The sequence below is a fragment of the Hippoglossus stenolepis genome, chromosome 17 (genome assembly GCF_022539355.2).
Source record: "Hippoglossus stenolepis isolate QCI-W04-F060 chromosome 17, HSTE1.2, whole genome shotgun sequence".
Classification (NCBI taxonomy): domain Eukaryota; kingdom Metazoa; phylum Chordata; class Actinopteri; order Pleuronectiformes; family Pleuronectidae; genus Hippoglossus; species Hippoglossus stenolepis.
The window spans coordinates 7,117,988-7,262,166 of record NC_061499.1 but is presented as its reverse complement, the minus strand read 5'-3'; the positions used below and the strand labels follow the sequence as shown (position 1 = coordinate 7,262,166).

Here is a 144,179-nt window from a genome sequence, read left to right as displayed (position 1 = left end):
GACAACTTGTCAATCTCAGACACCGACGGTATGAAGGCAGCCACAGATGCACAGAGGTGTCGGCCCTACAGAGGAGAAAAACAACAGAGAACAAACACGGCCGCGTGGCAGAGCTCATCTACTGTATTTCATCTTTTCTCGTCGGCCAGTCACCGTGTTAGTCACGTCTGCTGCGACATGATCAGCTGCCTGACAACAGTCTGTGATACTAACACGCACAAAGAGAACACGGTCACGTTTGTAGCCAGTAGCTGCAGCACGCAAGCATCCAGATGGTCCGTGTGTATCTATGTTAGACAAAGAATAAATGTTTGCACAGAAGAGGAGGCATGTGAAGAGTAATGCCGGTGTCTTTACCCCCCGTCTTTATTCTCTTCATATCTCTTGTTGGTGTTCCCTCGCTGTCGGCTGTGTCCCAGTGTTTGTCCTCTAAAGTGAACGATCACACTGATGCACCGATAAGTAACTGTACCTGAAACATACACATGCATGTACAGTAAGTAAACAAAGATACACATGCACACACACACACTTGTTATGTACTTAAGTGAGTGCAGAGGTGGCAAAAGTACTCAAGTAGAAGTACAGATACTTAAGCCTCATGAGTTATGCATTAAAATGAAAGTAATGAGCCTGTTTTCAAAATATAAGGAGTAGAAAGTACAGATATAGGTAGTTTAAGTAAAAAGTAAATACTCAAGTAATAGTACTGCTTTGTGAAAAATCTAATTAAGTACAGAAACAAAGTATTTGAACTTATTTCCTGGAAGAATACACACACACTGATGCGATGACACACACACACACACCTACAGTGAAAGTTTCCCCAGCTTTTAGTATCTCGGGTAAATCTGTTTGGCAGAAGTTGGATTTGGCAGAGCAGCATCTCCATGACGAATAACTCTGAAACTAATGAGTTCATCTTCCACTGCTCTTTCCCTTCATCCCCCTCTTCTCCACCGCTCGCATTTGCACTCTCTCTCTCTCTCTCTCTCTCTCTCTCTCTCTCTCTCTCTGACTCTCTCTCTCTCTCTCTCCCCCCCCCTCTCCCTCTCCCCCTCCCTCCCCCCCAGTCCTGCCCTCTGTCTTTTCCCTCGAGCACACTGCCTCTCTTCATGTTTCTCGTTGGCTCCTCTTCTCTGTCGCCCCTCTTGGACCTCCTCTCTTTACCTGCACAGATGGTTTCGGTGACTCCTCTGAGTCTTAATTATTCCGTCAATTACTGTGGGAAAATGTGCAATTAAAGTGGACAGTTACTCCGCGCCGTGTGGCTCCTTATTTATTGGGGTTACACCTGACTTCCGGGGCTCAGGAGGGTTTTTTTTCCGACGCGCCGTGCCATCTTCTTTGTCTCCTTTAGGTACGTGTGAGGGACATCTTGGGGGAATTAGCAGATTTTATTTCCCCAGCCGGTTTCTCTGTAGGGATTCCCACTAATGGATGAAATAGTATTGCGAGCATATGGCCTATAAACAATTAGGTGACGCAGGATTTCTTGATGCTGTAAAGCCTTCTTTTTTTTTTTGCATTAAAACAAGAGCCCACATCAACCTAATCATTCAGACTTTCATGTGCTTTCCTGATGTGCCAATCTTACTCAGGCCCGCTGTGTTCATTGCTCACTTCGCCGAAACCCGCAGAGAACATTTCCCTGGGAATGAGTTTGGCACATCACGCACTGCGGTGCAACCAAACACTTATGTGCTGCGTTAATCCGTTGGAGTAGTGTTCTAACCCCACGTCGGGGTCGGTGGCTCTCCCTCTGCTCTTCATTACGAGGCCGTAATCCTGACGGCGACACTCCACACACAGGGCGGCGAGGAGACAGACGAACGACAGGAGACCTTGATTATTCACAGAGAGCCCAAAGCAAACACTGCAGCTGCTACGGGTGGGTGATGCTGACAGCTAGAGCAGAGCGTGGGAGCTTCAGACAAGGAGAGGCATCCACAGATCTACTGTACAGGGAGAGGGACAAGCGATATATGTGATTATACATGTGTGTACATATTAGTATATTGGTGCTAGATTAATATCCAGCCTACTGATGTACACGGAACGAGAGAGACGCAGACGCGAGGAGAGAAGGGAAGGGAAGGGAAGATGTGAAGAGGATGCTTGGCTGAGGAGGAGAGGGAAGAAGAGTGTTGTGCGAGGAGAAAAGACTCCGAAAGAGGAAGCTAAGGAGAACAGCACAGGGGAAAAAAAGAAGAGCGAGAGAGAGAGAAGTGGGAGGAAGGGGAAGAAAGAGAAGAAATACGAGTGAAAGATTAATAGGGAGAAGACGGAGATGGAAGATGGTGGTGGAGTGGAGTGAAGGGCCCGTGGCGCCACTCTAAGTCATCCTAACCAATGAGGACCTGGATGCTGAGGGGGCTTGTTCACAGCAGGCAGCTGCTAGCACATCATTTTGAAACCTCCCTCACATCCCTCTTCCCCCTGCCTTTCCTGCCCCCACTTCCTTTTGCTTAGATTGCATGTCACTTATTATAAATAGTTTATTTTATTTGTTTTATTGTTGGTCTCTTAGTGGCTCGATGTGAGGCTGCTGACTTGGGTTGTAAAGGAGACTCTGGATCGCAGTGGGAGTAACTTGGATAAAAAAGGTAATTAAGATAAAAAACATAAAATCCTCCTCCTCTTCTTTTCGGTCCATCTGTGTCTGGCAGGATGTAGAGGGGTGGGGGGGTCTCCTCCTCCCGCTCGTCAATGAAGAGATGCGAAGGAAACCAAGAATAACACAATTTCTGAAAATATTTCTCGGGGGAAGATTAAAATTGAATTATACAATATGTAACTTGAGCCGCTAGGGGTCTCTAAATCAAAACAACACTAAAATACCTCTTATGATGGTGTTGTGAAGCAGCGTAGGATCATGGGAGTTGTTCACCACAGCGTTACCAATGAAAATCCACCTTTTTATTATCATTATTCAAGAATAATCGTTATAAGAGCAATTTATGCATTTGTTTATCCACCTTTTTATCTATACCGTTGTCTTTTATTTACTGTGGCTGTATGAAGTTTATCCACTGGGCGACACTAGCCAGGTTTTGGATGATTTTGACCGTGTTCATGGCGTCTGTGGATCAGAGGTTAAAAACAGACACGGTGGACCTTGCTTACTGAACTGTTTGATGGATGAGTGCGACACATGATGGATTGTGTCTGATGTCCTGATGCACGCTGGCTGTGCGGGAGCAATAAAACAAGTATCAAATGAAAAGGTAACGCGTGGACGATTGTTTGTTGAGCTAATGTCTACATCACGTGTCAATGAGTGACCACAGTCTGGTTAACTGTGTGTTTTTCCTACGTCGTTCGATTCCGGACGTTATAGCTGAGAAGGGCAAACCCACAGGTAAAGCGGACGTGACCCTGATATCTTCCTGTTATCTTGAATAAAATTGGGGATCTCTCTGGGTTTGAACATAACACAACTCATGAAAATATCTTCCAAAGGTCTTTTATCATTTTAGACTTTGTAATGAAGAATTTGAACCAATTACAAGCTTTTAAAAGTAAATTTTTTTTTGAAGGAATATTAATCCTGATGGAAAACAAGTTGACTTATCTGTATAATTGTTGAGCATATATTTACCGTCTATATAAGACATATTCTCAAGTCTTTGGTGGCGACTTCAGTCTCGTCACAGGGATTGACAGGTTGACAGGGGCCACGCTGGGAGTTCACCGTGGTTTAGAGTCCAAACTATCACTCTATTGAAGTTCAATAGTGAGATAAAGAGGGGGAAATGCATTGCACACTGATAATTCACGGTTAATGGGAAGAAAGGAGAACAACAGGGAACCTTATCAGCAGCGTGATGTAATGTTTACCGGCTTTTTAATTAATTATGAAAATTAGCCGGAGCGGCAGGCACACTGAGAAGTGAAATCAGATCTTTAACGCTTATCGCAGCCGCGCAGCACTCGCAGCACTTTACAGCGAGCTATTTGAATGACATCTCATGCAGAACACCCACGGTTCCACGCACTGTCCCTCACAAGCCCACACATACAAACCCGACGTAAGCCGGCAAATATATTTAATTTGCGCTGACAGACACATTTAAAAGCATCCACAAATACACATCGAGGCTCTTAAAGTTCGCTGATTGACGGTAATGTATGCAAACATAAAAAAAACAAAAAAAACAGCACAATACCGCGGGAGACAAAATGCTATTGATTGGATTTACAGTTTTCATAGTGTGAACAAAATTAGATTTTGCACTTTGATCCTTGAATGATGACAGAGTTCTCCTCATTAAATTCATCTGTCAGAATGGACGGCGAATGCGAGCTCGCCTCATCTATATTTGTAAGCATTGATCTAGACAAATAAAATAGGTGAGGTAACACAAACAGGCAATTACTCCCATGGCGGACATGACATTTCTGTGGTGTTGGTTTATACGAAACATATCTGTGTGTCTCCAGTAATCACTTGCCCCTGTGTTTAGTCCTCAAGGACAGTTTTTCTTTTCTATTTTGCAGAGAAAAAAAAAAAGATCCCAGGCTGTGAATACGTGGGCTGCACATGAGAGTATAGTGGTAACACCGCTGTAGTGCCATTGTCTCAGTTTATTGTGTTTATCAATAACTGTGCAGCGCTGGAGCAGGGAACCTCCTCTCTGTTCGGTCTTCATTACTCATCACACATGGTTGCTCCCTGCAGGACGGAGATTGGCAACAGGCACAGTCCAATATTCCACCTTGGAAGAACCTGCATCTCCAGCTGGATTAGGGAGCAGGGTAGTTTTGGAAGTGTGTGTGTGTGTGTGTGAGAGAGAGAGAAGCTGCACTGCCAAGTTTCCTCCTGCTTCTCCCACTGGACCTGTGTGTGGAGAGGAAGTGCAAAAGAGAAACGTGGACAAGACAGGAGGTTTTTTTTTTTTTTTCTCCTCCTGCGACTTTGAATCAAAGGAGGGGAGCCAGGAGACATGAGGAGTCCGTGGGGAGAGGCAGGATTAGCTGGATTAGCCCAAATGCACCGGTGGTAGTGCAGGGCCCTCCCTGGACAGACAGGCAAATCCTGGCAGCTGGGCCTGTGTGCAGGAGCCAGATGAACGGGGCCCAGAATTGACTGGGTTCAGCTCCGAGGGGCCTACATCTGTTATTTCTCTCCTCCTCGTGTTTCGTTATCGATGATAGAAAGGACAAGCTTTCCCTGTCGGCTGCAACGATTTCTAGTTTCGGGTTCACGAGTCGGCCGTTCGCCTCCTCTTCCTTCCTGTTTTCAGCTCCACTGCTTTATTGGTTCCTGCTGGTAACGTGTTATGAATTTGCTTTGCATAATCCGATTCTCAACAGGCAGTCCAGATACGGAGAGGAAACACTGCTATTACTCACTGAATTATTGGAAATGTATGTGAGGATAAATAATGAATAAAGTTGGTGACCTTAACACAAACCAGTCATTTATTTGGTTGATCAGCCTTGTGAGACTGCATTAATTATGCACTGGCATTGCACCCCACACTCCTCTGATTGAACACAGTGTTTCCTGCTCAGGACATTCCATTTCCCTTGTTTTTACCTCTCTTCTCTTCTTTCTGCATAATGTATATTTTTTACACTGGCATTTACAGTGCAGATGCTTTGTTGCAGGCACAATTCCCATACGTCCTCTACAGCAGCATGTGCGCTGAACACTGCACAACTTAAGTACTGTATATCTATACGCGTCTCGTGTGATACAGTCTTGGCATTCGTTTCTCTGCATGTTGCCTCCAGGGTTCCCTGCGGAATATATTTACTGTACTGTATACAGAAATCACAGAAGTGGGGGAGAAAAGAGAACAAAACACAGGGAGCAGAAAGAGAACGAGAACGGCGAAAGGAAGGAAGGGAGGGGAGCAATTAAACGAGTGTGGGAGCGAGCCAAAGTGGGAAAGTGAGAGTGAGGGACACGTGGAACTGTGAAGAAGGAGGGGGAATTGCATGTTATTAGCCATGCTGGTGTCACATTACAGCACCGCGGAGTTTGTAAAGTGGCGAGATAACTCTCACCTGAGGCCGTATACCGCTGCCATCATTCACAAGGACAGTCATGCGGCGAGACTAATGCTGTTGGGCCTACTGTTACCACTGTGCACGCATGTGTTTGTGCAGCTTGCGTGCATTCATCTCCGTCCCCGCTGTTGACAATGTGTGTCTGCGCATGAATGTGGTGCGGGTCGAGGGTCACGGCCACGGAGGAGCAGCTCCTGCATGCAGGCCTCAGCCGGTCTGCAGGAATCGAGGAGCGGCCGCTGCGGCTCGTGATTAATTCTCCAGCCTGCTTGGTGTCCGAGGAGTCAAGCAGGCTCCGTTATTTATCTGCTCCCCCGGTTATTCCCCGGGAGGGCTCCCCCTTTGGTCCCTGGTTACACCGTGGTCTCCTCAAGACCGTGGTCTTATTGTTGTTCGGCGCTGTCTTATCTGCAGTCCTGTCAGGAAAGACAGAGGGAGCAAGGGAAGAGGGGGAGGAGGTGGAGGGAGGGAAGGGGCAGCGAGGGGCAGGGCTTTACCCAGATTGTCTTCACTCCAGTTTTTGCGAAGAGAGATTGAAAATAAAGGAGCAGCGTCTCATCCCTCGGCTCAAATTCTCCCGGTTAATGGAAACTGCCATAAATTTGAATGCAGATTAAAAAAAGAAATGTCTGGCTGTCTGAGTGTCTTGGATGACAACTTGATGAAACAGTATATCACACCCTCCAGATGCAATGCCCTGCTGAATGCATGTCAGTGGTTCTGCGGGTAGATTTCATACAGACACATTATTGACACTCACTCCTGGAAGTGAGCCTTCCCACCCATGCCTTCATGCTTTCTGACATGAGCTGTGTTTGTGTGTGTTTGTGTGTGTTTGTGTGTGTATGTGTGGTGTGTGTATGTGCATATGTGTTGCAGGGAGACAAAGACAAAGCCACAGGGGAGGAGAAAAGAGTCGTACATTAATAGAGAATGGCTGTTTGTTACAGTACATTAGAAAACATCACGGCTCAGCTATCAGAGCCACGGCGATGAAAGAACAACAGCGAAAGACACACTTGTACATTTGCACACACACACACACACACACACACACACACACACACACACAGTGTAATCACATAGCAATCACACAGCTAAAGGGTAATTGCACATAGGAAGAGGAAAGTGCTGCGGCTCTGTACCGTATGTGAAGCACGTACTGATACAGGAAAAATGACCTCTACGCTCCATGTTCACCCTCACCTCTTTTTGTCTTTACTCTGCCAACATTATCACCTGCCTACTGAAGTGACGGCGAGCTGTAAGCGCTTGTTATTTTACACAGCGCGGCTCGGAGCACCCTGAAAGCCGCTCAGAGGTGGGGAAAAAAAAAAATGGGAAGGCATGGAATCACTCCCGCAGCAGGGTGAAAACTAAACAGGCCAATCAGAGAATTACAGAGCCCTGGGGATCACGACCTGCTTCCTGCTCCTGTTTACAGAAGAGGCGACTGAGATTTACCTCTTGTTCATAAACAACCTCCAACTCGCTTTTTATTTCTTTTAAATTTTTATGTCCAGCCGTGTTCTCCTGCTCCGTCTCTCTCCTGTAATGAGTAGCCTCAATCTAGTGGTGCTGGTAAATGGTGGCCCAGTTTGTCCCCCCGTCCTCCGCCCCCGCGCTCCCGCCAGTGAAATTACCAGTCGGTTACTATAGAGACGTGTTTATAAATGCAGTTTACAGCTCCCTTCCTGCCTTTCTTTCACGGCTTTTACCTCCTCGTTCCCCACATCCCCCTTTTCCTGTAACATCTTTCTTTCCTTCTTTCTTTCTTCCTTTCTTTCCTGTCTGTCTCTCTGTCTGTCCATTTGTTGGTTTGTCCCTTCACCTGCCTATCCATCAATCCATCCATCCATTTTTCCGTCCGTCTATTCGTCTGTCCGTCAGTCCATCCATCTGTCCTTCCATCCATCTATTTATCCATCGATCTATGTCTTTTTCTTTCTTTCTTTCTTTCTTTCTTTCTTTCTTTCTTTCTTTCTTTCTTTCCTGTCTGTCTGTCTGTCTCTCTGTCTGGTTGTTGGTTTGTTCCTTCACCTGCCATCCATTCATGTATGGACTGACAGACAAAGGGATGGACAAGAGTTGATGGACAGACAGAGAGAAAGATAGAAGGACAGACAAACAAATGTGCACATGGACAGACAGATGGATCGATTGATAGATGGATAGATAGAAAGGGTGGTTGGACTGACAGACAGATGGATAGATGGACAGAGAAATGGATGGATGGATGATATCTGTCCTTCCATCCATCCATCTAGCCGTCTTTCTCTCCATCCATCTATTTATCCATCCATCCATCTATCTATCTATCTTCTTTCTTTCTTTCTTTCTTTCTTTCATTCTTTCTTTCTTTCTTGTCTGCTTTCTTCATCTTCCTCGCTGCTTCCTCCTTCACCCGTCCCTTCCATCCACTTCTTTTGACCTCTCTCTCTCTCTCTCTCTCTCTCTCTCTCTCTCTCTCTCTCTCTCTCTTTGTTGAAATCTCATTATTTTGTTAATTTCGTCGCCGGCCTCCCTCAACCTGACTTAATATGCGAGTCTCATTGCACAGAATTAAAACCTAATTTAGCCCAACGCTCAAACGGCCTCAATTCAAACAGCCTCCAAATCCAAGGTGTTTACAAACCCATCGGGCGTCCATCTTTGTCTGGCTCGGCCCCGCACGCTCCTCTTCTGCTATGATAAGTAAGTGTAGGTGCTCTTCTTTATGATAATGCATTTGTGTGGGTATGTGCCATACATCCTTGTTTGCCGAGCACCCTCGTACCTTTGTGACCGGAGAAGTAACGTGAAGGAAATAAAAGGTGTGGGTTGTCCCTGTGCTCCCTCATGAAAGTCTAATGGAGCGCTGATTCATTCTTGTGTCTATCCGAGAAGACAATGGACATATAGGTGTATTTATACCACTCAAAGTAAAGTGCTGCTGAGGCTACAGCTTCACTCCTACTGGGTTCATGTGTGGAGGGGGAACTAATGCACAACAAAGGGTTAGGCTTCGTGTAATTACGCAATGAGCAGCCTACCTCCACCAGGCTGCAGTTTGAGTTTTCAAGTTCCAAGCGCTTTGTTTTAAAAACACATTTGCTGGTCTTGCGGTGAAAGTCACGATGAGGATTTAAATTTAACATTTATAAGAACTTCTCCCATAAAAGAAAGAAAAAACAATAAAGAAAGACAATTTACCTAAACTATGCCAACCTGAGGGGTCCACACCTGTTACGGATGTTGAAGTGGCCGACAGACTTTCTTCACTGAGGGTGATTGTCTCGGTTTCCGGTCATTTCAGTATAATGTCACTCGTCTCTTCAGGCTCGGAAGTTTGCGATGACTCCTTCTGTCGGTCCGACTCTAAAAGTTCTTTCTTTCTGGCAACGTCACACACACACACAGTCTGGGTCTCGGCTGTCTCCTTACAGCACCATCAAGAAATATGAGAATATCCTTTCAGCAGATGCTTTGATTTTCACTTTCGTTAGTATTGTTTTATTTATGTATCGCTGTGTTTGATTAGATATTTTAATTTACCTTCATGGTGAATCCGTCCTCCTCCTACGAGCCTTTTCTTCACTTTTTACTTTCATTATTTCATGGATTGGATTTTTACGATTCTCATTGAGCACACTCACCCTTAATCATCTCCTCATTTTGGTTTTTATACTTGTATCTATATTTATATGTAGCTGGGGGGGAAATCGGTGTTGAAAGGAAATGTTGAAACGTGGTAATAAAAGAGTGAATCCTTTCTCTCCTATAAAGAGATGGACTTTTCTCAGAATTCTGGTGTGTTTAGATTATTCTGTAAAATCTGTTTATTATTTCCAAATCCACGCGCCCATAATCAAAGTCGTAGATGTAATTAAAAAAAAGCCCCTTGTTTCATTCTCTCGGGCTGTTAATTAATTCCAAAAATGTTTGCCAAGTTGTAGAATAACTTAAAAGATTTTTCGCTGTCAACTTTAATTGAAGCTGCACTGCAAATTATCTCAGAATGATTTAATCAGTAATGGAGGAAGTACTCAAACATTTTACTGAAGTAAATGGACAAAAAAAATGGACAAAAATGTTCCACATTAACTTTTTACTTGAGTAAAAGTAAGTAAGTACTCACTTTTAAGTAGTAGTACATCATTAACTTCGCCCACTGCATATTTTGTTAAATAAAAGAATAGTATTTGTCAGGTGGACTCTAATATTGTTGCTCTACTCTAATTGGATCAACGTGGATCAATATGTGAACATGAAACGTGATACTTTGTTTGTAGTAGAAAGTAAAGTACAGTGACAAAGTAAATTTTACACACAGTTGCCATGCATGTGCAAGTAAACCCACAACTACATAATGGGGCCCGTTCAGCAGAGATCCATAATTCAGTGGATATAACTGTGTGCAGGGGGAGTAATGTCTGTCTGTTTGTGCATCTGCCTGCATCATGTCCATGATTTAGTCCGTCTTGTCATTGCTCCGCCGTTCCAAGAATCCATATTGGCACGGCATAAAAAGCCTGTCTAACACCCAGGCTGGTTAGATTATACTGTACAAGACAGCGGGACGCGGCGCCGTGACATCGATGACACGACGTGTGTCACCCCACCGCCGTCTCTCTGTCATTTAGCGGCGTGGTGCTCCATGTGGTGGGGGCCCCTGCTGTATTTCTTGCCTTCTCTCCTTCTCGTGGATGTGATGAGGTGCAGTAATATAAAAGAAATGACTCGGTGGCAACTCATCTAATATGATTTGTGTAGGAGCTCATAAAACCTCGCCAAGCGTAACTTTAAAAGAATGAAATGGAAGGGCCGTGTTGATTCGGCTCCCTCTGTCGCATTGCAGGGATCGTAAATGTGTTTAAAATCAGGCTGCGGGACCAGGATTTTCTGTGAACTCCTATCAGAGCTAATGGCCACCATATCAGCTTGTCATAAAATGTGAAAGTGCACAACGTGTGTCACACTTTGATTGCACAGACGTCTACCTGAGCCACTCTCCTTCAGGTTGTGTCATCCTTAAAGGAGGCACTGAGCTGTCTGATTCCCCCCCCCCTGCAACCACTGTGGAAATAAATAATAAACACATTTAATTAAAATGAAAATGTGCCGCATTTCTGCGTTAATCCTAATTTATTCGCCTTAATTGAGCTTCCATTTGCTTTGCCAGTGGTTGGCAGAAGTGTTAATAAATAAGCCATTGTCTCGATGCCATGAAGCATTTAGCCGAGCAAATCCTAATATACTGTAGCACTTCACCTGCCTAATCAGCACCAGGAAAACTCCTCAATGTCATAAACTTCTACATGCAGCACACACACATGCACACAAACACACACACACATGCACGCTCATGCATGTCTGAGCCACACACGTGCACAACCCACACCCTGGCAATTTTTCTGCAATAATTACATCCTTTTCATTTTGGAGACCCACACCAACATTAATTATAGAAGTATAATGAAATCACAGCACACTACGTGTTGTATAATGCGCTGTGATAATATTTTCTCACTCCTTTATTTCCTCTCCTTGCCCAACATTTTGTCAGTGTTTGGACAATGGACGTATTTGTCCCTGTGTTCCTCGGCTCTCTGTGTTGCTTATTAGTGTGGTTTGGTGAGAGGATATCTCTCTGCTCCCCCTCCTCGCTCCTCATCTCCTCCACTTAACTGTTTTTTTCCCCCTCCCTCTGGATGATGAAAAGCTAGTTTTCTTTCTCTCAGGGCTGGAATAATCTTCTTTTTTTCCCCTCCAAAGCAGGGATTTAATTGCAAGTTAAAAGTCCTCTTCTGAGTCTGTCACCGTTCTTGAACTGTGCTCCTTTGTCTGTCACCACACCACCACTGAAGTCAACTCTCCCTCTGTCTCCGTCTGGGTCTCTCTCTCTCTCTCTCATTAGCCAAGTTTTCCCTTCATTACCCTAATGTCACAATTTTGTCTCTTTCTTCTCCTTTTCAGAAAGTGTAATTGGGCCTTTGCGTGTTGGTGATTGCCTCTGTATCCACTGCATGTAAAATCACGAGGAGGGAAATTTCACCCTGGGCTTATTTTCACCGTCTCTTAACCTTCCCTCATGGCTCGCGTGGCTCCCTGTTGGGAGACGATGAATGATTCTGGATGAGTGGTAAATTTAGACAGCACGAAGGGAAAGGCTGAAAAAGGCAAATTTGTATCACACCCTTTCTCTGCCCCTCCGAATACTTACTCAGGCTACAGCAAAGACAGGCCAGCAAAATATTACGCCTCCAGCACGGAAACTGTGTTTATTCACAGCATCTGATTAGAGTCCATGTGTTTTTCTAGGGGCGTATATAGCACGTATCTGGTGTGTGTATATATATATATATATCAAGTTGCATGGTCCTCTTCCATGTGGCCCCCGGCGAAGCATCTGCACACATCTGCAGAGTGCACACTATCCCCCGTTGCCTCGTTATCTTCTCCAGAGCTGCTTAGTGATTTATTTACCCGCTCGCCAAATGCCGCTCAGGCAGAATAAAAAAAAGGACAAGGGGAGAGAAAATGGAGGGAAAGAGACCGAGGGAGGGAGAGGACAGGTGATGAGGGGACAGGTGACGAGAGACGCAGGAGAGGGGAGAGAAAGGAGGCAATGAGAGAGAGAGAGAGAGAGAGAGTGTTGGGGAGATGATAACACGCAGACGATGGAAGGAGCAGGTGGAGAGACACATTCAGTCGTCGTTTACAGGCTGACAGGAGCCAATGAGGGAGCTGGCGAGAGGAGGAAATGAAAATGACATGAGTGAGATTTACTAAAGTCAATGTGCGTCGTGCGCCACGCTTACCTCTAATGGGGAGATTTGATTTTAGGCAAATAAAATCTGTAAGGACGCCACTTCACGTTAGTCTGGACCCTGTCGCCACTGAGAAGACACCAGCAGCTGAGACACCAGGTGGTGGGACACACAAGGTATTAGCCAGCGAACAGTGAGTGGATGTGTCAAGAAACTCCACAATAATGAATTAGTTTGTTTGCATATGTTGACATACACTGAAGGATGATTACATTTTAGTGACAAGTTCCACAATAAAAACAACAAAAAGGTTTTCAGAAAGCCATAAATAACATTCAGACCAATATATATATTATGAGTAAGTATTCAGTTTTGATTTAATCAGGGTTTCACCCTCAGACCCTCTGATCTGCTTCATCAGAACTGTGAGAATGTGGTTTGATCAGATTTGATTGACGGCGACTAAACAACCAAAAAACGATCATGAGAATCTGATTCAATCGTCGACAAAAATACATAAATCTGCCACGTAGGCAGTAAATTTAACCTCATAGTTCATGATAAAGGTCTTTAACTCATTTATATCTTAAGTGTAAATAACGACTTCATATTACAGTGCACATACCAGCTTATTGTCTCATATATCATAATTAAATTCAATATAGTGTGTATGTTAGTTATTGTTTGTATTGGACACAGGTCACAGATACATTTACTCCTCCTACTATATCATTAATTGGTTTATTGTCCATACAAAAAACAATTGATAGTGTACATATAAAATAAACACATAAATTTGTGTTTCATTCATCTTCATATGTATAATTACATGTTTATTTATATGTATGAAGTGCACTCCATTGTATTGGTGCAGCTGAATCACGGTTAATCAAAACTAATATAAAGTCTCTTTGAACTCGCACACAATAAGTGGGTGTATATTTAATTTGTGGATGTAAATGTCAAACTACCTGAGACAATATCAGCGTTTTATTTTTAAGTATGTGTTTCACATTAGTTTGGTACTAAACAGACTTTGAATGATAGACCTGCAGAAGTTACCTTCCTCCCCATCCTAACCAGTACATCTCTATTAAAGCAGATGGGGGTGGCAGGGAGCGCAGGCCTGCCAAGGTCAACCCCAGGGTACACAGAGATATCGGTGCCTGTGAGGCAACACTTTTATCCACCGCCAAGACCCTCGCTGCTCCCTGGAGCTCTGCCGCTCCTCCCTATGCCACCCTCTCTGTCCCCTCTGGTTCTGCTGGCTTAGCTAACTCAACCGTGTAAGCACATCTCCCCCTCCGCTGGAACCAGGCTTCGTGGGGGCCCTCGCTTGCTTTGCCACACAGCGTGCACCGGGCACGCACCGCCGGTTTCACTGGAAGCCAGACAGACATTCATGGAGAAATCCCCCTGCAACCACCCTCCCGTGCTCTCAGCCCTTTCCCAAACCAGCATGCTGGTTTGTCCCTCAGAGGTTCACTGCCAGTCATGTCGCAGCCAAACCCTGAACCACCTGAGATCTCGCTCCCACATTCCACTGACTCCTGCGTCTGCTCTGGTTCCGGGGGGGAGAGGCCTTGTTTAGCCCGATCAGAGTTTTCCAAGCTGCAGTGCTAAATGACCCCCTTAATGTCACGGGTGGGGGGGAAATAGGCAATCTTTCAATTTGGCATGAGCCGGTCCGTGGCAGCAAGGCCAGAACTTGATAGAGTGTGGAGGTTTTAAGCGGCAGGAAACCTGGTGACCTTTCCCTGTTTTCTGACGCGCTGACTCGGTTGCCCTTTCGAAAATGCTAATACCAAATGGTTCTCTACAAAACAGGTCCTCTGAGAAGGCCCTCGGCGTGTCGAATAAAAAGGAAGGAAGACGACCACGAGCGGTGTGTGTTCAGAGGGCACTGTGTCAAGTTGCGGGGGGGGGTTAAAGCTTTATGTGACGTGACACTGGCTGCATTCATTATTACAGACGGCTCTCCTTCATGCCAGAGCAACTTTTCAGCAACTAATTAAGTTCACGCGCAAAAAACAAAACTGTCCCCCCTCTCAAAAATTTCAACATCTGAAGGGCCAATTTATAATTTTATGGAACAGTTATGATATCTCCCTGCAGCCTGCTGTTTAGGATTCTGTCAGTTTCATTTCTCCGCCGAGAAAGTATTTATTTCCCTCCTCGTTGCACCTGCCAAACCCTGCACATGGCACATGGCTGCCGAGTTTCTCGAGTTCTGCAAAAAAATAACCCATAAAGAGCAACTTAATTATCTGCAAATGTATTCATTCAATGGGCCAGAGAGGTGCGCGAAAGGCAACAGAAAGCATAATTATCTTAATGGAAGACTGAGATGCGTGCCCTTTGTAACACAAGCACCTCTTAACAGCCAAATCAATAGCACACTATGGCTGTGCCCTCGGCCCAGGAGTGGATCACCTCCGTCTCCACTATCGAGCACTGATGATCATAATAAGCTGCTTTGATGCAATTCACATAACCACGAGTAATGAGGCATCCTCAATCGAGAGAACGCCATTACCTTCTCCACCTCTCTTTCTCTTTCCCTCTTTCCCTCCATCTCTCCCTCTCTCTCCCTCTCTCTCTGCAAAGTTCAACATTAATGTAGCTAAACAACTTTCTCTCCGAGCCTCTCCGGGGTTTTAAATCCCACTCAGTCGTTCACTCTCCCCCCCCTTACTTCCCTCCGCTCCTCTCCCGGGTTTGAGTGGCGAGATCAATTACCATATGGAGAAATCATCAGGGCGCGAATAACTCAGTAAAAGTGCAGACGAAAGTAGAACAATAAAGTCCTGACGACCGCTTCTGGACAAGTGTCACCCCTGTCAATTATCAGCCAATCTGAGAGGACAAGGAGCGAGTGGGGGGGCTTATTCTTCTAAAATGGTTGCCGTTCATCTGAACTCCATATAAGACCGTGTCAGCTGTGTGTCACTGGGCTATGAACAAGTAACACTGATTGCTCGGCTCATTACGCCTCGCTGGACTACTGACTAACAATAATCCTCTGAGGCGCTGCACTTGGCCTTTGTGCGAGTGCTTACAGAGCGGACTGTGTGGCTCGCTGCAATCGCTCGCCGAGCATCAGCTGATTCCCCTGTGGCTCATACTGACGTTCACAGGAAAAAAGAGAGGGAGAAGAGCCGGGATGTAGCCAGGTGAGGCTGGAGGGATTTAAATAGAGGAAGATATTGCTTTGTGACTCTCAGTGGGAAATGCTGTCAGTAGGAACAAACGTGAGAGACGTCCTAATATTTTTGGCGACTTGCGTCCTGGACGTTTTATGTGTTGTCCTCTGGAGCAACACCTTTATTACTATGTTGGCATTGTTTGAATGCGTTTACAGCCTCTGACGGATGAAGGTAGACCGTGTGATTGCAGAAGTTATTAGTCTCAAAGCACTACTCTCAATTTATTTCATGTCACAGGCTTTGCTTCTGTCCAACCTAACAGCTAGATGGAGGAACAGCTCGCTAATTAAACCCAGCAGGAATTACTGCACTGACACACGATTTAATTCATCAAACTCTGTGGTCTCCTGCATTATCACCTGAGGTAATGCGCCTATCGATTGTCCAAACACTGACCAAGCAGCATTTAAAGATACAATGTGTAACAATTCCTCATTAAAACGTCTTAAAAACTGTGTTTAAATATAAAGGGGCCACAGTTTACAGTAAGGGGCCAATTATATGTCAAACATCTATCCTCAATTCCTGATTCAGTAAAATAGATATTTAAGTCTTTACTTATTTACTGTTAGCTCTATAGCTTTGAGCAAAGCCACTCGTCATTGAATATATTCTGAAAATTGCTCCCTGTTATAGCATAATGTGTTCTTCAAAAAAGCTTAGAAAATAAAAATTCATAACACATTTCATATTAATTGTTAGTTTTGTTAATATTCTTGGAAAATTATTTTCCCAGGTTGATTCATTACGTCATCAAACCAGGTATTTTGTCATCGTTTTGATTGAGGGACCCCTATTGGCCAAAGTTACACACTGTAGGTTTAGTACAAATTGGAAACATTCAACACAGTAAAAGTTATATTTCAGTCCGGAAACATGTTGCATTACCATCTAGCAGGAGAAGGGTGGTGGCTTTGTGGTCCGTGGTCCCTCAGATGAGCTTTTAATGGAGATTTATGGAAGTGAAATGGATTTAATGGAGTTGGAGTGTCCTGCCGGAGCAGCTGATAACGGATCAGAAGAAAAACAACATCTATCAGTGTGAGAAAACTGCACAACATTGTGTTGAAGAGCGTTTTTTGATCATAACCTTTCTCTATGTTTGAGGCTGGTGAGAGGTTTCCTCCTGTTGAAATGAAGTTTCTCTCTTCATTTCTCTTCACTGTCGCCAAGTCCTTTCTCATTGTTAGGTGTTGTTCCATTATGTTCTAAGGTCTCGACCTTATTCTGTAAAGGGCCATGAGATAATGTTTGCTGTGACTTTAGTGTTATACAATAAAAGTGAACTGAATAATCTTTGATAGACTTTCAGTATTTTCTGATGAAAGCTCTTAAAAAGTGAACTCTGTTAGTTTTTTTCCTTTTTATATCACATTGTGTTATTTGGGTCAGGGCATAGGCTGAATATAAAAACAGACGAGATGACTGCTCTCCAAAGTGAAGCCAAAGCATCTCGATCGCCACCTGGTGGCTGGTTGCAGTATAGGCCTAAAATCCTGCCTCCTCCATGTTAACGGATGGGATATGGACCAAACTAAAAGTCAAAGTATCTATTAAATACATTTTTTCATGTATGTTCAGGAGCCATTTTTCATGGTATAGTGTTTGTATCTGAGATATTTTGCCTTCCTTTCTGGATAGTGGGAGGAAGAGGAGATGCAACATCCGTCTTTATACACAGTCTATGCGTAATAGGCATGGATTTGGATATGGTCAGTTTGGTCCATGTCCCATCCACTAACATGAACGTGGTAAGGTTTATGACCTTTACAGCAGCCAGCCTCCAGTTGATAGATCGCCCCCTGCTGGGGGATCCAGATGTTTAAGCTTTACTTTTGGAAGCTGTCATGTTGTTCATCTTTATTTACAGTCATTGGTCTATAGCAATAAATGCAAGGTAATGAAATGTTTCAATTTAGCCCCGCAATTGACCCTCTGTTCTGACTGTCACCTCCTCTGTTACACACACACACACAAAATATACATCCAAATCAGCCCCATGCCAGGAAGTATGGCAATTATTCAAACAGCTAATTAGGTCAGTCGGCTCCTTCGGCCCGGCAGGCGGGAGGGTTGTGCAAGATGGTCCGGCCTGACACAGTGACCTCGGGATGGCTTGCCCGGGCACGACTAGTTGGGATTGGTCCAAAGCCAAAGGGATGAATGACCCGAGCATCAGTTGTACTCATGATTGAAATCCTGAGCATGAGACGCGGGCCATCTGGGCGTCTTGCCATGTGTCGCTGTGATACTTTACTCTACGGATGCAAGACAACCACGAGGGCTTTTCCTCGTCAACAGTTGAACAGGGTTTCATTCTCCACCAAGAAGACAAAACCTTGAAACAGCGATTGATTTAAGGAGATAAACACAGACCATTCACAAAGCGTCTGTGCACAGATTAACCAAGACAATGGTTGGAATGTAGTTACAAATACTTCCTTGTTTTTATTTGAACTTGCATAAAATACCAGATGGAGTTCCCACCACGGTGCAAAGTGTTAGAGAGACAACACAAAAAAGATAAACTATGAATGTTTTCTTAGTTTTTTATCTTAGTTTTTAAATTGTTTCAGAAAGTCAAACTGATGCTCTCAGTGGATTCAGATACAACCGAATTTAGTGGCTTTTGTTTGGCCCCTTTACACCGGTCAAAACACTAACACCCGCTAACGTCTGGCGTTTGTCTGCAATGGGAATGGATACAATCCACATTAACTCAATGGGCTCTGGCTTGGATTGGCAGTGACAGGACACCAGGGTAAACATGCTAATTTCTTCCTCTCCTTAATTTTGGCAGTCTACAGGCTGCGGGCGCAACGTTAAGACGTGCATTGAACTTCTGGGCGTAAACAGCCATGAACATTTATGTACTTGTTTTTTACATCTTGGGAACCATTGCAACAGCGATTTTCAGCAAGGTTTCCGATGCGTTGGTTTACGACACGCTCCTGAACATGACTCACCGAGGTAAAAAGACAGAAAGGCTGCTAGACATGGGAAAAGAGTCCAAAATGGATTCACCCACGTTTAAAAAACTTGCATTTATCTGCTAATTTTGGTGTAAAAGATGTATTTTCAACCACTTTCAGATGAAGCAATGATGTCTTGCATGTTGGAGAAATGAAAATAAGCTGCGACCACAAGCGTTGCACTGCTGGAGAGTGTGCGAGTGTGCAAGCTGAACAATACCATTAAAAGGAAAAGGAGGATAGGGCAGAATGATAGCATGCATAATGAATGTGTGAGATAATCAGGGCTGAGCTACAGTAGGTTCATATAGATCATTTGGTGAAAACAGCAGTCCACAGCACTGCACTACAGCACTGGCTGAGTCATAGTCTCTGCACTTTTGTACACTGTAAATCAGTGGTTCCCAAACTAAAGGTTGGGAGCCTCCGGGGGGGGAACGTGAGACACAGAGGGACCAGGATGGTTAACAGAAACTGAATACAATGTACAATTCTTAATATCATAATTTGGCCCTGTTTGTTCCAAAAGCCCAAAACTTAAACCCCCAAAAAACAAGTAAAATAAACAATAAACAATAAAAATAATCATCAGCCTTCTGATTTTCCACTGAGGACAGATGAGTGCAGCAGGTCAGTTTACAGCCCCACAGGAAACTAGCCTCCCACTATTTGCTATGTTTATGTCACTCTTCGATTCAATCTGCCACGATGCAGAATTGACATATTAAAAAAGTAATTCATCCCTGCGGCCATCTGCCTTTTAAAATATGTCACTGTGATTGATTTGTATTATTGATGTAGTAATCGTTAGAATGGGGTTTGATCATTATTGCTGGCTAGACAACCTTATTGCCCCCCGGGGATAATAAAGATACCATCGACCTTAAACCTTGAACCTCTATCATCGCTCCATGTGTTCGCGTTCCAGAATTTGAAACTTTATTCCGACGGCTGTAGGGTTCTTCGTTGTTAACTCTCCACAAAGCACACACACACACAGAGGGAAAGGTTGATGTCCACGCCATGCCTTGCTCCAGTAGTGATTGTGACATTTCTCCTTCTCCCTCTGGGGCTCCGCGGAGCGCCCCGCTCAAAACGCTCCGATTCCTCCGGAGCAATATCTTCTGCTCGCCGAGAAAAAGGTCACATGCTCCATTATTTCAAAGTGAACTTTCGACCTAACATTTACACAGGAGGCGAAAAAATAGCTGTCGATGTGAGGACGCAGCAGGTTTAGCGTGGCTGAATATTTCTGGATGAAGGATGGACGGATGAGGTGAGCGGGGTCAGGATTATCATTGTTTGACAACACGGGGCTAAGTCTCTTTATAGAGACAAGTGAGGACGCGGCTGAGAGGGCTAAAAGGTCGGACATTGATCTGAGTGTTCCAGCCACATGTGCTGTACATGCCGTTATGACACATCCAGAGTAATTTCTATGCTAATAATAACTGTACTTCTTGTACATTATGGGGGCCTGTACATGCAGGATGCAGCCGACCCGGAGTCTGCGACGTCAGTGACTAACGCTGCCGTTTGACTGTGATTCACTCTGTCAGTCGGTTCTCTCTGTCAGTGCAGTTTCACTCCTCCCTCCATAGATTCGCATTAGAGCGGCGAGCGAGCGCAGCGACGAGATGCAGAGTGAAATTCCTGCCATTCAGGCTGCGTGCGCGCCGGCAATGAGGGAAGCCGTGTTTGCCGATGTTTGCCCTCCTACCAGCCAATTACTGACCATTACAGGATTTCAGAGACACTACCTTTACTTACAGCCACGAGGACACACAGAGAGGAAGAGAGGAACGTTTCTTTGTGAATACATTGCCAGGTTTACTTAATTGCTTCCTCGATCGATGCTCATCCCGCGGTCAGTTGTGGCTGCTGATTTTAAGCCCGGTTATTGACTCAGCTGTTGTTTGATTTGTTGTACAGAACCAATTCTCTGAGCTTCACTAAGAACAGGCCCCAGCGAGGACGGAAATAAAAGCCTTTTAACCAGATAGAAAAAGTGTACGATAAACATCACCACCTGTCGGCCTGATTTCCGTTCTCTTGTTTTTACGACTCTTGTAGCTCTCAGCAGGCGATCAGCTCTGTCAATATGTTCCTGCTTGTCAGAGCTCGTGTTGGCATTTTAAAGACATGGTGTTCTATAATGATTTAAAAGACGCAGCTGCAGAGGACAAAACAACAACATGGAGTTTACATTAATTCTATTTATTCATCATCAACTCTTAAGTATATATCTATCCATCTATCCATCTATCCATCCATCTGTACATTATTTATCTATTTATCCATCCATCTATTAATCTGTCCATCCGCAGATCGGTCTCTCTGTCCATCTGTCCATCCATCCACGATAAACAGTTAATATGAATCTGTTATTAATGGCCGAGCTCATATTAATGAGTTATTCTGTGCTGTATATTGGCAGCAGATTGTTTTCATGCAGATCAAACCATCAGATCAGTTCACTGAGTTGTACCTGTTTCTATTAGGGATTCAATATTAAAGTCACTGTTTTCAAAGATTTATTCATGATTTGTTATGTGAACAAAGGATCAACAGAGTAATTCCGTTCTATGATCATGAAAATCTGCGACTGAAGCCTCACCTCCCATTTCTGTTTGCATATTGTGTCTTTGTAGTGGCATCTAATATTCACCTCTCGTACAAAAACACCAAAGCAAAATAAGAAATCTGACTTCCTTTGTTTTTGATTACTTATAAAAACATAATCTCATTGTCTGGCCATTGTTTGCAGCATCTGAACACTGGAAACATTGCTGCTGCTGTGCGTCGTCTTCTCCTTCTTCTACTTGGATGTTATGAGGTTCGCTGGAAACACAGATGTCCCACACGTTGCTCCGGTTCATCCTCCCGGCGGCTGCGTGCGGCGGAAAATAATCCTCCTCCCTGCAACAGTCATGCTAATAATTTTCTCCTCTTTTTGTTTGCTCATCAGACACATGCTGCTCGTCTCTTGTTTTCCTCTCTCCTCTCCTCAATATTTCATGCCATTGGAAGTGCATCTATTCTCGGCGCTCCCCGTGCCCTGCTGCCTCCTGTCAAAACATAATTTTCTATCATTCGACACCCCTCCACCTTTTCAACCCTCGCTCTGCCTCCTGGTCTTCAGAGCGGAGGCCGTCATGTGCACTGGGCTGATCGCAGGTGGACAAAATTAGCTTTTCCGTTACTACGACAGCAGTCAGGTGGCTTTATGAGCAGGTTTTTATTCTGTAATCCTTCCATTGAAAGGCCCCTTTTTCACATCAGTCACATTTTGACATGTCACAGTAGGGAAATCACAGGTGTAGATAATAAAATGAGTGACGGCTGAATTCCATTAATCTGCCTCAGTTTCAGGGTCCTGGTGTTTTGCATGCTGGCTCACTTTCCACACGCTCGTGTCTTACTAGAGCCGAGCAGAGCCATTGTTAATGTTATCAGTAACACCTGTGCTTCTCCTACTGTGTCGTGTCAGAATGTCTGCCGGGGAAAAATCCTTCTCCTTCTTAAAGCGCTTTTGGTGTAAGTGATGGCGGACAGAATCCTACAGTCCTTCTTCTGTGCAGAACTGTTCTCAATAGTGTATCTGGGGTTAATATCAGACCAGAGCCATGTGAGTTCTAGTTGATATTTTCTAAAGGCGCTTTCACACCTGCAGTTTTTGGTCCAGACCTTCTGACTTGTAAGTTCAATCCGAACAAAAACAAAGTGAAAGGTGCCTTGAAACCGTGGTCCAGACCAAAAGAGGGGGTCCCGGTCTGGATCAAACTGGTGCGGCTCGTTTGCAGCTTTTCTTTTGGATGGTTCAGACTTTCAGACCATTGCATTAAGTTGAGACAGCATTGAACAGAAGGAGAAGAAAAAGAAAAGGGAGGCAGCAAAACCATAACGATACTACAGTGGCATTGAAACAGGACTAACACAGGAAGTGAATTGATTAAGGACACACAAGGAAAATGATTTTGAAGTAGAACTGGAATTAATGAACCCAACGTCCATGACTAAACTCTGTAATGCAAAAACAAGTACAACACAAAGAAAGTCCACATAACATTTGTCCTTCACAGGAGCAGATTATATCAGTTTATTGACATTTTCACTAATTCCTTTTGAATAATACATGAATCTTAATGAAAAAAAAAGAAAATCTGGCATATTTAGTAACCATACGAGTGTGTGTAATGTGGTGCAGCTTGATTGAATTTAAGGGGACTGTTGGGGCTTGTGAGGTATTTGCGCTCTACTGAGCTTCATGCCAGGTCTCCATGTTTTGATTTATTAAGAAGTATTGTGCCCTTAATCCATGCCGGTTCTCTCCCAACATTATCCTGCTATCTGCTCCTCTAAACCGATTGCCTTCACAGTACATCTCCTCCAACCCTCCGTCCTTTTACGACCATTTACCAACACGTCGCTCCCTTCCCTAAAGGCTCAGCCCTCCATTCCCCAGTTCTCCCTTTTTCATCACAGCCCGACGCTGAGGAACATTGTTCTTGATTGCTTGGCAGATGCCATTATCCTGGGTTTATATCTTCACAATCGCATTAGCCATTTGCACAGCTGGGTACTTACTGAAGCAAGGCAGGTTAAGCGTTGCACTTGAGGGGACAAAATGATGGAGGCCCACCTGGAGATTAGGGTCTGGCCGTTCCTCAGCACCACCACCATTACCAAAAAACACAGTTGGCCTCTCTTCCATTTAACTAATGCCTCCATATCTCCCTCTACATCTTCCCCCTGCACACACACACACCTCAATTTCTCAGTGTATAGTAACAGTGAGTCTTCTTTAACCTCATCTACCTCTCCCTTGATTCCTGCACTGCTGTTTCTCCCTGCCGCCAACCTCGAATTATCCCCACCCCCAGGCTTTCTATATTTCTTCCTTTGTTTTCTCTCACACTCTCATTTTTTGTATCCATACCTCACTCCAGTAGAGTTAAGGGACTGCAAAATGCACATCCGCACCGAATAGAAAGAAATAAGGGAAGGAGGATGACGGAGGTTGGGAGGTGACAGTGTCTGCACGGCTCGCCAACGCCGCGCTGAGCTCAGGCAGCCGGCCAGAGACACATTTTTACACACTCTAACTGTCACGCTGAGATTTTTTATTTGTCTGTGTCTCCGAGCTCAAAAAGGCTTCTTCTGTTGTTATTTTCGTCCCGGTGGCTTAATATTCAAAGTCTGACATTTCGCTAGATTAGCTGATTGATCAAATGAATCGTTGTTTACCGTCCGGACGTTAAACTCAATCGAGACAACCTAATTTTAATCCGTTTACTTTAAAGCGGAGATAAGTCCCGAATGAGACGGGCAGGGAAACGAGGACCAGATGCGGTGCAGGAAATTAGAGATAGCTCAGATAGAGGCCAGCTGGAAAAATAAAGGAATCCCACTGAGGGAGCGACCAGCACATTTTCTACTGGAATATTGCTCACACTGGCAATGAAGTCACTTAGGAAATCAATATGAAGCCAACAAGGATATATGAAAGTGTAGAGGCTGATTGATGATAGCAAATTATCAGAATAATCAATATGCCCATAGCTGCTGTTCATGAATTAATCAAGAAGAAAACACCAAAATAAAAAATGTCAGAGTCAAGGTAATGAGCCCTAGTTACTGTTACTCTAAAAAACTGTGCAGCTGCAGAGGCTGCAGGAGGCAAACCGCATACATAAACATCACATGGTGCAAAGTCGAAAGAACAAATACGTTCAATAACTTATGACACTGGGAAGCTTCACTCAGTCGCCCGTTCAAAACACACTCATACACACAAAGCACATCATAAATATGCATGTGTACCGCTGCTGTTTGAGACGGGTCTCGGAAACATATTAAATGTCACCGTCTATATTCTCATCTCGCCTTCATTTGGCGCTGTGTGGCTGGCGTGTGCAACAGGAAGCCAGGGATCATCAGTTTAGGAAGAAAAGGAGGAAGCGTGCTCCTCATGAGAGGCGCTTTCCTCCTGAGTGCGAGGGCGACAAAAGGAAGACAAATGGCAGAATGAGCGGAGGTGAGTGATCCAGTGGAGCCGCACAGATACAGGGGTGGTGGGACAGTAAGAGGGAGAGTTGTGTGTGTGTGTGTGTGTGTGTCGTGGGTAGGGTGATGGTGCTTGTTCTTTCATCCGCCCCTTTACTCCAGTCACTACGGCAACATGCCTGGAGGGTACTCATGAGAGGCGTCATCACTGACAAAAACAACAGAGAAGCAGAAAGTGAGTGAGAGCAAATGAGAGCAAACCAGACAGACTGTGTGTATGAATGAGAGCGGGGAGAGTAGAAAGTCGACAGCAGATCCACAACCGACTCCAGCGACTTCTCCTCATTCAAACAAGTGTGAATTTGACCTTCAGGGACTCGGCTAGAAGTTTAATGAACATTCATTCATCTCTGCGGGTCATTCATATTAATGTTCGGATGTCGACGCTTAAGTTTCACCAGCAGCATCTATAACCACGTTGGATGGGTGTGAACATCATGATATCCTCTCCAAATAGGACATTATTATAAGATAGGAAATTGGCAGAGTTAATCAAACTGAGGCTAATACCTAATATTTGGAATTAACGGAGCCATTAATACTGCGGGCTGCCGGTAGTCTAGATAGTGTGGTTAAACCACCAGCGGCGAAATTAAACAGGTTAATTAAAGTCTCCAAATTGTCATACACTTGGTTCAATGTAAAACACACACACACACACACACACACACACACACACACACACACACACACACACACACACACACACACACACACACACACACACACATGAATCATTATTATACTGGCCTGCGGTGGCCTTCAGCAAACTGTATTAATTTTCAAATATTAATCATAATTCTAACCTTAACCCATAACCTATGTTGTGTTGTGAATCCAATATCATTTTTATTTTTCAAAACTCTTTCACACCACTGACCTAAAACGTAATTTCCACAAAAATAAATCACACTCACACCTTCTTGTGTAATGTGTTTCAGGTAAATGCCACAGTCAGGTGATGCATTGGAGGGAAAAGCTAAATTATTAATAGGTGCATTCATCGATCCCCTCGATCCATCCAGCTCCCAAACTGAAGCCAAAGCATCTCAATCGCCCCCTAGTGGCTTATAAAAATCTGCCTCCTCCGTGTTAGTGGATGGGACATGGGCCAGAATAAAAACTCTTGAGATGATAAGACCGTGAAAATATTGTTTCTGCCATTTTAGTCCTTATCACACTGGTGTATGTGCAAGAAATGAGTAATACGATGCAATAACATCATGATTGACAGCGGAGACTGACGCCTATAGGAGACTTTGGACCGACTCTTTATTTTGTGCATACAGAGATGTGGTTGGCAAAATGTTGGACCCTGACCAATCACAGCTTGACATCTTTCACAGTCTCAGGTTGGGCCTGTGGATATCTAGTATTAGACAGCGTGCACTCCACCAGCATCATGTTGCTTTTCCCTTTAATTCGTCACCCGTTTGTATCAAACACTTTCCATTTTTTCCGGTTGTTGGCAGAAATTTGAACAGTGTGTGTAATTAACTATGATAATGATTGAATGTGTGATAATGAGTCATTTCACAGCCGCTGAGGATTTGAGTCTTTTGGTGTTTTCCCAGCTTTATACCGAGGTAAAAACCTTGAACCTCACATACTTCTTATATATAGAAAACATAACTCTGTGTATATATGTTTTTCCTCTTCCAAGGAGGTTATGTTTATGTGGTAGTTGAAAGGATTACGCAACTGATTTCTATGGAATTGTGAGAAAAATGAGAGGTGGGGTCATGACCCAAGAAAGAGCCCATTAAACGTTGGTGCGGATCCAGGAGTTTTTTTTTCACTTCCTTTAACTAGATAAGGTGTTTTTAAACATTAGTTGTTGATTTTCTCAGTGAATAATTCATGGTTCTTGATGAAAAAAAATTGGACACGTTAAGAGAACTGATTTCCAACAAACTCAATAAAACCATAAACTGAAAATTATAAGCTACTTTTCTTATTTTAGTCTTAAACCCAAATTCTAACTCTGCAGCCTGAAGGATGCTTCCTACTTTTTTTTATCACCTCTTAATCAAGATGTAAACGTTGCCTGCAGACAGTTATTAAACGCACACACACACACACACGCACACACCCTCACGCGCACAGTGCATGCTTTGAGGGGGCGGGGCAGCAGAATAGATGGACATGTGAGTGCATCTCGGCCATCAGAGGGCGGGTTTGTGGCGTGGTGTGCGCGGTGTGTGTGGATGCTGCTGCTGCTGCTGCTGCTGCTGAGGATGAGGATGGTGATGAGGATGAGGAGGATGAGAGGAGCGGCACACACACAGACCTTTCCACGGAGATCCTGCGTCCTGGATGCGACTTTGACGCTGCGTAAAGACGAGAAAACACCGACCTCAGCTGTCAGCTTTGAATGTGGCCGCCTGCGTTGCCTTATCACCTCTAACCCTCCGGGTATTGTTCCTCTTTAACGACCGCGGACTTGCCAAACAAAAGCAGGAGTGACTTGAAAGTGCGCGCAGAGGTTTATCTGTCTTGGCACAAGTGAAGTGAAGACGTCCCCCAAATGGTCGCGATGGGGTTTGAGTTGACGAACACGTAATCCCACCGAAGTCACCCTGATCCAAGCCGTTGTTAAGGTAACCGGGAAGTTGAAAAGGCGTTTTTTTTTCTTCTTCTTTATTCTGTCACCGCTGGGATGTTGTGAACGGACGCGTCGCCGGGACAGAAGGAGCGGGGGACGCAGAAGGAAGAGAGGCGCACCAGGGCTGGACGAGCACCGGAGGGATTATGGCTCTCGCAACGGTTTTTCTCAGCCTCACCACGCTGGCGCTTACAAACTTGCACCTGTCGAGAGCCAGCAACCGGCATGCGGTGTACTGGAACAGCTCCAACATACTGTGAGTGTGTGTGTGTGTGTGTGTGTGTCTGCAGCCTTTACGCAGAGCCGTGCGTTCAGCTCATCAACTTGTGTTTTCTCTTTGTCAATGCGCACCAGTGCTGATGGTAACTTGTTAAGAAGAGAATCCTCTGCTGCAACGTGCTCCTTTTGTTTACAGACTCAAATACATTTGATAGGCTACAAATAATGATTCTACTTATTTATTTATTTTTTTTACAGTTTTTAAGGAGGCATCATATAATCAAACTGAGAGCCTGTGTGGGGAAATATTGATTTTGGTCTTCTTTTCATCTCAAAACCTCCATTGTCTTTGTTTTCCGGTAATTCAGGGTACCCACCCCCCCAGGTAAAAATCGCCCCCATCTCCCAAACTCCCCCATTGACCACGAGATGGAGCAAATTTTCATCCCAGCTCTTTTCTTGCTGGAATTGCTGGTATTTTGCCCAAAAATAATTTCTGATGGGAGAGAAATTAAATGTTTTTTTTTTTTTTTCGGTAAGTTGTTGTAATAGTATTTTGAGAGTAGCTCCAATTTATTTGTGAGGATGTACATGAACAAACTCTTTGTAATTGTTCATGTAATTAACCTGAGAATCATGTGGATCCATTAATATGAACACAAAATGGCAGAGGGCGTTTTCACACCTGAAAGTCAGAACCAAGGTTCATGTCTTACATTGTTCACATTTGATCTACGTAGTTTTGGTTTCACATTTTAATTTAGGGACCGGACACTTGACATTGATTGGTTTGTTGACGGGCGTGTGTCAGACGTTGGTGTGTTGACATTTCGGCTTTTTTATTTGCTAATTTCTCAACAGTTTATATATGCGTGTGAAAGTGATGAAAGACGCCCCCTCTGCCTTTCGGTGTGAATGATTTTGAATAGTTCAGCCTTGTTAATTTTAGCTTCCTGAGGAAGTAGCCTATGTACACCGTCATCTAACTAAAACATATGATCGCAAACCAATGGACCAATATTCTAAAAGTCTAAATAGCTGAAGTTATGTTACGATAAAAACGCTATAGCTAACATTATTACCGTGTTTTTGTAGCACGAGCTTACTAGCTTCCATTAGTACATTTCTAATAAACTTAAAAAATGTTAAATCAGCCAATTTTCTGTGTTTTTAATCGAGGAAGTTGTTCGGTCGCAGTCGTAAATAATTAACTGACCAATCAGCATACGTTAGCAGAATGTTAGCATGATAAGAGCGTGGTAATGCTCCGTGTAAAAAACCCATAGGGATGTTGCTATTTTTTCATTTCAATTCTCACATAAAATCGATAACAAATTTTACCAAAATTGTGTCTTCTTGTCTAGAAGCAGGAGTACCTGCTCCATTCACTCCAATTCATTGAGGACTGCCTCATGACCGCCCTCTGGGTGAATTACAGCCAATTTTGGTATAATGGGATTAATAGGATCTCCGTTGACAGGCTCTGCTTCAATTCCTTGCTAATGCATTCTAAGCATACGTGTTGATGTGCATGTATGTGTGTGTATGAAGTGTGTGTGTGTGTGTGTGTGGGGGGGGGTTATGGTTGAACATGCCTCCTAACATGATTTTTACATTAACTTTTATGACATCACATCCGTTGTCTTACCCCAGTTTACCCTCAGCCGAGTTCAGTAATGCATCTCCAGGTGGAAACTGTTTCTACACTGCTCCTCCGCTCCACCCTGCATGCAGAGTGGTTACTGTATAAATATTTGATTTCTATCTCACATTTAGTCCATCTCCTGCTTCACAATAATGACTCATTTAAGCAGTCATCTCTCCATCTAGACACTTTCGGTCCTGTGTTGTCGATCATCCTACCTGCTGCCGTGCACCACAGAGAGTCTACATAATTCATACACACAGCTCAAACTTCCATAAATCTGCATGAGCATGTGCACTCACTATAAATAAGTATGCTGGCCCACACACATACAAACACACACACACACACACACACACACACACACACACACACACACACACACACACACACACACACACACACACACAGTGGGCCTACCCTTGCACTCAGATTCTGCCGGCCACAGTCAGGTTGCTTACCTCAGGTAAGCTTCCCCAGGCTCTCCTACGGCTCTCTACCTGTGAGGTTTAAAGCCAGCTTGCTGTGGGGCAGAGATCGATGTGAATTCTACTGCCTTTGTCTTCTCATTAGGCAACAGTGAATCCATCTTTCTCACATTCTTTTATCTCCTCTCTTCACACAACCTCCTCCTTCGCCCCCGACCCCTCCTCCCTCTCCTCTATCTGTGTTCCTCCTCCGTCCATTTGTATTCACCTCAGATGCGGGTCTCTCCTATCGCCTCTCTCGATCTCATACTTGGTTATTTTCTTCCTTCTCTTATTTTTTCTGCCTGTGTCCCACCAGCCGGGCTTGTCCCCCTCAATTCCCTTTTTCTGCATCTCATTGCCGCCCCCCATCTGCTCCTGGTCCCTCACTCACCTCCCAAGCTCTCGGCTGCGAGATCACATATAGTAGATGATTGGAATTAAAAATTGAATTTAAGTTATTTGAAGGTATGCAGATGTGGGATAATTCAAATATTTGAAGGTTTCCTTGAGTCAAACAGTGAGGAAACTGCTTTAAAAACTGAGGGAAACAGTCAAGACGCTGCCGCAGCACTGACACCTCCTCATTAATGTTAATGTTTGAATGGCACATTCAAAAAGATTGTAGATTTATGACTGCAGTTAATCCTGTCAGTGTGACATGAATAGAGAAGGGGTATATTAACCGAGACTGAGTTGTGTTAAAGCGCTTAATAGTGCACAGGTTTTTGAATGTCATCATCAGTATTAGTCCTATCTATCAGTTTTAATTAGTCTTTGTATTTGTGTGTGTGTGCGTGTGTGTGTGTTTGTGTGTGTGTGTGCTTAAATTATTTTCCCAGCATGGGCATCACTGTTTAATGTTGTCATTCATTACACTGTTACCACATTTTGTAGCTTTAAATTGACATTTATTTGTTAAAGTGACAAATATGTGCTCATATTAATGAATTCAGAATACTGTGTGTTTGTGTGTGTGTGTGTGTGTGTGTGTGTGTGTGTGTGTGTGTGTGTGTGTGTGTGTGTGTGTGTGTGTGTGTGTGAGAGAGAGAGAGAGAGAGTGGTGGAGAGGGGGGGAAACATAGAGCGAGACAAAGTGCAGGTGTGGGTCTACATGCCTGCGTGTGCAGAACCTCTCCTTTCTCCACAGTGGGATACAAATCTCTAAAATAATGCAAAAATTGACCCAGTTTGCAGGTAGCAGACAAATCCTCGGAGGCTATTGCAAGAATACTGATGGCCATCAAGCTTTAAAAGGCCTTATGCTCTGGGCAACTTCTCCACCTCTCTGTCCACATGCTGAGGGCCTCGCTTGTTCATTGAGGCAGCTCCTTCCCTCGTCCGGCGCTGGTTATAGAGACGAGCTCAGGAGGGAGCAGTGAGAGACGAATGCATCGACGGAGCCAGGGACCAGAGGCCTATAGGGCCAAACTCTCGTTGAGGCCCTAATGTTTTACCCTTGAGCGCGGCATTCAGCGCAGATGGTTACGGCCCAGCTGCAAGCGATGGGATCACTTGGAAGCTAAGCTGTTTGTGCCAAAGCCATGAAAATGGCTTTTAATGATAACGCTCAGCCAGTAATGTCTTCCTCTGGTATTGAAGGTCAAAAGGGGACTGTCACACAGTTGTTACCCGGTAACACTGCGGTTTGATTTTCTGCACTTTTTCTGAGGTAAACGACATCAGACCATTTATTATAGCATTTTCCTCGGCCTCGGACGATTGCAAATGAGTTATCTCGATTATCATTACCCAAAGAAATAGCTCAGAGTGCTTTGATTACCGCCCAAGTCCGTCATGACTGCACTACCCCCCATTAGAAAGTGTTGCTCTCAGCTTCCTGCCTCAGCAGTGCGCCTGGCCAACTCGTTACAGATGTCCCTGCTAATGGCTGACTGAGGCAGGAAAAAACACACGCAGGCCATTAAATCATCTCGCATCTGAGGCCATCTGCCAATTAGAGGGGGGAGATGCGGAACATCTTGAGAGCACGCGGGAGCAGCGGTGCACTGCAGTAGCCTCGCCTACCTACAAGCAGCGTCCCATGCTCCCGCCACCTCTTCCCATCAGGTGTTTGGCCTCGCTGGTCAGACGGGCTGCATCTCCATAATTGGGCACCCCATGTCCGCATGATCAAAACAACAGCACGGCTTTCATTCACTCTCCCACCTCTTTCCTAACTCACACAATGTCTCTACTAATGCTTATAACTTAGCTGGACACCGGAGCAAAAACCTTTTGCGCATTCGAGGGAAGGAATTTTTGTTTGAAAATCATCACACATCTCTCGGCTAATCACGTTCGCCTGCTACGGCATGATAGAAGTTTTCTTTTGCTGTTTGTGTCTGATCCTCGTTGAGATACATCTCCGTATGTTTCATGCTGCACATTATGACCCTGGATTGGACGTGAAATAGTGTCTGTCAGGCGCTTGGACCACATCAAGAAAAAACAACCCAATCCCAGGCACACCATATCTCGTGCTACGAAATAAATTATCACCTCGACAAATAGCTTCCCGGAGAGTTGGAGGTACGGAGGCCTGGTGATCAATGTTGAGTCTGGTTGCAGTCGTACTCAACAGGCTCATTAACTGCCAGGCTGGTCTGCGTGGGTGTGTGCAGGCCCAGCTAGACTCGGAGGTGGCTCCCTGCGGAGCTGAGGAGAACCGCGGCGCCCTGCAGGGAAAAAGTTTGCAGATATTTAGTTGCAGTAAAGGCAATCTTTGCTGGGAAATGACGAAAATAGAGAGTGAGTGATGGAGAAGGTGATGGGGAAGGATAAATCAGAAAATAGATGGAAGAGAAGGATGCAAAGTGAAGAATATAACTGTAGGGAAGAGGTGGGCGTGATGGAGGGAGGACACACTAGAGAGGTGGAAAGCGGGTCAGTCTTTCAGGAGACGAAAGCGAGGGAAAAGATTGATTGAGTTGGCCAAAAGTCAGGAAGGTTGAGAGAGAGCATGGGTTTTACCGGTTGTGGAAGTTAGGTCATTTGGCCGAATGTGCTGTAGCCGCTGTTTTTTTTCCCCGAGGAGATGATACTCACGGGAGTTGATCCGTGCTAATGTGGACATAGGCTGGGTCATTCATGTGGACCAGTGCTCAGAGACAATAGCAACCCGCCTTTCACCTGGCCCCCTGCCCCAGGCAACGCGACGCAGCGTACAGCAGACACGCAGATTTGCTACCTGATTACGTGCGTGTCCGTCCGCCCGCAGCTCCGTCTCTGGGCTGCCTCGCCAATTTTGCATACAAATGCATCTCATTCACCGGCATTCAGTTTGTTCTTTCATAGTCATTGTGCCAAACAAGCGTCTCCAAACAGCATAAGATTGCGTGCATCTTTTTTTTTCTTCCTCTTCGCAGTTGCGTTGAATGAGATTTGGAAATGAGTGATTGAAAAGTGAGGGTTTTTGAATGAAACACATCTCCCCGTCACTAATGAAAGAAATCCAGAAGATTTGTTTGAAGAACAGCGCCGTTGAACAGATAGTTGACTTGATTGAATTATCACCTGGCTCCATTATGCTGATGTGCAGTGTTGTCTCGAAGCACGTCGGTCTGCTAAGTGGCACGCTGTCCATTTTTAGCAAAATTCAAATCTGCTATGAGGAGCATAAATGGAGGGAGAAACACTGAAAGGATGTTTAATGGTTTGCATGGATCCAAGAGTGGGTGTGCGGATCGATGCATTTATATGGTATGTGGAGGTGAGTGGACCCTGGCTGAACAAAAACACAACAGCCTTGCTTTCTGAGCAGCAATCAATCTGGGTGCATCAGGTGATCAATGTCCAAATGCATTTTTAATTTGATTTCACAGTGTCCGTAAATTGCCGTGAAGTGTTTCGGAGCTCGGCTCGGGAAGCTCACATCGAGTAATGCCTTGGAACAGCATGCTTGAGAATTGATTATTACAGGGTTGTCAGTCACTGCTCCGGGGTTCATGCTACACACACACAGAGGCCTTACCTAAGTCCACGTTTCACAAAGCCTTGGTATTCCTGCAGCGGCGGATTCCGAGGAGACAAAGTGGCTGCAATGGGCACAAATGAAAGAAAGAAAAGTTAGAGTTAGCTTGAGACCTGAACAAAATCTAATTAATTCCTCCGAAAAATATAAACAAGAGAAGAAAACGTCTTTAAAAATGTTTATTGCACCAAATAAAGTGTAATTAATACCTGTAGAATATAAAAGAGATGTTCCATTGCCATTTGTCCCTTCCAGACACCGATTTCGATACCATTGGTAATCGATATCGAGTATTGGACATCTCTTGTTAAAAGTGAGAGTTTATCATTTGAGCATACTTTTAGTTTATGTTCTCCTTACAGATTCAGTGTACGCCTGTTTTTGCCAAATGTCTCACGATTCATCTGCATAACATTTTAAAGAAAAATTTTTAAAACTACATTAGTGTTTTGTGTTATATGGTTCAGGGTTGTGTGTTATATGTTAGGAAAAAAAGTTCATTCTAGGCATTTTCTTGATAACTCCTATTCACAGTGCAGTGAACACGAGATGAATTAAAAGGTGGGTGGGGGATACAGATAAAACCACAGGAGGAGGTTTTTAATCAACCTGGAATTCAACAGTTATGAACCAAAGGGAAATATAAACTTCATTTATACTTCAACTCTGTCCCAGTAAAATCTCCAATCTAGGTGTTTCTACTTTGTTATCCCTCCCTGTCACCTCTGGAGGTCCAAAGCACCCCAAGCCTGCTCTGCCTCATCATGATGAGGCATTGGCAGGTTTGGCGGACCATCATAACCTGTTCATGGGCTCTGATGGGACGGTGCCACGGGACTCATCCAAGAGCAACCTCGGGCAAGAGGGAGCGCTACTTTCATCGGCAGAGTCCAAAAAAAACATAGATAGGCTCCTCATATGCCATCAAAACCCATTTGGATTCCTCACGCTCCAAGGTTATAAAAACTGCACTTAACTGGCGGTGGGAACCCACAGGAGATAGTCCTGATCCCAGACAGGTAGAACCAATTTCAGACTTAATGATTTGAATGCAAATGCTTTCTACAAAGAAGGCTTTCCAACTTCTGAATGGTAGCGCCACAGTACATTACACTGGGAGTGTGCACTGCCGTGCCCGTCACCCACTGGGAAATTACATTGCTGCTTTGATGGAAATGGCTGCCATGTAGGAAAAAGATCAGAGCTGTTGATGGGTGGAGGGTCACTGGTTGAAGTCTGATTACTCGGGAAATGGGCGTTGTTGCCGCGCACGGCCTAGAAAACGATAAGGCAGCCACAGCAGTTGGTCAAAAATAATTTGGTGTGCTATTGAAGCAGAAGGCCACTTCAGAGGTGTGGGCAATTGAGGTGGTGTTTTGCAGCGACAGGCACCCTCAGAGTTATCAGTGTCCCTTCATAAAAAAGGCAGCAAGTGAGGACACAGGTTTGTGCTCTGTCATATCTTGTTCTCTGTTCATTCCCTACAGGTCCTAAGCCGTGACAGGTCTTCCCTCTAATGCTCTTGGGTGCTTAACAACAGCGGTGTTACGAGAAGTGGAAACTGTCCTCTCAGCTTAGTGGATGATATGGCTCCATTTTCCCTTTCATGCGAGGGCAATTTCAAATATGGGCTGCTTAATAATTAGGTATTATGGTATAATTGAGATTTTTCCTATTGAAGATGTAATTATATGAAGGTCTGAGACCCTTTGGCAGTCGTCATGTCTGTAATGAGAATATTTGAAGAAAATTGAAATCTCTCTCAAGTGTTCTGTGCATCCAGAATGACTGAAAGTAATTTGGCCCTTCAGCAGCAGCGGCCACCACCTCCGGTGGCTTAATGTATCCCTCTTATATTGTTAGAGTGAGCATTTAAATCAGTACATCTTCAAGCGAAACTGTTCTATTACAAATATGATAGCAAAGTCTTTAGAGCTTGAAAGTGAGATGTAATTGGATTGGATGGGAAGCTACCTACTGAAAAAAAATGAAAGTTATATTCTTGCGAGGAAGCTGGAGGGCTGTGCTGCTTGGATTTTTACATTTGCAGATATAAAAACTCTGCTGGGTGAGGTGAGGTTATGAAATAAAACACTATTTTGGAGAGGGCATGTAACTGTTGGCGTATACTGTACATTATGGCCTGTGCACACAAGCTATTACACAGTGACTAGGAGGGGGTCAACTGGCCCATTAGTACTTTTCCATCCAATGGGAGCAATAAACTGTGTTGTGAGTTCAACAAAATATATTGTAACTAGAGGGGCAGTCGGCAAGCACATATGAGATGAGATATCTATATCAAAGCCACTTTCGTAAGGACCTCGCCTCTATCTCTTCAGAAATTCACAAAAATGTGGGAAAACGCAATGTTTTAAAAAAGGGGAATCTCCCCCTTAATCAAATCTGCCTCAAAGGTTAATGGGTTCTTCCTTGTCTCATAAACCACACTTCCACCAAGTGTCATTATAAATCTCATCTGTAGTTTTTGCATGTTCCCGCTAACAGACACAAGGTCAAGTAGAGGTAATTATATGGACATGTTATGATAGATATTTAACTAATTTCTCCAATTTTCTTTTTGATTATAAAATAAAGAAATCAGATGTTGTAAAATCAGATTGACGAAAAATGGAATAGGGTCAAAATCCCCCCTTTCATCAGCCCTTGTCTGAGGCTCTGACAAATGTTTTATCAGCATTTTACTTGCAGTCAACTTCCTAGTTCATCGTTTAAAAAAAGAAATCCAGAACAGTATATTGTGTAGTTCACATTTACAGGAAACCTAACATTTCCTCTTCAGTATTCTAGCCATTGCATTGTAGGTAAATTAAACCCAACATCTTGGGAACTATGAACAATTGTGATATTTTCCTCCGTGTTGTGCAAGATGCAACAGTGGTTAGACAGTGAACGTGACTCACTGGGGGAAAAAACCCAAAGGAGAACTCCTTTTACTGGCAATGAGAAAAGAGACTATCTTCAATTTACGTGTAAAAGAAGAACAAGATTTACCTTTTGGTTAATGCTCGACTGCTGCTCAGCTACAAACATCCTGAGCCCACTAACCTTTAAAATGTCAAAATCATATGTAGATTCATTTTGCAGTTTGGCTAACTCACAAAGTAAGTGTTACAAATACGCGGCGCAGCTCATAAAGTGTAAAAACGAGCCGCCTGCTGACAGCTTTGATTTTGCCCTTGGTTTTATGGCGAACAAGTGGGTGCAGGGAGGTTGCAGTGATGAAACATTTTATGTTTTAAAGGGGTCATTGTCACAATGGCACGCTCGGGCTCCAGCCCTGAGTACGTGATAAAAAGTCATCAGATCAGAGTCGCACAGCACCGGGAGCACCTCACTCTCTCTTTCTCCCCCCCCGTGCGTGTTGCCATATCTTCAACCTCATCATTTAATCAGGTCTCGTGTTGGTCTGGATCAAAAATCTATTTGGAATTCATTTGCTGCCTTGATGTGTAAATTCAGTTATGGTTAATACATGAGCTACGGCACATGCATAATCATGTCTGTCTACTCATACATGCATTTTTTTGGGGGCTTCCTGGTATTTTTCGCTCATTGATTAATATGGACAACTTCCTCTCCCCTTGCCTTTCCCCCTGGATCAGTGTGTGCTGTTCCTTTGAGACACATCCCCACGGTGCAGTCTGTTATTTGCATGTGTTACAGCCGGGGGTGATTTGAAGAGGCACGAGAAGGGGTGGCGCCCTGCGTGTTATCACTACATTTTGAACGCTTTATTATGAATGATTATAGAGGAAAACTACCGCAGTGTCAGAAGTCTACCTGTTTGCCGAGCCCCCCTGTTAAGATGCTGCAGATTCTCCTCTGGCTGCGATATCTGTCGCAGTGTTTTGTTTGTAAAGTTGTTTCTTCGCTTTGTTCAGCTGCTTTTCAGTAGCTGTGGGCTTCCTGTGTACTTTGTATGTACGTTTGCTTTCAGTAGATGTCAGAAAATGTCTCCACAAGGTGTTTTCTCATGGTAACAACTTGTTTAACGCTGCAGGCTACATCCACACAGCTACAGTTTAATTTTAAAGCACATCACTTTCGCTATGTTTTGGGAATTTTTGATCGCCTAAAACTGAAGAGGTTTGGAAACGCTAGTGTCCCTGATTTAGTTTGTAGGACGTGCAAAAACAAAGATATTTGGAAACGATGAGGCGGTCACTCGCACTCTCTTCCTGAACGGTTCCTATCGACTCGCCCAACAGGAACAAGACCAGAAATCTCTTATCTTACTTTTCACCTTTGTTGTTTGAAGTTGGTAGTTTTGTCCGTAACTAAGCAACCTGCAATCTGCTTCCAGTTTACAGGTGTGTTAGTATGGACGGGTATTATTACCTCCACCAAGTAGGTTATGATTATTTATTCAGTGTTTATTTTTTATGTTCTTTGGGGGATTTTGCTAAATCTACTCTACTGATATCCATGAAACCATGTGGAGTGGTGGGACATGACCCAAGGAAGAACCCATTATAATTCTGTGCAGATCCACATCAGGGGGTGAATCCATAATTTTCATTGGGAGATGGTTTGTGAGACAAATTGTGATTTGTGAATATGGGCTATACAAATAAAATTTGATTGATTGATTGAGATTCATTGATCTTGATCTTGAAAAACTTGTGTTTTTGATATTTAAGAAATTTGGTGCATATCCAGATAAAAATCTAGTGAGTTCAGATCTGGTGTCATAAGGGGACTGTTGGACCTTGGCGGAGGTAAAACTATAGTTACTAATTCTGGGCCAAAATGCTCATGTGGACAGAGATTGATTTTAAAACCAACACGTATTAGTATGTGTCTAGACCGGCGTAGTAACTGGGAGACACACTGAGATGAGCCCAGATCCTTACCATGCTGTGTGTGGGTGTATAGAATATCAATGTCCTGCTGTGCTCCCTCACCATGTGTGTGTGTGTGTGTGTGTGTCATTATGTGTCCTTTAAGTTGTGTCCATGTCTCTTTGTTCTGGTTATTTGTGTGTGTGTTTGTGTCTGTGCATACATGCTTGTTTTATTGATTGCAGGTGAAGGCACAGTAATGATTCTGTCTCCTTGTCCTGGCCCTCTCTGTCTCTTTCGGTCAGTCTCTCCCTCGCCTCTGTGTTTCCTCTGAGTCCGCGGCGTTCGCCTCGCCGCAGCGGCAGCCCCCCCCACTCTCTCTCTCCGTCTCTCTGCCGTGTCATTTTGAAGTGTTTTCGCTCAGCCGTCTGTCCCTGCTCCATTCTCACCTTGTGCCGAGTCAATGGGAAGTCCCGGCAGACCGGTCCGCTCAACCGCATTGCTGTGCGTGGGAGGAGAGTGGGCACCAGCACCCGTTTACCTCCCTTTAATTTATCTCCCTATTGCTGTTGAGAGAGTGAATCACATATCATTATTTAGAAATCCTTCACTCGCTGCACGTGCACTTGTCTTTCTAGTACAGTGTGTAAGTACCATGAGAGAAGCTTTTCCCCTTTTCTCTGCAGTCTGTTTGTGTGCGTGTGCGTGTGTGAAACTGTGTGTTTCAGTAAAGTATAAAGTGTATGTACAGTAAGAGATAGATGGTTATGATAAATAGATTTGCTTTTGCAGCACTTAAAAGGATTCTGTGCCACTTCCCAGGAGGAAGTGGAAGAGAAAGTGTAACCAAAGGAAGAAGAAGAAGAAGAAGAAAAGTGAGGTTGGGGGGAGGGAAGCGTTTCAAAACGAAGGAGACGCAGGAAGGAGATATAAGGTAGTAAAGACACGTAAAGTGGGGATAGGGGAGGAGGAGGAGATGGAAGGGGGGGGGTTTTCGTATGTAGAGGGGAGGAAGAGCGTATGGAGAATATTAATGGTGTGTCAGGAAGTGGAGTATCTTTAAAGACCTCAACCTTTCCTCTGCTGCTCATGCGTACTGTATGAGAACAGGCAGCCTGGAGGCGCAGCTGTACAACCAGGAGACAGAGCAGAAACACAGGCAGCACCGGCTCAGTTCTACTCTACACACTGGATATACAGATATACACACATTCATTACCAGATAGAGTGTGTGTAACATGTAACAACTGGAAATAACATATTTATTCTTTCTCAAGATGATGCCTGGAGCAAGAGATGTACTGATTAAGACACAGCAAACATCCATCTATCTATCTATCTATCTATCTATCTATCTATCTATCTATCTATCTATCTATCTATCTATCTATCTATCTATCTATCTATCTATCTATCTATCTATCTATCTGTCTAGATCCTTTCCTTCTTTCCTTCCTTCCTTTCATTCATCCATCCATCTTCTTTCCTCCCATCTATCTATCTATCTATCTATCTATCTATCTATCTATCTATCTATCTATCTATCTATCTATCTATCTATCTATCTATCTATCTATCTATCTATCTATCTATCTATCTTTATTTCTTTATTTCTATGCACATACTCAAACACACTCACTGATTTTTGAGTTGTTGCTGTGTCAGGACTGAAATACCTCCCAGCACCTGTCAGTGCAGGGTTCTGCAGCGGGAATTAGAGGTTTGTGTGTGTGTGTGCGTGCATGCGTGTGTGTGTCTGTGTGTCTCTGTGTGTGTGTGTCTGTGTAAATTGCAAATGTACGGGAGAGGAACGAAATCCAGCGTGAGAGGAGTGTGAGAGAGCGAGAAGGAGGTGATGCTCATTTACCACATGATGCAAGGAGAGAAACATGCACGCTGTCGTTCCGTGGAAGCCTGTGTCACAGGTGACAGTCAGTGACAGCACCGAGAACAGGCCCGTCACCGACACGGGAACCAAAGAGGGGAGGAATCATGGGAAACGAATGTGGTATTCCTCATATAGCAAATGACAGAGAGATGCAGAGTGGGTATGGGCGTACAGTGGCAGTGGAGAACAACAGGAGAGTACATTGTTAAGAGTTAAATGATGTAGAGAAGAGAATAACATATACAGCCCGGGGTCGTTGTTTATGATGGGAAAAGCAAGTGTGACACTCTGCGACTGCAGAAGATGGATTCCTCCTGTGGAAATTGATCTAATACCAGGAGGCTTATTCCCTGGGAGCCTCGACTGTCGTTAAAAACACTGGGTTGTGCTTGGAGGAGAGAGAGAGAGAGAGTGTATAATCAAATTCACATCTCCGCTTGTTATTTTTTTTGTTCTATTTGATCTGGAGTAATGTAAATTGGAACATCAAGCTCGCTTCTTCTCATTTCTGTCAACATAAATCCTGTCTCTGGTGAAAGAAACTTGTTCTAGCGTTTGTTGCAATTTCCTAATGTCTGCCTCCACACTCTCACTTGTCATTTTGCGATTCATAAAACAGGTTGTAATCCTTAATTATCAGGTTTTAATTCCCCTAAACTGGAAGGAACTTTTGGCCAAATTAGAGCTTCCATTAAGGTTTGATTCCAACCTCCGGCACCTGCAGTGTGGGGGTGAATTAGTGCCAAGGAAACCATATCTCCAGCTAATGCGCAGTGCCAGGAAGATAACAGCAGTTTCAAAAATGCCAGGGACATTAGCATTCCTGCATCGAGCTGCGTGTGTGTGTGCGAGGTCCCAGTTTTTAAATCTATAAAAATAAATTGCTGTTCGTCAGCAAAAACCTTGCTCCCCCCCCCCCCACCCCCTCTGCCTCCTCTTCATTAGACAGTTCATCAGCAATCTATCATCACATGTATTATTTATGAGCAGAGCCCAGTTCGTTCTAAACACCCGGCACTGGTTTCTTTCGGTTATTTAGGTTTCTGTTATTATTGTATTTATATAGAGGGGGAGGGGAGCGCTCCGAAACTCCAGCGCTGCCTCGTCCTCCTGAGCGGGGGAGCCAGGCTCTGCTGCTCTGCCGCCCCCTGCTCAGAGTCTTGTATGCAAATCCATTTTTCAATCAACCTTGTGGTTCATTCTCAGGCGTTCAATATAGGTCTGGCCTTGTGCAAGGTAATTTACCCAGGATTCCTTTGACCTCCAAGGTCACCTGGCAGAATGACACCTTTAATCAGGGACCTCCACTCAGTGTTCAGGGCCTCGACAGAGACGAGCGGTGGAAGGAGGTCAGTGAAACGAAACTTTGTGGAGCAGATAGTGGTGGTGATGTAAAGTGTAGCGGAGTCGTGGCAGCACCACTGACGAATGTGATATGATGAAACAGTCGGTGCAAGAGTTTCTCCAACAGTCACGCTGGGCTCAGACGACAGGAATTTTCGGGGGCGATTTAGCCTTGAACCTTGGTCTTGGTTGGTTACGATGTTCGGCCCAGGTTATCTGAGGGGTTACAGAGCCGTTCTCAAACCTCCTGAACAGCCTCCAGGATCATCAGGATGATTATCAAACACGGTGGAAATTAAGGATTTAAAATCAATACTTTTTGAGTAGAAAAATGGATCCGCATGAACGTAATGTCATAAAGACCAAATCTTTTGTCATCCATTACCAACGCTCAGAGTCTGGGTCCTGTCACAGGCCTCCACATCTTTAATCTAATACCATAACCATATTTCGTTTGTCATAGCTACAGTTTTTCTCTCACGTCAACCATCGTAGAAAACTTTTCACAATATTAGCATTAAAAGTTAAAAGAATTTATCCTTTAAAATAACTTGGCAGAACGATCCATCACCGATGTTCTCGTCTAGTAACAGTGTCGACACCTCAGCGTGCGAAGCCTTGAAATCGAGACGTTTCACCATCTTTCAACGTTTACCATCAAGTCGCCCTTGAGCAAGGCGATAAACTTTTAATCATACATATGAGGCTGTTTGATGGCCAGTGATACAGGCCTGTTTTTTACTGTGTGTGTAACCCTGCTTCCCTGGGACTTTGTGCCACTGCTGTAAATACAAGAGTGATCTGTGTAAACAAGTTGAGACACCAAAGGGTTAAATGTCCTGCAGTTTATATGATGGCTCTGAAACAGTGGCGGGACTAGGATTTTTCTGAATCGGGGGGCCGTTAAGGGGCCACAATTTACGCAGAGGGGCCAATTATAACACCCATGCACAATTCCTGATGCAGTAAGGTTCCCATTTAAGTCATTTCTTGTTTACTCTTTGCTCTGTAGCTCTGAGCAAAGCCACACATCATTAAGGATCATTAAAACACCTTGAGGATACTTTACATCGTCCAGCGCACACATGCACACACAGTATAGTTAGTTTAGACTCAGATCGTCGAGGAATAATTGTGAAGATTGCGTTGGCTGTTGAGAAATTATGCCAAATTTGCTTGTTCCGCTTTGTTTTTCTCTCCCTCTAAACACATGTAGAGTAATCGTGACAAATTGATTATCGTTTTTGATTGGGGGCGAGTTTTGGAAATGCTGTCGAGTTATTATCCCTAATGTGCTTTTATGAAGGAGCTAATCAAACAGAAAAGTATTTGTGTGACCTGAATAAGACAATGTCTAACTAATCAAGGAAGAAAGGCGCTGTGCACACACACACACACACACACACACACACACACACACACACGGACATATGCACAGACAGAAAAGCCGGTATCTCTGATTCCTCACTGTACAGCCCTGCAGGTGTGGTCCGTCCCTCCTGCTCTGACTATTAGCACAGCCTATCATTGGTATTCATTTCCCGCTCCTAATTCCCCCACAGTATTTTTTTCCCCTCTCACTTGACAGAGGACCGTGGGTTAAACGCCGGGGGGAGCGCTCCATCACGACTAGATCTGATCCAATTAAATACAGATTTAATCAGCCCCACAGTCGGCGAGTGAATACGAAATGTGATCAGGCCGGTTGGTAACTAGAGGCCCAGCAGCGCGGACACCGGTTTCCATCCCGGGGCCGGACGATCGAAAGGCTCCTGGATCGCGTCTGACCCGTCAGTCGAGCACGTTCCACATATCTGCAGGCACATTTGGTTTTTCACTTTTAATAAGCTGATGACACGTTGAAGCTGTTCCTTACTTCTCTGCAGTGTCCTCAGTGCCGAAGACTCCTTAACCCGCAGATTTAGTGGCGCTGTGAGACACCGAGGCGGCGGTGACAGAGGCTCCTGCAAAATTTACTGTTGATGCAAACTCTATTAATTAATGATTTAGGGACTGGATTATATCTGCGGCAAGCAGGAATGATCTGGAGGAGGTTTATCTTTCCTTTAACGGCGGAGAAGCGGCGCCTATCTACCAATCGGCCGTGTGTAAAAATCACGACGGGAAAAAAAACAAAAAAACACCTGCCCCTGCCAGAGAAGGAAGATTTTCCTTCCTCCCTCCCAAAAGGCTGCAGCTGCTGATTGTTGAAACCTTTTACTCTGCAGAGGAAGCAGTCCTGTGATATGAAGTACAGCTCCCCAGTGCCCCATCAAAGTCCACTGTAACTGCTGTGTCACCTTCAGAGTTCCAAGGGAGAATTGTACATGGGGAGCTGCTGCAGCGCCTACTAATGAGAATTCATTGGGAAATGGCTTGTTTTTTCAACATCGCCCGATGTCTGGGGTCATTTCAGTTATGACCCAAGACTTAATTACAAATCCTGCTATTTAGCGTGCGGTGGTGCGGCTGTGCGACCGTCTCTGTGACCAGATATCCCCGGGAAAAAAAAAGCAGATTCTGGCCGGGACTGGAATGTGTATCGGCAAATGAGTAATGCCTGCCTCAGTTAGCCTCGTCCAATGCAACGCAAACATAACACACTGTGGCATTAAGTGCACTGTTTAGCATCTGAACCAAATCCAACCTGGCAAGCACATGGCCCTGGACGCTGGAATTAACAAGCTGGAGGTTTGTTCCTCATCCCGCACGCCAGTCATTTATGTTAATGCAAACAAGTCCCCTCCATTCTCTGTCTACTTAATGTTTACAGTGATGAATTGTGCGCTATCAGATCGAAGCCTCATATCCTGAGTGTCATTGACATTCAGAGCATCTCCGCAAACCTCTATTGAAAAACCACAGAGGACAGATTCCTTGAATTCTTTGCATTATTCAGAAAAGCTTATCTCAGCCCTTTTGTGCGGAAAAACCTGCAATTAATACTAATATTTCTCTCTGAGCTCTCGCAGCATTTCCCAAAGAAAGGTCTAAAAGTGGTGTAATTTGTTAATTACACCACATTTTTTTGTCCTTTTGCATTTCAGCCGCGTTCCGCCCCTGGGATGGGCGTCTTTCGCTCCTTCCTCCACCTCAGATCAGCAGCGTTTAATTGCCTCCAGTGTTTGCAGGAAGACTCACCTCACTTGTTATTTCCAGGTGTAAATGAGATGAGGAAAGAAAGGTTACTCTGAGTCCCCCAAGACTGTGCAGTCCTTCAGGATGGTCTTGGCTCAGCCCTACCAAAGTCTGATATCTCAAACAGAGCTGTGTTTGAAGTGCTCGGTTGGGTGCCTGCGCTTTCTGCACTTGGGCGAGAGTCGCGGCGCTTGTTTGACTCTGGCAGCGCCTCCGTAAGTTCCTTCTTTTGTATTTGCATACCGAACAAACAGGAAATTGTGTTCATTTGTATGCAAATGTGTTTGTCCCCAAGGCTGGGATTTTGAATTAAAAGTTTTACCGTCCCATTAATTTCAAATTACACACAGGCACTGACATGGGCTCCTCCACACGGCAGGGGGGTATCCAGCTTGCCATCCAAACGCGTCTCTGTCAGTTTAGGCTGTTTAGTTTGCCATCTGCGAAACAGAGTCGGAATTTGGATTTAATCTGGTCCGCTGATTTGCAGATTGATCGTCTGCACCACGTTGCAATCTCCTCTTAATTATTCCGCGAAAATATGCAAAGATTTCGGTGTGATTGATATTGGAGGATACTGCGAGAGACAAGCAGTTGGAGGCCTTGGAGTGGTTGACTGACAGGTTGTGAGCAACGCGCTGAATGAGAGGGAGGGTTGAAGGCTTTCCTTCATGCCGATGTGGCACACCTCATCAGCCCTGCTCATTAAAATACATGTACAACCTTATGAAAAATGCATGACCCCGTCAGTGACGTGTGGCATGTACGGCCTGATGCTGACAGTCAAGGTAATATGAAAAATTAGCTCATTCACACTTGCTGCTCAGGAAAGACTCCGCTTCAAGGGGCCGTGTCTTTACCATAATGTTGCCAATCAAACACTAACATTGTATTAATTCAGCCATTCAGAGTATTGATTATAGTGATTGAATACCTGGCTGTAATATGGAGTATGGGATTTGCATTTATGGTTTAATTTGAGCCTGATTTGAACCTGCGCTGTCGTAGATGGTTGAGATATTCATTCTTATTTAATTAACGATGGAGACACAGTGGAAGCAGCTAGTGGCACTTAAAGTAATGAATGAGAATGTCTGCGAGAAAAGATTAATTAATCAGAGGAGCGACGGATCGATTGATGCTCTGATCTAAATTCCGCCCTCGACAACATCCTGTTTCCACCAGTGGCAACTAAAGGAAACAAACCCGCCTTCGTCATGATTTCAAATATACATCTCCTTATTTATTCTTTCATTAAAATGCCACAACAAAAACGTTATAAAGACATTTGGTTGTAAGCAATACTAGAAATGTACTTAAATCCTGACATTTTCCTGACATTTTCCAGAGGGACTGTATGTTAGAAAGCAAATATCCCAGTCAGCTGCTCTGGACATTTTCCAGAACTTTCCCTGCCAGCTGCCTTGGAAAATGTCAGAGTGAGCCCGTGTGAGAATTCAGCAGGAAAATGAAATGTATGTTCCTAACACGCGACAGACTCGAGAATACAAATATCTCAGGATGGAAAAGAGGCGCCAAACTTCAAGATGCAGACTAAGATGTTGTAACTTGAAAAGAAAAGGAGATTTAACAGCTGTTGGTGAAGCAATGTCGAACATTCTCAATGGGATTTATACGTCACGTCTGCCTCCTTCATGCTCTACCGCGGTGCCACACCTCACCTGAATGCCGACATCTTCCTGTAAACACAAGTTCCTGTTGCGTGCCACACAGACCCAATTTTCTGCACATTTTCCTTGAGTTCAAGTCTAAAAACTATCTTGGTTTTACTGCGTTATTCATTATTCATCACGGTTTGTCCACGAATAGTTAAAGACTTGCACTTTGCAACTTGTACTTGTCCATCAGCTGCACGTCTACTTCGGATACAGTGAGAAATATTTTCAAATTCAGCAAAATACAAATATAACTGGTTTTCAATAAAGATGGATGGACCTCACCATCGATGAACGTGTGCAGAATGATTTGATTCTGCACACGAGGAAAAACACCCCACATACTGTACACACACACACACACACACACACACACACACACACACACACACACACACACACAATAATTAATAATGCATGGAGCACATCTCGTACGTACGCAGACTTTTGGCAGACATCTGATGAATGTGTGTGATGAGCCAAGGGGGACGCATCATGTTGACTCCCCAGTCAGAGTGATGGTGGCTGAGCGAGCAGGTTCACTAATGAAAGAGGGAATTTAGTCTTTTGAAAGACTGTTAAACGGCTTATGTTCTTTGGAGGTGGTACAGTACAGTAACCAAGAAGGAGCTGACGCCACCAGGGGAATTCTCCCGGTAGAAATAGACATATTACAGCTCAGACTGCTGGGATTAGGAAACTTAATTGGAAAATATTTTATCAGCGATTTGGATCTATTCTTTGATTTTCTTTTATCGCTTTTGTCTTGTTGAGGGTTGCAGAATGTAGAGGTTTGAGGAATGAGAAGCTTTTGTTCTTGGATTGAACAGTTTCCTTGAAAATCTATTAGAAAGTCTAAGTCCTGAGAGAAAGAGATGAAGCTATAACTGTATTTTTGAACAACATAAAATAGACATTGGACTTCCATTCTGTCTCTAACGATCCCCCTGTATTGATTGTGAGCGCTGCTAAAACCAAATTTAGTTATTTCTTTACGGTACTTTATCTCACTGATAAAAACAATATACATAAAAATCTATTCAAAGGAATGGCTTTGTGCACATGTCATGCAGCTGTTTGGGATTTGTTAGGGATGAAAAATCAATGTGAAATCTATCGAGAACAGATGGAAGCAGGATTGTTTTGCACCTGAACAAAACCATTTTTCAGCACTTGGAGAAATACGCCGGGCAGGTTTCGGCTTTCATTAGCAGAACTGGCAACCACGCTCCCTGCACATCTCACATCTGTGATTGAAAAACAGGTTGTGAAACACCTTATGGCCATTTGTTGTCATTACAGGCACCTCGCTGAAATCGCTATATACAATATGTCCCATGCAACGTTTAAATATAAACTTCATTCATTTGCACATTTTATTCATTACTTATTTTATAGGTGACTTATAAACAAGACTGCATTTTGCTTTCATGAATATTTTACACTAGAGATGTTCTGACACCATTTTCACTCCTTATATCGATTCTGATATCGAGAACCAATCTGATACCAGTTGAAATAACCCCCTGAAATGTATGTAATGTAATTTAACAGCTGTATGCTACTAACCCTGTCCTGTATATTCAGAGGATAAATAATATAGAACTTCGTTTGCGATCTAGTTTAAAGTCATAACTGAAAAAGAACACAAGTACATAAATCAATCTAGGAATACACAATAATAACTTCTGTAAAATAGCTTTTAATGTGCAGCTGTAGTTTATACAATTTAATTTAAGTAGTGCCACCCCTCGAAACTGACATCTTGCATATGGTACGCTTCACCGTTTTCCTTGCTGACATCTTAGTTTTACAATTTTAATTTTACATTTTAATTTTACACAAACATGCTGAGATAAGATTCAAAATAACAAAGGTATAAAAGTACTTGTTTTAGTAAAGAGTGCGTGTCTGGAATAAATATGCACAGGTTTTGGATTCCCGGTAATTGCAGTTAAGTATTGACTGTAGATGTGACAGAGCTCGGTGCTTTGATATGAGATGTTGTTGATGTGTTTCTGCTCCAGAGACACTGAGACACATCACAGTCTCTTGTTGTAATTTGTGGACGAGGTGAATCTGTGTCTGTGTTTCAGGATGAACTTGTAGGATGTGTAGCAATCACCAAATTATTAAGTTAGATAACGATGTAGGATTTGTAATGGAGTATAAATTAAAATGATGCTACTGCGAGTATAGAATGGATGTTTCCAGTATCCCCGGATGCTTGTGGGAAATAAGAGGCAGCTTTAATCAATCACAAGACAGAGCAAAGTGACAGTTGATTAATATTCGTCAGTCGAAAAATGCTCAACAGCAGAAATGCATTGATAACTAGTGAATCCCTCGACTGCCTGCACACCTCTTTGCAGTTTCATTCTTATTGTTCTGTCCTTGAGAAAACTGTCACCGAGCACAATATAGTCGAAGGTGTACATTGCCTGAAACTGAAAAGATTGTCAAAATTGCCACAAGTCATTACAAGTCACTCTCTTGCGAGTGTTAAAAAGGAAAGCGGTTACTCTGAACGGGGACTTGCTGCGGCAGTAAGAAAAATAGTTGGTAAAAAAAAAAAGGGCACAAGGTTTCAGGAGATGGCAGGAGGACGTGGTACAAAATGTACCAGTGCCATTATCAAAGCCTGCGACTCGGACACCCTATCCAGCTGTTATTAGCGCTGAATTGGGAGAATTGGATTAGACTGACTTGTCCGTAAAGGCTAGAGAATCAAGCTGCCAGAGGCTTTTTACCATTCTGCCCGACGCCCAGCGAGGGTCAGCGGGAGTGCGTGAGTGGGCAACAGCCGGCAGTCACAGCCACTCAGAGACACCCTGGAAGGGGGGAGAGGAGAGAGCCGACCACAGCTTGGCAGCTCCATTGGAGTTTGATAAGCTTTAATGGCACCGCCACAATGATTCACACCATGTGAGACACACACACACACAGACACACACACACACACACACACACACACACACACACACACACACACACACACAGAAACACACACACCTCTCGCAGCCTTGTGAGGAATAATTTCTGGACCCTGGATAAATTTGCAGTAGCAGGGAGTCTCTATTTACCAGTAATTGCATTTCTCTGCCCTCTTTCAGCCCTGCCTTCAAAACTGCACCGTGCCTCGGGAAGTTGAAGGTGGCTGGGGAAAAATCAACAGCACATGTTGTCGGCCTCACACGCCGCCCTGCCACAAGTTGACAGTTTATAGGCCATTCTGTACCATACATGAACACAAGCTGTGCACCACACAGAACCTGTCAGACAGACACGTTGCATCACCTGCTTTTGCCTGAAAGCCTGTTCAACTGGAACAGAATATATTTAACCGCAGTGCGTTTGTGTGTGTGTCTGTATGTGTCTGTGTGTGTCTGTGCGTGTCTGTGCGTGCAGACTCGCTATACAATGACTTAATTGATCCCTTTACTCGCCATCACAGATTGCCACAGAACTACACTCCAGCAAATGAAGATGTTCAAACGCAACATCTGTATTCGCCGCAGCTGTCTGACGGTATAAATTATGATAAATGATCTGGGTATTTGGTTAATTTTTCATGGTGGGTGGATAGGGCCCCATTTAGAATTGAGGCAAGCAGTTCTGGGAATAACATAAAACAGCTCGGTATCCTTAGGAAGTACGCTCCTGTTCGCTCATGGAGGCAGGTTGCAGCCGATCTGCAGCCAGGCCTGGTCCTTGGCTGTGGCAGCGGCGTGTCACACGGTGATGGAGGAGGTGAGGATGGACTCGATGAGCTCATCTCCAAATTGTATTGCAGAGATAAACCCTTCAAATTAATACACAACTACTATAGTTGAAGGAATGAGCATAGGTGTATTTACCATCAAACTCAATATGCAAAACAACTGGGTCCTACATTGCCCATAATGCAACTTGATAGCAAACTTTATTAAACCATTCAAAACTAGACACACATTTCTATCACACATACACACACACACACACACACACACACACACAAACACATAACACACAAACACACTGCCTGTGCCTGTATGAATGCAGAGAAAAAATATATATAAATGTCTTTTGACAGACGCATTTGAAAGGAATGGAAATCAATAATTGAATTATTGGAGTGTGAATGCAGTCTGACTCTTGTCTTATTAATGTTGTGTCTGGCAGTAGGGTTAAATAAAACAGCAGCGCGACGTTCAGGGTACGTGCTGATGGAGCATCTCTCCACTGATCAAACGGGTCGTGCATGTGTAAAATCTAAGATCTATGTGGACGGCTGAATATGAAGATACAGCATCTAGCTCGTGCCGGAGAGAAACGAGGGGTTTGCAAACGTGAGGGATGGAGTCGAGTACCACCGCAGAGCAGCACCTCCAATTAATCTACACGCAGCTAAGTTGGAGACACGCGGGGAAACACTACATGGACCCAAAAAAAAATAATCAATAGTCTCAAACTGTTAGTTGAATAAAAGGCAAACTCCGCTCGTTGTAGTTTTTGAAGCTTCACTCTCCCCTCGGTTGTAAGAGAAGATCTGCTCCTTGTTAGTAGGGAGTCACTACAATGCAATGTAATGTACTTAGCAGCTTTGTCTGTGGAGAGTGACTGCTGTGCACGCTGCGAGCAAGTGGAACAGATTGCAGTATTGCATATGACTCAAAATGTCCATCTGCCCCCATTATGTGTGCAGTTTCTTTTTTTTTTTTTGCTGCTTTCAGCATTATGCCTAAAGTGAGCCTCTCTCTGTGCTGCTGGGAGTTTAGTTTTTACACACACACACACACACACACACACACACACACACACACACACACACACACACACACACACACACACATGGACAGCCTCGGTACAACAGGTAATTATTTGCAAAGAATGGAGCAAGTGCGTGGGGTGCAAATTGCATTGTGGGATGCACCAAAAGATGTCAATTGAAGAGGCTGCCGTGTTTATGTATGCCTCCATTGTTCTGCGCGGCGAGTTGCTGGGGGTTAGTGTCACCGTATTTACATGTAGCCATTAGAACGTGGGCGTATATTTGTTTGTCTCTGTCAGAGAGGATGATTTGGCCCTCGCCGGAGAAACACTGGCTGTGCACAAACCGCCGCTAAATGGGAACACGGGTCTTACGGTAATTCCCGGCCCCTCTGGAGAGTGACACCGAGGTGCGAGGAAAAGCCTGTCGCCACCTGTCGTAACCCTCAAAACAGCAGGGAGGGCAGAAAAAAAAAAACGGCACCTGCTCGTCAAAAATCTTTAATTGTTCTATGCACATTTAAAGGATTACAGGTTTAATTCCGCTTCATATTCACTGTGTATTGCTCACACGTATTGTTTCCGTGCTCAATTTGTTTTGTTTGTGTTCACACGAACGTACGTCATGCCCACCGAGCGATTTGTGTTCAAGGCAATTGGATTTAATTTAATTTAAGGAGAGCGGAGGAAGAGCAGGAGTGAAGGGATGAGGGGGGAATGAAGAGGCACCTGCAGGAAACAAGTAAAGCAAAGGAGCAGATGTAAAATTAATACTGTTTTAGTTGTTATTCCAGGCTACACGGACACTGTTTTAACTAACGCACTGACAGAAAGTGATGGATTATTCATTTAAAAGGACACAATTACCATATTAAGTAGGCTGGTTCTTAATTCATGAATTAGGTTGCCACATGTGGTGTCCATTCGTCTGGAGGTAGAATCCTGTAACGACAGGGCAGCTCCAGCACGTCTGGCTGCTCATGCATGTGCTGCACAAGATGTGTCTAATAATCCCAGATCAATGCACTTATCTGTGGAGATGGAGCTACAGGTTATTATCGTACAGGTCGGGTAGAGAGACTGTTGCCTGCTGTTTGTCAGGGTTAGTGGAGATTGACACCTGTTCTGTGAAGTGTGAGGCTCGACAGAGTGGAACATGTCCGGCTCGCTCTCAGCCGCGAGTCTGGGTGGTTCAAGGCCCTTCGCCCAGCGTGAAGGGTGCCCAGGGGCCGCAGGAGAGCAGACTGATCGAACTGGTTTTACACCGGGGCTCGTCAGAAGTCTCCTAACTTTCCTGGCGAATCAATACGGGTCCAAAACTGCAACCAACCGGCTGCAACCGGCTGCGATTTCCTCCCCAACGCCGCCTCGGTCCATGTTTCTCATCAGCAACGACGGAGCCGTTTGAGCCAAATGCCCCAGAGGGCCGGAGAACACTGACTCATGTTGCGCGCACACGTTAATAATGCATCGTCCCATGTAGCACGGGATAATTAACTCTGCTGCTATATACAATTTCAGTCGGCTGTGCCGTTCTGCCACGACGCCGTTTACTGAGAGCGAGGAAGCGGAGGGGTGACGACGACTCAGACGTCCATCTTTGTTGTGAATGATTATAGGTTTCAGGTTTCGTCATTAAATCAATGAGAAGCCCAACAATTTGGATATTAATCACCGGCTCAGTTGTGAAGCAGGCAGAACATTAAATCCTCAGAATCCAACGATATTCAGTCCAAGTGCAAAATTACAGTGTGTGTGTTATTACTACACCTCCCTCATATTAATCTCTAGCTAAAGGTGACAAAACGATAATCTAGTTTCACCGCTGATACTAAAATTGTGTCGATTTTTATCACTGAAAGACGAGCTCAAACATTAAAATTTATAAATTGCAGGAAAACAATCAGCAACTGTATGGATGACTATTGATTTTTGATGATTGAACAAATGTTAAAGCTATTTAAAAAATGTTATTTTCACCTCCTGTCATATAATATGGATTTTTGGTGGCTGATGCTGATAAGGATAAAGGAGAGTAAAATATTGATTATGTCAATAAAATGTAATTGAGGCTATATATTTTATAATTCAATCATAAACTTCATTATAAACAAAGTTAATGAAAAGAAAATGAAAATTCAACCCAATATAGAGAGAGAACTTCAATTAAGAACTTTTTGAATATAAGTAGAAGAAAATCTGTATTATTTCTCAAAAAATAAACATCTTTTCTGCATCGTTTTTTAAGTTTTAACATCAGCAAACATACGTAATGGTATGAAGGTGAAAAGCTCATATTGACCAATCCAACTGATGTATTGCCAGGCTCTAGATAGTATCTTTATACTTTATGATATTTGATTGACTCGTCTATCATCGATTAATCAAACAATCATCAAAAGATAAACTGATGATAAAAATAATCATTAGCTGCAACCTTCTGTGAACGTTCATTTTAGTGGAAATAATAATTTCACAAGCACTACCTTTACTACCTTTCATCCACATATAACATGAGGTGTGGTTGAACTAGTTTATTTCATTATTTCTAAAACTGTCAGATTTCATTTTCATATTTGATGTTCATAGGAACTTTGAATTAAAAATAAAGCAAAACGAGCAGCGTTTCCCGTTTCCTCGTATCAGGATCTGTCTGATAACTAAACCTGAAAATGTGAACGACGGGATTATTAGCACCTGACAGTTTGTGACACGTTAAAAACACGTATTACTCAGCAACGCACCGAGGGTTGCTGCACAGCTCTATAGCTCTGTATCATAGCGTTCTCTTCCCCCAGTGCACAGACTGATTGTTGATGTGTCTTTTCCGTGGCTCTCAGCTCTCTGTGTTGTTTTCCTTGTACTGGATGTGTCTCTTTCTTCACGTCCAGCTGCTGTTGTTTAGATCCACACTCACACTCTCATTGTGATTTATATTCTGCCAGCCTTAATTTAACCAATGCAACAATCTAATCAATCACACGAGTGTAATTGGAATCATTTGAAGCTTAATGCTGTGGTCCACGTTAGCCACGCTTCACTCCTCCCTCGAACATTTCTTTTATTTTTCCCGTTCTCCTTCCTCCCTCGTTCCCGTCGCTGTCTTTATCCCCAGTGGTTCTGCTCCACTGCTCTCCCTCCATCTCCCTTGCTCTTTATTGACTGTTGAGTGTAAGGCGGTGTTAAACCAGCATTGATGTAATAGTGGGCATTAGCCCTTTGAACTGCTCTTAATCTGACTGTAATAAAGCCACATTCATTTCAGTGGCAGGGGCATTTTTTTTTGTCTGCAGGCACATAAATGTTTGCGGATGGATGGATGGATAAAGAAAGTGTGTGCACGTTGAGAGTTGGTGTGTGAGGGAGAGAGCTGGTCCCTGCGTAGACGGCCATTGTTATGAGGACAGCATACAAGCCTGTCAGGAGCTCCTCTGCGGTGCGGCGTACTAGAGCCCTGCTTGAGACTCGCCTTTAATTGGAATGTAATTGGAGAAGCACCATTGATCATGAATCACATTCAGCTCCGTCTCTCTCCTTCCCTGAACTCAGGGGCAGCTCTGTTTTCCACTGACTGACTTACTCCTTTTTCTCCCCTTCTCCTCCTCCTCCTCCTCCTCCTCCTCCTCCTCCTCCCGTAAGGGGAACGTCAGTCATGTGCAGCGGAGCGATGCAGAGGAACAAGGCCCCCAACTGGGTCCAGAGCGCGTGGGTCAATGTGCGTCTGGGGCACAAACCACCAGAAAACAGGAAGAAAATAAATGTGAGGAGGAAGGAGGGCGAGAGAGAGAGGAAAAGAAAAGAAGAGGAGATTAAGAGAAAAAGATGGTGCGAGCACCGAGATGGAGTGCACGAGTGGAATCATTTGTAATAGCCTGCGCGCTCTATTGCGCCATTTCATCCGGCATTTAGTTAAGCGAGATTTGTTTTGTTTTGCCTTTGTTGTTGGGAATGCTCAGAGAAGTCAATTTGCTGGCTCATTTGTCAAACGCTGGACTGCGTCAGTGGCATCTCAGCGGTGTCGTGGAGCGGAGAAAAGCTCTCTCACTCAGCTGGAGTGGAGATGGGAAGCGGGCTCGTGCAGATTGCCTGCGCACCATTTTATATGTGGATGGGAAAACAATGAAAGCTAAGGGCACCGGCAGAGAACCTCTGTCCCAAATTGATTCTTAAGTGGAAGAGGGCAGCGTGAGTGAGGGAGGAGGTAAAGAGAGAGAGAGAGAAAAGAATGATTGCAGGATACAGTATGTAGAGCCGCAGCTGAACAACAAGTAATAGTTTTAAATTGAGCATATTTGAATCAATAACCCTCGTGCGTCTTCGAGGGGAAAGTTTTTACTTCACAAACATTCATCTCAAACCCCGACGACGACCGTTGGTGGCAGATTGACTCAGCTGGAGCTCCTTGACTTTCACTCTGAGAGTTGACCAAACAACCAACAACTGCTTCTCGGTGATTACTGTGTGATTGATTAGCTGCGTGCTTTGTGTACACGGTTTAAAGTTGTTTTTTCTCCAGGATGAATCACCACTGTTTAGTTTTAATTCAGTAAAAAAAATGGATTGGTGAATGTGGCCGACCACGTCATGTCAGCTTCAGTCAGTTCCCTGTAGCTGCTGGTAGTTAATGGGTGTAAATGTGGCACAATTTAATTTTAATTAACCATTTGTTTGACCCCTGATAGTTTTTGCTTCACCCAAAAGGGGATTTCAATCTGAATCGCCATAGCAACACTGAAGATCCACCTCATTTATATTTCATACATGAGACGTTTATTGTAAGTGGTGCAGTAAAAGCATATCATAGCATAATTTTAAGCTGACCTCCAGGATTTAAGACTGTGAAGCAGTTCATCATGTCAGTGACTGAAGTTATCGGCCCAGCAGTGACAGCTGAAACCATTGAGGCTCATTTCAAAACATGATCGGACCCAACGTGTGAGCAGCTTCACATTAATACCAAGATAACTGGCCAAGTCCGTTCTCATTATAATGCAGATAACGCCAGATTTAAATATAAAGATACAAATGTAAACATTAATCATTGATGTCACATATATCACTGCCATAATTTATAAAGTGTAATGGTAGAAAGTAGAGAACAGTCCCTTTCATTTCAATCCAGCTTTGTAAGACAACAAAACAATGAAGATTATGAATAAATAATCTCCATAGTGGAAGAATTATTGCATTTTTCATCAACATCTCTGCAACGTTTTCTCGGAAATCAGTGAAAATGTTTAAGAAAGTGATGAATAATTTAAAATATTCATGAATCTGCCGCTTTGTCTTGATCTGTGCCAAATATTTTCCACAAGTTTCATGGAAATCCATTACATAATCCATTATGGGGGGTTGGTTTGGTACTACCTCCTTGGTGGAGGAAGTAAATGTGGCCTAAATTGTTATCTTATCAAATTAGGGTTTGAGCTCAACCAGTATGAAAATATTAGGGTTCATCGTCCGCATAGAAGTTCTCTGAGCTTTCAACTGCATTTAGCACAGCAAGTAACTGCATCATTTTACCTGATTATATTCATGTCGGGTAATGACATTCAAGACTCAGTATCCTTAAAATAAAGTAAGTAAAGTTACGCCCTGTCCACACCAATGCATATATTCAGCAAATCAAACTTTTTCCTCTACATTTTTAAATCACTAAAACTGACATATTTTATAAAGCAAAAGTCTGGTCGACAGAGATTTCTTTTTTTAAAGGCAAGGTAAAATATATATTCCAAAAAATGTCTGCAGTAGTGAAGTCAAAATCTACTTTTGTTATTTTACATAAACCACAGATACAGACACAGGGTTTGATTTATAATCTGCATGGAAATATGACATTTTCTTTCAATCGCTCGGCTCAAGTAAAGACTGAAGAAGGTAGAGGAAATATGAGAGAGGAGAAAAGAGAAGGGGATTGTACTAGAAACCAGAAGAGGGTCAGAGATGCAGCTTGGATATTTATGAGACATTAAGTGCGACATGAAAATGTGATCAAATGAAGGAGAGCGGGAGATGAATGTTTGAACGAGCAGCGTTTACTGATGAGGAGCTGAGAACTGATGTGGGGTTGCAGCATTAGAGAGAACAGGAACAAACAGCGAGCAACTACCGAGCAATCGCAACAAAAAAACACTCAAACAAAAAGGGACCATGTATAAGGAGTGGGGAATGGAAACGAACGTGGGATGAGGAAGTGAAGAGGAGGCTTGTGAGATACGTGAGGAGGCTACAGGGGGAGAGGCCGGAGGGAGGTTGAGAGTCAGGGTGAAAAGAGATGGAGGGAGAGATGAAGCTGGAGAGGGAGAAAGGGAAGGAGGGAGGTTGTTGTTTTAAGATCAGTACGGATGAGTGCGTTTCCCCTCTCTGGGGACGGGGCCCATCGGCTCTCTGTGTCTGTCACTCCACTCATTTATGCCTCGCTCTGAGGGAGAGGTAAAGGGCGCTGAGTCGTTTTGTGTGTTTGTTGTGGGGCTATATGCATCGTGAGGATGAGATAAAGGGTTAAGACTTGATTTTAGGGTTATGTTTAGGTCTATGGGTTATAATTGGGATAAGAGCTGGGACAGGTTAACGCTGATTTATGCTTCCTCTGGCCGTACTCTGCGTTTCATTTTGTCTGTCATTGTGTACGTCTCTCGTTCCAGCGAGACGACCGTAGAACACGTGGAAAAAATTGGCAAAAATGGGCAGAACTTTTTGAGGAGAGACTTTGCGAGTTTGTAAGAAAACAGATTATCAGAACCTCCTCCACCTTTGCCATGTTTGTTGTCGTCAGGGGATGTATAGCTTCACAACCATGCCAAACATAAAGGATGTATGGAAGCATGATGACGATGACGTACATCCTTCGAAGCGGAAGTATTTATTTATGTCCTGAAATGCAACATAAATGAGCCCTAATGGGAAACGCATGACGACAATGGGTGTCCTTACGAAGACGGAGGGATACGTGTGTGTGTGTGTGTGTGTGTGTGTGTGTGGCTCATGTGAAAATGGGGGCAATTCAGAGAAGGAGTGTTGTGCTCCTTTCATCAGTGAATGAGTCAGCCTTCCTTTCATTAGTTTGTTTTTCCTCCCTCCGCCGCCCTTGCAACACCATCGCTACACCAATACAGGTTGTACTCGTCTTCCAGCTCGTGTTGTTGCACATCGTCTTTTATTCTTGAAACCTATATGTTCATATCCTGTTATTTCAGTCCAGATTTCAAGGTTTGAATGACCACTAGTTGGATTTCAGGCTGCAACTAATGATCATTTTACTTATCTATTAACCTAAATATTATTAACTATGATATGAATTCATTGATTATTTTTCCCCAATAACCAATAAATCATCCAGTCCATTAAAGGTCAGAGAAAAAGGGGCCATCACAGTTTCTTAAAGTCCAAAACATGAACCAATTACATTTTTCAATCGTGTAAGACAGAGGAAAAGTAGCAGATCCTTAGTAAAACATTCACTGGTTCAGCTTGTCAAGCTCTTTGTTTGATGAACGACTCCAATCACCTCAATTGTTTTCAATTAATTTTCTGTCAAGTTGACTAATCAATTAATCAGCACTAATTTCAGTCTGGCTGCCGTCTTGGTCTCTATGAGTTTGGCCGACAACAGAACAACAGCTAATAATGTTGATACACTGAGGTTCTGTACAGGGAAAAGAAACTGCGCAAATGTAATTGAAGTCAAAATCATTTCACTTGTATTAAAATTGAATCAGTTGATAGTTGTTTCTCATTCATTCTGAATTTATGGTGTTTAAACACTTTCTACTCTTCCTGTGATCCAGGAATGAGCACAAAAGTTTTATTCAAGTTAAAAATAAGTTGTTTTTTAAAATGCAGGTAATGATGGTGATGATCCACTCCCCCTGCTGCTACCTTACAATCATTCACTAATGAGATCACCAGAATCGGCAGAACCACTGAAAAGCCTGAGAGACGTCACTGCTTTTAATTCGCAAAATGTATTAAAAGACTAAATTAATGAATAAAAATGAAATAAATGTCACTGCAGGTTTTATAGTCCGTGTTTTAAGTATCCGTGGCGCGACGCAACTCCAGTATTTTATTGTATAATCGTGACTGGCCCACACCTGATATTTAATTAAAGGCCAGTATCAGTCAAATATGCTAGCGAGCTGATTTATCTGTCCAACACAGGCAACAGGTAATATCCGGCTCGTCGTAAAAATGAACACTGAACTACAGATCTGTTTCACTGCGATAATGAGTTAATTTGGCTGAAATTACAACATGTCAAAAAAACGTTAAATTTTTGGGTGCGAATAATTGTATCAGTATTTTTACGGACTGGCAGCGGCCGCCGAAGCCCCCCCCCCAACCCCCCCACCCCCTCCAGAGGAAGTTATCATTGTTTTTGCAGGTAGGCAGAGCCGCCACCCTGAGTGTGTGTTCAGCCCAGTTGCCATGAAGGTTATCAGGCCAGTGCACAAACTAGACGGGAGGTGGAGGGGAGGTGGGGCGGCCTCCCCACTGGTTAGGAGGCATAAGTATGCAGCACCAGTTAGGCGCTTATTTTTACCTGTGTGTGTGTGTGTGTGTGTGTGTGTGTACAGAGCTGTCCATCCATGTGTCTGTTTATCCGCCCGTCCTTGTGTGTTTGTGAGCGCTTACGCACTTGAGTGTGTGTGTGTGTGTGTGTGTGTGTGTGTGTGTGTGTGTGTGTGTGTGTGTGTGTGTGTGTGTGTGTGTGTGTGTGTGTGTGTGCAGAACCTCCCAGCAGGAGCAGCCAAAGTGCGTTCCTCTAATGTCATCCTGTGGCCGTCCTCCAGCTAAAAGCCAGCGGCTTGTTCTCCTCTACACTCCTCCTCCCCCCAATGTCACCTTTCCTCCATCCACTTTTCACTTTCTCCTCCTCGAACTTCTCCTCTCTTCTTCCCCTCTTTCTCTCTCTCGCTCTCTCTCTCTCCCTCACCCCCTTCCTTCCCCTCTCACCCTTTCTCTGTTTGTCATTTTTCATCATCTGCCCATGTTTGCTAATCTCCGTCCTTTCTCTGCTCTCCGTCTCAATTCATCATCTCTACTTGGGTCTTGTGCTGAAGGTTACCGAGTCGCTGATAGAGAGGAGACGAGGAGTAGACGATCATAAAGACTGACAGGGGGAGGGAGGGAGGGAGGGGGCTATCCTCCTCTTATCTCTCTCTCTCTCTCTCTTTTTCTGCCCCTGTCTTCTTCCTTTTCTTTGTCTTTCTTTCATTCTCCTCCCTCTCTCTTCCTCCTCTCCTGATCTCTGCCCCTCCATCTGCTCCTTCCTGTCATCGCTACCCTGACTACGCTCACCTCTCCCTCCCTCTCCTCCTCCCGCTGCTCCCTCCGTACTGACAGCCGTCAATTTCAGACAGACGGACACACTTCACAGAAACAGCATGGGAAGTGTGTGTGTGAGTGAGTGAGTGAGTGAGTGAGTGTGTGTGTGTGTGTGTGTGTGTGTGTGTGTGTGTGTGTGTGTGTGTGTGTGTGTGTGTGTGTGTGTGTGTGCACGAGGTCAATTAACCCTGTGTTTGCTTTACCACTCTGAGCAGCGTGTGTTTACAGTTTGATTTTTGCATTTTTAATACGGTCAGATCATCTTTCTCTGTCATGCTTCAGTACATATGAATGCACACACACACACACACACACACACACACACACACACACACACACACACACACACACACACACACACACACACACACACACAGGTACATACGGCAGTTAGACTATTCTATCTTTACGCCTGTAAGGTCACATTCAGCGCTCCTGTATGCCTCGCTACACAGGCCGGCCGCATTAGGCCCAGGAATCATGGCAAAGCAGCTCGCTCGTCTCTATCTGAAATTCTAATCACCACTCGCAGACATTACTATTCAGCCTGTGCTCCCGCCGGCTGCCTGCACGGCGGCTAAGCTTTGCACTAAAGTTTTGGTTAAACCGTGAAGGCCAAAGCCCATTTCATAACACCCACATTTGTATTACATATTGATAAACACTATCTGTCTGTTGCTTTCTGCCCCCAATCTGCCGTCTCCCTCCCTCCTTCGCCGGTGTCTCTTCACCTTGGTCTCCCCCCGGTCCCCGTTACAACTTCAAAACAGTGTTTTCTCTTTTTTTATTCTCCACATTCACGGTGCTTTCAGCAGATTCCTTCCCTTTGTCACAAGTTATTTATGCACTACACATCTTTTCTTAATAATCTCTCCTCTCATCTTTCAATTTTCCCTCTTTTGCCGCCCCCCGCTCCTGCATCCTTTCTTCTGCCTTCGCTTAAAGCATTTCACCTCTCCACTATCTGCATGCCTGGGCACACTTCCTCCATTCGACTCAATTCTTATCTCCTGCTCTATATTCCTTCATCTCCTCTTTTCCGATCCTCGTTCTCTATCTCTCTGCCCAGCTACCTCTTTGCATCCTCCCTCTCCGCGCCCTCTCCCTCTCCCTCTCCCGTCCTCCCGGCCCCTCGGCTGAAATTAAACCCTGTCGGCGTGAGCCTGGCCCGACCACGTCTCCCACCGAGGCTCTGCCGCACGGGCCCAAGAAACAGACCTTGAAAAACAAGATAAAGTACATCAAAACTGCAATGGGTTCACCGCTCCATGGGCAGTGTATATTTTTGGATACCATTTCACATTTTTACACTCTCCCCGCCCTGCTCCTCCCAGTCTGTGTGTGTGTCTCCCCCCTCTGTCCGTTCTGCCTCGTCTTTCTTTCCCTTCCCTTCTTCCTCAGACAGACGTTGTCGCAGTCTTGACAGTGAGGCGAGCCTGCAGTGATTAACATCGATTAAAGCAGCTAACGAGTCTCCTTTTCATTCTGTTGGCGTGGGTTCTATGTGTGTGTGTGAGAGTGTGTGTGTGATTGTTGGTGTGAGAGTGTGTGTGTTAAGTGTATGCACTTCTGTGAGTGTGTTTTTGTGTCCATAAAGCTGTCACTCATCTGGGCTGGCGGTGCGGAGAAAGAAAAGCCCAGCTGTGAGTGCTTAGCAGTGGAGGGACCTGTGTATTTAATGGGATTGTGCACAGGCAAGTGTGTGTGTCTGTGTGTGTGTGTGTGTGTGTGTGTGTGTGTGTGTGTGTGTGTGTGTGTGTGTGTGTGTGTGTGTGTGTGTGTGTAGTATACATCCTACATACTACATGCACATACAAATTCAGTTGCCTGTTGAGCAGAGACTCAACCTTTGTTTTCTTGCCACATGGAACCTTTCATTTGCAGATTTGAAATGACGAGAACCAAACCGCCCCAAGTGACCAATCAAATCCATTATTTTACCTCGAGAGCAGCATGTGCATCATTGTGTTTCTTTATGTGACCAATCTTTGTATTTTTTACTGTATGTGTGCATGTATGTGTTCACGTAAGGGTTTTTCTTTTCTTGCTCACAGCATGTGTACCACATTGGTAACTACACAGATGTTCCGTGCTTATATGGCTTTGTTTGAATATGACTCTCATATATTATATATTTGATTCACAAAAAAATGTAATATTATGCAGATCACAATATAGAAAAAGCATGAAAATACAATCAGATGTGGAACGAGTAAAACTCAATTGAATCATCAAACTCTTTATATGTTTAAAATACATTTAGACTCATATTCTTTATTTTAATTACAGTTTTATGACCTAATAAAACTGAGAAAACAATAACGCGACACATTCAAATCTTTTAGTCAAATTTTAGAGTTGATCATTATTATTTACTTTCCTGTGTTTAACTTTATTGACGTTTTACTATCTTAGTATAATTTATTTTATGTAGTACTTTATATTTATATTATTATCTTACATCAACTTTTATTTTATTGTTCCCCTTTCTATCGGTCTCAAACATCAAAGTTTGATTTGTATTTTTATAAGTTTGAAAAGTGCTGTATGAATAAAGTTTGATTGATTGGTAAATCATAACATCATATCTTTATCTAATATAACATTTTAGCCCCGCAGTGTTTTCAGCAACATAAAAACACACCAAATTGATTTCCCTCAACAGTGATGTTGTGTGTGCACGTTGAAACAAAAGCAGAGAATCTACATATGCCACGTGACCCGTGTGTGATTGAGCGTGTTGATACGGTCTCGTACGGTACCTGAGCACAGCGGCCCGAGCACTAACCCTCCTGACTGAGCCTTTGAGGCGCACAGATTCACATCCGACATGGCTGCCTGAGCCATAAGAACAACTCCATGAATTATGAAAGGGCACAAGCCCTTCGCTGGGCTGCTCTGAGAGGGGAAGAGATGGAGGCAGAGATAAGTGAGTATCGTAGATGGCCGGAGAGATAGTGCAGAGCGAAGCAAAGTGGGGAAAAAAATAAAGGAGGGAGAGAGATGGCACAATGAGAGAGAGGGAGATAACGCGTGTGTGTAGTGGAGTGAGAGGGTGTTTGTTATGGAGTGGGGAAGAAAGTGTGTGTGTGTTTGTCTCTGCGTGAATTTGTGACTGACTGATCGTGTGTGTGTGTGTGTGTGGTTGTGTGTGTGTGTGTGTGTCGACGCTGCATCGTCCCCGAATCTAACCAGCTGCGTGACGAATTGTTACCCATGCAATTGGATTTAGACTCATCACTGGGTCCACAGATGCAACATTTTCACACAGACATGACATGCCCCATGCAGGCTTTGTTCCAGCCTCTTCAAACAGTTTACACTGCAGAGGTGGCAGCAGCGCGCCAGGCGGGGATCTGCTGCCCACCATTTCCAGACCCCAGCGGAAAAAACCCAGCGAAAACATGGGGGATGATTTATTTTTTCCCTTTTTACGCCAATTATCTAATGTGTGATATTGGCGCCTGGCTGCCTGTCACACGCAGTCGCCGGTTTATTCTGTCTTTTAATCTTTCCAGTAATCTCTCTGCCGCCGCTGAGCCGGTGTCACAGCAGTGAACTCCAAGACAAGGCAATTCCATTAGGAGATGGCATGAGGCGGCATTCATTAGTGGCCCAGGCCAGATGCTGCACTGCACTGAAGGGAAGCAAGTGTGTGTGTGTGTGGGCTGGGGAGGGGAGGGGTGATTGAATTTGATTCCTCAGGATAATGTATTGTGCCTCATCACAAAGTTGTTCCAGAAAGGGGGGTGTTCTATATTCAGGAGGAGGTATTGTGACTATTGAGAGAGCAGGAGTATTATTGTACACTGTAACGACCTCGCTCCCATCCCTCGCTCTGTTCCAGGTCTATCTCTGTGGAGCCTCACCTGAGCCCTGCTCAGTATTCAAGGCTCTCCGTCGTCCACTCAAATCTCTCCATCTACTGGAAATGATTTAACAGGAAGCCGTAGCATCCCAGCCTCCTGAACCCAGTCCTCCCAGTCCCCGCTCTTCCTCCCCTGTCTGCGTGCATCACCAAGCAGCAGCTGTGCTGTTAGAAACTGTCCCGAAGAAGTAAACATGCTGGGAGATGCATCGCCTCTCCGAGGATGTCTCACACCAACTGCTTTCAGAATGCTCCTCTCTTTATCTCCTCGCTTACATAAGTGCCTATATGTACCGGCGGCAACCTTCACAATTCATAGCCTTGGGAGAAGAAGAGTGATGGAAGGGAGAGGCGAGATAGAGCGGTAGGCGAGGAAGGTATGAAAGAAGACACAAAAGGCCAGAGAGATAGAAGGTGGATGGGGAAAAAAAGAACAAAAGAAGGGGATGAACTGTGCAGGTGACGCAGAGGAGACGGAGAAGAATGGAGGGGAACGAGAAAAAACGCGCTCTGTCAATTATTGGAAAGAGAAACGACCGGCGTGGCTCGGATAATGCTTTGAAAATGCCCGTCTGGCATCACCTGCTAATGGGCCGCAGATTGACATGCTATACCTGAGCAGACTCCCCTCACCCTCCTCCCTCCTCCCTCCTCCTGTACGGGCTCTTATCAGCGCTCTCTGCCACAACGTGTAAATAATTACTCCATGACCACTCTGCTGTGCGAGCTGGAGGCTTGTTTGCACAAAGAAAGGAGAATATATTTTAAAAAGGGGCTATGGGTTATTTTAAGAAAATGGGTGAATTATTTATGGGGGCCCTGCGAGGAAGTGTTTGTGCCTCTTAATGTTCGGTGTGTTACGGGGGATATCAAACGGCAAATGACATCATACGAGGATGTTTATCTGTTTAAGTTAATTATGTTAGGCCCCTGCAATCAGGGAGCAGGGTCGCTTTGCTTAGAGGTTTCTTTTATGGTTTTAAAAATGTGTGCGTACATGCGTGTGTGTGTGTGTGTGTGTGTGTGTGTGTGTGTGTGTGTGTGTGTGTGTGTGTGTGTGGTGGTCTCTATGGGGGGGGTTACGTACCTACATGAGACCATGCAGTTGCCATGGCTCGCAGATAAAAGAGCAGATTATTCTTCTTGGCATCCTTTGGGCTGGCACTGCCTGAATATCATCCAGTGTTAATCTGACCCAGAACTACTTTCCTTCATCTTTCTTTCTTTCTTTCTTTCTTTCTTTCTTTCTTTCTTTCTTTCTTTCTTTCTTTCTTTTCCACCTCTCCCCGACTCCCTCTCTCCTGTTCTTTGTTCCTCTCCTCCGTGTGCCAGCCCAAAGTCGTGGCTTAAAGACAGAGGTTTTTTTTATTTTATTTTTGAAAGTGAACACCCTACTGCGGTTGACTTCCTGTGAGAGGAGCCGGGTCCCTCGCACACTGAGCTTCAAAGCTTTGCATATTGCACTTTATAAAGATAACAGAGGCGCTGCTGTAGCCTAGAAGTTCATGAGCCTCTCTGCGGTTTCACCCTTGCGTCATATTTCCCTCATATTTTCTCACATGTGGTGTTTTTTCTCTGTTTATTCTTTGGATGCGTGAATGCTAAGCTGCTGTGCGTTGGAATGGGAACGGCCTGTTTGTTCGGCCTGTGGTGATGCTGGTCGAAGCTTTTCTTTTTCTGAAACTGTGAAAAAGTGATCTGCAGTAATTGAGCTGCAGCAAAAATAAAGACGTGCTGCTGGAACTCTGAAGCTGCTGCACAAAGAGCTGTTCACCTGTTTATTCAAAGGTCAGTGAAGCAGAACCAAAAACTGGAGAATCAGTTGTCGTTGCCTGTGTCGTGATCGAGTCCACGCCGCCGCTGCCACAGAGCGCTGGTCTTCTGTTTTTAAAAAATTTATAAATACTGAATATCTCGTGTCCAAATCGCACCAAATTAGAAACTGCACTTCCTACATGCCAAGAGTGGAGATGGATAAAGGACATATTTAGTGTGAAATAAGCAACAGTCTGTGCCGGGGCTGAGTTTCTCCACCTCAACACTGCAGGAAACAAATGCCAAAAGCAGATGATGTCGCAAATTTAAGAAACCAATCCTGTCAGCTTGTGGGTGGAGCTCAAAAGGCTCCTCGACTGCAGGTGAGCTGTGAGGGTGGGGAGACGGAGAGTATGGGCGGGGTCATATTAACATATTCATAGATCCCAGTCACAAAAAGAAGGAGGATGTAGATTTTTCATAACAAACCTTTTTAATATGTCACTTTTAGGAACAAAGAAGTTTTACGGAGTGTAATAAACCGTTGGAGTGGGAATTCGCTTTCAATCATCATCTACTATGACCCTCTATTCAGTTCTCTCAGATCCCCTAAATTAATCCTCCTCTAAATTATAGTTTAGGATTCCTATTTAACTAAATGTAAGATAAATAAATAAATACACAATCTTTCGGCCACATTCAACAACCCGAGGCCATGTTAAACAAATTGTTTGGATTATACTGCATCCTCACCTGAACATATACATAAAAACACACACAATTATTTAGCTCAGGGTTGGACAGTCATCTTCACGTACGAATGTGTGACCTTTGCGGGAGAACAGGCGACACGGGACGCAGGGAAGAAGAGAATGAGTTGTGCTCCTCGTTATTCGACAACACGGCTCCGCGAAGCCGACAAGTGGCGAGCGAGCGGCAGAAGGTTTGATGTTAGTGACATTAAATGAGGAGTGGGCTCGTGCAGAGAGCAGATGTGGGTGATCAAGCCTTTAATAGTGAGGTACAATTAGAGCGTCACCTTGAGAGAGACGGACTCTTGTTATCGCGGCGTGTCGCAGGATATAACAACACAGCAGAGGCACCGGTTCGGATGAGTATTCGGGGACAGGCATCGCCTCATGAGACCTCCGGGGGGTTTCATGGAAGGAATTCCCAATTTTCTTCTTCCATTCTGACATTTTAATTATCACCAGAATTTTTGGGACACACAGCTTTGATATTTTCAAAAATCTCAGTTGCATTAAACTAAACCCTGCTCATTAAAACTGGGAGTTTTATAGCGGGATTTGAGTGCTCACTAAAGTGTAAGTCATATGTGCTGCCAGTCTGAGTTGCCACACCGATGCAAAGCCCTAAGCCGAGGGGCCAATTATATCCAGAAAAACCTTCCCAAGAGGCCCTTGGAGAGATTCCACTGTAATAAAAGTAGAAAAGATGCCCAGTGGCCTCTCTTATATTTATTTTATGCAAAGAGTCTAGTTGGAGGAGAGCCACCGTTTAATATTCAACTGTGTCATCCATATTTCTGTTTGATATTTAAACTTCCTCTGTGGATGTCTAGAAAGTAAAGAGCAGCTTAAGTCACATAGATTAATCAGGGAAATTTACGCCTGTTCATGTTTCTCCCGAACGAGCCGGCGGCAACCCATAATGCTTTGCTGGGGATTTAATCATAGGTCAGAGCTGTGGAAATGGCGTTATTATGCCGATCGTGATCGGTTTTGTTTCCCTCCCTGCCGCTATTCAAATAAGCACGACCACCGAGCCTGCGAACAAATAAGAAGTGCACTGTCTCCCAAAGTTTCTGCTTGACTTCTTACGATGGATCTATTTCTTTACAACGATATAAATGTGAACAGTTCAACCAAAGGGGAAGTTTTTTCTTTGTGACTTGTTTTATTCAATGACTTTTAAATGTTTCTGTTTTTAGTTTTTATCTTTTCTCTAAGTCTGCATTGTTAAAAAGCTCAAAGTCCAAAGAAACTCAAAGAGAAAACACTGAAGCACCTGAAACGCCTCGTCGAGTAGTCATGTGAGAAGTAGTGTAGGAGCTTTTTTGTGCACAAAAATCTAACATTTGCAGCAGCTTCTGAAGTGTGAGAAGTTTTTCTCTGTTGTGCATCACTGTAAATTGAATTTATCTGGCCGGCTGGTTAGACAAAGCCATCTGAAGATCTTCCCTGGGGCTGTGAGGAATAGTGATCGGGATCTCTCACCATATTCTGGTGTTCCGTAAACAAAGGGATTCATCAGAATAACTGACAGGCAGCCCTTGTAACAGACACTTTCATTTTTTTCTCCTGAATGGCTCCTCCTGGCTCCTGACTCATCCCTGCATCATTTCCTCCACCCGGCTAATAAATCCAGTGGTGCAACCAGAAATCCTGAGTTAATATGTGACACTGCATGTTTGTCACAAAGGGACATTTGCCTCAGTTAAGTTGGTTAGTGCTTTATATGTTTGAAGCAGCTCCCTCCAGCGCCGCCCACTTTACTAAAGATATATACGCCGGGAGTGAGGCTGCGAGAGACAAAGACACCGGGCGACCAGACCGCAGGGTGGAACAGCGAGCGGAGAGACCATCCATTAAGTGAAAGCTCCATTTCGCAGCCCCTGTGTCGGCAGGAATTGGCCCCACAAGCTGCTGGAAGCTGTTCTTCAGCCGAAAACTGCTCTGTGACCTCCTACTGAGAGGAGGGGGGGAGCAGAGCGTTTATAGAAAATCACAAAAATATCACTTTAAACTTTCTGCATGTTCAAACTACAGCAGCAAACATTTAGTGTTTCACTCATGAGGTTGTTTGAACTCATTGATGCTGGCGTGTAAATGCCACGACCGGGCAACATCAACAAAAATGTATTAATTACCCGAAGTGATTAATTAATTTGGTGTTTCTCTGCAGCACAGTGGAGTTTGTGTACTCGGTAATTATTCAGCATTTAATCTTAACGCACATAATGACGATCAATATTCATTAGAAAACATCGTTTTTTATCATTGCGTTCAAGTTTGATGAACCGGCCTCAGCTTCATATTCTGTGCATTGAACAGAAGCTATAGGAAACACACGCCGTCCAGGCCACAGAAAAGCTGACCTGTGATTGGTTTGAATTGATAACCTGCCGTTACCGTGATTGGTTCGAGAAGGTGATTGCCGTCAAGGTGTCCTTAGGCAAGACTTGTAATTGCATCAGCAGTATAGTGTATTCTGTGGGTGATGCAGGGGTCAGGAGACGACACTGTGGATTTACAGGACGGATTCAAGGTGCAGATGTCCGTAAATGTAAAAACGCGGTTGCAAAGCATTTCCCACAGTAATAAAAGCAGGGGGAAGAAACATGGCAGAACTTTTCAAGTGATGGGAGTAAAGGTGGAAGGTCTGTGGATAAACCGTGGAGAGGTTTATAGAGAAATGGGTAAATATGAAAAAGGTGATCCTCTTCAATTTGTCTGCGGCCAGGGAGGACAGAGGTTGTGGAGGAAACCGGTGGATGAGTCCCAGTGGTGTAATAGCGATAGAGGAGAGTTGCAGTGTCTGCCTCTTCACACAAACTGGCTCAGCACTTGTTTCACCCTCACTCCTCCATTTTGGATCGAAACGCTGTAAATCGGGCCGTTGATTGCAGCGTTAACTCAATCAGTGGCGACTCGCAGGAGATATTGTGTTTGTGTGTGTGTGTGTGTGTGTGTGTGTGTGTGTGTGTGTGTGTGTGTGTGTGTGTGTGTGTGTGTGTGAATGCATGTGCATGTGTAATGGGTGCCGGTGTCTTTTGTGTGCATGCGTGCATCCTCGAGTAATGAGTTTAGGTGCTGAGGTAAAGAGAAAAACAGCATAGCTTAGCTTGTCCCCTGCCAGGGGACCCGAGAGGATGAGTCTTGTCGATGGGAAACAGACGACTGGTAAATAGCATTTTAAGTCACGCCATTTCGCGCATCGTTGGCTTATCGTCCTGATGAGGCTGATGTTGATTACCCCAGAGAGTGTTTTTTTAAGGGGCATCAATGACAAAGCCATGCTGACCTCATCTCTAATGAGAGACAACAATAAAAGCACGGCGACCGAGGTACCTGTACAAGATTGTAATTCGATTAAAAGTTCAACAAATTATGTTTTCATCTGAGCCATTGAGGAAGAAAAAAATAACAAACAATACACACGCACAAAAAACCAACATCGTAGTGTCAATTAGACCGAGATTACTTACTGTGGGTGTAGGGAGTGAGATAGTCTGAGCAGCGACAAGAGCATTTATGCAGAAGTCGATTCTTTCAATTAAATTATCCTGACTCCGCGCTGCTATTTTTGACACAGAAAAGCTCTGTTCAAAATTGCTTTGTAGATATTTGAGCACATAAACCAAGAGGGGGGAAGAAAAGCTCAGGAAATCTTTGCAAGAAAATTAAATCCAGAAAGAAAATCTGCTCAAATAAAGCAGAGAATGTCAGAAGATAACATTTTCATTTTCCACTGATGTTATTCTGTAAAAATGAGCCACTGACAGCTGCTGATATATAGATTCACATCAGCACCAAGACCCACGAAGAGCTGAAAGCCACAAGTGTCTTCTTCTCCACAGTCAGAAGTTATTTCGGTGTTTTCTGCAGCAAGGTTGGACGATGTTCGTCAAAAGCAACAACTTGTCTCTCTCAGCTGCTTTTAATGGATTTTCTTGAGAACAGTTGGAGCCTGTGGCAGTAATGTGAGGCGAACCCACAGCAGAAGAAACAGCACTAACTTCAGACTGAGGGATACCTCTGTGGATTCAGACTCCTCATATCCATTCATGTCGGAAGAAAAAAAAATAAAACAAATACAGTTGTACTAGTTTTATTTTTCCTTATAAGTCAGCCCATGTGTCTGATTTCACTTTAAAGCAAACAGAACCTATTACACAGGACATGGATTCTTATTCTACAAAGTACATTGGTTCGGTTTCATTTTAGGCTTTGATTGACATCAGTCGTGGGAAAAGTGAGGGAAACTTTTTTCATTTTCGTGGTTTCAAACGACTGCATCATGATGTTTTTACTTTTTATAGATTTACCGCAGGTTGTAAAAAATGCTCTGTTTCTGTCTGCTGCATGTTTCTAAGTGTTTTTAGCTGTAGCGCTACGTTACCATTGTTATTTATTGATACCGGCAGTATTCTCCAAAGACTCTTTTTAGCGCTGATGTGAAAGGTGCAGCGGTGCTATCTTTGTCTCAGTCTCCCTCACTCGCTCTTCCTCTCTCCCCCTCTTTCTCTCGGCCTCCCCTGGCAGTCTTCGACAGCTTGTGCAGCCTTTGCTAACTAGCTGTGCACTCCCACTCATAGGAAAATGATGATGAGACAGCGAAAAAAACACAACAGAGACAATGCACGGCGGAAAGAGGGGGGGAGCGAGTCGGAGGGCTGCAGGAATAGAGAGACAACAGGAGAATGAGAGCCATCAGTCTTTTTTATGCACTTTTACCACATATGTGTTCATCCCGGGGGGAGCACTATGTCTCTGTCTCGCCCTCTGCCTCCTTTTCCATCCCTTTCTTCATTGTCATCATTCAGTGCATTTTCCTCTCCTCCCCTCCTCCCCTCCTCCCTCCACCGTCACTTATTAAATCTCCTCTCACCCTCTTCCTCTGTTTCTCTTCTCCTCTGCTCTCCTTCCATCCCTCTCTGCCCTGCAACCTCTCTGTCTTGTCCCACTAAGTGGACTGCTTATATAACAGTATACACCTAGCGGGACTCCCCGCCTCTTCTCACCCTGCCAGCCTGTTCTTCTCACTCCACCCTATTAGTCGTCTTTCCTCCTGCACCATCTTACCTCCTCTTTTTCCTGCAAAATAAAATTGTCTCTCCTGGTTCCCCTAGCGCTGACATTTACCTTATTATTTGGGTTATTTCCACCCATCCATAATCTATAGAGGATAGAGGGAGTTAGCAGGAGCCAACCCAGGCAGACATTGGGCGTGAGGAGGCGTACACCCTGGACAGGTCGCCAGTGAATCGTAGGGTCAACACACAGAGACAAACAACCATCATATTCACACCTACTGGCAATAGTCTCCAATTAATCTGAATCAACCAGTCCAAAGAACCTAACATGACGGACATGAACATGTGTCCAAATGTGATTCTTTATTAAAAGACATAATGTTGTAGATTGAATTTTGTAGATTTTTGGACAGTGGATTCACTACAAGAAGCAAACTGAAGATGTCGCCACTAGCTACTGTATGTGAGCTACCCTTTTTCACCTCTTTTCACCAGAAGATGTGAACAAAAATTTCCGAGTGAGAAGCTCCGGACTTTCTAAGCCTGGCCTCCTATAGTAAAAAAAAATATGTAGAAATTAAGGATAAGTCGATTAGAGATCACGGCAGGGGATCCCCGCTGGATTCACAGTGAGTGAGTGGGGGGGATTTGATGACGCTTGAAACACACAACAGATGCAAAAATGTAAAAAAAGAAAAGAAAACGCAGTGTCACACACGTAGAAGACTCAGACGAAGAGAGTTTGTGTTGATAACAGCCGACGCTGGTGTCTGTGTGTTGTCAAGAAAATCACATGATCTCCGCAGCGGAGTTAATATGTCACTTCCTGCCTCCGTCCCCTGCGCCCGGCTGCTCCACCTCTCGCCTGAATAATGAAGAGGATTTGTTGCTGTTGTGAACGTGTCTGTGCAGAGAACCTCTGTGTGCGAAAGGCAAGTGTGAAAAGTAGCCAGTTCTCTGGACTTTACCCGCAGGTCATGTCTGAAAACATCCTTTCACTCACTGATGAATAAATAAACCTAAAGAATATATATATATAATTGTTGCAGGCCTGCACTCATTCCCTGCTCGTACATTCAAGGCACGTGGATGCACCAAATAATCCATGATTGCCCATTACAGAGGCCTCGTGTACATGTTCACTGTTACATGGTCCTGTCTCAACAGCCAATAAATCTTGAGAACAAATGCAGTGATGGTGGATTAGCTGCATTTGTTTTACTGTCTCAGTGCGTTTCTTCCATAAATTATACTACATGCACACACACACACACCCTGCTTCCTTGCGTATAGCACGTCCTCTCACCCATTTCTCATTGACTGTGTCACTCTCCGACTTTCCACATCCAGGATTGTCCTCGTCACACGTTTCCATATTCCATCTCCTATCTATTTACCATTCCACAGCCATTGCACCTCTTTATCTAGCCCTACCTCTCCTCCCCGATCTCAAACTTCCTCCCCTTCCCTACCACCAACCAACCCCCCTCTCTAAATATAGTCCCTTTGAAGCGGTAGCTGTGTTGTCTCTTCTCGCAACACTGCAAGACAAAAGTCTGTCATCTCACATCTGAGCAGCGGGGATAGAGAGCGCAGATAAGATTGATGGCCCAGAAAAAAAGAGCCCTGGTTAAGAGAACTGATATTCATCTGCCTCAGCATGTGTGTAAATGAAGGGAAGAGGTGCAGATGAAAAGGAGGACAGGAGCGGAGGAGAGGATCCAGAAAAAGGAGCAGTTGTAACGCTACGGTGATAAAGATGGCGAGACGGAAAGAGAGAGGGAGAGAGAGAGCGAGAAAGCCGGAGAGGTGTTATGACATTTATGATCCTCATTTTGTAATTGAATAGTAATCCCTCTGGAGGCCTGACCTAGTAAGGTATTGTTACGTATAGGTTTGCATGAGCTGTGTGTGTATACGTGTGTGTGTGTGCTGGCAGAGTGTGTACACAGTGAGGGGTGGTTGTGAGTGTGTGTATGTGTGTGTACCCCTTTGTATGTGTGTAACAGAAAAATGTGTAAGAGAGAGAGGAGACAATCAGGAAGAGGAGGAACAAAAATGAGTGCAGAGGAAAGAGAAGGGAGATTTGCTCTTTAAACTTACTACAGCACAATACCTCCACCTACTGGTGCGTACGAGTCATTACAGCTGGTTGGTGCAGGTTACGCATCACTGCAGCCAAGGACAATTCCCATCTCATCAGCTCACCTGCAGGAGCCCTTCTAATGACTTCTACTTTGTCTAATTACTGATTGTGTAATGAACATAATAAGTATACTCAGTATTGAAAACAGTGAGGATCACAGTGGGGGGTCTTGAAAGGGAAATCATACCACATCATCGTCTCAGGGTTATACTGTGCCGTCATGTACGTCACACACACACACACACACACACACACACACACACACACACACACACACACACACACACAAACACACTCAACTTGGCCTGTACCTGTTAATACTCACGGCCTCCTCGTCCATCAGCGGTGGTTTTCCAGGAGGAGGAAGGAGGGGGGGTTGTGGCTTGGTCCATCATCATGTGCGCCCCTGTGCAGGCCCACTTCCCCTGCGGCCCGAGCATACATCGCCACTGACAGGTTCTCCTTCCGCCTCAGTGACCTGGCCTGCAGCGGGCTCAGGGGGGGAAAGACAAGAGTGCAGATTATCGCTCTCAGCGCCGCAGGCTGGAGTGAGACTGTGTGTTTTTATATAAGGGGGGGGATGAAGGTGTATGAGTTTATCGCTTGAAGAAAAAGGATTACAGCTCTCTGGCCTCGTTGTGTTGCTGTTGTTATTTCTGTCGAGGTGAAAAGGTCACTTCATCGATCAGCTGGTCAATATGTGTGTTTTAGTAATTTATGATGTTTTTCACATGTAGTGATTCTGTCTCAAAATGTGAGGATTTGCAGCTTTTTTCTTTAAGAGCATTATAAAGTAAATAGAGCTTGAATTGTTAATTTTGTCCATTTTGATATTATACTGATGGAAAAATTGTTTTTCCAACCATAAAGATAGATTTAAAGAAATATTTCAATTTGAATATACATGTGATGATCCGTCTGGACTGAACTCCCACTTCCTGTTTTATTTAGTTTTTCACTCACTCTCCAGCTTCCTCCCATTGTTCAGCTTCCCGCCACTTCTCTCACCACACCTGCCCGTCATCGCTCACCCAGTATAAATACACCTGCTCACACAGCGCTCGCTGCCAGATGAGCCGTGTCTCCTTTCAGGGACTGCATCCTTCTGAGGCTGCATTTGAAGACCGATTGTGTCACAGCGGTGAAACTGTGCCGTCCCGTTTCAAAGGCTTTAAATGCAGCCGACGATTGAGTCTAAGGAAACTAAGGCTCTAAAGGGGGGGGATCCTTTTTATTGCGCCTTGCTGACGAGTTTCAAAGAAGGCAAGTGGAGAGACATCCAATGCTTCAGTTCCATGTTTCAACCAAACCGAACAGCTAATAGTCCAAAACCAAGGGGGCACTGAAACGTTCTCTTCAGCTCTGAAGCCTCTGTAGACCAGACGGCCTCATTTCGGTTCGGTCTACGCGGCCCACGAAGACCACTTCCTTCCAGCTCCTCCCTGAATTGAGACTCCAGTCATCTCTGTACTTTCCAGCATTCACTCCTCATGAAGCCCTCCCATGTATATGACAATAAACTGTTTTTGTCCTGCAAGTTTTGTTGCTTTGTTCTGGATTTTTTTTTATTTTTGCCTGTTGATTCCTGTGTGTGACGTCTGTCTGCATTAAAACTTACATTGTTGATTTGAACTCTTGAGTTTTGGCCTGATTCCTGTTCTGAGTCTCTGTCCTTGGTCCAATCATCACAACACACTGTCTTAGGAGAGCTGAAACTGGAGATAGATTCCAGTTCGATAGCTGCCGAAGGTTTACCTGTGAACATGTTTGTTTGTAATGTGTTGAAATGACCAGTTGCAGTAGTAGTGATTTCCTTAACTCTGGTTGCTGAACTAATCTCATGCTGATGATGAAACTGAAAGATTGAAAAAAACATATTCCTTTGAATAACAAACAAATGATTATTTGCATCCCTTAATATCCATTCTTATTTTGTTCCACCTACTTAATTCTCAATCTTTCCTGTGTATTTTTAAACCAGGCTACGAAGGGAGGGATACACGGTGCAGGTCAGCGTCAACGACTACCTGGACATCTACTGCCCGCACTACAACACCAGCCAGCGAGGGACGCTCGAGCGCGTCATAGCCGAGCAGTACATCCTCTACATGGTCAGCTACCGTGGCTACCGCACCTGTGACCCCCAGCTGGGCTTCAAACGCTGGGAGTGCAACCGGCCCCACGCGCCTCACGCACCCATCAAGTTCTCTGAGAAGTTCCAGCGCTACAGCGCCTTCTCGCTGGGCTACGAGTTCACCGTGGGCCAGGAGTACTACTACATCTGTGAGTCAGCCAGTTAGGATAATGCATAGAAGAGTGTGCTGCACATTTAATATTTTAAATGTTCAGTGTGTAGGATTTATTGGTATATAATACCTCTTCTTTCGGCCCCTCCCTTTCCGAAGACGCTTTCAGACATGCATTGAAGTTTGGACATTTTCCTGAAATATTCCAGAAGGGCTGTATGTGGGAACACAAATGTCTGAGTCAGTCACAATGAAATCTCGAAAACTTTTGGTGATAAGGGCCAATGCCAGTGCTGGTGTTCTGTAAACCGCAGATACCACTGCTCTCCTGAATCTTCTGGACATTTTCCTTCTTGTTGTAAACACACGACTGACTTGGACAATCTCCTGCAGCTTCATATGTGAAATGCAAACTTACTTCAGAAAATGTATAAAAAATTGGGAGTTCATGTCTGAAAATGGCTTGTGTGTGTTGGAAAAACTTCACTGGCCCTCAGGTGAACCGGTGTCCATTCTGGACCAAACCCCTAAAAACATGACTTTGTGTAGAAGAACCTCTTCCAATTGCATATAAATCTTTCTAATCCTCCTTCTCAAGTAGCAAACACAACAAGTCTTAATTACAGGTGATTGTACACTAATGAAAACATGATTATGAACATTATTTTTAATATAAATAGATGATTCCTGCACTCTGGGCCTTTAAATCTGAGATAATAATGAGGATAATGTCTCCTCAGCTGCTGTCACCCACATTGTCAGAGTGTGAGTGTTTCTAATGGATTGTGAGAGTTCAGCTGAGGACAGGCTGTTGCTGATTTGCAGCGCTGCAGTTTTCACAGCTGATCGTCGAGGGCGTTGTTTCCTGCAGAGGGCACAAGGTTGACCTGTGTGTGTGTGTGTGTGTGTGTGTGTGTGTGTGTGTGTGTCTGTGTTGCAGCCACGCCCACCCACCACCATGGCCACAGCTGCCTGAGACTGAGGGTCTACGTCTGCTGCTCCACCGGTGAGACCTGATAACTCTGCCCCCCCCTCCCCTGGTTTCTCCCACTCATTTAGCACAATTTCCTCTTCTTTCTGTGCCACTTTATCTCCATTTTCCTCCCCCCCTGCTCTCTTTATGTCTCCCAAGCGCACAAACACACAGAGAAACAAAGACAAAGAGGTAGAGAGAGTAAGAACCAAGATCTGACAGTCGTGTCTCAGAGAGATGCTGCTCGCTCGCTCTCTCTCTCTCTCTCTCTCTCTCTCTCTCTCTCTCTCTCTCTCTCTCTCTCTCTCTCTCTCTCTCTCTCGGCAAGGTTTTGATGATGGCATCTTCTCCCTGGCAGCGGCGCTTTGAGCGTGATGGCTTAATGTTGCTCTGTCTCGGCGCTATTACAGTAATGCTCTATCTCTCTCTGTGAATGACACGCTCTTGTGAAGACGTAGAAAAGACAACAACAGGTAGCGCTTGAGAGATGCAGCTCCTTTCGGGCCCACCTTCCCTTTATCTCTCCCTCTGTCACTCTCCATCCTCCTCTTCCTCTGCTCTCTTGACCATCTCCCCCCTCCTCCTCCTCCTCCTCCCTCGCTGTCTATCTCCTCTCCTCTTGTTCTGGCTCTCCTGATGCCTGCTGCTCTGTATAGAGTGTGTGTTATTTTTACCCTGGTAGCCTGCTCTCTCCCCTGCAGCCCTTTGATCGGAGAGCTCGGCGCTGAAAGCCTCCCCCTCTCCTCTAACCTTGTCAGCACTAATACATCCCACACTTAGGCTAGTGTCAGCCCCTGTGTACACATCACCTTAACACCAACACCCCCAATGCCAGTGTCACGGCTAATCTATTGATGTGTCTGCCACGTTTTGCTTTCGTGTGTGTTTGTGTGCAATCGCCGTGTGTGTGGGTGTGTTGGAGCTTGACCATGTGTGTATGTGTCTGTGCTACTTTGTCAGCTGTAGATTCAATGCGTGCATGTGTACGCGCATGAATGGCTACGTGTGCATTCAGTCGGTTTACCGTTCCCAGCCTCTGCCCAGCAAGGTCAGTTTAACAGCTTGCCGTCAGGGACGCTGTTGATTTCTGCCGCCCCCGGAAACCTTTTTTCATTCTCTCCGCGCGTCTCGCACCTCGAACCTCACAAGATAAGAAAGAGATGTGAATATTCATGACACATGCTTTTCATCACTCAGTCCTCATCCTCCTCCGGCAAGGCCCAACAGTCTCCTCAAGAAACCACATTTACATTCACTGGATCCAGATTTTTTTTTTATCTGGATGTGCAACAAATTGCACACACTCATGAATATCAGTCCCCTGAAGATGTCTGATGTCCTGAATTATTATCTGAGAAATTAACCAAAGTGCTGAAAAGTTAAATAAAGTGCAGTAAAATAACGGGTTCTTTCCTGACCCGATCGTCGTCCTTCCTCAAAATTCCGTGTGTCCAGTAGTTTTTGTGTAATCCTGGAAGCTAAAGCAGATTTTAGACATGCACTGAACTCCGGATAATCTCCTCACCTTCTCCGGAGGGGCTGCACGTGAGAACGTAAATATCCAAGTGAGACATTTTGGATGTTTTCTGGAGATTCTCCTGCCTGAACGCTCTGGAGATTTTTCTTTTTATGAACGTGCCTGACCGGAGAATCTCCTAATGGATTTACACGTGGACGAACTCCAGAAAACCTTTATGTCTGAAATTGGCCCTAACAGTCAAAACAAACACAGATGTAAACATAACCTTTTTGAAGGATGAAACCCTAACCTCTCTTGCGTGGTTAATTAATTGCTGACAATGTAAAATCTCTTTAAATGCCGTCTCACTCTGCAGCAGAATCACAGGCAGACACGTTTAGTTACCAAAATACACAAAGGCGGAGACACATGCCCATCAGCAAACCCACGCGTCATTCATTCATGTGTAATGTGGCAGCGCAGACTGAATGTAATTCTGCATCGAGACGAACAGTAAATGTAACAATGGTTTCTATCTTCAGCTGGAGGCCTGGTTTCACAGTCCAGACTCTCAGTGGCAGGGACACACTCACTCCTGTGTTCTGCTATAACTGTACATTATTTAACTGTGCCTGAAATATACATTTTATTTAAATGGGGTTTTCGCTGACTTTGTTTCTCTCCTTTGCTTTTATTTCTCCCTCCTCTTTGCTTTTATTTCTCTCTGTCTCTGTCTTCCTGTGTATATATGTGATGCGTCTCTCAGTCTCCCAGGCAGATGACGACTCCAGTCAGACTTCTCCCGACTACACGGTCAGGCCGAACATCAAAATACACAACCTCGGTGAGTGACTGGACATTTGTTTCTGTGTTGCTGAAAAAGGAGCTGCAGCCAATTGCCGGATGCTGGTCAATATTTGGCTGTGGCTGCAAAGCTTGATTTGTGCACCAATCATTGTGGAAAGGAACCAACCATTTGTTAGTTTCTATTTTTTGTATGGCCGGAAAAATAAAATCCTCAGGCCATAGCTGATTGATGAGCAGAGCCTTTATTTTCTGCTCTGTGAGTTGTGCAATAAGGAGGAGGATCATGAACACTGCAAATGTAGTGATTCAGCAGCACAGACACACACTTACATCCTCAAATGAACTAAACACAATAGATAAAACGTCCATTGTACAACATTAAAGTCTAATTTCAGTTTATTACAACTGGGGTCTTATTTTATATTTACTCTAAAGCAGTTTTGGTTCTGATACCAACGTTATTATGCAGTTTGTCAGTTTCATCATAAAATTCAGTGTTTCCTCTGTGAGTTGCATTATTTAATTCACGACTGTGTGCAGTGGTGTGATGTAACAAAGTACATTTACTTAGATTATTACATTTTCCTGTGTCTGTACTTGAGTACTTGAGTACTTGAGTAGATTTGTGTATGTACAGTAGGCACAGTTAATGATGGGTTAGGGTTAATGATGTAGTAGATCAAGGTTGCACTCGGCAAGTACTTTTACTTTTAATACTTTTAGGTAAAAGCAAACGTACATTTACTCATGTAGAAAGGTTAGTGTTTTACTTGAGTATATTTTTATGTATTTATTTGTACTTTTAAGTAAAATGCTTGAGTACTTCAGTGCCCCAGTCGTCCCATGTTGTATCTCATGTAAGCGTACATACAAATGATTAGTGTAAATTTTCGGGATTTGGTCACCAACGACCTTCCTATTTCCTACTTTTTTCTTTGTCCAACTCCTCGTACTCTTTGAAATTATGCAATTTTTGGATTTATAATGGGTGTCTATGGGGGGGGGCGTAGAGTGGGGACATCACACAGACGTCACACCAGGACGTGGTGAATACATCATCATGATCCTGGCGCTCTGACAATGTCACGTCATGCGTTTTCTGCTTGATTCAGCAAAAAGCATTTCAGCATCTCAGCGTTCACTCTGTACTTTCAGCAGGAAATGCATTTTCGAGCTGTTTTGAATGAGTTTCACACACTGAGGCAGTCGAACAAAGACTATGGTCTGTAAACCATCAGGATCAGCAGCGTGTTGTTCACCTTTGTTTTCTCTTAAATGTCCTGTGGGTTTTTTTTAAGACCTTTATCTAACATCTTTTATTATCCATCAGACTTTAGTGATGTAACTACCATCCCTGATCTCAGACATTAACCTGAGGTGAGTATAGTCTCATTAGTGATAAGGAGGATGCAAAACTACAGTCCAACTAAGTAGATAAGCAATAACAAACCAGAATGATCCTTTTAAATGCAATCTTCTCCAAAGTGCAGCACACTTACACACACACATACATTCCTTTTCCTCCACACACATGCCACAAGGTCAGAAGAGGTCTTTTCAGGAATGAATGGTCCATGTTTACCAAGGGAGAAAGCATGTCAGCCAGAGAGTCAATTGTGCAGCTGAGTGGTTACATAAACCCTCTATTTCTCTTTGTCTTCCCCCATCCTCCTCTCAAACAAAAGCCTCTTGCCGGGAATCATTTAGCACGCTTGTTTGTGGGAGCTGTAGGCAGCGTGTGACGAGGGCTAAGAGAGTGTGACCTGTCTGAGATGGAAACTGAGACCAGCAGAGTCAGAGCGAAGGGAGCTCTCGAGCCGTCAGCCACGAGTACCTGCAGAGAGAGAGAGAAGGAAAGTGAGAAAATAGAAGAGAGGGACTGAAGGGGGGAGACGTAGGCAGGCAGAGATAGAGAAAGTGAGATAGAGAGAGTCGGAGAGATAAAAGAGAGGAAGGGGGCCGTGAAAGAGAAATGCGGCGGGAGACAGTCTGACAGAAAGAGGGACAGATAAGGCAGAGAGAAAGAGAGAGAGACGGGCCGGAAAACCGATATAAAAGTGAGAGTGGGGGCAGAGAAAAGGGGAGAGAGGAGGCAGAGGAAGAAAGAGGAGCTCAGTGGTGGGCGAATTGCTCAGCAGTAACTCAGGCTGGAGCTTACGTAGAACTTAAAAACCACACACACGGGCAGGGAATCATAAAAAAGCATAGCCTCTAGCGTTGTGATGCATTTTGCTGAATACATTTGGAGGGATAACAAAACCAGGACACACACACACACACACACACACACACACACACACACACACACACACACACACACACACACAAAGAACCTGATGGCCCCACTGACCGCTGGACACCCACTCTCTGACTCACCCTCAGGACCAGACCAGCCCACAGACTGGCTGAGCATCAACAAAGCTTCCCTCTCTCTCTCTCCGCGCATGTTTGGACTCGCTGTCGTCCTCGTAACTTTATTATTAGCTTTGCACCTACGTCACATTTCACATTAACACAGCGTTGAGGATGATTCCTAGATGTTTTCTCACTGAGTTAAAGGGATAGTTCACGCAAAAAGGAAAATTCACTCATTATCTACCCACCACTATGACGATGAAGTGTTTGAGTCCACAAAACACTTTTGGAGTTTCAGGGGTAAACGGTGTTGCGGCCAAAACTAATAAAATTTAAGTAACTGGGAACCACTTCTTCAAACTAGCCTAAATGTCCTCAGATATTTCTTCTCCTGAATCACCGCCCTGCAGTTGTGTTCCTCCGCCGGACAGTTTGAGTCACATACAGATGCATTTGAGCTCACCGTGACCTTTGACGTTTTGAGATCTAATCAGTTCATCTTCAAGCCAAACTTTGAAGGAATTCCCTAAAGGCAGATTTTAGATATCATGTTCGAGAGGCCAGAAGATGTGAACATGTGCACTTAATTGTAAATCGTCGGAGCTCCTGAGAAGTTGAACTAGTTGTGGTTTGGAAGGTTACAGCAACCTTAACCTTTGACCCCTGACCACCAAAATCGTATCACTTCATCCTTGAGTCCAACTGAAGGTTTGTATCAAATTGGAAGAAATTCCCTTTAGGGGTTCTCAAGATATTGTGTTCGCAAGACGGACCGGCAGCTCGAACACATGTCGGCTGCCACCGGGTGTCAGCGGCGTGGAGTCATAATAAACTGGAGTCAAAGTTTAAGTGTGACTTGACTTGTCTCTTTGTTTTTTTATTTTCCTTTTACTACACAACTCTATTGTGCTTGTAGCTGTTTTCAACATAAATTACGAACAGCAGAGATTAGTTACGGCTGAGCATCTTCTAGCAAACTGCTCACAGCGTATCCAGAAAACGTGGATTCAGAATGTGTCCTGCTGCTTCCTGCTTGAATTAATCATGGCTTGATTGTTTCCTGCAGCAAAGCTTAGTATACTGCACGTTTTTCCATCTGTGACATATTCGCCCTCAGACACCGGCCTCCTATATTGAATGTCTTCTGCAGCCGTGTTCAGGTTGAAGCCTGAAACATAAATCAGGCATCGGACCAGCAAACACAACTGGAAACAGATTTAAGATGCAGAAACAGACATTAGCATGATTGGTGCCTTGTTATGAGAAGATTTGATCAGAATCCGTCATAATTCAACAAGAAAACCAAAGACTAGGTAATATTATTTCAATATGTGCAGCCGACATATTCAGTGACCAGAGGAACTGAAGTGCACACAGAGGCTGGAGCCGTCCTGTAGGGGCCACAGGTTCGATTCTGACTCGGCCCTTTGCTGCATGTCTTCCCCACCTGGACGAATGCTCCATCAATAAAGGCCAAATGCCCAAAAAATCTAAAAGACAAAAAGATATCGGGTGCTGATTATAACATTTTTAATTCAATATTATTTGTATAGCACTTTACATAAGGTCAAGAAGTTAAATATTATGGAGAAACGAAACAGTTTCCAAAATAAAACAGATTTCTAGTCTCTGCTAATCTACATTTTCACTTAATTCAATAAATTGTGTTCATGTTGAAGTTATTTTTGAGATGAGGGAGGTTATTTCATTCTGTTTTGTTTGAACCACTCAATAGAAAGTGACGTATCCATGGCATCTTGATTTTTATACCCAACAGACCAGTTTTGATGAACTCTTTCTCTTACTGGTGGAAGTCAGCACCACTGAGCATTGATCTATTTAAGTTTCTGAACATATTGTAGATGTGGGCGTTGAATCAGACGCCTGAAACCAGTCTAGTAGCCTCGTATTGTTCAAACCAGCATCGTCAGTCACTAGATTCAGAACAAAGCACACTTGCCACTTTGGCTTTCACACTTGCATCCTCCCAGTCTTAATGTATATAGTATTGTGTTTGATTTATAATTTAAATTATATTTTGCTATATTTTATTCAAGCTTTTTCTTATTTTATATGTTTCAATGACACTGAGCTGACCTGTCCTTCTCGTCCGAAAACGTTTGACTTATATATGACAAATAAAACTTCAATTTTAAACTTAACATCAGTGCTTTCTACAGATTTTTTTACGAGTGGATGTTCCTTTCCAGACACACTGTGCTTGTAATGGAATAAAATACCAGTGAATTGTGACTTCGCCTGAATGTTTCCTAAACCACTCCAGGACAAATCTCCCACTGTAACTGAGAGCATCGTCTCTGTGCTCGATGGTCATGGAAGTGCCATGTAAAGGTTTGCTCTGGCATTACGTTATCGATCTGCAGGCATTAAGGGACAGAAAGTAATCCGGCTGAAAATCCTCCCATCTCTCCCACTGACCTGTGGAGCTGTAATGGTACATGATGGGTCCTTCGCCTCGTGTTGTTTACACCTCACTGCAGAGTCGGCCATCATTGCGGCGCGGTTGGCACAAGTGTTTATCCGACCAGACACTCTTCTCCCTCTCATCGACAGTCTAGCGCCGAGGCTTTTTTATCTCACTGTAAACGCCTTGGGCGGTTTCACCGTGGACAGGAGGGCTGCCCTAGCATGCTCGTCTGTTGTTGTGCGCTATACAGAGTGTGTTCGGAAATTGATTGCTGTATCCCACGATTGTGCTGTGATGTTAAGTGTGGAACCGAGGACCTTTTGATAGCTCGTTATGGCCTGAGGCGCCCGACGTCCTCCATATTCATCTTGCAAGGGCAGCCTCCCTAAATAACAAGGGCTTTGAAGAGGTGCATGTTGTGCAGCTTTGTGATTGTCAAAGCTGTTGGCACTGACAAAAACAAGTGTGGAAGAGTCTGTGCACGGAGCTGTGGAGTTGTTTGTGCAAAGATAAAGAAGAGGCAGCTTCCTTTGCAGGGACAGTGTCTGGTCAGAGTCTGTACATTTTATATTTGACGCGACCTCTTGGAGAAATGCACCGAATGACCTGTAGGTGCCACGTGAGTCAGTGCTGTTTTGTATCGTCCCTCCTGCCTTCACTCAGTGTTTTCTGTTGGATGTCATCAGGCCGGTGTGAATGTCAGTGTCGTGTGACGGCTGACAGACAGACGCCTTGTGTTCCTTGAGAACGACAGTGACGTGGGCTCCAGTCGCACGCGACCAGGACAAACCAGACGTACCAGACGGTTCACTCTGAGACGGAGGAAAACAAAATTCCGTACATTCGCCAAACATCAGCTGTCATGTGGTTGCTGTCTCTGTCTGTTATCTTTTATCACCTTCCTTGTATTTTCTTGTCGCCCATTAGTCTCATTATATTTTGCAAATTACAAACAAGGCTTTAACTTCATAGTGAAACTGAATCATGTTCACACCCTGCTCCCTTAATTTGATGCGTTCACTTGTAAGCCTGGTGGCTGAATGGTGAGGGTGCACATGCCTTGAGCAAAAGGTCCCTGGTTTGACCACTGTCTCGCCCTCATTTCCTGTCCATCCTCCACGGCAGCTCACAAATAAAGGACAGAAGAATAAAACATCCCAGTAATTTTGTTGTTGACAAAATGTTAGCTAGAGTTTTAATAAAATCCATTAATTCATATATAATATACCGTTTATCCTTTGAGGGTCACAACTTATCCCAGCGTATCCCAGGGCCAAGAGAGTGACAATTTAAAGTCTCCAATTAACCCAATCTGCATGTCTTTGGACTCTAAATGGACTGTATTTAAATAAATGCGCAGTAATTATGTAGCACTTTCTAGTGCCATCGACCACTCAAAGCTCTTTACAGTACAAGTTGTATTCACCCATTCATTCCTGCAGCACTTTTTCTGTCACACACATTTCGGTGGGGCTCAGTATGTTGCCAGGGACACTTCAGAAAGAAAACTGGAGGTTGACAGAGCCAGGAGGAGCGAGGAGAACATGCAAACTCCCCATAGAAAGACCCTGGTCAATTCAGGATTCCCAATGAAAACATTGCAGTAAAAGTTTTTCTCAGGAGATATATATCCTTTCCTGTATCAAAAAGTATTTTCGAGAATGTTCTCCTCTCTCCGGTGTCATTTTAAGATGTTAAAACGAAACCATTCCCTAAAAACACCATTTTTAACATCACTGTGTCGCATCTCGAGGCTTAAAACTCCTCCATCATCCAAGCCTTTCACTTCCATCTCTTTTGTGTGTGTCTGGCATCAGAAGGAAAATTGCAGCTTTCTTCTGCACTTAGTTCGATTACTTGATGGAGGAAGAAAACAGGTTTTACTCTTAACGTCTCGCTGCAGTTAGCCCAGCCTGTCCTAGAAACTCTGATGTATTTGTAAGCAACACAGCTCAGAGTGGTTGTTTTTGTGTTTTATTTTGGCGCGTAATAACCCTCTAGATATAATGGGTAAGATTACGTCCAAACAGAACATAATGACTCGGTTTAATCCACTTTTTTTTTTTACCCAATATTACAAAATGTGTCCTCGCTGCTCTTTCTCCATCTTCCCCCTCACAGCTAATGTTCTGTTGTGTCTAATCAATGGCACGGCCGCAGTAATTTGGTTTGATTGAAATCCCTCTAGGATAAAAACATTGCTGGTGTGAATAGAGGAGTACATGAGGGGGAAGAGAAACATTTTTAATTTTCCTTCCCACAGGGGGGAAATGGCCATATGTGGCAGTGCTGATGATAATTGGTGGTTTGTTGATAATTGCATCATGTCTCTTTCTCTGCATATGTTAAAAGAGGATTTGCATGCATCACACACTGCCTTTTAGATTGATGAATTAATAATGGAGTAATGGTTGGTTTCCTTCTGTCTGGCGCGCACTCACTTTCTCTCTGGCTCTTTCACGCTCACTTCATTTTCTCACTTCCTTCTTGTTTTTTTTCCTCCATCTGTGTCTCTCTCCCTCTCTCTCTCTTTCTTTCTCTCCAGATGAATTTAATCCTGAAGTTCCCAAGCTGGAGAAAAGCGTCAGCGGCAGCAGCCAATCACGTGACCGCCTTCTTCTCACGATGGCGATGCTGCTCTTGTCGTCCGCGCTCTTGTCCTAGCGACCGTCGCGCGGAGTGACGCTTCACGCACAGCCTTGTCCAAAGGGCTTTGTATCCACCTATACTGCGAGTTTTTACATGGAACACAGACGTGAATCTAGAACAGAACCACAATTGAAAGAACAGAAAAAAAAAATATCAACCCTTGAATTTAACTTACGGAACTCAAAAGAGACAGGAGAGGCCTTTTTTTTGCTGTCATATTTACTCTCCGTGTGTTGTTGGACGTTATTATCATATGAATACCACAGCATTTTCCATGCAGGTGCCACAACATTGGAGATTCAGAAACAGGACTTCTCTGCTGCTGTTGTGCCCGACAGGCGAGGGAGAGATTGGACTTCTAATGAGTTGGATGTAGACTACACTCTCTTATTGTAGCGTGGATATCAAACCACCTGAGGAATTTTAAGAAGGTGGCAAATGTAACAGGAGCTGACTTTGCGGTGGATCTTCAGGGCCTTGGACCTCGGGACCACGTGTGCCGACGGATTTAAACTCCGCTTTGATGTGGCGAGGAGCGAGCTGGACTCTGTGGAACTGTGCTGATCTCACCTGGACTTTACAGGATATTCATATAATCAGTGAGTGATGAGAACTGCCGCCACTGTCCCGGACACAGAGGAATGTTTTCACACCGGAGCGAGGGAGGTGTTGGTAATAAGAAGCCCGAGGTGTTTCTTAAAATAAAAAAAAAAAATAGAAAAGGGAGAGACTTTGCGAGGATTTCCACAGGCCTTTCAAGAATCCATTTTCTCCAGACACCAGAAATACCCCCGGCTTTGTGATAGGTGCCGATGCAAAGCCTGCGTTTCTTAGAAGATAGCGAGTGCCCTCTGAGAACTAGTCCTTTGTCTGCGTTTCCTGCCTTCACACAACCCCCGAGAAAAAGGCAGACCCTGGACTAGTAATTCGACGGCACTTCGATGTGGTAGCTGTATTAGATGTGTGTTTTGTTCTGACGCATTTACCCTCAGCACTCGCCGTAGATTCTCCAGATGTCAGACGTCTTCTCCTCGCAGCCAGTCACTCAGAACGCGCCGCTAATTTACAATCCTTAAAAAACCTCTCTAGGTAGCAAGTTCCCTTTCAATCCGCAGACAAACCCCCATCCAGTCCCTTTTCCAGATCGGAGGTTCCCAGCCATAGCTGGCGCTGATGGCCATTACAGCAGTCGCGGTCACCATGGAAACGACCCCATACAGTCGCCAGAGTGCGGCAGGTGCCTGAGGAGAAATAGTGCTTTGAGTCTCAAAGTAACGCTGCCGCCATTTTATAATAATATAACGGGAAAAAAAACAAAGCAAAAAAACAAAACAAACACGTGTGAATGTGCAAATAGAGTTTCACTTTTTTATATTGTAATACAGGACAATGTAGGCTGGCAGTAATCAGATTACAATGTTGTGCTTTTTAAATTGATTTCCTTTACAAATGTATTTATTTTAACATTAAGATATATTATTTATCTACCTAATTTATTAGTGTGCATTTGTAGGCCTTTGCTCAATAAGCTCTCGTGCCATTTTTTTATTCTTTTATTTAATTTTTTTAAACGGTGGAATTTTTACTGCAGCATTTTTTGCTTGTGTAGATAAATAGTCGGATGTAATTCAGCCTGACGGAAAGAGGAGGGTTATTGGTTTTGACTAATCAGTGGGGACATACACTCAGTTACACTACTCTCATGTAACAGATACTGCAAACCACATCATGTTGCTGAAGACCATGTCACAACCCAACTGTGAACGCACCAGACAGACGATTGGTGATGGAAGGGCAGCGTTAACTCGAGTGCTGCTCTTGTGAAACGAAGGAGTCTGCATTGTAATGTACATTTATAATACATGCCGGTTGTGGAATGTGCGTGTGTGTGTGCACAAGTGTGTATGTGTGTGTGTGTGTGTGTGTGTAGGAGTGCAAGCAAGAAAAAAAACAAACATGTGTGCACAGTCGTGTGCGTATGTATGTAGAATGTGTTTGTCCGCGCTTTTTCAAGTATGTGGCATTTAGACATTTTGGACCCGTCAAGGAGTCGTCTGTAGGATCTGAATATGCAAGTGTGTATGAGAGGATGTGCTCTGCTGTAATGTTAGTTCACGGGGGTTCGGGAAGCGGATGAAAAGCATTTACTGACGTTGGAGACAACCACAAGAAATGTGTTTACCTTCGACAAGAATGAATTAAAAAAAAAAAAAAACTGTAAATTGAACCAAGAATGATTAAAAACGATGCCAATTAAAATGTTTTTGCAAATTTAATTGTGTGTGTTTATTTATTATTTGCACGAGAAAGTGTTTCTTTGCACTCTTCCTTCCTCCGTCTGCCCTTTTCTTTATCTCAACACTGACTCCTTCACCTTCACTCGCCCTGGAACTGTTGTTTGTTTTTCCTGAACACTACTTGAGAGCAGCTCTCTCCCTCCTTCTCTCACACTCCACTTTTAGACACGTCGGTCGTGAGCAGACATGCAAACAGACAGTAATCGTGCTGCACATATTCTCAGAGTAAAACTATCACCCTTTCTTACACAGCCCATCCTCAAAGCCCCTCGCTTCGGAGTCACAAACACCTCCTCTGCCGTAAAACCTAATGACAGCGTGGGGGGAAAGTCGCTGCTCCACATCTCACATTCTGCCCTTCTCTTTCCCCAAAGAAAGAGAAGAGAAAACACCTGCGAGCCATTCATGTCTCCACAAATCTGTCTCTCCACGTCGCTCTGCTTTCCCTTTGCCCCTGTCAGCTTCCTTCTGATCTCTGTAGGCGGAACAGAAAGAAGCTGACAATGGGGAGGGACAAGGGTCTCAGATGCACTAAAGTCCATGTCAGGAGGAGACACAGGGGCCAGATAAGATTTTGTCTTTGATGTCTTTGATGATCGGGCCTGAAATCTCAAAGAACGGTCGAGGTGATTCGGCTGCTGGCCTGAGGTTTTTCACTTCCAGACCCGGGTCAAATTCTAACAGGAAGTGTGTGTGTGTGTGTGTTTGTGTGTGTAAGCAGAGGGCTAGTGCCAAGAAACTTTCTGAGTTAATTAAATGTATTCTTACGTGATTGACTACTTACTTGACATAATGTGAGTCGCACTTCACCAGCGAAGTGATAACGTCCATTAATGTCTGTTTCACAGCTGTTTGGCTCCTCTGTGAGGCAGCAGCTCCTGATTCTCTCTGACATTCGTGCATTTAGCCGACAGTCTGATAATTGCTGAGTATTACATTAGGTCTTGGCTTACAGTCCCTTTGCCAACTTATAGGTTTGGACTTGCACTTAAACGTCTCAGGGTTCTGACACCGGGAAACAGTGGAAGGGTTTTAGCTTCTGCTCCCGGGCGTGAGTTGACAACTTAAACAGGCTTTTTAATAAAAAAAATGTCTGCAGAAAATGGGGCCTGCTGAGTTTTTGGCAGTGAGGATGTTATGCAAGGGATTAAACAACATTATACCTAAAACTCCCTGTCTGGGAAAGTTCACGTTTTGCTTGGGCCCAAATGAATCATTAATTGGTCTGCTTATTATTCAAATGATGGCACCGGAGAGAGTTGACGGTACCGCTCCCTGAGCCTCTGACACACGGACTCCACCGGGAAAGAGATATCCAAGTGCCTCGTCCAGCGCTCTAACCGAGGAAGACATTCCATTAGGCAAAGGAGATGACCTCCTCTACGTTTGGAGACATATTATCATTTTCTGAATCATTCACTGTGAGATAAGCCATCTGTAGCATGAGCAGGCCCGCGCCGCTGAGAAGAATTCCCCTGACAAGCAGCACCGTCTGGCCCAAACAATGAAACAGATGCTTTCTCCTCTGAGAACTTGTTACAGCTCACGACATCAATGAGACAATCACCGAGACAATCACTGAGACAAGTGCTGCCTTCGAGTGCTCCTCCGAAACTTCCAATTCCAGGTTGGGAGTTTTCAAAATGAGTTGTGGCTCATTAAAAACGCCTCTGGCCGGAAAATGATATTCAAATCAAAACCTGTTCATTTATTTTTCTTTTGTGTTTTACTTTTGTAAGAATTATCCCCAAAGAAATGTGAGACGTTTTTGTCCAGAAGCAACTTATTTGCCTTCACATGCCCTCAAATCAGGGATTGCTCAACAGTGAATACTCTGAGGCAGGAGGAGCGGAACCACCCACCCGCTGATTGATGACCAACCTGTGCAACCCTTCGTGGCAGAAGTTGTACATTTATGACATTTGCTTGAAAACAGATGTCAAGATTGACACTAAATGCTCCTCACTTCACAATCCATTCACCGGTGCTCAGATTGTATTTGTGACATTAGTTTTTCTTGGAAAGCTTGAAACCCAAAGTCGCCTGCAGAGACGAGGCCCTTTTCTGCCTGTGCTCAAGTCTTTTTTTATTATGCCGTCTCGCTTCTTTCTCTTATCTTATTATCTCTGACCTGTTGTTGGAAGCCTGTTTCCACACTTTTTTCATGGATTTCTCAACTGCACTTTATTGTGGCACACCTAAATATCATGTGCGACCATGCATTGATTTTCTCCCTCCCTTCAAGACAAAAATATGGTAGCATGGGAAACATCACCACCAGGTTACATGCTGGCAAATAGCAGATAGAATATTTCACTCAGAGATGTGTAACCAAATATTCTGCTTTCCCCCCATAGGGGTCGCCAAAGCTTTCTTCCCCTCTGTGCTGGTGAAACAGAATGAAACAGACAGCGACAGGACATGTGAAAAACATTATGCAAGAGATTTACGAAGTATATCTGCCCATAAGATAAAGATTGAATTCAGCAACACAGAGTTGATTTATATAATATATGTGGTCTGTGCAGTCTGGATAGATTTAGCTGTATTTGCTCATCTAAGCATAGCTGAATTATGGGTTAAGCTGCTGAAGTTCAGTGGGACCAAAATTTAATATCGCCCCCAAAAACTCATTCAGGGAAGTTTAGCGTGACATCATGACAACCCTGGTTTGATTCGTGGTCAAAATTGGTGCCAGTGAGGCCGGGCAGGGACATTCAGTATTAACATCAGCATGAGGAACCAGTGGGGAAAAGAATTAAGTAAAATAAATCAGGATTTAATAAGAACATCTGCGGCCACAAGGAAACCAAATAAAAATAGCTTGATAGAAAATTGTATCTTATGTAAGAGTTGAAAGGATGAGCTGACCTACGATACCGACATTTATTTCTCGACCGTATTATAAGGTCAACTATTTTCGTTTTGCACAGAAATATAACTTTATTCTAATCTTAACCTGAGATCACTCAGGTCATGTTGATGTTTTGCTCCTCTGACAAACAGAAGGTTGTTTTCACAGTTCACATGTTTCTCTCTCTCTCTCTCTGATTCATCGTTCAGTTCAGCCCTCATGACTGAGGACACTGAGGTCGTGACCTTCGTGTTTTGGGTTTTTCTGTATCTGCAACACTATTTCCCTTGAAACCACTAACCAATCCTCTTTCCCTATACTTGTGTACCCCTCTCTGTGTATATCTCTTAACTCTTAACCATTTTTAAGCCTACTGTTTCTTCTTTTTCTGGTTCTGGTCAGCACTCGGTCTGCAGAGTTCTGAATCATCAGTTTTCCGTGTCACTCAGAGAGATGGATTTTTATCAATCTTCTGATCAGAAAAATGTGTAAATGTATTTTAAATAATGTCAAATTATTCCTTTAAGCGCAGCACTTGAGTAAATGTACCATATATTGCACCATTGTATTAATTCCCTTCATCAAATGATCTCAAACAGACCTGGATGTGAAATCTGACAGAGAGAACAACGCAGATTCTAAATGACTGAATATCCACATTGCAATGACCCTAAATGAAATGAACAACTTCAGATTTTAAAAACGACAGCCCACTAATTTAGGGGTTTGATGAGACAGACTTTCTTGGACATGTTGTTAAGAGGCAGGAAGATGTGAATGTGCATTTTAATTAGAAAGGAGTTAAGCTTCCTAGAGGGCTTTGCTTTTGCGCACATTAATTTGGGCTCTTGCCAATCCTCTGCAGATCAGTCGGCTAATGTGTTGACAAGTGGAGGAAAGTTATCGCGGAATATCAAGCAGACCACATTTGCCATCTGCGGCAGCCTCTAGTACCAGCAGCAACAGCGTGTGTGTGAAAACGTGGTGAATATTAAAGAGGGCACGATTTGACTGTAACCCTGGGCTAGAAGAAACGGTGGCTGTGCATGTGAGGCTGCACAACGACAAAGATTTCATTCCCCAAATCGAGGTATTCACCACATGTTCACATTCACAAACAGATAAGTGGATTCACACTCCTGCAACCCGCCTTAATCTCCTAATGTAAACCATTCTGTTCTCTCCATTTAAGGAGGCTAACTGCTCTTATGAATTATAGAAAAACACATGTGAACTCTGCTGAAAGCTGTTCGCACAAAATAAAAAAACAACATCCTGGCCCTTTCCCAAGTGTGAGCGCTTTAATGAATGTGAGTCTTAGGATGCTTTAGCTGCAGCTTCTTCTCGCCTGCAGTAACGCAGCCTTCTCCTCAGACTCTGTGTGGAGTCGAAGAAATCAGTGAATTTGTAATCAAATGGTAGGAAAAAGAAATGGACTGTGTGACAGCCTCAGCAATTCCCACAACGGGATGGTTTTTTCAAACAGCAGTCTCTTTTCTTTTTTTTTCTTCTTCCCTCCAGCTTTAGCTTGTTAAAAAACATGCCTCTCTTCTCTACCATCTTATTCCTTCCCGCTTTCTTTCACTTTTCGCATATTCTCTAATTTTCTCGTCCTGCACTCTCGTCGTCGGTGTCTAATCTTTCTATCATCAGGTTGCATTTCCTCTAACCCCTCTTAACCCCTGTCTTCATTTTAGTCAATTGCTCCGGTCTCCGCACTATTCGCCCAATCACTCCCCCCCAACCCTCCTTCTCTTCCTCTTTCCCTCCAGATTTAGCTGTAATCCCTCATTTCTGGTTGCCACATCTGCACAGCACTCAACAGCTGGGGACCTACTCACATAAACAGGCATGGACCTTATGCGGTGTGTGTGTGTGTGTGTGCGTGCGTGCGTGCGTGCGTGCGTGCGTGCGTGCGTGCGTGTGCATCTATGTACATGTGCCCACACTTTGGGCACTGGATCAGAACTTAAGCCCAGGAACAGCTAATGCTTGTCTCCAAAAAGAAAGTGTCTTAGTGAAGACGAAGGATTCAGTATGTTGCAGATTTACACAAATAACTATGAAAGGAAATAAATAATCCTATAAAGACGTACAGGAAAGAAAGAAATCTTGTGTACTCTGTAAACACATTTTTAAAAAGGACACCCAGCCCTAAAGAGGAGAATAACTTTTATAAGCTGGAACTTGGATTTTTCTCTCTGTGATCTGCGTCTATAAATTGCTCTTTTAAAGTTGAAAATAGAAGAGCTGATAGCGGCTCCTAATGCTATCAAAAGACACATTCTGGAGCTTCTTCACTCGCAGATAACATGAGAGAGTATGTAGATTAGATGGGAGTTGCCAAAGGGTTTGATGCCAATTACACACTTTGTTTTACCAAATTAAATCCAGCATAAAAGTCCGTAAAATACCAAATCAAGTCAAAGTCTGCAGACATGCTAGCAGCTCTGTGAGGATGTGATTAGCAACAGTGCTTTGAGCTCAAATCTGATAGAATCATTCTATGAAAAACGATGAGTGCATTAGCATCCGAGACTGTATAATAAAGATGGATGACCCGTCTTTACGTTTCCCCACTATCCAGAAATGAGGCCAAAATATCCCAGATGCCGACGTTGCTATCTTGCACCGATGACGTCATTAGGAGGTGGAGCTGCGGTATCTAAGTCAGACCAATACACATGCTCGACCAATCGTGAGTCATCAAAGTATTGCACAAATCTAAATTCCTGCCTGATGATGGCGCAATGATGAAAATCAAGGGATGGTCATGAATGTCAGTAGCAGATTTCATGCCAGTCCAGTTGCTAAGCCAAATGCTAAGCTGGTGCCAGTCATGGTGACACCAGAGAGAAAGTCTTTTCACCAAAGCCAATAGGATTCATCCTCTGAGCATCATAGAGGTTTGTGTCCGATTTTATGACCATTTATCCAATAGCTGATGAAATATTTCAATACATTGGTTCCAGTCCCCTGTAGCCCATAAAGGATAAGCAGTATAGATGATGAATGGATGGGTGGAGGGAGGGATGGTTGGAGGGAGGGAGGGAGGGAAGGATAGATGGATGTTGAATGGAGGGGGGGAGGGAGGGAGGAAGAGAGGGATGGATGGATGAAGAGAGAGAGGGAACGAGGGAGGGAGGTAAGGAGGGAGGGAGGGAGGTAAGGAGGGAGGGAGGGATGGATGGAGGGAGGGAGGGAGGAGGGAGGGAGGGATGGATGGATGGATGGATGGAGGGATGGATGGAGGGATGGAGGGAGGGAGAGAGAGAGGGAGGGAAGGAGGTAAGGATAGATGGATGATGGATAGAGGGATAGAGTGATGGTTTCATCCCGAGAGCCACACTACTAGTGTGACCAAATCAAATCTGTCTAATGTCTAATGATGTTTTATAAGTTCACAGTTATGACTGAAACTCCATCAGATCATGTATCATACATGTTTATTTCCTGAGAAGTCTTTGGCTGCGTGACACATTTCAGCTGTGAAACTGATTCATCACTGATTCAAAGTAAATCTTGTTGTACTTCAAACTATATTTTGTACCTTGTGCGAGCATGTGTCAGATCCACTTACTCCAGCTGACTGCTTCAGATGTCACAAGGTATCGTGACTCACGTCCCCTCGGGGAATGTTTTCCCAAATGTCATATTGACAAACTAATTTTGCAAATGTCTTTCAGTTTCTGTTTTTTTCAGTTTTTTTTCACAGACTTTGATGCAAAGTCAGACGGACATGTTGTTTTGACGTTAAAAATACACATTCGAACTGAAACCGAAACACGAAAACCGACGTCATGAAAACAGTCTTGACTTCAGTGTTTATGAATTGTCTTTGTTTTCATTGTGTATCGCCGACAGTTGTGCGTTGACTTCAACACAAAGCTATTTCTCATTCCGGAGCATAAATAATCTCGTAGGGTTGAAGCCACATTCGCAGCACACGAGTCTTGTGTGGGTGCCACATGACACCAGCGGCCGGCAAAGTGTTAACAGCCCCGATGATAGATGGGACGTTAACACAGACTGGGACATCTCATTGCAGGAACCTCGTGAAGTGTTGGAAATGTTCAAACTGGATTTTTCTTTTTTCTTTATTAATCAGCTGTAAAATGAACAGTCCTTTCATCAGTTGGGCTGTTTTTCTTCACAGTGTAAAGTCGGACCGGCAACATCTGGACTGAGTGAATACTGTTTGCAGGGTTTGCCGTGTTTACAGGCCGTGTTGCGTGCTTAAAAAAAAAAAAAGTTCTTCCCCAGCTGCCAACGTGACATGAACGCAGCTTGACTGTTGGTAGGAAACCATTAGAGGTCCAACTATTAAGAAGCCTCCCCTGCATCTGATCAAACCTCTGCCTTTATATCTACCACATGTGGATTTTATTGTAAAACGATCCAAACACAGCCACTGTGCAGCAGAGAGCGTATATTTAACAGAAAACGGTCAATCATGACTGACATTTAACTTTCACATCGTATGATCCAACCCTGTAACTGATATCCTACTGATTTACACTTTCTGAAGATGGATCCTCTTCAATCAGTGGGAAATTTTGCTTCGTGCTGAGTTTAACTTTGGTGAACTTTGACCCCCTGCCTTCTCGTATGTGTGACTTTACCCTCATGCACAACAAGAACACAGACCTTTTCCTGGCATCACAACATTTCTCACCTCCGCCAAGAGGTTGTGTATTTGTCTGCGTTTGTTTATTTGTTTGTTGGCAGGATTACACAAAAAGTGCTCGATCAATTTCCATGAGATGTTGTGTGGGGCATGATCCAGATTCAGATCAGGGGAATTCATGGATCCGGCTTGTTTAGGGGGACTGAGAGTTATGAACATGTCCAATTTGGTGCAGCAATAAAAATCCAGATTCACCAGATCTGAAGGTAAGCACTTTTCTGAGAAGCATGCTCCTGTAGCTCAGTGTCTTGTGGGCGAGCAGCAAACAGCCGGTTTATCTGAGCTTTTTATATGCAAACATCTGCCCGCAGCCACAACCTGCACTTTGCGATTTGTAAGAGAGAAGGAAAACAGTAAAGTTACAGGCCAGAGACCCAAAAACAATGAGCTGCTGTGGATTAATGCCACATATCACAGTGCAAGTTCATTGGGGTGTGTTACACTGTCATCATTTGGTATTTTGAACACTCCATGCACACACACACACACACAACAACACACACACACACACACACACACACACACACACACACACTGATCAACCAGCTTATCAGAAAAACCTGCTTTCTTGGCCTGGTTCCTCTGCTTGGCTGCAGGTCACAGCGTGTTTTAGTGTCAGATCCATATTAATAGTCGTTGAAATGGGTCGTATTTCCAATCCCCTCCAGTGAGCATTGATACAGCTGCACCAGATATTTGTCTCCTTCACGCTCAATGGATTTTATTTTTGTATATCTAACCACTCGTTAGCAGTAATGTTTTATTGTGCCTGTGCTCTCAAAATATTGATTTTAATTAACATTAATTGCGACCCCTTCATTTAATTACATATTATTTGTTCTTATAATGACTTTTTCATTATATCAGTATTTTATCACTGTATATTTATTTAGTAAATATTCATTTTAGTCTATTCTATAGATGTATCTTATCATTTTTAATATATTTTATACTTACCTAACTAATGTTTTTCACATTGTTATACTTGTTATAACCAGTATGATGATAAGAATCTTGAATCTTATTTCATGGAGGAGGTGATACCAGCGTGTGTCTTATGAAAATGGTTGAAATTGAGGCAACTCTTCCCCTAACAATGGAAAACTGTCATCTTGAAAAGCAATTTCAAAGATGAATTCATGTGAAAATGCTACTTTGCACTTTTAATTACAGAGCTGGCATTCTCTAATGGATCCAACTTCTTATTTCGTTTTTATGAAGGATGATAATGATTTTCAAGTATTTTCTCCTCCGTAATGTTTCAATGCGATTTCAATAAAAGACACTGCTCACAGAAAACATTGAGCTTCCCTGTTCCTCTTTAAACGACCTGGAACAAACCTCAGTCCCACTGTGGCATCGAGGTCCCAGAATGGACACGAGGTCCCAGTAGTGACACACAGTAATGACTTGGAGGCACAACCTCAGTTTATCCCTGTACTGCTAATGCTCATGTCCTCAGATACACCCTATTAACAAGAGTTTCAAATGGAAAGCTAGATGTAGAGAGTAGTTAAAAGACCTTAGCTGGCCTTTTATCCATAATCAAATGGCCCGGACGAGGGAAGTAAACAGTCGGGACCGCTAACCAGACATGCATGAGGCTAAGCCTTCTTAGGCCATCATGATGTGTTATGAAAGAGCATTGATTGCACTGAGTGGTATCCAATGGAGGTAAAACACTCACTGTGCGATGCATGACAATCTATGGGAGGTGATTGCAATGGTAAATGAAGCAGATGCAGGATGAGTGAAAAGAGAATGACGCGTGTGGTGCGTCTGTGTCAGCGAGGACTCGTCTGAGGGAGCTGAGTGCCGTTGTGCATGTGTGCGTGTGTGTGTGTGTGTGTGTGTGTGGAGACATGCTCAAGGCAGAACTTATTCAACAGAATGAAAACAAGTCAGAACATAGTTACATGGTTCACCTGTCTTGGCAGCGCTGTTACACAATACCTGCTCGGCTCAAGGCGCACCTCAGAGAAACAGAAAATAAATAACCCCCGACTTTCAGCTGATATTCAGCTCAAATTATTAGCTCTGTTGCTTTCATGTAATTATATCTTAATTAGAGTTAGCAGTTGTAACTACAACTGTGTTTAAGCCTTGTATAACAAATGCCCCTCCTTGCCTGCGCCCTGTCATAGATTGTTTGTCTTTTTGAGGTGTGTGTGTCATACAGTTGAAACCCCCCCGCCCACAGGGTCAGCAGGGTTTGTCATGTGGGGTTTGTTGTGTTTACAAAATCACTCGCATGACTTCACTTCACATTGAAATGACTCACTGTCGTGGCATTTTGCAATTTTGTCAACGGAAAATTTCCGATAGCTTCAATTTCATGATCAGTGTTTTTCCATCGAAGTCCATCGAAGTTGGAGTTCAACCCTCTTTTTGGATTCTATTTACACACGTTTATTGCTCCTGAACATGATGTTAAAAAAACAGTTCTCCTAGAACTAGAGGCTTTTCATGACTGAGACCACATGGACAGATCTCCATCTCGTTCAAAGGCAATAAGATTGGCTTTAACTACAAAACGATATTCATGACCCATCAAGAGGAGGAAGACTTTGCTGCTTGAGGACAGGCGCTCTGGTCCTGTAGCTTTAGATCTCAGTTGTACCAGTATTTATAAAGTGCCTGCTGCTTCCATCATAGTTTTACATTATGGCTTCTATGCCAAGCTAAGCAAACCAACTGCAAGTGGTAGCCTTGTATTTAGCGTTCAGATACGAGTATGGTATCAACCTTCTCATCCAACTCACAACAAGAAAGCAAAGGCCAGCTATCACTTAAAGTCTGGTGAGCGGACTTTGCGCAACTACAACCACATTTTACTTCTCACTGCTCATAGAGGGAACGCAGTGAATTGAAGAGAAGCCACCATGTTGTGTCCGTTGACCCACAAGACGTCACTACATCACCAAGCTTCCAGCGCTGCCTGTTTCATGGGCACATGCGAATCCATTTCTTGACAAGACCTTTTAAATCTCACTTGGTAGTTTCTCTGCTCCCTACGTGCCTTTAACCCAGTGCTCCAGACAACAGCCTCTGCTGAACAGAGAGATCACCAGTCCGTTAATAGCAGATCACCAGCACCACTGGAACCCGCTATCCCACTGGACACCGATTAATCCCGCACTAATACGATTTTTCAGTGGAACAGTGAAATTTGCCAATGGCTATGTGGTGATTTAGAGCACCAGACTGGGCTGAGCCCCTCATATCTCTTAAGATGACCGTAGCTTACTGTATGTGCACTAATGCCTCCTTGAAGCCTATTGGTGGAAATCCAAATGAGGACACATCATCCCGGAGAGCATCCATATGCATCGGCCCACCAAGAGGTCCAGGAGAGGCTGCAAACAGACCATCCAGCTGTTGTGCCAGTTGTGTGGTAAACACAGCAAGGATTAGCCCCTGCTCTTAAGCTCGGAGATAATGATTCGAAATGGTCCGGGGTCAGAGGTCGATTGCATGTTTCCTGTTCTGTGGGCGGAATAATATGCTCCACGTATCCTGTCTGTTTTCAGAAATAGAAAGACCTGTGGTCGGGGTCGGGCTCCCAAGCATTCGCCGTCACACCGCAACTTCCGGGCTCATTTGGGCGTTTTGAGATGCGGAGCTGGAAAACGAATAGGTATGGTGCAGGTTGCACGCACAAGCAATCAAGCACTCACATAAAACTGCATATGTACATTAATTTGCACAATTCACTGTGTTATGATGAGAGAGAGAGTCTCAGAGTGACCTCAGGAAGACTCTGAACCTCTGGATGAAGTCGACAATTCACACAAGGTCATGAGAGGTCTTAACTTGCATAATAGACATTAATGAGAGCTCCGACGTATGAGTACAGCTGAAGCCATTAAGGTCAACTGATGAATATGACCTTAACTCGCCTCAAATATTAAATCTGATTGCAGTGTATTAACAGAGCCGAAAGAATAATCGCTCACTGCAGTGGCAGCAGGAGCTGTAGTTATTGAGTATATTCACAGTGAAATTCTACCGGTTATGAGCTCGGAGAAATCCATATAACTATATAATGTACCTTTGGAGTTCAAAGTCATGAAGAGCTGCAGATGTTAGAAAGGCATGAATGATAAACCTAATGTCATAATATTACATATATTCAAAAAACTACAGCAGGTTAGAGGTTTAGGTTCACATGATAATAAAACTGTTATTGGACCACATCTTCACAGTTTAAGATTCTCACTCGTCTTCTGAATGTTTTTCGGATACGGATGCGCAGTACCACAGAAAATTTCAGGAGGGCAGTGTAGCCTAGCGTTCAAGCGAGATAACCTTAAGACACGTGGAACAATCGCAGAACTTTTTGTGGAGACACTTGGTCGTCTAAGCCGGTGGTTGTTGGTAAGAAAACTACAGGAGTCTATATGATGACAAACGTTTACTTTAACGTTTACTGTTGCGATGTTTGTTGTTATCAGAAACTCTTGGCTCTGCGCTGCCCTCTAGTGGATGTGTTGCTTGACAACCATGCCAACATGCATCCTTTGCATTGACGTGTGTGGGCAGTGACAGACCAGAAATGGACATATCTCTTTTCATAAGTAAAGGCAGCATGAAAAATAACTTTAGTAGGAATGCTGTAGCAATAGAAATGAGATATCACTGTTATTAAGCTAAGTGCAGCACATTCAAATATGTCATATCATATTTCAGGAAAAATCACATAACCATTCATAGTCCCACAACGTTACAGAGCCGCAGTTCACCCTGAGTTGATTTTCTGTTACTGATACAAACTCTTCATCATTTTATGAGAAAGAAATGGGCCCACACAAGCCTTGTTTCAGTCTAAACAGGAGGAGTTTACTGGAATTTAATGGTGATGGATTTGTTGACATGATTTCTCCAGCAGCACTTTGTCCTTGTTGGCTTAAAAGTCAAATATCAAAGTTCATTCTGACCTTGGGAGTAGCTGTTTGACAAAAAAAAAGACGATGTTTGTTTCCTGAAAGGTTTCACAACATCAGGGACTTCACCGCGTCAACATCCGTGACACATGCAGACATAGACGAGCTCTTTGTCAACTCTGTCCTGTCCAGTCACTTTGTGCTGTAAAACCTGCTCGACAGACAGGACTTGTCTCACACTTGGCTCAGAAAAACAGCTTTCCCTGTGCAAACATGTTTCCGTTTAAGGAGTCTCCAACTCCCCTGAGGAGACAGCACGTAAGTGAGCGTGCATATTCATGACGGGTGCATGCATTGTGATGTTACAGCGACAGGAAAACGCGTACCCACTAACTCCCACATGCTCACAGACACAAGTGCACGATGCATAGTGGGGAGAGTGCACAGGCGGCCGTGCAGCGAGATAGATTGGACAATAATGGATGCAGGGTGCCAGCAGGAGAATGCAGCCTGTTTAAGAATGATAGCTGAAAGCCACGGCTTTTTAGTGGGGCAGATCCATAATGTAAGAAATCCCAAGGGGCAGCACCTGCCTTCTTATACAGGCAAGAACACACACGTTTTTTTTTTTCCCCCAAGCGCTCACACACACAGTGAGCAGGGCCAGTGGAGGCTGTTGCTGTGGTGGTGTGAGGTGCAGAGTGGGGCCCCTCTTGGGCTCAGGGCCTTTGTTCCTCTTTCATAGGCTCTGCTTCCCTCTGATGATGGGCCCATTGTCCGTTGCTTCCAGTGGACCTGCACCATTCAGGCCCGCTGATAAAGCCCCCTTTCACAAAACCAAAGCAGGGGAAGAAGGTGGGAAAGAGTGAGAGAAAGGCAGTGATGGAAGTGTGGAAAGGCAAAGGAGATGGGGTGGACAAACTTTAACAAGAAGCAGATAGGTTTAAAGGTATAGCAGAGAAAGGCCTGGGATGGAAGAGAGAGTCTGAGCGAGACTAGTGAGATTTTTGGAGGGTGGAGAAAGAAAAAAAAGAATCAAAGTTAGGAGAAGAAAAGAACAAAAGAATAACAGGATTGAAGTTGGGTGTTTCAAGGTGGATAAAAGACGGTTTCGCTCATTTCCCTCACCGGCTCCTCATCTGCTGATCTGAGATGAGCCATCAGTCGAACAGAAGCTCTCGTCTCTCCGGTTGTTTCCAGGCGGCTTGATCACACACAGTCTAAACCAGCACACCTCCAGCGAGCATTCGTGACCCGAAATGTTTTCCCATCATTGCATGAAAACCAAAAAGCTCCCCAGAGGAAAAAAACTGCATTTGATGATGATAGCACCTTTTTTCTTAACTTTGAGCAGCGCTTGGTGCCACCCTGGATGAGAGCAAACATCGCCGCTTGACTCACAAAACTCTCTCTCTGCGGTTCAGCAAAACACTGCTTACGTAATTATGCAGATTTATTTATTTATTGTGTGTAACCATGCGACGGAACCCTTCTTTTTTTTTTTACCCAGAAAGGGAGGGAAGGAGCTGGAAGAGAAGGCAAACAAACAAAAAAATGACCGCCGTTGTTGTCATGCAAGAGCCGGAGGGGATGCTGCTGAGAATGTCACCCAGCGTTCGGTCATACCAACAGGGCTCGGCCTCGGAGCAGCCGCTCCCCTCTCTCCTCCGCAGGATTAAAGGAGCACTCATCGTGGTCATGTGTTTTCTTTCCACTGGGGAAGAACGCACAAGCAGAAAGCAGTCAAAAGTGGTCAACAGTAGCCAAGCGACACAGGAAGACATGGATTGGGGCCGCACAGGCCATGGAAGGACAAGGATAGAGCGAGGCAGCTGGTCACCTCAGATGGTTAATGATCCGGTTGCTGTTCGCTCGCCGGCTGAAGAGCAAGGGAGCAGAAATAACAGATTTGCGCTGAGAGAGATATTAAAGCAGATTTGTCCCGAAGATTTAATGAGATCTTTCCCTCATCAAGAAGTTCATTAATCTGCAGTGAAAAGCAATAATCCCAAAATAGCCCCCGACCTCGAGAACATGTCCGACACATTCTGCGTACTATTTTTGGTTAAAGCCTTTTGACGTGATGCACTTCAGCGGAGGTGGTCATCATAACATAATCTGTACTGAGCCCATCCAGAGTGCTCCCTATCAAAGTGCAACGGCTCGAATCGCAGCTTCACGCATTAATGCATGTGTCTGGCTGCATAAACACACCCTCTGTGCAAAATGCAAAACAGGAGTGGTGGAGGAGTCTGCTGAGAGCGAGCAGGTCTGGTTCTGACACACGAGATGAAGACGCGATTGCGGATCGGGTGAAAGATAAATCAAAAGCGGTGGCGACTCAGTTTGACAACTCCCGCACTCTCATTGGGGCTTCTTTTTTTTTTCTTCAAAAAACCTTAAACGTTCACCACATCTGTGAGAGAAAACTAACAAATTGCTTTGCAGATCTGCATCAGAGGGAACTCGACGCACGCTCGGTGCGTTGTGGCATTTCGGGTCAAATTTTAAAAAGTGAACTTTCGAAAAGGGAAGAAATATTCAGCTGTGATTATAAGCGCTGTCAAAAAGCCGCCGGGGGCACATTAGTAAGCCGACGCAATGAGCCATTACAGAGGTGCAGTGTCCGTGGAGTTTTAATTTTCGTTTTGTCATTTTAATCCAGCGACTGTGCCCATTACACGTCCGATATCTCACAGCTTGGCGTGCGTGTGCAGGGTCACTCCGAGGGACAGAATAGATTTAACAGGTATCAGGAATAGAGCTGAGCAATTATGTAAGCAAAGAGACCCACTAAATGAGCATTTGCATAAATCCTTACACAAATAGACATGATGTATAAAAATAAAAAAAGGGGGGGGGAAGAAAAACTCTGTCGCTCAGACTCGGATACAAATACCCGTTTTGTGAATGGAGGGAGAGGGGGGTTGCAGATCCTATAGGTTAAGGCGGTAATTACAGGCGGGCGAGTGGGGGTGACAGGAAGCGAAGAAACTGAGCGGCGAGCAAAGCCGCAGGGAGGACATGTTTTTAGAGGAGACATGGATGTTTTCAGGACTTCCATCCCGCACAGCAACAGGCACCGGGACAAAACAACAAGGGGAGAAAACAAGAAATGTGGAGGGAGGAGGAGGAGGAGAGGAAAGAAAGTCAGAGTGAGAGTGAAAAGAGGAAAAGACAAAGAAGAGTTTGGAGGAACTCATGTGACTTCGAACATGTCATCCTGATACTTAAGGTCCCGTGTGGATTCAAATCAAATTATGTTCAACCGAATTAAACCATTTCAAACATTCCATTAACGAAAGCAAAGACACAGAGAGATTAGTGTCATTGGAGTGTAAGGGAGGTATATAGGGAGATGGGGGAGGTTATGGAAGGCGGAGGGACGGAGCAGAAGGGTTAAGTACAAATTTGGAACCACACAAGCCAACCACACGCTGAAACACTGTAATTTGGATTCTCCCAGAATAGCCAGTAAACGAGGGAGAGAGGAGGGACAGAATAACATAAACTCTGCAGCAGCACGCAACACACACAACAACACACTGCACGGGACAGTCATCACATCTCACCAACACACACCAGGCACACACACTGTACTTATATGTATACACACAACCCACATGGACAAGCATTGCAGAGTTATATGTAGACTGCATGTGCTGAGACAAAATGGAACATATTCGCTAACGGGTTGAAAACTTTAAATCTATCGAGTGTGTTTTAGACTTTTTACTTGCAGAACGTTTGATGAGAAGATCGATATCACTCTCATCAGCCATCAGTTGGTTAGCTTAGCTTAGCATAAAGACTGTAAACAAATGGAAACACCTAGCCTGACTCTGACTTACACTTACTGTTAATGCATTTGTTTAATCTGTGCAAAATCTGCAGTATAAATCGTAATACATGTAATTAAATAAATGTTATATATATATATATGTATAAATATAAGATTATATTAGTTTTCCATTCAATGAAATATCCCTGCACTCAACCCCCAATCAGAAAGTAATGTTCACATGTAAGTAAACAAGAACAATTATGCATTTCCCACTCATTACAATAAGCTTCTGGAATGGCTTCAGTTTCTGTGAAGATATTAGAGCGACATCATCATTTTCCTGTCAAGAAAATGATGAAGCATGTTTTTTTTAAATGTCAATTCCTCTAACACTTAGGTGTTTTCTTTCTTCAGTTTCTCCGCAGCAACCTGATACAGTTAAACCCGGATCACTCCTCTCCGCGAAGAACCCTAGAGACATCTGCATGTTTCTTCAGAGAACCATAATCCCAGCCTCAGAGTTTCCACTGACGGTTGTTTTAATGCTAACAGCACTCTCGATACAATCTTCAATTCTTCACTTTTCCTCTATTTTCTGGTCTTGTTTTCTTTTCTTACACAAATCTGTCTCCGTATCTGCACATTCCTGCGAGGAAAGTAATTCTTCTGATCCATCCCAAAACATCTGAAAGCAATATTCTCATCAGCAGCAGTAGTGTCACGGGCAGATTTATGACTTTGCATTTAACACTTCTACGCACCACACAGTGAGATCTAGATATCCATCTCTGTGGAGGTTATGTCCTCGTCAGAACACTCTCAGCTGCACGTCAGTCGCCCAGACAATGCACAGACATGCGTGGCTTGCAGCGGCTGTCTATCAAACGTGCAGTTAGTTTTAGATATACAGGCATTCGGGATAACTGGACCCAGATGTTGTGAAAATCTCTGCAGGATCTGACATGTTGTCTGAGACAGCATGGATTGCAGAGGAGTATAAACAAAGTGTCCTTCATCGCAGGGAATTGAAAAAACATTTCAAAATCACTTCTAATATATCAAGTCTTTCCATGTATGTTTTAAAAGCAGCTTTATTTGATTACCGTGTAGGGAGCGGAGGTTATGATGGCACGGACTGGAAGATAACTGCTTTCAATTGTGGCCCTGCTCTGAAAATTGAATAAGCAAAAACATATACTGATAAAAATTGCTCAGTGTAATTCCAGTAACTGCTGCTAAAGTGCCCTTGAGCAAGATATTGTTGACATTATTAACACTTAACAGTGGTGTATTGAGGGCGAATAGCAGCTGGGTACTTGAAGTAGGGCAGGGAAACAGTGGCAAGGTTTATCAGTGCTCACACAGATAAAGGGGTCAAACTAAAATATTATGACTGTGAATACAGTTTGATTTTTAGATTTGTCTTTATTCCAAAATGATCCCTCGTATGTACAGTGACATACTGCAGGAAGAAGAAAGTGGAAAAAACTAATTTAATGGCCAAATACAAAAGATTGAGAGAATGAAAGGTAAGAGCAAGCAAATATACAATCAGGGAAACAACACATGTCATCACTGTTTAAATTAATGAACGAGGCCACTTTTTGATTTCTTATTGTTGTTGAGTAATTCATCCAAATTAACAGTATTGTTTAAAGTATTGATTCTCCATCATCGAAACCAAGACAATGAGAATGATTCTTGTAACCTTCATTTGGAACATGTTCACATCAATATAACTTCAAACAATGACTACGATTAATATAATTATATTTATATTATAATTAAATACATTTTTCAAAACCAAAGTCAGTCTTAATTAGTTGTAGTAAAAAACTTATCATGACAAACTCTGAAGATCCATTTCCTGAGTAAAACCTTAAATGTGATGTTATCTTGATCTCTACATTCGTACCATAAATATTATCACCCACATTCATTAAGAGAAATACGAGGCCTTCTTATCTATATCCTCTGTTTGTGTTGGCTTCACGTACTACGGTGTATTTACCCAGTCCGTGCTGTGCTCTTACTGCACTGGAACACAACCTTTTATTTATTTTCACCTTGTCTGCCTTATTGTGCATTAACATCGAATCACTAGTTTGGACGGGGAATGAAAACAGCGAACAAAGCTCGTGGCGACCGTGGCGATGCCATCGGCCCCTCGCGCTACATCCTGTTTCAGCAGGTCAAGTGGAAGAAGTAGGTCAGCTGTTGATTTAAACTGGGTCACATCGGCGTATTGCTGAAGGCCCTTAAGGCCAGGCAGTGTGGGTATTAAGTGTACACTGCCCTCATTAACAAACAATCATTTCCACTGCTGCAGTATCACCCTCTGATTCTGCTTGACGACTTAAAGTGTCGCTTAGAGTGTGAAAACTGACGACTCGCTCACGGATAGAGAGAGATTCGGTTTTATTTACAGTTTTGGATTTTAAACGGAAGATCACAGAAGAGTGAATCACTAGAATCATCTTCTTCTTCTTTGTTTTGCTTGTTTTTGCTTTAAAATGAATTCATGTCTATATAAAATTACTTTGAATGCATCCCAATATGTGGATTTTCATTTAACTCCACTTACAGCTCTGTAAAAATGGTCAAATCCATTGAAATTATCTGTGGTCTGACAAAGGGATTGTGCTGAAATACAAATATCTTTTATCTGGTACGGAAAATACGTTCAAGAAATATAGTTTTGAAGACAACTTCACTTCATTTGCCATTTTCGTGTCTGTGCGTTACAGGCTTAATATGGAGCTACAGCCAAAACTCAATTAGCTTAACTTAGCCAGGAAACATCTAGCCTGGTTCCGTCCAAATGTCACTACAAGCTGTTAAAAACCATTGTTTTACAAATTGAACAAATTATATTTTATATTGGACAAAGCAAAGCTGACTAATTCTGTCTGTTTCCTGTCTTATTCGCTACAGCTAATGTCCTCATCTTCTCCAGTTAGCTTAATTTAGCTACTAAGCTGGAGTCAATAGCTTTATATTTACCGATGGTTGGTTGGTTGGTTTGTTTGGATGATGAATGGTTACTGGGGTTTTGCGTAAACGTGGCCTGTTGCACCTCACTGACCTGTAGCTGTCCGTTGAGTGAGTGAGGTCATGTGCTGCTGAGGTGTCACTGTGTGTAACGGCCTTAGAATTCCCTAGTGAATGCACATATTTCATAAAATGCTTAACTTTTAACCCCTAATGCTGAAAGAATGCGTGTAAAGAATCCGGACGGTGCCTCTAACAGCTCAATATTTTCTCCGTAGTGCAGGTCGTCGTTCAGATGTCCTACCTCATTAATTCAGCCACAGAGGAAAACCTTCCTTCCTGTGGGATAGTACTCACTTGCTGAAACGCAGTTGTGATTTTATTGGCTCCGTGTGTGTGTTATTACCACAGTGTTCTTCTCTATGGTTTCTGTAAAAGCAGCCTCGGGAGCTGTAGTCGCTGCAGAGATGATTCAACCCATCAGAGGAAACCAGTATCACCACCAGGCATGTGTCATTAAATATTCCCTGAACCTCCCTGTCGCAGCTCTGCAGCTGTCCTCGTGGTGTTTCCAGATTTTTGAAAGACATTCGACACATCTGTGATTTTCATTCTCCATTAGGTAAAGCAAATAAAGCAGAAGTGGAGCACCAGGGCTAAACCGCAAAGATGAGCCAGATATGGCTTCACTTGTTTGGTCTGATTTGATTTGAGATTGGATTTCTTATGAGCAGTAAACAAGCTGGAGGGCACACTTGACATCTGGAGGGAGACGAAAAAAAAACTTTGGCTGTCAGGACAAGTCATGGAGATGGGTTTGATGGCATTGTTTTGCTCGTCGCATCGGGCATCAGCGCAAATGTTGGCAGGAAGAAAAACAATACGCGGTTATTTTAATCCTCCGTTTGGTTCTGAATTTCCACGAAGATTGCTCTTTGGCCATGATGCCAACGTCGGGGAGGGGATTCAGTGCAATGCGTTAAATAGATGTTGACATCTAGCCTCATTGTTACTGGGACACTTTGTTTCCATGTGGGACATTTTTCTGTTCTTGCAGATTTGACCACATCGTTTTACTGTCTGTGAATTCAGCGACAGTTCTAATACAAGTCCCCCATACACGAGCAATTATTTCAGTTCCCAATGTCTTTTAACTCTTCAGTCCAGATATAAAGACTTTCCTGGCAAGCCCCGATCCACGCTTGGATGCAAATAAATCATTCCGGTAGTGCACACATGACAGTTAGTATCTTTTAGTGGCTTTGTGCAGCTTTGAGCTCAGGATAATTGTATTTGATCCAGGGATCTCCTCATCACACGTTCCTCGGTGCTCTTTAAGAAATGGTGAACAGGGTTTGATGGAGAGATTGTTATCATCGAGCTGAATGTGCTCAGGTGTGTTTGTTCTGCCTGCGAAGCCGCCGGAGGCCGTTCACACACCTGTCATCAGAGTAACGTTTAATCATACATACACATAGCTCTACACACACACACTCTCTTTGTATTCATTACATGAGAACAGACGATTTATCATCTGCTCTCGTGATTGTACCGATAATTTTACTTTTCAGTTTAAAGTCACTTTTGCAACAAACCGCTTTGCTGGTTGAAATTCGAAACCATCGTGAAATTAAACGCAAAACAGTGAAGCTTCCCTCATTTTTCCACAGGACAGATCCCGATGCCTCATTTCTAAACTGCGCTCCAAGGTTATGTGGGTTATTCGTGTCCTGCTGCAAGCGGCTGTCACCTCACAACACTCACACCCAATCAAAGTTGATGAATTAACCGATGAATTGAGCCGCTTTTTGGGACACTCTTTTCCATCGATTTCACTTTGGCTGACTCCCTGCTGAGTACTTTTAATGTGATTGACTTTTCCTGTGTCACATCAATGAAGTTTTAAAGAATAAATAACATCCTGGTTTCCCCCCTTGGGGCAAAAACTAGGGATCCAATTGCCCAAAAAAGCTTTTAGCTGATGCCTCGTTCTTAAAATATGTCCAGAATTTCCAGTATTTTTCCTGAGAAAACTGAACACGGACTCTCCAGTGATGAATCAGTTTGTGTTTTGCCTCTTAGAGACACCCACAGGTCTTTGTTGTTGAAGATAAACCAAGCCGCCCAGTCCTGACCCATGATTGTATTTAAATAGGATGGTTTTCAGCCTTTTTGTGGTCTTTTGTGTTTGGTATTACACAGCGAATGTTTTGTTTTAACATTTCTAATGTGGTCAGGACTCACATGAGAGTCATGTCCAGCGCAGGGCGGATGTGCGATATGTGTGAGCGTGTGAACATCGCTGGCTAAAACTGTGCACTTCGCAAAAAATACTGAATGAAAATATCTGCAATATGTGTTTAGCATTGTCAAAAAACATATGTCTCCTCATTTCTAAAAAAAAAATGTGTCTGGGCAGTTCTTGGAATTCTCGCTGCTTTTTTTTTTTTTTCTCTTAAACTTCCATCTGCATGTGTTTGTATATTTGCATTGGGGAGAAACCTGGGAAGGGCCGGCGTCTGGACAGACCGGGCGGACAGACGGACGAACCTGCCAAGATGTGACCGAGAGAGAGGAAGGCGACGTTCAAAAACAAGGGAGGACGAGAGGAAGAAAGAGCAGGGAGACGTTGGACGGTGGAGAAAGTGGAGAGAGACGGGGCCCCTGACCTGACCACACTGACACACTCGGGTCTCTCTCTCCCTGCCAGCTGTGCATTGTGGTCAACTCGCAGAGGACACACTCGCACACACATATACTTATCTACGCATGCTGGCGATGAGGACATACTTGGCCTGTACGCATGTGTGTGTGTTTGAATTAGTGTTTGGATGTGACAGCCCATCCATGCGTGCTAAAGAGAGTGCGAACGCTACCAAAAATCCTCCCGTCTGTGTTTGTTTTCCCTCCAGCCTTTGTGCCTTTGTGTTCGTATCCCCGAACCTGTATGCACATCTGTCCGTGTGTGTGTACACGTATATTTACACGTCTGCTGGAGTGTGCTGCTGCTCATTTCCATCTGTTTTTCTTGCTCGGCAGCTCGAGCGGGCAGGATATTGGTGTGTAGTGTGTCCCCATGTAGCACTCCATCATCTCAGCCTCTTCTCCCTGTCTGCACATGTGTGTCGCGTCTGCGAACCATTAACGACGGCGAACACAAACGGAGTAATTAGGAATAAGTGCTCAAAGGTGCAACCGTTGGACCCCGAAACCTCCCAGAGATCCCTTCCCACAATGCTTTGCCGCATTGTGAGGCCGCCGTTCCCACTGCTGGAGCCTGCCTGTTGCCCAACACGCACGTCTCCGCAAATAGAAACGGTGCTGCTAACAGGCGATGTGGGCACCCTGTGTTTTCAGAGCGGGCCCCATGTGCTGACTGGCCCTCGCATGGATTATTTTTACCAAGCATTGTGTGTAGTTCCGTAGGACTGGCAGAGGAGAGAGGAAATGCAGCATGGTCAAAGAGTCGAGGAGGGGAAAGTTCCCTCTGAACGCAGCAGTTTGTCATGTCTGTGTATCACTCTGAGTGGGTGTGTGTGTGGACGTAACACTATAACCAAATGCGGGTGGGCTTGTACAGTGTGTTTAGATGAAGAGAACCGTCCGCGTGTCTTGTTTGTACGAATGTTGTGTGTTTGTCTCCCCATTCCTAGGAAACAGGCTTTCCTTGGCAAAGCGGCCAACAAATCTGCTGTAACCTCTGTAACCCCCACCCACCACAGCCGCCACCAGCACCACCAGCATCCTCCACCACCTCCACCCTTCCTCACCCTCCAGGAGAGAAGCTGGGAATCGATACTGCACAATCTGGGGGAGTGAGCGTGCCAGCATCCGTATGCTGAGGTTTTGGGCAAGGAACATCAGTCGGATGCACGCGCACGTGTGCATACAAACAATTACACGTAAACACACGCACGCGCACATACTGCGCACACATGTTAATGTTTGCGTGGACGTGGGGACTTCCCACACAAGCTCATGACATCTTAATTCTGCAGCACCGAGTGCAAAGTGGTGTAGAGCGGAGGGAAAAAACGGAATGGAAAAACTGTACGGCTCCAGCTGAGGTCAGTTTTGCAGTCAAAACCCACATTGAGTGAGCAAAGTAAAAACCTGAAAAATGTGCCTTAATGGCTGTCCTCGCTCTGCCCTCCAGCGATACGTGCTCCCGCCTGAGTCAAGTAAAGGACGCAGAGGGAAATCAGCACAAACATATTTGCATATGCTCACAGTTTGCTCATGAGCGAGTGCAAACGTTGTGTGGAAAATGGATCCAAATAATCGTAGGTGCAGTCTAATTAAGATAATGCTCTTTTTTTTTTCTCAGCGAGTTCTAATCAGTTACACATATAAACAAATCTGCTTGCTATGCATAGATTTTATGGAGAAACACACCTACCCATGCACATGCACACACACCCAAGCGTAAACACACTGAGGCCACCATAAATTACAGTCATCCCATCTGGGAGCATTAAGAAGCTGTTAATGAATAGGGTGCAGGAGCAGCAGCCACAAGTGGAGCGTGGAGGAGGGAGGAGGCAGGGAGAGCAGGGGGGTTAGCATCTGGGCTGCAGATATGTGTGTAGTCATGTAAAAGAAGTTGTGGTGAGAGTGCACATCTTGGGGGGAGGAATCAAAAGGTCTGTTTGGAAGCCAGTGCTCTCTGTGACCTGCCTGCTAGAAAATGCCCTGTACGAGTGAAGCAAATGAAAATAACGCCCATAATCATAATAATGTCTCGAACGTGAGTGCTCACATTTTAAACTCAAATGTTAAATGTTGTGTTGCCAAGATCAAAAAGTCAGATAAACTCAATAAACCCTCATAGAGCAACAGATCTGCAGGGGAGGGGCAGCTCGGCCACAGACTAATGACTTCACCTTATCTATGGGAGGTGTTGGAGGAGGTGTGGCAACAGAAGGGCCAGTTATCTTAAGTGACCTTTTAATACCCTCGGCCTTTTCACAATGCCCCCACTGGCAGGCGTTCAAAGTGGACACATGGGCCGTCCCCGGAGCAGAAGTGTGTCCCAGGAGGGGACAAAAGACACCACCTGTATGCTAATGCATCGTAAGGCTTTCAGAGGCGACGGCGCGGCAGAAGCAGGAGGATGAAGTGTGCCGATCCTTTGAGCGGGGGAACGCCGGGGGGGCTGTAAAATGGAAGCAGAGGGCAGAAATTGATTCTTGGAGCCTCTTTTTTTGTGAACTAGAAAGAGAAGAAACAAGCAAAATCCGAAGTGGGCCACTTTACAGGAGGAGAAGATGCTGTAAAATTGATTTTCTCCTTCTTTAAGGCGGCAAAGGAGAGAAACAACAAGAGCAATGTAGATGAGTAACTATAGGGTTGTGCTGTGGAGAGAAGAAAGGGCACGGGCAGTAAAATTCATTTCCAATCTTTGTGTTAAGTAATGAGAAGGAGAGTGTGCCACTTCAGATGGGAGGCAGGGGGGTGTTTGAGGAGACAGATAGTACCAAAGGCTGTAAAATTCATTTTCCCTTCCTCTCTTTAGGTAACGGGAGAGCAGGAGTCATTGGGGGGGGGGCGTCGTGCCTTTGTCAATAAGCAGAGGGAAAGAAGACGGGGCCATAAAATTCATTTCCTCAGCCCTTATTCCGTATTTTCTTAAAGAAAGAGAGGTTTGACTCGCGGAGTGTGCCGTGGCAGAGGGACGCCTGTTCATATGGAAAAACGGAAGCCAGGTCAGAGGCTGTAAAAGTCTTCCTCTTATTGCCTGGAGTAATAAGGAAGAGTGGTAGCATGTGCCTGGTTGAATGGAGGGAGGAGTAATTGCTATTAAGCTGATTTTGAGCCTGGCGCACTTGCACACAGAGAGAAAGAGGCTGCTCCTCCTTTTCGCAGCCCCGGGACCACACATGCATCCTCTCTGCTCATTCATAAACAGGCTTATGTAAACACATCTTCAGCATGCACACAGAGACACCGTTCGTGTCAGATGGATTTACCGCTATCTCCGTGCTCCTCCAGACTTCGGAGCGGCAGATTTTCTTTTTCACACACTATCTTGTTTTAGCCGAAAAAAGCCCCGAGCCATCTATTTACCACGCCGTCTCTCAGTGTGTGTATACATCCAGACCTCTGCACTGCATATTTTTCACACCATCTCTTGCAAACGTTTCAGCTGCAAAGCCCCTGAACCGTGTTCAATTATATAACACATCGAAATCTCTGTCTGTATGTGGCTCACATATCTGGAGAAGCTCTCATCTTATCAGCTTCACACGTTTTTGTTTGTTTAGAGCCCAAGGAAGTGCAGTGTCTAATTCGATACTATCTGGACAAGTGATATATCAATCAACTTTGACTAAACAGATGACATGTACTGAACTCCTGACAATCTCCTGACAATCTCAGGAGGGGCTGTACGTGAGAACGCAAATGTCTGAATGACAGTTCCTCTTGCCAGCCCCCTAGTGAGAACTCCAGAGAATGTCCGAATGAGAAGCTGATGTGAGAAAGCAGCAAGAGATCCTGCAGAGAATTCACCTTCGGGCATGTTGATGACGTTTCCAACACGTGAAAGAAGCAAAAATCTAAAGAACACAAAGGTCACAGGATGAAAAAGTGGTGCTATACATGTAGAGGACACAGACATAGATGTAAAAATAGGTTTTGTCGATGTGCTGTAAAGGAAAACACTGCAGGGGAATCTATACGTTATGTCCTGTTGTACGCCCCCTCACCTGGATGCTCCAGAGATTTCTGTGTTTTCCTGCTACGTTCTTCATGTGTGAAAGGCCAAACCATACACAGGCATGTTTAAAATGGCCCCTGCACTAGTATCAGTAAAATCAGCAGAATGCAGTTGGAAGGTTGCACCAGTGCCACCTCCAATGTGTTGGCAGGAGGCAGCGATGTCTCTGTATCTGTCGACTGTACATGCATGTGAAGTATAACCTCTTGTTAGTGGTGTCGCTTGCTGTAGCCGTCACCGGGACAGTCTGGATGGCACTATTCTGGGTATATGCCAACTGCCGACATCCCTTCTTTCCCTCAAGGCTCCCCGGGGCCTATGATTGCTGGGAAGGTCCGGACACTCTGGACAGATCGCCGCTCTTCGGGGGTAAAGGCAGAGCGTGTCACATTCATTTCAACATATTTCTGGTAATGAGCCAGTGTGAACCTCTTCGGCATCCTTGACAGCGCGAGTTCTCTCTCTAATCTGGTTATGTTGACTACCCTGTGGGATCAGGTGCATCCCGCCTACGGCTTCTTCCCCCCAAAAAACCAGCATCATCACTATTCCGCTCTCCTCTTACCCATTTCCTCTGGAGGAAGGTGCTCAGCTGGGCTCCGTGAGATTGTCAGAGCTCTCCGTTTAAAAACCCCCACTGTGCAAGTGGAACGTGTTGTTTACCGAGCGACATGATTCTGGTTTCCCTTTCACTGCGGCCTTGTACGTTGTCGTAATGATATAATTGTGCCTCTGTGCCTACGTCGTAATCTAGCGGGCAGGTTATTCACGCCGAGCCCTCGACGCTGCTCCCAGGGCTGTTTGTGTTGTTGTGTCAGGGAAAGGCAGGGGACGGTAAACACAGCGTCTGGGTGGTCCCTTCAGACTCCCCGGACACGCTGTAAAGTCTGCTGACAGGAGGGAAGAGCTCTTTCTTTTCAGCAACAACCTGCGTCGCCGCTCTCCTCTCCTTCTGTCGCTTGTTTGTGGCGGCTCTATGGAGCTGCCCCTCATACATATTGAAGGGGCTTTTTGAGGAATCCACCAGTGTGCAGCTTCTTTTTTTCCCTCCTCCTCTCCCTATTTAAATTTGAGTGTCAGTCCCCCGCTCTCATTCTCCCCGCGTCTGTCTGTACTTTTTCATTCCACTATTCAATTTCCGTCTTTCTCACTCTCTTCCACCTGCCCACTTCGGTGTTAGCCCCCCTCCCGTTCTCACACCACTTAGCTCCAAATTTTTCTCTGCATGTTTTTTTTTTTTTAGCTTTTGTTTTGTAGATGAAAAAAGGCCTCTCATCTCTCAAAGCTTTCCCACCTCAACTCAAACTCCTCGGTCTTTCTCCCCCACTCCAAATGTTTATTTTGGTGCGTTTCTGTTTTTCTCACTGTCTCCTTGCTTGAAATTATACCTTTAATGAATTTTTCAAACCTTTCCTTTCTGATCTCTCAGCTATTTTTCCTCAGACTGTCACTCCTGCTCCAAATTCCGCTCCAGTAAATACAGTAATAATCTATTTCTGCCGTTCTAATCATACTTTCCCTCACATCTGTCCTTCTTTATTACTTTGGCCCATCGTCTTCTCCGGCCTTGCTCTCGTGTCCTGCTCCCTGATCTTTGTGTTTGCAAGTTACTCCTCATCTTAACATCTTATTACTTCTTGTGCCTCTCTGCGCTCCCTCCGTCCTTCTTGTTTGTTTCCTGTCTATTTCCATCGTTCTCACTCTCCCTCTTATTCATTTGGCATCCTTCCGTTTCTCCTCTGCACTCACTCTCGCCTCAAGTATATTTATGTTTACACACCGAGTCTCTTTTCACCTTTATTTTTTTTACACTTCTTTTCCTCCTTCATATCTCCTCCTCGTTATTAAACTTCCTGTGGATTTCCGTCTCGAATGCAGATTTTGCATTTCAGGGATGTGTGAGGTGGACTCACTCCTTCCAACCTTTTCCTGCATTTCCCCAGAGAGGAAACACTGCATGTTTCTGTTGTTTGCCAGTCACCTGCAATAGACTTTCTCTGACAGCACTAACTAGATTGTAAATGTGTGAGGGGGAAATGATGCATCACACCTCAGAAATTTTCAGTTTGCTCAAGGGAGGGAGCCACGTTTACGGGTCAGTAAATGTGCCATGTTTTTCTAATTACTGGCCCAGAGGTTTCCATGCATATTAAATCTGTGAAAACGGGTTTATTGTGAGTGTAGCTACTTACAGACATGCATTGAAGGCCGGACATTTTCCTGAAGTTTTCAGGAGGGGCTGAATGTGACTCAGACAAAAGTTGCTAACTTACAAAAAAGAAAACAAAATGGCAGAATGAAAGAAACGCTGATGAATATGTAAACTTGGAAAGACAACGAGATTAAAGATCTTTTGACGATTAGGACAGACACCGATATCGATGTGCTGTAAACTAAAACATGTGATTATCACTACTCAATTCAAACATTGTGTTATGGATTAGGGTTGACGTGTATTATGTTATGTTGTGATGTGCTGTGCTGTGCTGTGCTATGCTATGTTGTTTTATGCTATGCTGTGCTATGCTATGCTATGCTATGCTGTGCTATGCTATGTTATGCTGTGCTATACTATGCTTTGTTGTGTTCTATTTTGCTATGCTATGCTATGCTATGCTATGCTATGCTATGCTATGCTATGTTGGGTTGTGCATTGCTATGTTGTTATGTTATGTTATGATGTGCTATGTTATGTGATGCTATGCTATGTTATGGGCTGTTATGTTATGCTGTGTTGTGCTAAATTATGCTATGTTAAGTCGTGTTATGTTATGTTATGTTATGTTGTGTTGTTTTATGTTATGTTTTGTCCTGTTGTGTTGTGCTATGTTATATTATATGTTGTTGTGTTATACCTCTTCTTTCCTCTTTTCTCCTGCATCCTGCTACTTTGCATATTGTCCCTTATAAGAACATCTTTTTTTTAAGCCCCTCACTCTCATCTCGCACGCCTCCTCACTTTTGCTTTCATTCTTGGTTCTTACACTCCTGTTATCTAACATTGTGTTTGCATTTCTCCTCGAGCCTCCTCTTCCTCTTCCGCCTCCTTCTCAGCTGCTCTTTGTCTCCCAGTTTGGCGTGTATGGTGGTTAAGCAGGCGAACGTATTTGTGTCTGTGTGTGTGGGTGCGTCTCTGTGTGTGTGTATGTGTGTGTGCTTTCCCAAATGTCTAAGCACTGCGGCTGCCTGTCTCCCAGCGTGACATGTCACAGAATTCAGTCTCTGAACTCCGATCTCTCGGGTGACACACTGATCGGTGAATGTGGCCACGCATAATCAACCACCTCTTTGTTTACCTCTGATAATTAACCACAGCTAATTAGGAACTGGCACTTACCACTTCATCTCTTCACAGCAACGCTAGAGTTACTCACTAATTAGCTTTGTTTTGCTTTAAAATTGCTCCACCTAATCATTAACTGTGCTTTCTGTCGCCTTGGGAAAGGCAAAGAAAAAGAAATATCAACAGTTGCACCAGCGCATGAAGGCAAAAACAAGACCATGAACAAACTTGTTCTTCGCTGGCAGACAACTGAGGGAAGGAGGGTTATGCTGTCTTTACAGAGTCGCTCTATTTCATAAGCGGAGGTAGACCTGTGCAATGCTAATTACAGGAAACACTTCACTTCCATTGTTTGCGAAGAAAGAGCTCATAGGTTCAGGAACGACTCCTGCAGAGGAGGTGCATTGACTCACAATAGAGGACACAAACTAGGGAGGCCAGCGCAGTGAGCGACACGCTGCACCGAGCACCGGTGGGTTGGGGGATTCTGTTTGGGGATGGGAACATTATGACAGTCTGTCATTAAACCTCTCATTTGTATTCACAGCAAAGGGCCCAAACACTTCTCCTGTAATGGCCACATTCGAGAGGAAGGAGGAAGAAAGTGGCAAAAGGCTTCAGCCGAAGATAAGTAGGCAACTCGATGCCTCTGTGGAAACCTGCTCAGGTGGAGGCGAACTGGAAAGAGCAGATTAGACTTGGTCTGAGAACGTGTTAAACACAGTTATTGTTTTTGTTCGGTGTAAGAGTGTAGCGTGCAGGTTGTTCCTGAACAGAGGCGGAGATTTTTTTCGTAGATTTTACTGGGAAACAAAATCCTGTGTTGTGATTTCTCCTTTCAGGATCACGGAAAGTGCAACTCCATGACATCATCTAATTACTCTGGTTGAGATGGTGGAAGAAAACAAATTATGGACGGTCGAGTTCCCATGCAGACATTAGATGGTTTTCCCTATCATTTTCCTATATCGTATTTTCGTGCCGCGGAACAGGCTCGGTGCAAATTCCGTCAGGGTTTGAGGTGAATAGGGTTGTGTTTATGTGCATGTGTGTCTATATTTGCGTCTATGCAGTCGTCCAAGCCAACAGAGATCCATGCATGTAAAAAAGAATACATACATCAGGGCGGATTCACTCCATCTTTCTATTTACTCATGCATTATTTCAGGTTGGTATGAAATTAAAGGTCTGCGCGTTTCCTGATGGAGTTTTGACATAAATGTCTGCGGTGCGGTGGAAGCTTTTCCACAACAAATTTTCAATTGCGATGCAAATGACAATTATGTCGTCCGTCCCTCTCACCTTCTTATCTTCCCACAGAACCAGAGAAAACAATCGGGAACTGAACGAGAAAAAAAAAAAACTGGATCCACCGGGACGAGCACTCTTCATGAATACAGAGCACATCATTTGGGATGACCCGCTTGACACCGAATAGCACACAATTACCATGTATATGTGCCTTTCTGTATTTGCACTGTTGGATCTGTAATGGTTTGTCGGTTTGGAGAGAATTCTTAAATGCAGATTGCGTAATACCGTCAATACTGAAATGCATGTAGGTCCTCTTGAGTCTGGTTCTCCTGCAGCAGATAACCAAAAAAAAGAGTTTGTACATAAAGAGCTCGGTGAAATGGACGTGTGGGCGTCTCACTCCAGGTGATTATTCAAAGATAAGGACAACAGAGCACCGCAGCGTCAGACCCGGGTTAACAAGAATTGCAAACCGACATTATTCGTCGCTTTATCTGCTCGGAGCACCGGGTGAGTGGGAGTGACGGCGGCGTGACAATTAAATTGTCGGATAACGTGTGTTGACGTGCAATCAGCAGCCTCACCTGACACTTTAATTATCCGGTGAATCTATCAGACCGACTGTGAAAGCCTTGACCTTCTAAAGTTTCATCCATGTTCTGGTGGTTTAATCCAATCGAGGTGTGTTCTGTTGAAAGATAAATCATGATTGATTGAGTTCACCGCTAAATGCATTTCACTCCACTTTTACTTTTCAGATGAAGTCTTACATTGTGGTTACATCAGGAGAAACTTGCACAATCCATCAATGTCTTTCTTCAACATGGACCAACACTATTGTCCCTGCAGCGTTCACCTGATCACATCCCTGCAGCCACATGCCCGCAGACTCTGTGCTATTACATTCAATATGCAGAAAGCTTTTCCTTCTTCCTGCTTGTTTTTTCTTGTTTACTGTGATACCTTTGGAGCTGTTACACTGCTAAGCAGGCATAGCAAATGAAGTGCCATGTCAAGCAGAAGCAGGCCTGAAAACCCCCTCCGGCAGAATGGCTCACCAGGCTGAACGGGCAGCTCGGGGTCCAGATTACTCATGTCAGTGGAAGAGAAAATGAGAATCAGGGTTTGAATTTCAGAAGCTAATATGCTCCTAGTTGAATGAACAGTCTTTACATGTGTGATCATCTTTTCTTTACATTTTTTAACAGTGTAAAGCCCTTTGATTAAACGCAAAGATTTGCATACTGTGACAGTGGCCGCTAAATGCCTGCGCTCGCACAAAGGCCTCATTGAAAACCTGTTGGATAAAAACACCACCTTCAGTGCAAGAAATCACTGTGCAAACACACAGGATGTTGCCCAACCAGTACTCGAGCGAGGGGGGTGCACTTGAATGATAGATAAGGAGTGTGGAGAAAAACTTAACTCGCTCATGGGCGGATGACAGAATCTGGAGAAACAGCATAATGTTATCGCTTTGCAAATACTGTGAAGTTAGTTTTTTTTGCGGCTTGTAACGTTCAGGGCTCATTTGTAAAGTACCAGTGAGCTGATTTATTAACTCTATATGTATTTAGTCTGTTTTTTTTTATAAAGGCTTCAGGCATATTACAGGGAAGGGTTTTAATGCCTGGTTTTTAAACTGGTTTCTATGGATGTTGTTTGTTTTCTTTCATGTTATCTTTGAAATTTCTTGTTTTGTTTCATTCCCTGTGTACGTTTTACAGCATTTTGCAACTTTGTTTCGAAAAGTGCAAGATAGAAATAATTTCTAATTGTCTTGTTTTTTAAAATGTTTTTTGGATTGCAGTATATGGTTGAACAGGTTTTTTTTTACTTCCTGTGGGAGTTTGATTTACATGTAAGCAAACAAGATAAAAAATGATAATATGAGGAAATGATGAACAATTGATCAACACTTTATTTAAAAATTAAAGCTGCTTCTAGAGTTATTTGTAGAAAACGTGTAATACATTATAGCTTATTATAGGACAACATTCATACTTAGGGATCTGCTTAATGTTTATTCAATTTAAATAAATCCACCACGCAGTGTGATGAGGTGACTGTAAACACCTTCAACAAGTGCCTGGGATGTAATATTTCTAAATTCTGTAAATCACAGTAAACACGTGTTAAATATATTTTCGAGGCTCATGAATACATGACGCTGTAATGTTGTGAACAGGAGCTCGCGTCTCTCGGACAGCCCTCTGATTGGTCCTCTGCGGCACGGGGGGCGGGGCTCGCGACTGTGGGCGTTTCACAAAACCAGGCTCCACGCACCTCCAGCTTCATTCACTACGGATTTGACGAGTTGTCGCGACCTCTCTGCAGTTTTTCACTTCTCCAAAGAGTTGACTTGCTTTTTATTTTTGTTTTTGTGCGTAAAGTGCGCGCAGTGCTCCAGGCGCGCGGATCAACCTCTTCTCGGTTCAACTTTTAGTTTTCTTTGCTTTTAATACAAACCCCCCCCCCCCCAGCTGAGTTGCGTTTCCTCTCGTGCACGCTTCCTCTCCTCCACCATGGATTGGGTTTGGATTGTGGGCTTCGCAGTGAGCGTGTGCGCCTGGTGTGCGTCAGCGGAGCGGCACAGCGTCTACTGGAACAGCACGAACCCAAAGTAAGCATCTGTTGAATCTGCGTTTTTTCTGATTTTAATCCCGTGCATTCGAACCCAACCCCTGCAGCCACTTCTTTACGCATCGTTGCAAAACTAACACGTCTAATATGAATCAAAGACAATCGGTGAGGATCACTATTCAGATGCGTTTGTGCGGTTGCAGCTTCATGCATATTCAAGGCTGTGGTGATGATAAATTTGTGATGGAGGCAACTGCCTGTTGTTGTGATGATAATTCAGAATAGTTGCATGGGAGTCTCTCTCTCTCTCTCTCTCTCCCTCCCCCACCTCCCCATCCCTGCCTCTCAGGGCTCGAACCTGTTATTATGCTTCTGTTTACCTGCAATACTTTGTCTAACCTGTTCAGATTTTATCCATTTCGCAATCTCTCTCTCTCTCTCTGTGTGTGTGTGTGTGTGTGTGTGTGTGTGTGTGTGTGTGTGTGTGTGGCTGCAGCTGTACTACAGGATGAGTTACATCAGGTTTTTGTGATCTGTTTATCTTGCTGAAGTGACAGTGAGCTGGAGGAGCAGCTCACTCTCTGGAGGGAAGGAAGAGAAATGCAGGGACTTTAATTTGGGTGTTTTTTCTTTTTTCTGTGGAGCTCACTTGTTCATTTTAAGGGGGGGGGGGTATGATCTATGATTTCTATTTCCTCCTCTTGACTCACGTACGGCATGTAATCATTTTTCATCATTTGCTACAAGTCTGGGAATTTGTGCTATTTTTCTGCAGTTGCGCCTTCATTCATGAGATTAATTTCAACAGGGGAGGGCTTACATTTCTTCCTGGCAATGTTTTTTTTGGGAAGAGTGGATTTTACAGACCTGAATCACTGCACAACATGTTGAAATATCTGTTGCAATATCCTCCACATCTGACCAAGAGGCCTGGAACCTCTGTGTGGAGAGGTGGGAGGTTGCCGCATCCACTAAATCAAGAGATATTGCATTGGGGGTTTCAACGTGGCTGTCGGGGAGACATAGAGTGTTCATATTTCAGGTGGTAAGACGAGTAATAATGGCGTTTGACAGAGACAGAGGAGGTAACTTGAGAGCTGCCCAGTAGGTCACGCTGTGGGAGAGAGATGGATTGCTCAGGGAGGAGAAATTGGAGCTGAAATTGTCGGGGTTAGGGGCCATTCGGCATAAGTGGGGGTCAATTAGAATTATGGTTGATGATGGCTGGGGCAAAAAGGCTCACGGTAGGGGAAGGGTTAGGTTTACACACCACAGATGAACTTCTACACGCACCCACACACAGACGGGCAAGCACAAACAGAGACTCCTGGCACACAATCACCAGCCAGGACGCTCAATCACACACACACACACACACACACACACACACACACACACACACACACACACACACACACACACACACACACACACACACACACTGACACCGTCCAACTCAATCAGTGTGTGCAAACACATGTCTGGTCTTGGTTTTGAAACACCTAGATACGCAAAGTATTCTCTCAGACGCTCACACTCGAGCGCCATCTCTCCTCTCCCGAGCTCCAGTGCGGTTAAAACTACAGCATTTACTGTTCTCAGAAAGGCCGTAATTACAGCGACAAAGCCTTTCACTGAAAATCAGAATGAAGTCAAAGTCCCCAGATGGAAAAGGCGTTTTGCTGTGTCCCTGCTGCGGAACGACAGTAATCATTCCTGTATATATACTTGTAATCCGTCCCTTTGCACTTGCTATTTTTTTACGGATGACTGTGCTAAATCTCTCCCTTTGGCTACTCTTAATCCTGTATTCCCAGAAAAAGCACCGACATTCTGAGATGTTTTTCTCTTTCTAATTCGGTACTTTTCATCTTTCCCGGCAAGCTGCTCTCCCCCTCGACCTGTTACTCGACAGACGTCCCTCCCGAGATCTCTCTCCCTCCCTTTTGTTTCTTCAGCCTCTTCCATCCCACTGGTCAGGAAGCTGCCGTTAATCAAATCGATCACAGATTGATCACTTGTGGCGCAGGCTCATTTCCTTTTTCCTCACTGTGTCGACACATGCGCAGCTGCCCTGCTCACCACTCACTTCAGTGTGTGTGTGTGTGTGTGTGTGTGTGTGTGTGCTCGCTCGCCTTGGGGCCTGCTGACTCCCAAGGTCGTATCTGCCTGCACTTTAACGACTGCTTTGTTTCAGCGCGAGTGAAATATATTCCCAACAGTGTGTGTGTGTGGGTTTCAGTGCTTCCTGACCTTTTGCGTTGCTGTTGTGTTTGTAACCTTTAGTGTCTGATTAACTGCGTGCACAGATTGATTCCCAGAGAAAGAGGCTCACCGGCGTTGCCTAGTCAGCTGGGGTCCCGGCGTGCCAGTGTGCGTACGTGTCTTGTTGTGAAGGGAGTGACTGTGCCGGAGCTCGCTCACATGTGCAACAATGCATTCAAGTGACTCACACGCTCTGATACACATTACCCCACATCCACACACACACACACATGAGCCACACAGTTGTGATTGATGTTAACATCGTCCCAGGAGCCCTATGGACTCTACAACTCTAACGTGAGGAAATAATTTGCTCTTTCACTCCTTTCCCTCTTCTCCTCGCTGACAGAGCATGAGTCGACCACCACCACCCCCTCCTCTTCCTGCTCCTTCACCTCCTCCTCTTTGTACCTGTCTCTCCCTCTCTCCAGCACCTCCCTCCCCCTCCTCTTGGCCAGGTTCCCTTTTCTCAACTTGGTTCCGTGGTCTGCAGCTCGGTGAATCTGTTAACTGTTTCATGGCTCATGCTCACACACACGCACATCTGATAGAACGTCTGTTTATTTTCACTTCTTTATCTCTTCGTCTTCGTAACCACCGTCTCTGTTATCGTACCACATTTTTTAAAAAACGAATCCAATCTAATTCCCAAGTCTTAACTTTGCTGTTTTTTCCATGAGCTCTTTGATTCTGATAAAAATGCAGCATTCACTTGCAGGTTGTTTTAGCCCACCATTTCTGGAACAGTGATTTTATTTGATTACCTTTTCCAAAGAGGTTATACCCCCCCAGTTTGTTTGTGAGCAATATTGCTCAAAAACTACTGGACTAATTAGCGCAAATCTTGCTGAAAGAATGCCATATGGGTCGGGGAGGAACCCATTTAAATTCAGGGCGGATCCAGGAATTTTTTTAATCCCTCTTTCTAACATTGCTAGATAAGGCATCTTTTTGACAGTTTTACTGATTTCCCATTGGAATTCATAGATCTTGATGAAAACAAATCAGACATATTTATGAGACTGATGCGTGTTTGCAATTTAGTGCAGCTTGATTGAATTTAAGGGGACGAATTGTGCTGTTCTGCCTCAAATCGGGGAGGTATTGGAGCTATGTTTCACCCACATGGAGCATTTTCTCGGTCTTTATCCGACCAGTATGGGTGTTTTTAGGATACTTCCTATACAAATTGGGGAAGGGTCTTTACAGCGAGCCACAGAAAGAGAATAGTAACTGGTGTGACTGATTGGGGGTCGGAGTTCACTATGTGATGAAGTGGCACAGCCTCTATCAGTCTGTCAGTCATTCTGTCACGCCGGCGGTGCCTGAATACTGGCTGCCACTCAGGCCGGCCCCTCTTCACACGGCTGTGGCTCTGCCTCTGGGAAACTGTCTTTCCCCATTCCCTCCTTCACCAGCTTTTATCTCAACTTTACAAGCTGTCCCTTTTCAGTCTATTATTTCCTCACCTCCAACTCTGGCTCTTGGGAAAGGAGGGAAGCAGGCTAAGAGGTGTGGAATTTTTTTATCGTCCTTGGCACCCATGGCAATCCGTCACAAGGCACTTTGCCCTTTCCTTCACGCTTTCTCTCCCTCGCCTAAAGCTTTCTTCTCCTACATCCCCATGAAAAGACACTCCAGTCTTCTCAGCAAACCTTTTCCCCTCTTCCTGGTCCTTTCACTTGTCCGCCTGTCCTCCAGCGTATTCTTCTCCGCTCTGGAGTGCCATCGCTGAAGCAGTGAAAAGAGGTTGAGCCAGTGTGAAAAAAAAACGCAGGACAGAAATTAAATGAAGGAAAAACAAACGTGTAGGAGTAGGTTCAAATGTCTGTTTGCATTCCACGTATTTGAGCGTGTGGATGCCGGAGAGATGAGAGATAAGACTGGGTCGTCTCACTGTGATCTCCGAGTAATCTGAACCGAAGCTACTTTCCTGGGAAAAGCAGCCAGGTTTCCCACTTCACCTATTAATCCAGCCTTCGCTCTAAACCCACCGCAGCCCCTTCCCCCTCCTCCGCTCGGTCGTCATTCTCTTCAGTGAACTCTTTAAATCTGTTTCCATCTTTCTCTCGAATCATCTGTGCCCCCTCTCCTCCCACCACACTTAATCTGTTTTGTAATCTGTCTGGTGAATTCAATCTGGGGGGAAAAATAGTCGGAGAGATTTCCAAACGGATGATAATCGGCTCAATGATCACTGCAGTGTGTTTATGATCTTTCTTGTGTCTGTTTACCTCGGTGACAGTATTGACCAGAGGATATCTTCACCTGGTTCAATATCCCTGCAAGGTGTTGTAGCGCCGCAGTACTTATCGACTGCACTAGACAGTGAATCCAGGCCAAAGGTCTTAACTTCCCGAAGGCGTGCTGGTGGTGTTAGCAAAGTCTGCACGCTGTCTGCTGTGTGTTTCCCTGTGAAGTGCGGCTCTTCCTGGCTACGTCTTTTCCCGGGAAAACAGCGTATCCTGTCTGCACAATAAACAATACAGTTCTCACACACCAACACACGCAAGACCGTAAAAACGCCTGGACTCCCGCAGGGGTCGATTGAATTTCCCAGACTCGTTTTGAGGAGTGAAGAACTTGAAGTGAGTGGATTAGGAGTCATTATTAGTGAGAAGTGGGTTTTCTTATGAGGGGTGTGCTGAACCGTCGAGCCCGGAGGAGGATTTTGGATCACACATGCCACTCTGTCAAATCTCTCTCTGTCTCTATTTCAGATTCCCCTCTGATCAATGTCAACCCCGCCAGCGTTTCTCTGACCCCTGCCCATCCTCGTGCCTCTTCCTTATCTACGCTGCAGACTTCCCCTGCTCCTTCCCACTCTTCCCCTCCTCTCTTCCCTGCTTCAATCACACTTAAAAGCAGAAAGGAAGAGCACACAGATTTAAGATCACACTACAATTATGAGGAGAGCCTGCACAATCGTTCTCATAGTGTGTGTGAGGGGAGACGTACAGAGTGTGTGTGTGTGTCCTCCAGACTTGTTTGTCGAGTCCTGGTGACATTCAATGTCATGTGTTTAGATGAGGAAGAATCAGCCAGCTAAAGTCAGATAATATCTCTGAAAACGAAGCATTGTGTTTGTTGTGTTGTTTAAATAAGGGCCATTGTGTAACATTTGTTTTTGCTCTCGCCTTTTTTTGGGATATGTTTGTTGAAAGTCTAGTGTGTACACATGCACCGCACAGCAAATACTGCTTCCCCCTAGAGGCCGGTTTTATTTAAACCATTTTGAGGACCAGATATCTGTAAGCAAGAGCTGCTGCTGCTACTTCTTCCTACATTTGGAAATCAATTTAATTTAACCGAGGCCTGCGCCAGCATAGAGTAAATTCCCCATGGGATTCATTAGGCAACAAACTCGGACTATGTTTGTGGGGGGAGAAGAACACGGGGCACAACAGCAAAATCCAGAGAAATTGATTTTTGTGCGCAGAAATTTGCCTTCTGAGGAATGTGATGTCATTGGTGACCTTTCTGCTCCGGCCCTTATAAGATACAAATGGCTCATGGGACGGTGTGGGACAGTTGGAAAGAGCATATGTATTCATCTAAGCCTCCTTAGTGCAGTGGACTCAGCCAATTATTTCTCTGCTGGACTTAAAGCTTTGTCATTTTGGCAAAAAAAAAGGAGCCTGGCGAGTTCAGTCAGGATTGCTAGCGGAATGACCAATGATCCAGAGAGACAAAGGTTGAATGGCGGGACGGGGGGAAAGCTGATTGAGACGGATGACGAAAAGTCACACGGTGCGATGAATGAAAGGCTGGAATATTGTGTAAAAAGGGAGGAGCTAAAAGAGTTAGACCATATTTGTTTCTATGGCGACCCCCGGCATACCCACACCGCTTTGTGCTCGGATCTGCAAACAGTGGGTCAGGAAGTTGCATATTTGGAATACCACCGGGAAAGGTTCCGATTGGTTCAGCAAGTTTGGGATGAGGGGGGAGGGAGGGACAGAGTTGACATGAGGATCTGGTTTGCTTATTGAGCGATGAAAGACGGACAGAGAGTGGGAGGGGGGCGGCCGACATTGATGGATGAATGGACGGACGGATGAAACAAAGCGAGTTTGAGCAGTAACGTTAAACAGCGCTGCTTAACTTGGCTGGCGATGAGCCTCAGATGAGCTCTGATGTGCCACCGCCCTCGTGGAGTCACGTAGCTTTCACAGACCCATGTAGAAAGAAACAGCTCCCTTTACGTCCAGTGTCGTTAATTATACTGTCAACACATCTCACTTTCCCCTCTGCGACAATGGACACACTTACACACTTACACACACACACCACACACACACACACACACACACACACACACACACACACACACACACACACACACACAGTCATAGTCACTGTGTCTCTTTCAACTCCAAAACTCCAGTGTAAAGGAGTAATACCCCAGAACAATAGAGAAAAAACAGCACCACCCTGCCTGTCTCACCCCTCAATCTGTACCCAGGGCCCCTGCTCTGGGCCTCGCTGTCCACTCTAAGCCCCTGTATTAAGCAGGGTCTGGTGCTGATGAATGGACCCAAGCTCAGCTTCTGGTCAACCCAATAATCCGGGCTTGAACCAGCCGATTAGGTGGTCCCCACATTCCCGTTCACCCATCTGTGACGTCGGCCGGTCACCTTGTGGGTCACATTAGTAGCATGTGTGCTCCAGGTGAGTTAGACCCGAGCCCCTGTTTTTAGATGCAGTGGTCAGATATGTGCAGTTTGTCCTGCGACGGCCTTTATGGACTTTTAAATAGATTTTTATCGATCTTTAGAGAGAATCATTCCCGTCTGTAGATTAAAAAATGCACAAGGCCGCTCCTTGCTGACTGCCGTCGCACAAAAATTCTCCGGTGCTGACTTGGCGGTAGTCCGACCTTTTGATCCACATCGCGGCCCCTTTCGCTTCTGAGGTCCAGCATTCCACAGGGCGATAGAGTGCAGAGATGAGAGGATGATGGATGGATGAAAGGAGGGGGCAGAGGTGGAGAAGAAAGCAAAACGCTGGCCGGAGAGATTAAAGAAGGGAGATTAGACTCTTGCTCCTGAAGAGGCTTCAATAAATCAGGAATTCCTTCTTAGGAGAGGAGGAAGAGGGACCGGGAACAGTCTGTAGGCGAGTTTTCACCAGATTGTGTACTCTCACACACACACAGTTCATTATTGACATTCATTATCTACCTTATCACAACCGAAACACACTCCCAGATTCCTCAGAGCTCTACAGACACAACACAAACACACACACACACGCACACTCCAACATAAACAATTTAAATATCTCAGAGACACAGACACACAAACCTCTCCGCATACCTGCCATAGTTCCACAAATCATCCTCGACAAGAGAATACGACAACTCCTCAACGCTGTTACTTCAAGCTGCGTCACTGTCACCGAAATAGAGCATTCTGGGATAAACGACGGGCATAAATCAACACGGCCTATTGACGCAGAGAGAGAAACAGTTTGCAGTGAGGGAAATGACAAAGGACGCACACTGAGGGAGACAGAGAGGATTTTGTCCGCTAAAGTGGTGGTGGCATGATTTGACTTTGTTAGCTAAACCTTCTCACACCAAGGGCCGGAGCGTCTCTTTGAACCGCGTCGCTGCAATCAGTTAATTAAGCCGATGATGTGGAGCGTTTCAATGGCGGGGTGTTAGAGGGGAACAAAAGGCAGCGGGATAATTAAAACTATTTGCCATTAATAAAAAAAAAAAGGCGCTAGCCGGCCTCCTCGGGTGCGTATTCAGCCGCCGTCCTCTCCGCTAAGTGAGGTATTCCATCAGCGCCGTGAATAGAGACGCTGTATGAAACGGTGGCATTGATGAAGCAACTGTAGCACTCAAACAGAAACACTCACTGAGAGAAACTTCAAAAGCCATTCCCAACTCAAGGCCTTTGACCCCCCCTCCCCGCCCTCCCAAAAAAAACCCACCCACCCCTCCCACACCTATTCATGCCCTCTGCACCCCTCCCAAACTCTCGGCCTAAAGGGGCTGGGAAGTGGGTAGCAGGAGAACATAATTACCCCCCTCCAGGGCAACTTTAATACCCTTTTTTGTGTTTTAATTGGGCCCCCCTTCGACCCCCTTTTGATGAACACATTGGGACCATACCACGACCAGTTTGTAATCAGGGCTCAGGGTGAGGGAGGGGACTCGGGTGTCGGGGGTTTGCAGGGGGATGATAACTCTGTCAGGCAAAAGGCAGACAACAGTGTTTGTTCAATAGTGTTGTCGATTCGACTAGAATTGAAAGTGGCAGGGGGGGAAAAAACACTTCAGCACCATTCTGGTAAACAGAGCGTGGCAGGCAAACGGCAGATAAGCACTAAGCCGTCTAGACCTCTGCGAAATTATAATTATTGCTCTCGACCCCCATAAAGTTGGCTGGAGCTCCGCTACTATCAGCACAGTTTAGATGGAAGTTTCATCAGTGCAATAAAAAAAGGCGCTTGTTTTCCGACAGGGCCGCGTTGCTGTTGTAACGGTGTTGCCGGCTAATCGGGTCATCAGTATTGAGGGAATGCAGTCAGGCGGAGAGGGGTAAAGGGGAAGGGGAGGGGGGAGCAGGAGTCAGGCCCCGGTGGTTTGGAGCCACAGCGTCTGTCCTTTCACCGGGGGGGTACCAGGGAGACCCCTGGCAACAAACAACAACACCGGCTAACGAGAGACGGGGGCCTGCGCCTGTTCACTTTGATCGTTAGTCACACATATGGACCTTGTCAAACAAACTCAAACTCCCCCAAATGTTTCCTTGTTGGATTTTATGAGAAAACACCCGCTTCCTCTCAGAAAAGGGAAAGAAATGTCAGTTTAGCACAACACAGAACTAACTCGGTGAGATCTGTAGCTCTGATTAAAGAGCAGCCAGTAACTTAACTCGCACTGTTCTGGCCGCCTCTTTTTTTTGTTGAACTGCTGAAAGCTTTGCTGCCCCGTGCATGTATTGATTGCAAAAGCAACAAAACCTTATATTGGACACACATTCTCCTGGTGTGTTGTGAAAATATTTAAGGCTGTCAAACGTCATCCATTCCCAGGGAACCCCTGGTGATCCAAAACAGTAGGAGATAGTAAAGTGATAGTCATCGCATGGGAGCCCAGTACCAGAGGAGGTGTGTGTGTCTCTTGGTTGTTGATAGATGGGAATTACTGGGAATTGTGTGTGTGTGTGTGTGTGTGTGTGTGTGTGTGTGTGTGTGTGTGTGTGTGTGTGTGTGTGTGTGTGTGTGTGTGTGTGTGTGTGTGTGTGTGTGTGTGTGTGTGTGTGTGTGTGTGTGTGTGTGTGTGTGTGTGTGTGTGTGTGTGTGTGTGTGTGTGTGTGTGTGTGTTGCTAGTGGCCAGCGGCCAGCTAGAGCTCCAAGCCAGTGATAGATGGCTTTGGCTGAGAGGAGAGCATTAGCTGTGAGCCGCCCACGGAGCGGTCACTCAGTCCGGAGGAAGGGGACAAAGCTTGAAATACCTTTAAGTGACGATTCCCTGGAGATAAACTCATAATATCGCTGAAAGAAAAATCCAAAGGGGGAGAAGGAATTATGGGCCGTTGGGATACAGCCAATTTAACCTGCCTCGAGTGCGGGTTAACTCGGCCGTATCAACGGTTTTCTGTGAGTGACTCTTTGCACTCGGGTCTGAAGACGAGAGGGAGGAAGTGTAGTTTACTTAAAGACCGTCGTAAAGAGGGTGGAGGAGCAAAGGGAGGGAGGGACGGAGGGGAGGCAGACAGTCTGACTGTCTCTCTGTATTTGTAATGAGAGGGAGTTTGGGAGGAGGCGGTTGCACACTCGTGTTGTGTTTGTCTGCGTGTCACTCTGACCCTAATGAATGGGTTAAAACGTATATGACCTTTTATTTTTAACCCTGTGTCGAGTAAACTCAGGTGTGTTACTGCTTCTCTGGAGACGCAGTTGTCATTAAGGAATCTGCCTCCCTCTCTTTGGGTGGGTGTGGGTAATGGTGGGTGTGTGTGTGTGTAGCCCTGCAGTTGTCGATACTCATCTCCTGTCTTGCCGGGCTAACTGACTGCTAATGTTTCTCTGTAAACATCAATCAACTCCTGTGGGACAAGGGATCAATGTGCACTCACTGCTAACTCTCAGCAGCAGCAGCAGCAGCAGCTACACTGGTCACACGTTCATCCATATTTATGCGCATGTTCTCTTCAGCTCACTCTTCGCCTTATTGCGTTTTCCCTCTTTATTCCTCTCCGACACACATGTACCTCACACACAACCTCTCTCTCTCTATCTTGTTCTATCTCACATTCCCAGACCTCTAAGTCTTTCCTCTGATTTCCCTGTTGTACACCGGCGTGCAGCCGATCAATATATAATCACAGGTTTTGAGGCTTATATTTATTACCGCTCCAATGCTATAACCATGGTTATCAGTCTCCTGCCACCTGCGTAACCCCGCTCTGCCTCCTCCCTCCAGGTTCCTATGGGACGACTACGCTGTGGAGGTGAAGCTCAATGACTACCTGGACATTGTCTGCCCCCATTACCCCGAGGGCGAGGTGCCGTCGCTGGACGCTGAGCGGTACGTGCTCTACATGGTGGAGCTCGAGGACTACGAATCCTGCAAACCCCAATCGTACGACCAGATGCGTTGGGAGTGCGGCCACCCGTTTGCCCCTCACGCCCCTGAGAAGTTCTCTGAAAAGTTCCAGCGTTTTACTCCGTTTACTCTGGGAAAAGAGTTCCGCCAAGGAGAAAGCTACTATTATATCTGTAAGTATAGCTTTCACTCAGATCTTCACTGCCTTCACGGTTTTCCAATGTTTGCATGAGAGTCTGCAGCCCCAGTTGCAGCTCTGAGATAAATGCTAATGTTTCCAAAGTTTCCCATATTCAACATTTTAGTTTAGAATGATCTCATTTGCTGATGGCAATGCCATAAGTTTTGGAGATTGGTCATAAACCAAAGTGTTGAACAAATAAAAGGTTTGACCTAATGATGACTTGAAATATTACAATTCAGCCAAATACTAAATTTAAGGGCAATCAATCCAAGACATTTCAGACAAAACCACAACTCAATGGTGGCATAAGAGGAAAAGGGGGCAACAATTCATAATTTGGGAATTTGTCCCTGGAGTGAATGCCGATTGTATCCATTCCCAAAATCCAGATGTTAGTGGGTAGTTTGACAGTGGAAAAGGGGCTTGACACTGACCGATCGGCGACCTTTCGTAATTGCCATCCCTACATCCATGCTTCTGAAAGTCTCCACTCTGAACAAGTCTTAAGCACAGCGGAGTTGGGTGGTTTTTGGATTCTAGATTTCCTCGGTCGTCTCTTTGAAGCTTCTCACGGACATAAACCGGGGTGCCGCCTCAGTTTGCCAACTTTATGCAACACTCATCTTGCTAGAATGTGACCACAGAGAGTTAGTAATGTTGTCACCCTGACCATGGCTGTAATTAGCTAAACGGCAGGACAAGACACACTTCGCCTGGTCACAGATGGCGTCCTGAATCTTTGTGCCTGTGTCTGCTGCCAAGTGTGTGTGTTTGTGTGTCTGTGTGTGCATGAAGGTGGATTAAGGGGCCAGGGTAGGATAAGTGCATAAGTTAGGATGTTAACACTTGTGTTGTTTGTTTCCCGTCCCTGCAGCCAAGCCTTTGCATCACCACGGACAAGAGTGCCTCAGGCTCCGTGTGGACGTCGTAGCTGCTGATGGTAAGTGTAACCAACCCCCTGGCTGTGAGGCGAACTGCACAGTCACCTCTAATGTCCGGCTTTTGCAAGCATGATAACTGATGGCATTCTTCTTTTCTTCCAGGCTCCCAGGAGGCCAGAGTTGCTAAAGGAGGCACAGGTGGGGCCACAGTTGGAGCCGGGGGTGGGGTTCACAACCCCTCCAACAGATTGCCTGCAGGTATGTTGACCACCCCTGCCTCCTTTCTAATTATACCTGACCTCAGAACAATGCAGGTACATTCAGGATTAACGTCGGGGTGTAAAATATGTGGTAGTAATGTGTCTTCTTTATCTCCCATCTTGAAGCAGATGACCCGGTGGTAATCCTACCAGATGTCCAGAAGAGCGTACGGACGAACTCTGCAGTGGCAGCTTCATCCCTCTCAATCCTCTCATTGCTAGTCCCATTTTCATTACTGCTATTGTTGCACTGAGGGGACATGAAACGACTGCTGTTGGCGGACCTTTTTTTTTTTCTTTCAGGGACTACAATGAAGAAAGTCCGTGGGGATGAAACCACTGACTCAAAAAACAGTTTTTCATGCCCAGTGCTGGCCACAGGGGTAGTTTCTTTTGTTTTTTGTGCTTGCAAAGCATGGACATCGCAGACTTGCGCAACATGTGCCGAGAAACTCTAAAGCATTTGAGACAAAGTACATGTGCTTTGTCTTATTTTTCAAAAGGTGACTGAATGTTTTTTTGTTTTTTCTTGGAAAAAACCAAGCTCTCCTTGATTTGTACTTTTGGTCACATGCACCTCTTTGGATGATAATCCCAGAAGAAAATATGAAGAAGTGGAGGAGATGCCGAAAAACAATCAAGCACAAAGACACCAACCCGTTAGATAAAACTTCAGATGGACATTTAACGGAAAAGTAATCTCTTACCCTTTTGAGCCAAAGATCAGTCATCTCTCCAACTTGTACACTATTCCACCCTTTAGTGTCCTGTACTATTTGTTGTATTGTTCTGTAGCGGTATGGAGTTGCATTGACGTCCCGGGTGATTACTTTCTCTAAATGTAGCATTGACACACGGGGGCTGCTCTCATCACAACCATCCTTTTTTTTTGTACACTCGACCATGTGCTTCTATACTGTAGCACTAATTCTGCACAGTACTGACACACACCACACACTGACGCTCTGTAACACATGGAAACACACAACATTGAGCTGTGTTACTTGTACATTCTGTGAAGATAATTTATAGCATTTGCAGCTGGGACGTTTTACTGTAAATACCATGATCTTATGAAAGGAAATGTTTACTGTCGCCAGCGAGGGGGAGAGGAGTGAGGCGTCGTCTCTCTCTTTCTCCTGGTAGAGTTTGTACTTGTGTGAAAGGAAAAAACGTGCGTATTGAGGTGAGAGGAAGAGAGTGTGTGCGAGCTGCGGAGCGATCGATCGTAAGCATGACGAGACAAAATGTTTTTTCTGCCAAAAGCAAACACTGAGATGTTGTGCGTATCACAGAGAGGCCGGACTTTTCTGTGTGCTGGATCTTGCTCCTGTATTGGTTCAACCGTCTGACACGAAGAGCTGGTATCATTTTCACTTTTTTTTTTTACCTGTCTATCACGGTGCTGCCCTTCATGTAACCAACACCAGGCAAAAAGTAGGCAAAAAAACAAAACACACACACACAAGGTGAAGCAATCAGCTATTTAGACTTTTGTAATAACATCACAATTTTTTTGTATGATTTTAAAAATGTTAGAGTCACCAGTTCGCAGACGACAAGACAAGGCCTCCAAGCGAGACGCCGAGCACATCTTCACCTGACAGGCTAGCTTGATCAACGAAGCACAACAGTGTATGACTACCATTGAAGTCAAGTCTTTTTTTATCCGAATCCTTGTTACCTGATTTTGTACATCTGTAAGTAAAAAGACGTGTATGATATGTACATATATAAATATATATATAGAAGATTATATGAAAGACCTGTTTGATAAATATTCTAAATGTGAACATTTCATGTGAAATAAAAAAAGATATTTTTGGAAAACCAGATCAGCTTTCTTGTGATTATTTTACTGAAACATGAGGCGTGATTACTGGAGCATAGTACGGCTGGCATGGGTCAAGGGTGGGCAACGCTTCCTGTGTGACCAAGAGCACATTATTCCTTGTTTTGTTGTATTCTTGCAAGCGGTGAAGGTTTTCAAGGTGGTTTCCTGCATTCTGTGGCCTGTCCTGAAGTAATTTGTCTGAAGGCCTATTGATCTGTTGTGTCAGAGGGTTTGAATCAGTCAGACTGCCTCTCCAGCATCAACAAAATAAAGTTTAAATGCAGCTTTCAACCAGGAGCAACAGTTAAAGTGTGTTACGGTAATTTTTCTCACACAGTGTTTATACCCTCATATTTTGATGTCATGATGTTGTCGAGATGTGAGTTACTATGATGCAAGGCCAATGCAAAAGTATACATTTGCATAATAATGTAACTTTAATGCTGTAACTGTAATAATCCTATTATGGTTTTTAATGATCTAAAAACAAAAGAAAGTGCCCACCCAGGAGAGGCGGATGTCCAAGTTGTGTCTAGCTTTGGGACTTGTTACTGAGTTGGTCAGCCTGTACGTATCTTAAGCATGAATAACATTGTGCAGGCAATCATGATTTATCCTGAAGAGTGTGAATAAAGATGGACGACCTCTCACAGTCCAGAAATGAAGCCAAAATAACCAGGTTAGTGACGCTAGCATCTTGCACATTTGGAGCCAGCCGGGCTAGCGAACGAGGGATAGAGTCATGGTATCAAGGCGATGCGCACTCTCGACCATCTTTTTATATAATCATATAATTAATGAAAACCAAACGTAACAAAAAGAGATGAACACTTGAACATACGTCAGTGTAATGAGAAAAAACATCTTTGAGAAACATTTGTTTGACATGTGACTTTGTCCATGTCACATCCACTAACATGGATGAGGCAGGCTTTATACTGCAGCCAGCCACCAGGGGGCAATCAGGAGGCTTTGGCTTAACTTTTTGTCCTTTTTAATATAAAGTCTATGACTCACCCTTTATCTTTTCATCTGGTGCCATGATCAGGTCATAAAGTTAACTTGTGTGATACCTTATCTGATCAACTCCAGCAGTGCTGTGTTTATCAATTAGCATATGTAAGCATGACATAACATGACAATGGTAAACATTAAACCATGCTGGCTTTAGCATTTAGCTCAAGGCAACAACTGTAGGTTCTTGCTCTTCACTACACATGTTTTGGGATAAATGTGTAATTATCTACCCTAAATTCAACCCAATAATCCAGCTTCCTAACACAATCATCCTCCTGTAAATGAAAGATCGATTGTTCCCTCTGGAACCCGGCTATAAGGGGATTTTGGTGCTATAAGGATTTTTGGAAAATACCCAAACCATTTCTCCTTCCATTTACAACAGGAAGATCTCATCAGAGGAGCCAATAACACAGATAATGGCTCACGCACACTAATGTGACAGAGGTGAACCAAATCATGGCCAAGACGGGAAAAGGCTCCAGTGCAGAGATGAAAGAAAAACAAGCAGAGCTCTCTTTATTACACTTTCACCATCAGGTTTGCCTTTTGGCATGAAAACACAGGCGTGACGCTTTTTCTTTTATCTCACGCTTCTGTAAATCTTCTACCATGACCTCAACACCCGTCATAACACATTCTTGTACTTTTATCTTAGTGAGGACACTCATTGGCGTGATGCATTTGACAGCCCCTTACTCTAACCATCACAACTAAATTCTAACCAGAATTCTAACCCTAACCCTAAAAGCAAGTCTTCACCCTCAGACAAGCCTTTGAAAAAGTGAGGACCATCCAAAATGTCCTCACTCTGTCAGGTCTATGCTTAAAATGGTCCTCACAAATATCTAAGTACAAGCACACACACACACCTCCTCGGATACTTTGCTCATGTGCAAGTTGCATGACAAGCCATTGTTCTCATCTCTCCTTCTCCTGTCTCCCTCTTCCCAGGGGAGCTTTACGGCCGTGACAGTAAAAACAGCTGTAGCACCAAAAACTGGTGCCGCAGCCTCACAACTCCCCAGTGTTTTCAAAGAGACGGCCATAAATTAAGGCTGGCGGACAGGCCCCTTAACCGCCCGACCCTAAGAAGAGGCTCCGCCGAGTAGCCGCTCGTCAAGAAGAGACAATTCTTTTTATTTACTCGCTCGTTTGACGGACCAGCTTGAGTAAACGTGAGTGGCAAGTGTGAAACCTTTAACGCGGTAATAAATGTAAAGGGCAGTCAAGGGATAAACACGGAGTAAACACGGAAATCAAGAACACCCTGTGAACACAATCTTAGCAAGGGGGGGGGGGAACACGTAAAATGTTTGCATCAGATTTTAAAGCCTCATTTCATAGCTGGAAAGTGATCATGAATCAAACTCTCTGCAAGGCTGTTGATCAAAGTTCTCAGTTCAGTGTATGTAGCCTCAGCTTGTGCCTCTCATGTGTAACTCTTTACTTTTGAGTCACAGCAGTTGATCTTTGGAGATTCAGTTTGCACCAACTGCTTTTTTGACACTTGTTGATTTTATTTTTGCAAGATAATTAAAAAAGAAGCTGAGACTTCTACCCAGGAGGCTGGAAATGAGGAAACAACCTATTACATTTTGCTGTGGATCCGGATCAGAGGGAAGTTCCAGGAATTGTTCTCCTCCTTTCTTTAACATTGACTTTTTTAACATTTCCTTTGCTTAATGAGATAATAATTTATGAATCTTTATGAAAAAAATCTACTGATGTTTATGAATGTGTGACATTTGGTTCAGATCCAAATAAAAATCTGGATGTTCTGATTTTAAATGTCGTTTCATAGGGAGACTGTCGGGCCTTGGAGGAGGTATGTGCTCTAGAATGGCTCTCAGTCGAGCTAACCCCCCCACCAAGACCCAACAATCCCCTTGAATTCAATCAAGCTTCACCAAATGGCACACGCTTATTTTCGTCTGGCTCCAGAAATTGTTCCCTGGGAAAATTGTAAAGGTTGAAATACTCCCGATCTTGCAAGAGAATAAAATTCCTGGATCCACACCAAAAAACGAATGACTTCTTCCCTGACCCATATCGCATTCTTCCATCAAGTTTCGTGGAAATCCGTCCAGTAGTTTCTATGTAATCTTTCTTACAAACAAACGGACGGACGAGGGTGAAACCAAAACCTCGTTGGCAGACGTAGCAGTGTCGACTCTAACTGATGATAAACCATTTTTACATTTGAGTTGAAATATTTTTCATCCCGATGGTTAGAAGAGTCATTCGGGACTGAGGAAAGCTTTTTTCTTTTAAAGACCGCTGAGTATTTATTTTTCCGAAAGACAAATGTGTGATTTAAAGTCAACATGACTGGAGCTAAATTAAATCAAACATTTACCAACAAGCTCCAAAAAAAACCTGGGCTTTTATCAATTTATCAGTCATCGGTGTTAAACAGAGCGAGGAGTGAGCTAACAGTGTGTGACACTACAAACTGGGAGGAGGCCACGAGACGCAGCGAGAAAGATCCATGATTCAGAGCGGGTTTGGCGTGGGCAGCTGGTCCGTCTCCGCATCTCCACACTGGGTCGCGCCATCGCTATCAGCGGGACGCGTGATGACCGGTCCCTGTCTGCCTGCGAGCGTATGTTACTCCTCAGAGGAGCCAGGAGTGTATCTGCCTCACAGGGCCTCTGGGAGGTTACCTAATGTTAGTGTAGCTATTTGTGGCATTTATAAGCCTCGTCGCCGCCTCGGAATGGGAACCCGGTGTCCTGTAAGTATCAGAGCAGCTGTTTATGAGCTAGGAAAGAACAATAGGCTGACCCCTGAGTGACTCTTCACATCGTTGTTTTATGCAGTGATGATGCACTGCATGCTGGGATTAAATCTTGTTCCAGCCTGTTCCGAAGCTCCTTTATTCCCTCTTCTGCCTTTAAAAGCTCTAAGTCAGGGTCAGTGGGGGCGGGTGTGGAGGAAACACCTCAGTTACATATGGAGAGTCAGAGCCTCTGGGTTCACACATTTTGGTCGGCTGCCATTGCCGGCGGTCAGGGTGTGGTCTTCTCTTCCTGAAAAAGTCCTGTCATACACTCTTGGCTGCTGCCGGGCTCATCTGTCTTGTTCCAGCTCATGCTTTTGGTTTCCTGTTGGTGTCACTTAGTCACTCAAACCTTTTCATTCACTCTCACTTCCACTGTTTTTCTTTTCATTCACTCTCTCTGCATCTGTCTGTTTCCAGCTCACGTCGCTCTTTCAACCTGCCAGTGTGGTTCGCCCTCTCTCTATCTGTATCAGACGCATCTGACCTCCATCTCCTTCTGCTCTGGGCCTCGATTACCAGCTCTCCGTCTCTCCTTCTGCCCGTCTCTGGACGGGTTTGAGGTTTTGCTGTGAAACGTGTGGGTGGGAGAAAAGAGAAGTATTTTCTGTGCACAGAAATGATAACCTATCATTTTACAGTCTTGGTTCTCAGCCTGTCTGGATGGATTTGCTCCCAGCAGTGTCACTTTAGTGTCTCTAGAAATGTTTTTTTATAGTGTCTCAAGGTCTGAGTGGGGCCAAGCTGCGGGCACAACCCCGCCGTCCGCTCAACACCCATTAGATTTCCTCCTGTTTCTCCGGCTCTTTTCCCAATTTAACTGACGCTTCTCACCGTGACACTTTGGGACAAGAAGGTGAAGAACATTCTGTGCACGTTTATCGTCTTTCTCAGCCTCGCTCAGTGTCAAGAGAAGAGCAATTCTGAGAAGCAGGGAAGTGGCTGTCATCCCCTGAGAACCACTCACAAAAAAAGAAAACATTCACAAAAACTGAGTGTTTTGAAATCACCATGAAGACGTGTTCCATCACCAAGAGATTTTAGATCACACTGACATCTGTGCAGAACTTCTCACTTTGTGATACAAGAATCAATAAATAATTATGATAATTCTTATTTTAACATGAAAAGCAACTGAAACTCAACTCTGCTTTTGTGTTATTACCTTCACCAAGGAGGTTATGTTTTCGTTTAGTTAATTTGCCTGTTATTTAGCAGGATTACGCAAAAACTAGGTTGTGGTATTTGTCAGAGAAGAACCCATAAAATGTTGGTACAGATCCGGATCAGGGTGTGGTTCCAGACTTTTTTTTCCCACTTTCCTTAACATCGTGGGATTCTGCATTTTCGGACATTTCTGTGCATTTCTGTGTGACTGGATAATGATTGACTGGATTTAGTGAATCAAAATAAACATTTTTAGGGGGTTGATCTTTATTTAGTTACTGTATGGTAATATTTCTTTCAACTATGCCTATGTCACTTCTAGTTTCAGGTCAAATCTAAGGCAAATTGACCTGCTACAGTCAATGATATAATGAAGTTATGTATAAAGTCACCAGTAAAAGGATGAAATATATTAGGTACAGTAAAATAAAGTACTGTACGGTTGTGTTTTATTGTAGCATAAAAAAACAAAACACTGACTGTAAGCCAAAAATCGTATTAAAGCTACATTCAGAACAACTTTGGCCCATAATTAAAAACAACACAGCTCCTTAATTCAGTCTGACAGAACAGCAACGGTGCCAGCAAACTCACACATACACACACATACACACACACAAAACGACAGGTCGACGGGAGAAAAATTGAACCTGACTCAACTTTTGCCACAGAGTAACATGATGTCTTGTGGCAAGACGCTGAGTTGGCGAACAACAGACATGAAAGCATAAACCTACATTCCTGCTGGATTTCGACAAAGTAAATGTCTCATTATTGTGATTTAGTGAATCTGAATCCCGACTTATGTCGTAATTTGGACTCACTATGAGTGTTTTCATTTCTCCCATGCAAAACTTTCATCCATCTTATTATTGTCCTGGTAGAAATGGTCTTACTACGCACGTGAAGCACGGCGAAGCAATTTAGCAGAGAATAAAACGTCCTTTTAGTTTATTTTTAAAGAAAATGAAGCATCCAATTGCCTGTAAGTTTTCACTGATTCATTTCCCAAGAAAGAAGAACAGAGAAAAAAGGGACCTGGACTGTTGAAGTAACTTCAAACCAACAACAGAGGATAATCAGCCGGCAGCTGAAATGACCAAGCACCGAATCAGGGCCCGTTAGTGCTGCACTGCTGAAATGATGCACCCTAATAACAGCTCTCAAAGTCGACGACACTGAATCTTCAAGACGTCCATTGAAATGCAAAGCCAGCTCTCTGCAGCTTTCTCATCGGAGGAGCAGAACTCTCACCTCCGAGCCCCGAGAGCAGGCAAGAGATATAAAGTTACTTTCCAGTCGTTATTATGGATTTTTCTCAGTGTTTCAAGTTACTGCAGCGACTCTATCAGGTGATTCCTCTCTTATGAATCATTGTTACATTTGACAAGGAAACTATGTTTTATCAGTGTTAGTTTGTCTCACATTCAGCAGCATTACACAAGAACTAGAGGGTGAATTACTGTGGTGGATTGATGTGGTGTGGATCAGGGAAGAACCCAATGTATTTTAGTGCAGATCCAGACAAAGGGGTGGATACAGGAATTTCTTTGCTCTTTCTTTAACGTTGCATTTTTCAACATTTTCACCGATTTCGAATCTTGATGTAAAGAATCAGGCGAAAATGTTGAAAAACACCTTATGTTAAAGAAAGTGAATAAAAACCCTGGCTCCACCATCTGATCCACAGCCGCACCAAGATTTTATTGGTTCTACTCTGACCCAAACCACATCCTTCCACCAAGTTTTCGTGGGAACCTGTCCTGCAGTTTTGTGTAATCCTACACAAAAAATATACAAACAAATGGACAGGAGTGAAAACATGACCTCCTTGGCCCGGGTAATGAAATGCAAAGACAAAAAAGCTTTAGTATCTAAGGTGATTTGTGTTGGTGAAGCTTTCATACACTTTTCTGTCTATGCGTGAGATTACACTTCATCACATTTTCTATAATGTAAACGCTCGCAGCTATGTCTGGGATAATGCTTATGTGCTGCATGTTTGGAATAAGGGATTAAAAGGAAAAAGCCTGTTCACATGCACTGTAAATGGGCTGTAAAACGTCTGGCCTGCTCTGATACATGCTTTTGTCTGATAGCATGCAGAAAGAGAAGGTAACAGATGGACGTCTTCAAAGTTAGATTTTGGGGGAGAATGATGACAAAGAGAAAGTGATCAACTATTTCACATGTGGCTACGAGTACGAGCATAACTGCCTGCAGAGGGGAGCCTTTGGTGTAATTGCCAGAGTCGAAGATTTTCTGGTAAATAACAGGTTGCCTTTCATCCAGTCTGCTCGAGCAACAGCTTGCAGACATTCATGGGGGGTGACGTTGCGAGGCACGATGGGGCTGCAGCCAAAAGGCACAACAGGCAGAGCTTGCACAGAGAACTGCCAACTCTTTTGCATTTGTTCTGAAGTTATGGGAGCTTTTGAAACCCTATAATGACGCCTTTAGCCGGGCTATGCTTTGTTTATGCACAGCAGGGACTCAGTGGAAATGAGCAGAGGCAGCCTTTTGAGGCTCACACAAAAGACCTGCACTTGCCAACATCGGATTTCTTCATATTTATCT

General features: G+C 44.3%; 2 protein-coding genes across 4 annotated transcripts; both read left to right on the top strand.

Annotated features, from left to right (window-relative positions):
* The first annotated feature begins 27,192 nt into the window (after nucleotides 1–27,192).
* efna3a (ephrin-A3a) lies at nucleotides 27,193–89,588 on the top strand. 2 transcript variants are annotated; one of them, XM_035182026.2, is made up of 5 exons: nucleotides 27,193–27,872; nucleotides 76,377–76,678; nucleotides 77,582–77,647; nucleotides 79,840–79,917; nucleotides 87,209–89,588. In XM_035182026.2, the coding sequence occupies exons 1-5, from the start codon at nucleotides 27,763–27,765 to the stop codon at nucleotides 87,325–87,327; spliced, it is 675 nt and encodes a 224-aa protein (XP_035037917.1). In that variant the 5' UTR covers nucleotides 27,193–27,762; the 3' UTR covers nucleotides 87,328–89,588. The 2 variants fall into 2 exon arrangements, with proteins under 2 accessions (XP_035037917.1, XP_035037918.1); XM_035182027.2 differs by lacking the exon at nucleotides 77,582–77,647.
* A 32,777-nt stretch (nucleotides 89,589–122,365) lies between these two features.
* efna1a (ephrin-A1a) lies at nucleotides 122,366–136,635 on the top strand. 2 transcript variants are annotated; one of them, XM_035183580.2, is made up of 5 exons: nucleotides 122,366–122,686; nucleotides 133,355–133,650; nucleotides 134,536–134,601; nucleotides 134,705–134,800; nucleotides 134,932–136,635. In XM_035183580.2, the coding sequence occupies exons 1-5, from the start codon at nucleotides 122,589–122,591 to the stop codon at nucleotides 135,054–135,056; spliced, it is 681 nt and encodes a 226-aa protein (XP_035039471.1). In that variant the 5' UTR covers nucleotides 122,366–122,588; the 3' UTR covers nucleotides 135,057–136,635. The 2 variants fall into 2 exon arrangements, with proteins under 2 accessions (XP_035039471.1, XP_035039470.1); XM_035183579.2 differs by having other exon boundaries at nucleotides 134,929–136,635.
* The last annotated feature ends 7,544 nt before the right edge of the window (nucleotides 136,636–144,179 follow it).

Coding starts and splice junctions, on each gene's coding strand:
- efna3a (XM_035182026.2), top strand. CDS start 27,763: ATGGCTCTCGCAACGGTTTTTCTCAGCCTCACCACGCTGGCGCTTACA. Junction 76,679..77,581: donor CCAGGAGTACTACTACATCT/GTGAGTCAGCCA, acceptor TCTGTGTTGCAG/CCACGCCCACCCACCACCAT. Junction 79,918..87,208: donor CATCAAAATACACAACCTCG/GTGAGTGACTGG, acceptor CTTTCTCTCCAG/ATGAATTTAATCCTGAAGTT.
- efna1a (XM_035183579.2), top strand. CDS start 122,589: ATGGATTGGGTTTGGATTGTGGGCTTCGCAGTGAGCGTGTGCGCCTGG. Junction 122,687..133,354: donor TGGAACAGCACGAACCCAAA/GTAAGCATCTGT, acceptor TCCTCCCTCCAG/GTTCCTATGGGACGACTACG. Junction 134,801..134,928: donor CTCCAACAGATTGCCTGCAG/GTATGTTGACCA, acceptor CCCATCTTGAAG/CAGATGACCCGGTGGTAATC.